Source organism: Homo sapiens, chromosome 13, assembly GCF_000001405.40.
Source record: "Homo sapiens chromosome 13, GRCh38.p14 Primary Assembly".
NCBI lineage: Eukaryota > Metazoa > Chordata > Mammalia > Primates > Hominidae > Homo > Homo sapiens.
Window position 1 is genome coordinate 67,232,717 of NC_000013.11, and position 122,908 is coordinate 67,355,624.

The 122,908-nt window shown below is 35.5% G+C and overlaps 1 long non-coding RNA gene and 1 pseudogene across 2 annotated transcripts, besides 1 other annotated feature; both read right to left on the reverse strand.

Annotated features, from left to right (window-relative positions):
• On the reverse strand, positions 23,878 to 93,416 carry LOC105370246 (uncharacterized). Of its 2 annotated transcripts, none has more exons than XR_002957498.1 (3): positions 93,368 to 93,416; positions 87,023 to 87,104; positions 23,878 to 24,160 (listed from the first exon to the last, which is right to left on the reverse strand). It is a non-coding gene; the product is annotated as an uncharacterized LOC105370246 (long non-coding RNA). The 2 variants fall into 2 exon arrangements; XR_942037.1 differs by lacking the exon at positions 23,878 to 24,160 and adding an exon at positions 72,695 to 72,819.
• Positions 25,672 to 26,436: an enhancer, noted in NCBI's record as "OCT4-NANOG-H3K4me1 hESC enhancer chr13:67832520-67833284 (GRCh37/hg19 assembly coordinates)". NCBI's record gives its function as "activates a minimal SCP1, AML or CMV promoter by ChIP-STARR-seq in primed H9 embryonic stem cells {active_cell/tissue: H9 hESC(primed)}" and the evidence as "EXISTENCE:reporter gene assay evidence [ECO:0000049][PMID:30033119]".
• Positions 34,039 to 35,064, reverse strand: RPSAP53 (ribosomal protein SA pseudogene 53; annotated as a pseudogene).
• Positions 93,417 to 122,908: the final 29,492 nt, after the last annotated feature.

Here is a 122,908-nt window from a genome sequence, read left to right on the forward strand (position 1 = left end):
CTCCTGCTCATAAATGAAATCTTAGTTTGAACACAAGATGAAGGTTAGAGAAGAGAAAAAAAAAATCATCACATGATTCAATTAATGACTATGAGACTTCAATTAAAGAAAACCACAGGTCAAAGCCCCAGAATGAAATATGTCTAGATTCTTTTCAAAGGAGATGGAGTTTCAGAGACAAATAGAGCTATGGACTCAGGGCATTATATCCTTTAGGTGTTTATTTGGCATTATCTGAACGACTGAGATTCCTTAATGTTCTCAGTTTTACCTCTTAAATCTAGAATAGTTGAGGCTGGTTTGCCCTATAATAATCCGACTTCTAAACTCTAAAATGAGAACTATTATTAGAGATCTTATTAATATTCCTAGAGGAAAATTAAATATAAAGGGTCATATTCCTAACCCTGTGTTATCACAACTTAAGGTTTCTTCCCAAAACACTATATAAATCATTTTCATAATGAGAGCTGTTCATAATCTACCTCTCCAATATTAATTTTTTAAGTTAGGTCTGTGTAATTATGAATCAGGAAAATATTCTTAATTTCAGTTTTTGTAAGGGAACACCTATTTGTTTTTATGCTGTGTTTTATCATTGTTTTTCCTTAGTGAATTTAATAAAATGTTAGATTTCTAATATCGATCTTCCAGTATATATATTAGACTTTTAATTAGATCTCTTTAGTTAACCCTTATTCATCTTTGTCAAAGCGTATTTTCTACTGCAAGGAATTATGATGTTTTCACCTGTGTTGTACCTGATTAGTAGCATCAGGATACTAATGGGAATTACGCCATTTGAGCTATAGTAAAATTGCTTTAGTGTTTTCTGCTGGTTATATAGGTCATGGGATACTTGTGAAGCTAAGTCACCTTCAGCCAGCTAACTGAAGACTAAAATGCTTTTGCAGATTTAAACACAAACAGATGTGGAGTTAATAAAATTATTTTGTGTTCCACAAGTTTAATATTGTTCTATTTATATATTTAAACAATGATTTCCATGTAATGGCATTTAATAACCTAAATTATTAAGCAGTTCAGTTTGTTAATTGGATTTTCATCTAGGATTTTCTAGTTACCATTCAGCATTTTAAAACTACATTTCACACGGAGATTGTAAAGGCTGTTTCTGTAAGTTACATTTAGAGAAAAGACAGACTGTAATATTCAGAATGATGAAATGACCTCCACAAGGACTTCAAGACTAATATTTTTAACTCTAATATACTAGTTCTATATTCCAATCATAGTTAAAAATAATATAAAAAATACTTTTGTGGCCTGTACTTCTAAGGCTCCTTTAATCCAGGTGTCTTATTATGTCTAACGGACATTAATCAATCAATCACAGGGGCTCTCATGTCACAGCAGGCATTATTGTCCCCATTTCACAAAAAAGACTAGACTATTCTACAGTACTTCTGGGGAAAATTGTGCTAAAAATGCTCAGGGTTATTTATATTATCACTGTTTAGAAAATGACAATGCAGAATTTTAACACCACAAAAAGAAAATTAACACCTTTTAAGGCTATGCAAACTGGCAAAGTATAGTAAGCTCCTTGAATAATTCTGTTGCTTCACTATTTATTATTAGCTCTTTCATTTTGAACCCCTTTTTAAAAATCTTTTTACCTTTTCTTTTCTAGAAAAACCTAGACCATGATAATCAAATCACAAAGGAAAGCAGGTGACAACCTTCATTCTTTTTGAATGACTGAACTAAATTTATCCCAATTTGCTATATTTTTATGACTGACAAGGATTATAAATGTCAGGTTTGTAGCTCTAACAGTTATCACAATATAAACTGACATTTTCCAGTGCCACTATTTTATCATGATTACTATTTAAATAAAGAAAATATTGAATTCTTAAGTTTTATTATTCTTTAAAATTTCAGATTATTTATAGGCATAGCTTTCATAACAGATTTTTTCTGCATCACATGTAGGGCTTAAGCAATCATGTAGGAAAACATAGAAAAAAGTTTTAAGATAGTAAACAATAAACGTACATCATGTTTAATCTTAAATAAGTTGATTACTTTAAAGTCATGTAATTTCCAGTGAAATATAATGTGAAAATCTTTTTATTTCTTGGGTCTTTATGACATTTATTTCTGTAATCTGTAAGGTAAGAACTGTTAGATTGAAATATGGACTATTAGCTATTCAGATTACATTTATAAAATGATAAATGCCTGAAGACGTAAGAAAACCTTGCATATTTTTTGGAAGCACCTCTGTTTAAACTTAAAAATAGAGACAAGAAAATGTTGAGGCAAGAACGCATTTCAAGCACAATAGCATTTGCCCAAAAATAATTCAGGAAACAGTTTTTTAAAAAGGTATGAGAAGTTTTAAGAATTAATAAACATATTACAGTGTTTTAAAAATTCTCTTTCATTACTTTCTTATTCAAAATAGTATGTTCCCTAAAACAGAACTTTGTGTTACCTGAAATAACATTATTTTGGGAACTTTCATTCCCTATTTCTTCAGTCCTCCCTTCTTCATTCTTATAATGTTTTTTGTCTTTTTTTTTTTAATAAACTCACATGATATTCTTCTAGAAGTCCAATTTGTTACATAATGTGCACATAAATAGACTTACTAATATAGGGCAGGATGGATAAGCCTCATTTTTCTCTTATAGTCTCCTCTTAGGAACCAAATTCCCCCCACAGTCCCCCTCTAATTGAATTAGGATGAGTCAGGGAGACAATGTACATTGTTGACTTCTGCAGCCCTGGCTTAACTCCGTATCACTGATAACACCAAAGTAATGGAAATGGGGATTGCTAAGCCTTTAAAAGATACTGTTATGCTTTTTATGAGAATTAAGTTAATATTACTCTGCTTACAAAAATTACATATCTTTGTGTGTTTATACACGTGTTCTTTAGAATAATTTTTTTCTTAAATGAAAATCCTATTCTGTAGTGCCCTGTAATACAAGCCTTTAAATAGTCCTACAATGTACCATGTCTTTTCATTCCCATGCTTATGAATTTACTGTTCTCCAGCCACAGATTGGTAAAACATTCAGAAAGAATTAAGAGAACGTCAAAGAAACTTCTTGGCTGCAGGGAATGGGGTTGGTAAGTAAGCCAGAATGTATCATAAAAAAGATTCATTTTTTTAAAAACAGTATGTCATAAGAAACATTATATGTGGAGCTTATTCGAAACTCTAATTTAAAATATTATCCTTGCAAAAATATCACCTGTAAAATATAAGACAAACAATAAGTACCTGTAATAATAACATTGAAAAGATTATAAATGTTTCCTGATGTCACAAAAAAATTCACATAATGTTTTGATTTTAAAGAACAAATGAGTACCATGTTTTACATCTATGGACTAGTTGCAGATTACTTGTGTAATTTCTATACGTTACAACTATACCAATATAGGTGTCCTTAATGGCTATGCTAACAGAGAGTAATTACATTATTTTTGAATAATATTTGTCCCTCACCAGGGGATGAGGCCAACTTTTCAGTATAACAGATAAGTAGATTCTAAAGACCAGGTGAAACTTCAGGTAAATACCACAATTCGTTGAAAAAGGTAGAAGTGAGAATTACATAAAATAATTGCAAAGCATGTAAGGGAGAAATTCATTGTTAAAAAATATATTAATCAGCTCATTCAAACCTATTTTAAACAACCTACTATATTAAAAAAATAAAAATTAAAGATATGTGCTATATTAAAAAAAATCTTACTACCTTGGAAATATTTTCTACTTTGTGAATACCCATCACAATATCTCTTTTATGTTTTAGATTTTAAATATTTTGCTTGTTACATTAATCTTAATAGTTTGAATGCTCACTAGCAAGTAAGTTCTTGATTACATAAATGTACTACCAATCTAGTTATTTTTAATCTTTATATTGGTTCAGATTGTTTATTGGGTTTATTATTATAAGAATGACATTATGCTAAAGTTGACTTCTTGATTTAAATAACATTCTAGGGTATTTACTGAACCTGATTCCATGTTTCTCAAACTTTAATGTGAGTAAAATAGCCCAGAGATCTTGTTAAATTAAAATGTAAGTTCTGTTATATTAGCTCTTCAATGGGAGCTAAGGTCCTATATTTCTAAAAAGTTCCCAGGGGATACTAATGGTATTGATCTGTGGACCACAGATAAAGTAGCAAGGACCTAAAAGGCATGTTAAATACAAAGTATCATGGCTAAAGGGTGAGAGTGGGAAGCAAAAGCAGAAGGTTAGAGAAAGAATCACCCCTACCATTTTATCATACAAAGGTTAGTTTTGTTACCAAGCATTCTTTTGATGCTAGTACTGCTCAGAGGGTCAAGGAATGTATTTATCATCCGCATATTAATTTAATTTAGGTTGTCTCTTTCTCTCAGAGATTAGACATCTAGAGCTAAATTTTAGTTTTACTTTGAACTAGGAATGACGAAGAGGTCTCTTTGGAGCCTGGTACTCTTCAGAGGAAGGCAAATTACATAGAACAGACCAATAAGCCTTAGGGCACTTGCTGAGCAATGTGGGGTACCAGGTCAGACGGGGTTGGAAAGTGTCAACAGGAGGTAATAGAATACATGGTGGACACATTTGGGTCATCTCCAAAGCTCATGAGAGTTTTTCCTTCTTTGGAATCTATATATATCTATATATATATACACACACACACACACACACACACACACACACCCTATATATATATACACACACCATATATATGTACACTATATATAGATATGCCATATATATATACTACATATATACCATATATAGATATACCATATATATACACAAATATATATATTACTTATTTAAGCAAATTTATATCAAGTCCCTAAATTGCCAAATCAAAAATTAAAATATCCCTGGAGTTTATTTCTACAGACCTAGAGCAATATGTCTGTACAAAATATGTTACAATTTATTTTTCCAATGTCCAACTTAAAAATTGAAGAAATAAATCTCTTTTCCAGCCCTTAGTGACAAATGTTTTATCTTTATGGAAGGCACAGGGAAACTGCAAATCAACAATTTGTCCTGAACTTGATCATTTCTGTCCAGTCTTATTTTCAGAAAAGATAAGATTCATCAATGTGTATATTAGCACTTTTATGTTTTATGATAACATGCAGTATATTCAGTATAAAACTCAAATGTATATTATACCTTTATCATTTCTACAATTTAGTAGTTAAAAATAACTTCACCCACCCACAAATTTTCTGACAAAATATGATTGCTCTATATTCTGTTATACACCTGTGGCTCATTTGGAATATTCATCAGCTGAGAAGATTAAAACTACGATTACTTCAAATAGAAGGTGAAAATCTCGCTTGGTTCTAATAAAGCACCTATAATGTCCTTCAAATCTGTAGTTATAAACAAGCTTGAAAAAAATGTAATTTATGTGGTTAGTTGCTAAGATGTCTTTTATTCTGGTTACCACAGTCTCAGTAACTTACTTTAATTCCTCCAAAGAATACAGAGCACATGTATATTATATTTTAAAGATTTTGGGTAAACTTAATTGCTCCTGAAAACTAGCAAATTAAATTGCAATAACAACCTAAAAATGAGCAAAAACTTGTTGAATTAGGTTAAATATGCATTCAGAGAAAAACAAGAATCCTAAAGAAATATTGAATACAAGAAAAATTAGTTTTTAACTATATAGTATTTAGCTCTATTGAGTGTCATTTTAAGAGTTAGTGCCAAAATAATTCTAAGTATGGTAAACACTGCCATCTAGAGGACTTTTATTGTAATGCAGAGCAAAACAAAAATACCTAAAAGTGGGAAATGTACAGGCCTGTACTGTAGTTTTGTTTTTTTAATAGATTTCTCAAATCTGACAAAATTATATATTTCAAGAAATTAGCTTAACTGCAACAGTAATTCATTAAGGAATTATTTACTATGATTTAGAGTATCAATACTAATACATTGTCAAAAAATTATTTGAAATTTTTTTATTAATCATGATGTTGTTATACTTGTCAGTAATCTAATTTTGATATTATAAACAAACTATCAAATAAGATATATAGTCATATTCTTGTGAGATATAAATAAGAGTCAATAGCTAGAAAAACCAGAAATACAATCATGTTTATATATATATAATAATAAATATTTCTTTCATGAAAGCAACTAAATTACCTGTACTATTCTTATTATTTCTTCCTATCTTTCCTCTTTCAATGTGAATATTTTTCAGTCCTGTTACATTAACTTACATAATGTGCTGATTTCCAAGGTGGTGGCTGGGCCTCTGTGGGGTTACTCAGGACCTACAAAGGTGTTAAAAGAGAGGTACCTTGCTGTGTTTGTTTCCTGTTTAAATAGAAATACTAGCACATATACAGTTTCCATTGTCAAAAATCAGTGAACAGGAAAAAACATATTTTTTTCTATGACAAATTTTCCAGGGACCAGTAGTATCTATTTTTAAGTGAATATTAGACACATTTATAGTAAAAAATTATAAAATGTTGCCTAATCAAATTTATTTTTACATGCTCCCTAAATTTCAGATAACTAGTGGAATTTGTGAAACAGTCTACTTCTTATGAATTGTAACAAATGTTATGTGTATTTGAGTTTTTTTAGATGACTAGGATTTTATTTTAGTTTTAGTATCTTTTTATGGTAGCCCTGCACTTAAAGAGCTAGAGATTACAAATTTAATTCTGTGCTTAGAAAGAAAAAGTATAGTGTAAATTTCAAATCAATTCAAATAAGACGGATATGTAGCATTAAAATGTAATTCTGTCAATTTCCTATAAAGCTGTGGAGATGCCTATTTAAGGGTGAAATCTCTGACAAGTTAAAGTAATTTTTCTTCTCATAATTTGATGTTTTAATTACAATGAATATCCATAAGAATCTGACACAATTTTATTTGATTATAATTTCACATTTATGTAAGAATTACAGAGTTGATGATAGTGATGGAATTTTGACTAGTATAGTCATCATCGTATTGAATCTGGTGTTTCAATTGTACATGATTACTGAGGAGAAAGGAATGAATTAAATCATTATCAATGAACATGCCTATAATAACTTCTGCTTTATTAGAGACATAGTTTTGTATTATTTTTATCATACATATATATAATATACATGTATGATCACTGTGGAAAATATATATGGAAGAAAATAGGATATAAGAGGAGTAGAAAATGTAAAATTTTTAAACATCTCTGAAAACTTCTTAAATTTGATCCTTGCTTGCTTTTTTACTAAGAAAACTTTCATGTGTAGAGAAATAGTAAAATCTTCTCTATAGATTCAACAATTTTAAATATTTTGTCCAATTTCTTTGGTTCCTCTTTCACATATTTGCTCCAACATTTGAAAGTAAAGTATAGGCCAGGCGCCGTGGTTCAGGCCTATAATCCCAGCACTTTGGGAGGCCGAGGCAGGCGGATCACGAGGTCAGGAGATCGAGAGTATCCTGGCTAACACGGTGAAACCCCGTCTCTACTAAAAATACAAAAAAATTGGCGGGCGCGCCTGTAGTCCCAGCTACTCGAGAGGCTGAGGCAGGAGAATGGCATGAACCCGGGAGGCGGAGCTTGCAGTGAGCCGAGATGGCGCCACTGCACTCCACCCTGGGCGACAGAGCGAGACTCCGTCTCAAAAAAAAAAAAAGTAGAGTATGGATCACATTACCACAAAATCATTCAAAATAAATCTCCGAAGAGTAAGGATCATTGCCTACATAACCATGATATTATTAGCACATTTAAGGAAGTAATAATAATTCCATAAACATAATTTTATATCTACAGTATTTTAAATGTTTAGAAATTTATTTCCAAGAAGTTGAGGGATATTTGTGGGTTTTTTTTTCTTCTAAATCCAATCTAGTCTGATCACATTGCCTTTGTTTTTCTCCTTAGTTTCTTAGTTTAAAACAGTTCCCTCCATTTTTCCCCCATGACTTTGAATTTCTGATGAGTTTAGAAAAGTTGTAGGGTAGACTCTTTCACAATCTGGATTTGCTTAATTGCTTCTTCTTAGGATATTAACTTGATTCTCTGTGACCTGTATTTTTGTCAACTAGAAATTAGATCTTAAGCGGTGCTAGCCCATAAAAATATCATTTGTGACTGAGTGCCGTGGCTCACGCCTGTAATCCCAGCCCTTTGGGAGGATGAGGCAGGAGGATCACCTGAGGTCAGGAGTTTGAGCCTGGCCAACGTGGTAAAACCCTGTCTCTACTAAAAATACAAAAATTAGCCGGGCGTGGTGGCTGGGGCCCGTAATCCCAGCTACTCGGGAGACTGAGGCAGGAGAATCGCTGGGAGGCAGGGGTTGCAGTGAGCCGAGATCATCCCATTGCACTCCAGCCTGGGTGACAAGAGCGAAAATGAGTCTCAAAAAAGAAAAAAAACTTATTTGCATCACTTACATAATTTTAAATATTTTAATAGCCACTTTAAAAAAACAAGGTGAAAAACTATTTTAATAATGTATTTAATTCAATCCAATGTATCCAAAATACATCATTTAATATTATGTAACTAATATAAAATACCTTCTTTTCTAAACGTCATATCATGAACAGTGAAACAATCTGGCATTATGAGTCCCCTAGTGTAATTGAATATGAAGAATACAACCTCACCTATGAATTATTATCACCCAGAATATTCAGTTGTAATCTAATTAAGACCTAGTCTTGTGATAGGCAACATGGTAGTCATATGATTTGTGACTAGTCCAAATTACAATGTACTATGAGGGTAAAATACTCATCACATTTTGTCTGTATATATGCTTCGTTTTTTGATCCTCTAAATTAATTGAAGCTTCAGATCTACTTATTGACTTTTGTACTCTTCATTCTTGTGACTTTTGCTTTACTGTAATTGTAAGAGGGTTTTTTTTGAAAGAGTTAAAACAAACATGAAATCATTCTTCTACCTGAGAAAATAAGTTTTATATGTGCACAGAAACATGCACATCCACATATATAATCTGAATAAATATATCCCAGAAATGGGCCAGGTGTGGTGGCTCACAACTGTAATCCCAGTACTTTGCGGGGCTGAGGCGGGTAGATCACCTGCAGTCAGGAGTTCGAGACCAGCCTGGCCAACATGGTGAAACTCTGTCTCAACTAAAAATACAAAAAAATTAGCCAGGCGTGGTGGTGTGTGCCTGTAATCTCAGCTACTTGGGAGGCTGAGGCAGGAGAATAGCTTGAACCTGGGAGTTGGAGGTTGCAGTGAGCCAAGACTGCCCCATTGCACTCCAGCCTGGGCAACAAGACTGAAACTCAGTTTCAAAAAAAAAAATAAATAAAATAAATAAAATAAATAAATTCCAGAAATGAGTTCCTTCAATTACATTAAAATGAATACAGTATCACCTGTGCTGGTTGCCCTTGGAACAGCCTCCAGTCATCTGATTATTTCTCCCTTAAGATGATAAATTCAGCATACAATTTTCTTTGTTGTTTTTGCATGTAGAATGCATGGACCAGAGAAAACACTTTAAAATCTCACTTCTCATTGCTCTGTCATAGCTCCTTGTTCTCTCCCCGGAGCTGTTGTGCATCCCATTTCCCTTGGATGAAAAGTAATATTCAGCCTGTTGTTTGGCAGGAAAAGTACTCCTCAGTCATAGTATAGGAGATTAGAGACTTTTTTCCTTGCTTTGCTGTTCTGCAGAAATTAATTCTTAAAAGAAAGACCACCACCTTGTAATTGAGCTAGTGAATTCACTTCAAGGTAAGTTTCTATGTTTGCAAAGCCATTTAAGGAAGAGCCTCAAGAAAAGGAATCTCTGTGGCTCCATTTCAGTTGCTAGGGCTTTTACTTTGTGCTGAAAAGCCTATAATCATTGCTCATATACGCAAAGACAAACTTGAAGAAAAGAGAGCAACGGAAACAAATTAAACAAACAGATGCTCCCCACCCCAGGGTCAGAAGTGTCAGGGAGGGTGTTAGGTTTCCCCTGAAGGGATGGTGTTCCTTCTAAGTTCAGCCCTGCCATGTTAGAGGCAGCTCACCCAGTCCTAAATCAATATTTCCTTTAGTAAATTGGGAGTACAGCCCACTGGGAGATGAGCCTGTAACCAATCTGAGAGTCATCTTCAATGACAGGGTGAGGTCTCAGCATGAACTCTCATGGAGCCCCAGCCTCCTTTGATGTTTCTGCCTCTGCTTACCTAGTCCAATGTGTGTGCTGGTTTTTCTTTCAGTCCCCTACTTGTTCTGAAGCCTGTGAGGAATTCCAGCCAGCTTGGCAGACACCCTGAACCACCTTCTCCTGATGTTAGGGTCTCTTCTTGTTCCTACCCCACCATTTTGGAGTCAGTCTTAATACATACAGAAACAGAGAAGTCAAATACTGTCACTGGCCTGATTTTGAGAAACATTGCCATCCAGGAAATAAACAGTTATTTTACTTGACTGATCACGTTTCCTGTATATTTTGATTTGGACTTGAATTCATCAATTTGCCTTGGATATTAACATGTGTACTGCTTACCCTCTTCATACCCATTTATACTTCTGTACTTCCTGGGAAATTATTTCTCCTTTTTTTTTTTTTTGAGATAGTGTCTCACTCTGTGACCCACGCTGGAGTGCGGTGGCACTATCTCGGCTCACCACAACCTCTGCCTCCTGGGTTCAAGCGATTCTTCTGCCTCAACTTCCCCAGTAGCTGGGACTACAGGCACGCGCCACCTCACCTGGCTACTTTTTGTATTTTCAGTAGAGACAGAGTTTTGCCATGTTGGCCAGGCTGGTCTCGAACTCCTGACCTCAGGTGATCCACCCACCTTGGCCTCCCAAGGTGCTGGGATTACAGGCATGAGCTACCATGCCCGGCCAGAATCATTACTACAACCAGACTGAACTTCAGATATGTGTGCTGTCTGCTGTCCGAGATGCCTGCCAGACATACCTTCAACTTCCTTCCATCTTTTTCCTTCTTTTCTCTTTCCTCTCTTCTTCATGAATATTAAAAAAAAAAAATTGATTGGGGTTTCCAATGCACTGTATGTCTATGCACCCCACTGCTCCAAATTCATATAATAAAATCCTAACCGCAAGATGGTGGTGTTAGGAGGTAGGGCTTTGGAGAGGTGATTGGATCATGAGGGCAGTGCCTTCGTGAATGGAATTACTTATTATAAAAGAGACACCAGAGAGCTCCCTTGTCTTTTCTGCCATGTGATGTTACAGCAAAAAGACTGCCACCCATGGAGAAACAGGCCCCCCGATCCATCAGATCTGCCAGTGCCTTGATTTTGGACTTCTCAGCCCGCAAAACTGTGAGAAGTAAGTGGCCGTTGTTGATTAGCCACTCAACCTGTGGGAGTTTGTTATAGCAGCCCAAACGAACTAAGACAGAGTTGTCGTGGTTTTCCAGTTCATTTAAGGGCATTATCATTTTTATCAAATTTACTGCACAGATATTTCTCAGATTCCTTGCCTTTTAGTTCAAGGGGTTCTTTCCCTTTAATTTTATCACTTAAGAAAGATAAATTTTTGTACTTTAAACAAACAAGCAAAGCTAAAAGTCCATAGTGCATTGTAGACAAGCTTACTTGCAATTTGAAGAGTTGTCACCAGCCTGCTCTGATGCCTAGTGCTGATGTTTTTCTTAGGTTTCAGGATTGGGTCCCAATTCAGGACACATGTGACATCATTGCCATACAGTAGCCAGCAGGTGTATAAGCCACACTCTTGCAACACAAAATTAGAAACTTAATACAACTCTGTTGGGTAAAATAGTAAAATAAATGCATACATTGATCAGGTTTCTAGCATTCTATTAACCTTTTATGAGATCTAAATCACCCAGCATAAACATGGTTTATTTTTCTCTAAAAGTCCTTTTAAAGTTATGGAAAAAGAACCCAGGAAATCACGTATACTTGAAAAAAAAAGTAATTTAAAATATGCTTATTACTAAGACTTTGTAGTTTAAGACATGTACAGAGGAATTGCCAAGTATCAATTCATCCTTAAAAATATTCACATTCGATAATTACATTGATTTTTCTGTTTTCCAGTTTTCACCGATTTTGTTTTTAAGGTATGTTTATTTTTTGTATTGTAAAATGTCAGTATGAGTTATATTTGCTGTTTGCAACTCTAATAATTTGTATGACTCCAACAAATTCATTTGCCACTTTGTTTTTAATTTATATTATATGCCTGTTTAAATTCAAACCCCTAATAACTTGCTTTCAATGGCTGAAAATTAGTGAATATTTTCTCCAAATAAGCAAGTGTGTTGTGAACATTTTAATAAATCCAGGTTACTAACATGATTACTCAATTTAGCATGATATGAAAAGAATTGTTGCCTTTTCACGTTAGTGATTAAATCTCACTTTTAATTTAATCTTGTTTTTAATATTCTTTTTCTCCTCCAAAATGAGGTATTCATATATGAAAATGGTTTTCACAGTTGAAATATCTTCTTAAATTATAAAAGCTATATGAACTCCTTAGGGAAAAAGAAAATCTTAACAGTATAATGCAGAGAGTGGAGTGACTCCTCTCACGCTCTCTTTTCTATATAATCCACCTCACCTGCCAGCATATTGGTGTATAATAACGCTGGACTCTCCTAGGCTCTCCCCTTCTCCACCCCACACTTGAACACACATAAATGTGCATATAGATATTCATAGGTATTTTAAATGGACAACTTTGTATGGAAATGCTTAGAATCCAACTTTACAAATATTGGTGGGGGCATTGTATAAAATTTTATTTGTAAATTGTATCTCAGTAATGTTGGAAAAATTTTTTAGAAGAAATTCATTCTCATGTACTTTAATTTTTTCTAAAAATCCATGTTGTGTTGACCATCATCATGCATACATCTTTGTTCACTTTGTCTCTTAGGGGATAAACATCTAGCACAGAAATTGTTAGGCCAAAGGGAATGCATATGATATATTGATAAACTTCCAAATTGCCTTCCAGATAGATACCAATTTAGAGATGTACTAATAGTGTACACTCAAATCTTTTCTAACATTGAGTATGATCAACCTTTCTTAATTTTTATGTCTGATGGGCAAATTTTTTTTAACTTTTTGTTTATTTGATCGTTAGAGATTTATAAATGATGCATATTATTATTTGTATTTCTTTTGATAGTTGCCATTTTTCTATATGTTTATATATGTTTAACTGAAATGTAGAAAATAACTCATTTTAAATAGTAATACTGTCTGATAATGCAACTATTTTTGTCTCTTATTTCCTTTTCATCTTTGATATATCTTTGTAATAGCTTAAATTGATATGACCAAATCAAAATTGTGTTTTCTTCTAATCCTGAGTTTCAGCTCATAGCTACAAGAGCCTTATGCATCCCAAGATCATTTTTGTTTTAATTTACTAGTTAAACAGGTTACAGGCTTTTAAACATATTTGTATTCATTTTCTTTCATCTTTATTGAACACGGCAATAATAAAATCCAAATTTTAAACTTGTATGTCCTAGTAAGGAATGTTCTTCATACATTTTTACCAGAAATAGACTTTCCAAATTATCAGAGATTTTGAAAAAAGCTGATATTGCATCCAAGTCAAATTTATATAACATGCCAGATATTGAGAATCCAGAACAAATAACGTAATGTTTCCATCCTCTGAAGGATAAAGGTAGATAATGGGAGAGAGAAGAAAAGCCTTCTGTAAAATGGTAATTTCTATGTCTTCTAGTAGTATTTTCCATAAAGTATTCTTCAGCACTCATCAGAGGATAAACATCAAGAGAAATGGGTTCTATTGTCAAATACATTTGGAATTTTATATATATATATATATGAGTTTTATAATTGAGTTTTATATAATATATGAGCTTTATGTAATATTTCATATGGTAATATGTTTTATTAAGTACCAAAACCACAAAAAACAAAGTATGTTTCCCAAATTTATTTATTGATGGAGCATTTTTACAAAGAGGTGGCTATAAAAATAGTGTTTCAAAAAATAATACCTATATTATATTTATAATATATAATTAACATATTCCATGTATGTGTATATATGCATGCATATGTGTACATTATATATGTGTGTTTGTATGTTCATGTATGTCTTTATATTAAACTGATTATCCTGTAATCTGGGAAATCATTACTTTCTACACTACTAGGCTCCAGTAATGGAAAAGTTCAACACATGCTTTAATATTCATCTCAAAGGCATTAATTTGAGAGAAACAAAAAATGAGTTCCAAAAGCTTGGATTTCAGAGCTAAGCTATAGAAGTCTGCAGGGTCTTCTGTGTGAGAACAAGCGGAATCATCACTCAAAAGTCTATGCCAAGCCAGGCACAGTGGCTCACACCTGTAATCTAGACACTTTGGAGGCTGAGTGGGGTGGATCACTTGAGTCCAGGAGTTTGAGGCCAGCCGGAACAACGTAGTGAGACCTCACCTCTACAAAAAATGAAAAATTAATTAGCTGAGCATGGTGGTGTGGACCTGTAGTTCCAGCTACTCAGGAAGCTGAGGCAGGAAGATCATTTGAACCCAGGAGGTTGAGGTTGCTGTAAGCTATGATTGCACCAAACTCTATGTTAAAAAAAAAAAAAAAGTCTACACCAGCTTCAAGTGATTAATCACCCCTTCTCCCCAGCACCAGGCAACTGGGTGGAAGCTGAGCAGGTAATCAGTCTTTCACTATGTGAGTGAATACCACGTGTGATCCCACAGCCAAGGAACTACTTTATCTGCTCCTTTGTCAAGAAATATAACTTGTCTTTTATAGTAGCCTATCTTCCCCTAAAAGTTCAGTGGGTTTGATGACCTTTGAGTCTGAATCTTTGCTCAGCCTATCTGAACTACCCCACCTGACCAGCCTTCTCTATTCAACTATGCAGAGCACTCATAAACCGCTCTGTGGACCTAGAGGGACAGAAGTGCTGGGAAAGGCACAGGAGCCCAGCACTTGCACTGTATATGCGTATTTCTGTGCCCATGAAATGGCGGTCCAGATTACTCAGTACTTTCAGTTGAGCAAGAATTATGGATTCTTCCTTTCCATGTCTGATCCAAAGTTAGTCTTCTAATCCCCACTGTATTGTATCACATTGTGATATATGGTGATAAGATTAGAAGGCAGATAGGGATAAAATTTGTCAATTAAAAGTACCTCAGTCTTTTACTATTTAAGAATGGACATTTTACCATTTACTTAATCACTTCAAACTTCAACTCTGTAGTAGCTGTTTCTCTCCCACCCTAAGCTTGCATTTTTTTCCTGCAATGCTAGTTTCCCTTTCCTCATTTCTTTAACTTTTCCATGGCAAGGAACCCTCAACTAAGGCATCCCTTCATCCAGAAAGCCTTCAATCTTCCCCAAGAACCATTCTCTTTTTCCCCACCAGTTTCTTTGGTCACACATATCCTCTCATCATTCTGTCTTCTTCTATCTCACTGAATGGCCTCTATACATATTTATCAATATGTACTCTCTCTATGCATTTTCTTTGACCCAGTAAAAGAAGTTCTCAATGATATGGAGAGGGTCCTGTGTTTTCTTCTTTTCTTTTTGGATTCTCTGTGGTTCCCATCATAGTCCTGGTTACCTAACAAGCACTAAGTAATTATGTGGTGGACAAATGATTTTGTGAATAATGTAAACACTCCGAAATATTCGCACAGCAAACTTGAAGACTTACATAGAAAATGGAACCAATGATTAGGACCTGCTCAGTCATTCATATTACTTTTCTGATTTCAGACTTTCTTAACAGTTTCACCTACTTCTAGCCGCAACTCAAAAACCACAATGATAACCACTGTCCTTATTCCGATTGTTTCTTCCCATGCCTGTGAAGAAAAGGGTAAAGTAACGAGGTCTCAGAATGACATGAAAGCTTGAAGGTCTGTAATTCTTCAAAGTGGCAGGGCCACCATCACTTAGTTTCCCTATTTTTAACCTAGAAATTGGCTTCATTTTCCTATTTTCACCCTGAGTAACTCTTTCTCACTGGAAATATTAAGGGACACTTTCAGGAAAGCTGTTAAGCCATAGGTGAAATTGTCCTGATTCCTAGCAAAATTTATCAAGTCAGTAATTGTTAATTTAATGTAATGTGTGATGCAAAGGTGCTAGGACTTAGATATGTTGAATGTAGTTAATACAATGTCATACTTTGTATTTTGAAAAAGCTGCTCTTGGTCATCGTATTTCAATCTCCAATTAGGTTTTAAAATAAACCTAATTGTAGGTTTTTATTTTCTTTTTGCTGTACCCTTTTTAAAAATATAAAGGCTCATAAGGTCAGGGACTCACACAAGTTAAGAACAAATTGTTGGGCACATATAAAAGTGATTCTTAGCCAGCCTCAGTGGCTCATACCTGCTATTTGGGAGGCTGGTACAGGAAGATCACTTGAGGCTAGGTGTTCAGGTTCAGCCTGGGAATCATTACAAGATCCTGTCTCTAAAACAAAAACAAAACCATACACACATACAAACAAAAATAAGACAAGCCTGCGGTCAAGTTCCAACAGTATCTTCTCAAAGAAACCTTTCTTTACATGCCTTCTCACTCTCTCCACCCTTGGGAAAAACAATTCACCATTGAACACAATAGGGACCACTTAACTGAATGCCTGGTACATGCTAGGCACTCTACTAAATACTTTACAAATGTCATCTCTCAGGTAATCCTCTTCCCAGCTCTAGGAACTTACATCTTCATTTTGCAGATGAGCAATCATATTTAGAGAGGTTAAATGATATGACAGATTCATACAGCTTGTTTGTGACAGAGCAAGAATTTAAAATAATGTTCTCTTCAAAGCTCAGTCTATTTCTCTAAAACAGACTGCCTTGCCAATCTGTAGCAATCAACTCAATATATTATACTTAGTTTACTTGTTAAATGCTAAGTTTTTAGTTTTAATTTTTTAGTGTAATTATTCCATTTAGAAAATGTTTAAAACTATGTGGACTGTGCTTAAGATATATATATTTATTACTTTATAAGACTTGTCAACAGCTGTATAAACCAAAATACTACGTAAAAAGAACTTCACAGTTCTGAATACTTATAGCTAAATAGTTTTTTGTTTCCTAGTTTTAATTTTTACATGTACTTTAATGACTTCTTTGTTCTTTCTCTCTATATATTCATTGTCTCTTATTCAAACATGGTATCCTGTGATGATATAGCATTAGTAGATTAAAAATGTGTTGAAGTCTTTACTATAGTTTGTTTAATGAAATAATTCATCAAATATTTAATCTTTGGATAGTGATATTCTTGCCTCACTTCTGTGGCTCTCATTCCTATAAATTATTTTAATTTCATGGGTATTATCTTTTGTGCTGGTCAACTTAATTTTATGAGTCCTTTTTTAACTTTAAATGTAAATGTAATATTCCTAGAAGTTGAGAAAAAACCTCTGTGTAAGAATCTTTTACAAACATTTACATTCTTAACTAAACATATATATCAGTTGATAATATAAGTTAGGATATTTAACTTGGCAATTTCAAATATCTAAGCTTTCTTGCCTTTAGGCTTACTTCAGGTGTAAGACATTGCAACTCAAAAGTATGTATTTTTGGAAACGACTCATCATCATCCCAGAAAAAACTGCGGAGACTTTGTATATTTAAAGGAGAAAATTCTAAACTATTTTTGCCTTGAATATTCTTTGTAGAAAAATGATTTTTAGTGCCTTTGGCAAATTGTCACAGGCAAACAACCCTACTTCTCAACTTAAAAAAAAAATTTGAAATTTACCAAACTTAAAAGCCTTTTTCTAGGACTGCGTCCATCACTGTAATGGGGCAACACATCAACACATGTACCTGTTCTAGAAGACTACAAAAGCACAAATCACATCCACTTTCCATTATAGAGCTTTATCTCTAATTTCTAGAAAGGATGGTGAATTTCAGGATCATTATGAAACGACAATATTAGAAGAAGGCGAAGAACCACTACAAATTACATTTGCAATAGGTATTAACTGCTCCTGGACACTACTTCCTTTTTACAAAGCAAATCAAATCTAGTTCTGGAACCTCAAGTTCTAACTCAATGAGAAGCTCAAAGACATACATGCATGGATGCACATTGGATTAACCCCAACTGGGACTACTGTGTTCTATGAAAAGTGGAGAAAAGTGTGCAGGTTGGAAAAATGCCTCTGGGTCATCATCCATTGTGGTGGATATTTTTTCAGTCAATGTAAAATATATATCTCTTTGATAACTGTGATATAAAAAAATCTGAAAAGACAGTATTTTAAGGTAACATTAGAGATTACTAAATAGGCAGTTACCAAGAATTTGGAGAAAACATGCAAGGATAAAATTATTAAAATATAATACCATACAATTAACAAATAATTCCTTGAAGAATACTAATTAAACTTATCCTGAGAGGAGCAAATGAGTTAAATCTCATTTGCATACAGATTTCTGTTTGTTAGGATGCAATAAAAGGTAGGATTAGGGGACATTTATCGAACTGTATATATTATGGAAAAGAAAGCAAAACTTTTGTAAGTGGAAATCACTTTGGTTAATTATTAGAATTTTGGTTTGGTTGTTGTTCATTTACTCTTTTTTTGGAACAGGGATACAGTTAGACTTACAGCATTGCAATATCTTTGAAAAAAACAGTGTTGAAAAACCAAAGGATTATGGGAAATAAGGAAACAATTGGTTATGAATACAAAATTAAACTAAAGTCAATGAACACAGATGAGAATTAAATAGATGGATTGAAAGCTGTGAACAAAAGAGTTTCTAAAAATTGCTTATGAGACCATTATCATTTACTTAATAATAAGATTATTATTTCTTATCTTATTATTAGAAATAATAAGATTTCTAAAGTGATTAGTAAGCCTGCTCAATTTTTAGGTGTCATTAAATCTTCAGAAGAATGAAATGACAGAATGAGTAGCAAAATCTAAAGATTATCATGAGAGATTATATGGAGGGAAGAGACGTGTATGAACTTCACAGTAGATAACATAAATACCTGTACTAGATATAAGAAAATGACTTCAGTTTTAATTTGATTCTTTATAAGTCACTATTATTCCAGGATAAAAGTGTCATTATGTGCTTTGTTTTAAATATATCACAATAAAATAACACAATATGCTGGCATATTTGAGAATCCTAGATGGAGAGACTTGAACGCAAAACTACAATATTATTCTACACTTGTATAAAATACCCTCAGACTTGAGATATGCATTTCTGGAAACTGCACTTCAGGCAAAAAATTACTACATTGAGAAAATCCATAACAATGCAATAAAATTATTAAAGCAGCAGCCCCCAACTGGTCAATAGATGATGCTCTAAGCATCTCTAAATCACTCCCCACAAGGCCATAACTTCTGGACTTTGATTATGGAGCAAACTTCCCTGTGGCCCTTTTTGAAAATTCAGATAGTATCCCCCACTAGAAACCTAATGTATTAGAGTATCCTGCAGTGTGGACTTAGCTTAGATGTCTGTATTTTATAAAGTCCCCCACAGAAGATAATCACAGGATATAAATGACTAATCTATTGCTTACTAGTAGTTCTTGTTAAAGTTTGAACAAATGGAGTGATAACATCATAATCAGCACCTTAGTCCTGCTCTCCCTTCTCTTCATAAGCGTATGAAAATTACTAGAGCAGTGAGGACCAGGGCCCTGCCTAGCATGTGTGTGTGTGTGTGTGTGTGTGTGTGTGCATGAGCGTTTGTGCGTGTGTTTTCAACTCCTAAATAGTTAGCATTACCACAAACCAGCTTTCAAAATGTATTTCTTAAATGAATAAATAGATTACTAAATACTTCTATGAGCTAAACACTATATTAGGCCCTTGTGCATTATACTTTGCACTTTTTAAAGCAATTCTAAAAAGCATGTGATGTAATTCCTAGGTTAGGGTAAAGATGATCAGAATCCACCTTTCAGTTGTGTGAAGTCACACAGCTCGTCAGTGTGTGCCCCGCCAGCATCAGATCACTGATTGTCCCTCCACACAAGGGATCCCAAGGCTTCAAAAAAGCAAAGAGTCCTCTCATCGCAAAAGCTTGAAGTCTCATGAATTATGGAGGTGAAAGCATTTCTATATAAGTAATGATTTTAAAAAATAAATTAGGATTCTTCAACCTGGAGAAATAAAAATGAAGAAGAAATGTTATAAAATCCATAAACTCAAAAATATTATGAGAGGACGGACATGAAAATTTTCAGTAATCCAAGAATGTTTGAAGAGGCTGTCCCCAGAAACTCACAAAAGATACTTTTTAGAACTAATAAAAGATACTTCTACTTTATAGAGTTAGTTGTAAAACTTTGGGACTTAAAACCCTGAAAATGCTTCGTTTTGAAGATCTAAATGAATCTGAAGAGGATAGAGAAAATTCCATAGGTGGAAAACCCCTAACAAATTGAAGGGAAGCTAGGACTTGAAGGCAGGTGTGGGTCTAAAATATAATTTGTATTAATGAAGTATCTCAATATTTTAAGTAGAGTCCAATTTCTTTGAAGTTCCAGAACTCCCAATTCTCTGCCTCCTATCCACTTAAAAAAAAACAAAACTGAAGTTTATCACAGTTGCTCTTCAAGTAGAAAAGCTAAACCAATGCTGTAGTTCCATGTGAGTAAAAATGTATATTATACTAATGTTGGAATGAATGCTTAATGATCAGCTCAAGTTATTAATACAATTATATTAATAAATTAATGCAGTCTACATCTTACTGAACTTTTTAAAAGACAAGGTTATGAATATATATATTTTTGTAATGAGTTTTATGATAATAGGATAGGATTTTAACCAAATAATTACCCTTAACCTGGAGAAATTTTTGCCTCAAGGGACATTTGATGCGTTCCAAAGACATTTTTGATTGTGACAACTTATCTAGTGGGTAGAGGGCAAGAGACGCTGCTAAATATCCTACAATGCATGAAATGGCACCTATGGCGAAGAATTATCTGGTTCCATAGTAGGCAGGATTCTAAGGTGCCTCTGAAGATTTACATCCCCCTCCCAGAGTTCATAGGCTGCATAATCCCTGAACTGTGAATATAATGAGATTTCATGCCTATGATTGTTGTGGCACAGTTGAGTTTAAGGTAGGGAGATAAACAGGTATGAGCCCTTTAAAAGAGGATAGTTTTCTCCTGATTGTCACCAAAGTGGAAATGAGAGAGAATCAGAGCATGGGAGGGATTCAACACAAGGAAGGTTGTTGTAGAGATTTAAGGAGCCATTGATCAGGGATCTGAGAGGAGCCTCTAGGAGCCAAGAGAAGTCATTGGCTGACATCCAGCAAGGAAACAGAGACTTCAATTTCACAACAACAAAAAACTGAATTCTGCCCATAACAGGAATAGGCTCAGAGAGCACCTTGAACCACTAGAGGAGAATGCAGTCCAAGCCAGAGCAAAGATCCTGGCCACACCATCTTGAGCTATGAGCTAAGAAACAGGTGTTGTTTAAAGTCACAAAATTTGATTCGTTATGCTGCAGTATAAAACACACACAGGCCCAATGTGTCCATAGTGCCAAGTCTGAGAAACACTAGCTAAAGCATTCTGGTCTAGCACTTCTCAAATTACTATTAAAGGGATGTTACTAGGTAGTTTTCAAAGAAACAATGAAGAAAATCTTCCCCTGAGGATAAACATTTATTTAACTCAGATCAAGTTAAAGATGTTTTGTTACTGTGGGACATTTTAGAAACTTTAATATCCTGGTTATGTTATGAAGCTACAGGAGAGGAGTTGATTATAAAGCAATTCCAAAGCGCATTTGAATAAAGATCTGCTATTCTGGGAAAATGGATTAATGTATTTTGATTCCAAAATCAATTAATATCTTTTGATTTGATTAGGATCAAATTTAGTCAAATGTACAAATGAAACAAACAAACAAAAAAAGAAATCAATTTCATGGCTCATCTTCCTAATTTCAAACTAAATCAGATGTACCAAAAAAATATGGATACCCTTTGTAATTTAGACTATTACAACAATAACAACAATGTTTTTGTTTGTTTGTTCGTTTGTTTGTTGAGACAGGGTCTCTCTCTGTCACCCAGGCTGGAGTAAAATGGTGCAATCATAGCTTACTGTGACCTTGAACTCCTGAGCTCAAGTGATCCTCCTGCCTTAGCTTCCCAAGTAGCTGAGATGACAGGTGTGCACCACAAAGCCCATCTAATATATTATATATATTTTGTAGAGATGAGGTCTCGCTGTGTTGCCCAGGCTGGTCTTGAACTTCTGGACTCAAGTGATCCACCTTAGCCTCCCAAACTATCAGGATTATAGTTGTGAATCACCACGCCTGGCAACAATAATGCTTCTTGATCATGTATTATTACAGAGGTCTTCAAATAGTGTACAGCATATCGGGAAGTTCAAATCTGCAAAGATACAGTATGTATATTTCAATTATTTGTGCAGGAGAGATGCTAGGGCTGAGGGAAATGCATGTTAGACATTACATCGCATTCTACTTTCACTAGCTCTGCTACTGTCTTCTTTCCACGGTCGTCTTCTGGTCACTTTTAAAGCATCTCCATAGACCTGGAAGAAACTTTATTTTCTCTTTTTCTTGCAACACCCACAGATTATCATTCTGTTAATAATGCTAGCACATGGAGACGGGGAGGGGAGGTGTGGTAAAGGGATCTTCTACCTTTCTTCAGACTTCCTGAGTGCGCACTATCATTCTGTGAGTTTCAAAATGCCCTCATCCATATTTTCTACTGTGGTTTGGACACTCGCTTTGGCTGCACTGATATTTGTGATTGCTACAAACTACTGGACACCATTTCTGTCTGTTTTTACTTCCAGGCTCCACATTGCTTGCAGTAGTATCAGTTTCTCCCAGCCCAGTATCCACCCCTATATGTGGCTCTACGTTCAGCGATAGCCAACCTTTAATATATATTACACTACAGATAGTAACCAGTCACTGCTGATGAGATTCAAACTATGAGAAGGCATTTTTTGAACAATGACAATAACCCTAGCGATACTTTAAGGGAAAACAATTAAATCTCCACCAAAAAAAGGTTTCAAGTATCTGTTAGTTAAATAGCTGCTATGTCTGACTTAGTAGAAAAATTATATTAACAATGTCAATGCCCTCTATTGGTTTTCCACTAAATATAGCTAACATATTTAACTGTTATTATTCCAAAATGCTTGTTTTTAGCTTATCTCAAAACCATTTTAGAGAAGGATTGTTTATATCTATTTTATACAGAGAACAACTTTAACATGTAGTATAATCGATTCTTTAGATTAGAAATCATTTTTATTCTATGCTTTACTCGCTGGGGATTAATCTTCATGTGATCAGAATGAGCCTGCTATTTAAATACTGAATTACACCTACTAAATTGAGAATAATTGCTTTCTACCTGGCATTAAAGGACTTCCGTAACAGTCCCAACCAGCCCTTTACAATCTAATCTCCCATTACCACCCTACACAGGTGGTATACTCTAGCGAAAATAAATTTGTCACCATTTTACATTCTTGTTATACTCACTAAAACATTTACGTTTATTGCTCTTTTACTCAGAAAGACTTTGATTGAGGATATCCTAGCTTGTGTTACAGCAACAGATAGCTCCAAAATTGAAGTGACGTAACCCACCAAGTGTCTATTTCTTGCAAATACTTTACGATTAATGCAGGTCATGGAGGGGTAGAGGGGTTGTGGGATTACTGTGATTCACAAGATCTCTGAGACAGGCTGACAGAGACTGCAAATTTAATTTCTTCACATTTATTTAGCAATAAAATGGAAAAAAGAATGTCTACTTTTGCAAGTCTGTCATGAAGATTAAATATGGAAAACACTGTTTGGATATCCCAAAGATAACATTCCTTCTCTCTTTTCCACTGAGCACCTGTAAGAAACAAATTTCACCTCCCATTTGGACTATAGTTATGTTTTTGCCTGCTAAATGTTAAGTGCTTGAGGACAAAGCATATGTCTTTTTTATTCTTGTATCTGCTTAATTGTCCAGATGTTGCCAGTAGACTTTTGGTAATACTTGTCGAATGTAGAGAACTCATAATTCTCCAATACTGGAATGGCTTTCTAAGTGTTCTCTGCAATCCTTGCTCTGTATTTAATCTGAATAGAAATAGAAATAAAAATAAAATATTGAGTGTTTTAGTTTTAAAGAGTCATATAAGATAAATGCATAACTAATTTTAGCTTTAAGTTTTTCCTCCTACAAACCTTTATGAAAGTTTATAAACTGAGAAACTTTTTTCCAAGAAGTATGGATCCCAGCATATAGTAGTTGCTTAATGCATATTTATGAATGAAGTCTGATGCACTTGCAGAGAAACTATACAAGTCTAGAGATATTAATTATACATCTATAAAATATAAATTAATACAGGCTTTTGTCAAGAGATTTTTCTCTGAGTATCCTAAAAGAAATATTTCATAATCTTGAAGTCAACATTCTTAAGCCACATATGTTTTGAAGTAATTTAGTAATGTTAGGATTTTTATTCTTTTTCTTGATATTTAATAGGCACTTTTATAAGGGGGAGAAGAATTGTTAGAAAGTCATACTTCTACAAACGTTATTTTCAGTCTTTGCATGACTTATTGAGGTGTCTGGCTTATGGAATGCATTTGGGCTCCATTCCTTACTCCATCAATGACTGCATAATTGAAAAATAAAAATATGAAAATGCTCACTTGTTCTGATACAGGGTCTCTTTTGTAACATGTAAGAAAAAATTTGTATAAAATATGTAAGTTCTCTGAAATGCAAAGTACAAGCTGTTATTGCTATGCTATTATTTTTACAAATTAGTTTCCTTCATCAATAGTCATGTATAGAACTGGATTAATACTAGTAGACACACTCTTAAATAGAAGGAATATATTATCAATAAGGTTATTTCATCTAAAAACACAATGAAAGATTCTCAACTATGTGGGAATTTACACACATACTATTATTCAAGTGTGTTGGGAGAAAAATCTTACTCTACTAAATACATTCAGGAACATTTTAGGATGAGATACATGTTTTGAGAATACATTCATATCTGAAATATGCATTTTTCTTATAAATTCCTTTCTTCTTGATATTCTAGGTGTCAACCAATTTTTCACTGGATTTTCAACCCATAAAAAGAAGCTGTAAATTTCAGAAAAACGAGAGTGTAATTTCAAGACAAATACATCACAAAAGTATGAATAAGAAAGAAATGTGTTGTTTCAGCTAGGCAGGTATTCCTGTTAATTTATGGAGCCGTTTGTCCTGCTTGTAAAATTCCATTTTTTATGGAATAGAGAATTATTGCTGCTGTAAGATGTAACAAAATGGCTAAATGCCTGAGGGAAATACAATAAGGACATTTGGGTTAGGAATATAATAATATTCAAAATATTTCACTGGGAAGTTAGAAAAAGTTATCCCAGTTTTCTTTTAATAAATTGAAGCAGAATGCTAATTTAAAGCTAAATAAATATAACAATCTGAATGCTGCCATGCACACCAATATAATTTATTTAAAAGATTTGCCAAATGTATATAACAATGATTAAAACCATTAATGTATGTATGTATGTATGTAACAATAATTAAAACCATTAATGAAATTCCATGATTTTTTTTTGTCTTGAATATTATATCCATTTGTCTAATTTGGACTAAATATTAAATATTCCAGTCATTTTAGCTTGCTACATAAAATTAAACAAATAGAGATGGGAATGTCGAGGAAAGAAGATATATACTGTACAGTGCTGGCTGTCCCTAACTACTCATTCTGCCTTTCATTTTTACTAACTGAAACCCAGTTCTGTGTGGTTTAGTGTTGTTCCCAGCTAACCACTTGATTTCCCCAGCTGCTGCCCATCTAGGTGTGGCCTAATGACACATTTCTGGCCAATAAGATGTAAGTAGAACAATGTTGGGCAAGGCACCCAGGAGAGCTGTGTATTCTTGGATTAAAAGAGACAGATTTAGCTGCCATTCCCTTTACTTCCCCTTTCCACTTTTATCTTGTGGAATGTCTTTGTGATGCATAGGAGTGCAGATGCCATGTTGCAATTGAGGATAAAAGTCACATTTCAAAGATTGCAGGCCCCATAGGTAGATGGTGCCTGAAGCATCAAAGACATCTTAAGGCCACTGCCATAGTACTGGGTTTCTTATTATATGGCGAAAATAAATCACTTTTGCAATCTTGTTGTATTTTTTCCCCTTCTACAAGTGTTGAACACAAGAAAAAAAGAAAGGGAAGAGGAAGAGGAGAGATGACAGTAAATCTATGTTGTTTAGAAAGATGAAATGGGAGATTTTAAAGTAGGCAAATAATTATAAATCCTATCTTCAGTCTCCAAAAATGACTTCAAGAGTTCTAGTTATAACATAATCACTTTCTGGAGTCTAGGTGTTACCAGGAAGGGGTCTCGATCCAGGCCACAAGAGAGCGTTCTTGGATCTCGTGCAAGAAAGGATTCAGGGTGAGTCCACAGAGGAAAGGGAAAGCAAGTTTATTAGGAAAGTAAAGGAATAGAAGAATGGCTACTCCATAGACAGAGCAGCCCCAAGGGCCGCTGGTTGCCCATTACTATGTTGTTGTTGTTGTTTTCTTAATATGCTAAACAGGGGGTGGATTATTCATGCCCTCCCCCCCACCTTTTTAGGGCATACAGGGTAACTTCCTGACATTGCCATGACATTAGTAACCTGTCATGGTGCTGGTGGGAGTGTAGCAGTGAGGACGACCAGAGGTCACTCTCGTTGCCCTCTTGGTTTTGGTGGGATTTGTCTGGCTTCTTTACTGCAAACTGTTTTATCAACAAGCTCTTTATGAACTGTATTTTGTGCTGACCTCCTATCTCATCCTTTGACTTAGAATACCTTAACCATGTAGGAATCCAACCCAGTAGGTTTCAGGCTCATTTTACCCAGCTCCTATTCGAGATGCAGTTGCTCTGCCGTAACTGCCTCTGACATAGGCAGGAAGTAAAACAAGAGAAAAAGTGAAAAGGGCATGTGAAATTGAGTCAGCCCTCTGTTAAGAAGTCCTCTCAGAATCCTAAACCACCAATGTGGATTTGGACAAAACAGTCCCATGTCTACCACTGTCTGTAGGGAGATTGAAGAATATGTTTCCTTACCTAGGTACATTGCTTTTGCTTTATCATTGTAATATTAATCTTATAAAATGAGATGGGTATCTTTTTTTTCTTACTAGTATTCTCTGGAAAATTTGGGGGCCACTTCTTACTTTCATTCATGTAGCTGTTTTTCAGTATGTATTTCACAGTTTCAGACTATGATGTAAGGTTTACTAGCGTCAAACTGCAAACTCAAGTTAGGGCTGGATCAGCGATCCTGAATTCTTGAACAGAAAGTTGGCCTGTTTTTGTCGAAGAGTCCTGGCCAAGACAGATTCATGTATGTTCTCTCCCTCTCTCAGTTGAGCTTTCTTAGTTTACGCTTTCACTGAGCGTGAAGCTCTTTCAGTTTCCCAGTCATTTTAGGTAATTCTTTTTGGGGTAGTCTTAATTATAAGTCTCCATCTTAACTTCTCTCCATTCATGTCTTTTAGAAACACCAGACTTTGGCTACTCTGATGTCTTTAAAACATGTCTATAAATTCTCTGATGTTCCTCCTCGGTAGCAGATTCATGAGCAAAACAAATGTTGTGTTAAGTCCCTGAGTTGTAGTATAGTTTGTTTTGCAGCTATGGTAACAGGAATACTTAGGGAGATTGCCACTACCTTGTCTCTATGATTCCTCATCCTAACTTTCTGTTTCTTCATTTGTGAAGAAGGAAGACTTTTGTTTTCACAGGAGCATTTTTTTTTTTTTCTTGAGACAGAGTCTCGCTCTGTCACCCAGGCTAGAGTGCAATAGTGCGATCTTGGCTCACTGCAACCTCCGCCTCTCTGGTTCAAGCAATTCTCCTGCCTCAGCTTCCTGAGTAGCTGGGATTACAGGCACCCACCACCATGCCCGGCTAATTTTTGTATTTTTAGTAGAGACAGGGTTTTGCCATGTTGGCCAGGCTGGTCTCAAACTCCTGACCTCAGGTGATCTGCCAGCCTTGGTCTCCCAAAATGCAGGGATTACAGGGGTGAGCTACCATGCCTGGCCCACAGGAGCATTTTTGTTGAAAAATAAAAACAATTTAAGGAATAATATGTAATCTTAAAATTTTATTTCAAAAAATATCTTATTTAAAAGCTTGAAAATCGACAGCATGATAAGGAGCAATGCAAGCTATCGGGGTCTAGTGTGTGTGTTTTGTGTTCAGGATATAAATTTTCAGCTACTGATAGTATTTCAATAATGATTATAGTCATTTCAGTTTCTCTTTAACTTTCTCAGTTTTGTTAAGCAGTATTCAAGAAATTGCTCACTTGTCTAAGATTTTGATTTATTGATATGTTTTATGACCTTCATATATTTCATACATTTAATTTTTATGTATAATCACATCTCCCTTTAATTATGTCTTTTGTGTTTTTCTTGATTAATACTCAGTGATATTTCTGTTTTATTCTACTTTATAAATAGACTTTTGGAATTTTGTTCTTCTCTATTAAAACTTTCAAAAAATTATCTTTCTTACATCTTCTCTCTACAACTTCAAAAACTTTACTCTGACATTTATATTCCTTTCAAAGTTCTAGAAGATTTTCATCTTTTTATCCCCATTGAAAAAAATCAAATATTTTAAACTGTTCTCTCTATAACAGGCATTGTATTTAATAAATGATGTTATAGAAGAATAGACAGTTGTGATAAATTAGGAAAATGAATTCTTTTTTTTTCTTTTAGAAGTTTAAGATGTACTCTTAAGAGTGAGATGCTGAAATAGAGTGGCAGTAGAGGTCATTCAATGGAGAAAAATTTTAAAAATGGGAGATTGATGGATATCTAAATAGACATGCATATTTTCAGTCTAATGGCAGGAGTTGGGATAACAATGAAGGAGACTTTAGTTCAATTGAACTCCTGAATGAATAGGAGCAAATGACCCATCAAGATATATTAATGATAAAGAAGAGGAAGAGAGTATACATTTAAGAAAAGGAGAGTGTTTTATATGAGGGAGAAAAAAATGATCAAGCTTTGAAAAACATGGTTAGAAGAATGGGTCATGGCTCTGCCTCCAGACTTCATGGACAATAATGTGAGGTGAGAGAAGGACCAGTGTCCAATCATGGAGAGAAATACAAGTTTCAGTCTGTGGAAACAAATAGAAGTTTCTACAAATAGACTATAAATACAGTGAACTTTTTTGGAAATGCAACGAAGTTGGATTGTACAATATGGTAGAAGGAATAGAAAGCTATGTATTAATAAAGTCATGAAAGCAATGGGTAAGTAGAATATGCTATCTTCAGGAACTGTGGCTATGAGAGATATAGATGGAATCAGCCTATGGATATTAAATGCCACACCAGAAGGCTGAATGAAATCAGTGGAATGTCTGTGGCTGTGACTGAGGGGGTAGCTTGAATTGGCATGTGGCATTACCTCAGTAGAAGCTGTATAGTCTAAGTGGAAGAATGACGAGTGGCTTATTCTTCTTCTTGTATTCAGGGCTCACCAGAGTGTTGTTGCTTCTACTGCTGCTTAAGCCTAGCCTTGCTGAGTCCTATCTACTGTTGAGACAAAGTCTCAGTGGTGCTACAAAGGTACAGTGCTCCTGAGTGTTCTGTTTCCACTGAAGAGTATAAAGGTAGTATCTGCCAAGTGGGACTTTACGTTCATGAATGTTTCCTCAAGACAGAGTAAAAGTTATATTAAATTGTCAGATTAAAATAGAGAGGTCCAGAATGAATTAGTAGCAAGTAATTTAATCTGATAATCTCAGAATGAGAGTATTTTAAGTCATCAGGAAGTAAGATCGCATTAGTCTTACGTTGTGTTGGTTGACATTCTTTCTCTTTGCTTTGGAAGGCAGGGATGAGGCCTTTTTAACCTCCTTCTTTTTCTCTCCCCATTTCTTTGCTCCCTCCCCACTCTGGCTAGGGCAGTGGAATAGTAGCAGTCTAATGTGATGTATCAGACAAGAACACCTTCTTGCCTGGTGATACTTATAGCTTGGTATTCTCTTCAGCAGGCTTCGTGGCTATTACACTGTACTTTTTCAACATTAATATTCCCATTCTATTGCTTAAATTACCCACTAAGAATGATATCAAAGTTATTTCCAGTACATTTTCATTTAAGGATAATGATCATTAATGACTACAAAGCTGAGATTTCCTCAGCTCAGAAAGCCTGAATATAGCTAAAGAAGATGAGCAGGGCTGGATATTAGTGATAAATATAGAAGATTAACTTCTTATTGGGGTAGAAAAAGATATTTAGATTGCTAAGTTGTAATGAAAATTAAAACCTATAGTTCCTAAATAGTTCTAAGCCAGCCGTTACTTATAAACAGACTATTCCTATATCACTTATACAAAATCTTTATTAGTCTTGCCTCTAATTGCAATTTACATGTTGGAAACAGCCCTAAATTTCCTGACATATTCATATCAGTGTCTTCTTTTACATCTCACATACAGTGGTCCCTACATGATGATTAGCATATCCTCTCTAATTCTGTAAGAATTACAAAGTATATCATAATTTCATTTTGGTCACTCCACTTTAAATTGTTTATTCTTGGTCTAAAAAAATCCTATGTTTAGTATAATTGTTCTGCATATTTCCCTATACCATTTCTGTTAAATTAGAAAACTTCCTTCATTTCTCATTTCAACTTTTATTATGTTGGTCATCCTTAGTTTAAGCAAAAGAAAACGACAAGAATTGATCATCTTCTCCCACCCTTTAGCTTTTCAACTTATTTTCTCTGGACATGCTTCCCTCAGCCTCCCCCCCCCTAGAACTATTGATGCTCTAGGACTGATTCCTTGACTGACAGTGTTACTGATGAACACTTTAGCCTTCTTGGCTCACACCTGCTCCTACATTAAAACCTCATGAATGAACATGTAGGAATCCGTTTGCTCCCAGGTCAGTTTTCTACTTCTCTCACAGTGGTAACTTTGTAATCAGAACTCGTGGTGTCTTAGAATTCTAGTTTCACTCCAATATCAGTCTTGAGTCTGTTCTCTGGCTGAAGCTTTGTTCTACCCCACAATGCTATAATGTTGAGCTCTGCCTTCCATGGCTACGTGAACTCTGGATACTGAGCTTGCTCATAGAAAACATGTTGTTAACATTGTCTAATATTAGATGAACCTTAAAGTATGTGGCCTCCATTTCTACTGTACCTTAATATACTTCTGCAACTAGTCTTTACAAATATGTTTTTTCATGTTTTCCATGATCTAGATAACAAGTTTTATACAGCCTTCAGTCCAAGAGAACAATTATGCCACCAATCTGAGCTTCCAGTAAGACACCGATGGCTGTACCATGTATCTTCCATCAGCCTCACAATCGCTCTGCTTGCATCCTATCTAGCACTGCATAATTCTCAAAAAGCTAACCTAATTCTAGGTTCAAAGCAATTCTATCATGCCTAAATAGAATTAAAAGTGTGTCCAGATACTCTATCTTATTTCATTGACTCTGAAAACTATTGTAGGTATGGTACTGGGTATAGAAAAACAAAATGCATGTATAACACTATGTAGCATGTATATATGTGTGTGTGTGTGCATGTGTATATATAATATATATGATAAATATATATGATATATAATATACTATATATTATGATACATAATATATATACACACACATATATATAGCTTTTAAATATACAAACACAAAAACTAGGTATAGTTTAATTAATAGTGTCAGTCTTATCTATTATGCCTTCATGGACTATGTTATTTCTATTTAGTAGCAAAGACTCAGGACACTAAGGATGGCATCTAGGCTACCCTGTGTCAAGTAGCACTCAAATGTGATATGATGGTAATAATTGATAACATAGGTATCCAATACATACAATGGGCAATTACGTTTACATGAAGAAAAACTGATAATTTATTAGTTTAGAATAAAAAGGTGGATATGATTGTTTGAGCAAAACTCATTTGCCTGATATCACTTCCCAAAGAAATTATTAACTTTCTCTATGCTATTTCTCAGAGTTATCCTTAACTATGTTGAAAAATTCAGCTAAGTACAGAGCGCAAATCTCTTATCTTTTTAAAGCCTTTTCATGCTCATACACCACAAAAAGCAGAGGTCTTTTTATTACATAGTATCCTCAGTTTCATGGAGAAAAACAAATACTAAAGAGTCATGACAGCATTAATAAAATATTTGTTTTGAGATATCAATATTTTGATTATAAGTATTCTTAGTTTGCTAAGAACAACCACATGCAATGTCAGTCATGAGCCTTAGAGTTCATTAAACCACGAATGTCCTAAATAATGTGTATCTGCTAGTAGTGTTGTCCAGGTTTGTCATTTATTATTAAGATACAAGATATTATTTTCAGTAGCATTTGGTTTGTTCTTTTCATGAAAGCATGAGAGTTGTTTTACTTACATTTAAAAAAAAAAAGCATACAAGGGCAATATTCAATTATTTTATGTATCAACTAATGTATGGCAGCTATGAAATCCAGTTAATAAAAATGTTTTCTTTTTGTTTTTCTGCCCACTTTATGTGTTTAGTAATGTTTTCAATTATATGTATTGAATAATGATGAATTGATGTGTAATATACTCTAAAATTAACACAGCATAATTTTTTTAATTGATTCCCAAGTATTCGAATCTGCTCTTACCTATGTTCCATGTATTTCTAATTTTATGAAATTGAGCATAAATAATTCACCCATGTCACCATTGTCTTCTCTGTCTACCTTTTTACCTGAACCTTCTTTTCCATCTTTTTGCTTATTCTTTTTAAAAAATTTTCACAAACCTTTGTTTATGTCATATATTTATGTAATCATGACCATTTTAAGAAAAATATGTAAATCAATATAGAAAATAATTTGCATTTCTATAAACTAACAACAGATTGTCCAAAGAGGAAATTAAGAAAGCAATCTTATTTACAATAGCATCAAAAAAGAATAAAATACTTAGGAATAAACTTAAGAAGGTGAAAGACTTGTACACCAAGAACTATATAACACTGAAACAAATTAAAGGAGACATAAATAAATGGAGAGATATCCTGTGTTCATGGATTGGAAAAATGATTATTGTTAAACTATAATACTCAAAGCAATCTGCAGACTCAATGTGATCTTTATTAAAATTCCAGTGGCTTTTTTTTAACAGAAAATAATCTTAACATTCATATGGATAGATAAAAGACCCCAAATAGCCAAAGCAATTTTAAGCAAGAAGGACAAAACTAGAGGCATCATGCTTACTCCTTTCCAAACATATTACAAAGCTCCAGTAATCAAAACATTATGATATGAGCATAAAAACAGACATATAGGCAAATGGAACAGAAAAGAGAGCCCAGAAAAACTCATGCATAAATAGTTAACTGATCTTCAACAAGGTAGCCAAAAATATAAACTGGGAAAAGGATAGCTTTTTCAACAAGTGGCATTGGAAAAACTGGATATCCACATGCAAAAATAAAATGAAATTGGACCCTTATGCCACACACAAAGAATAACTCAACATGGATTAAAGATTTATGCATAAGACTTGAAACTGTAAAACTCCTAGAATTAAAAGTTAGAAAAAAAGCTTCTTGACCCTGGCCTTGGCAATGATTTTTCAGATTCAACACCAAAAGCAAAGTCAACAAAAGTGGGATTTCAAACAAATATCTTCTGTACAGCAAAGAAAGCATTCAACACAATAAAAACACAACCTATGAAATGGCAGAAAATATTTGCAAACCGTGTCTGATAAGAGGTTAATATTTGCGTGTATAAGGAATCCCTATGACTCAATAACAAATAACCCAATTAAAAAATGGGTGAAGGAACTAAACAAATATTTCTCCAAGGAAGACACGCAAATGACCAATAGGTATTTGTAAAGGTGCTCAACATTTCTTTTTTTTTTGAAACTGTTGTTTATTTTCCATCAACCTTATTTATTTCCATGTTGCTTAAGAGCCTGTGCAAGAACAACAGCTTAAGACCTTTCAGTGGTTGCTCCTACCCATTCAGTGGCCTGAGCAGTGGGAGCTGCAGAGCGGTCTTCCGTGGCAGGCTGAGCACTCCAATCTTCAGTAGGCACAGAGGTCACCTGCACGCTTTCAGACCAGTCTGCAATCTCAGGCTAAGTAGCAGTGAACTCAGGAGCTGGAGCAGTACATTCACCCTGAAATTCCTCCTCAGTCACAGCCTTTTCAGCAACAGCCTGCTCTTCTTTTTCAATCTCTTCAGGATCTCTGTAGAAGTAGAGATCAGGCATGACCTCCATGGGTGTTCATGGGAAATGGTGCCACACATGTGCAGAATTTCCCGAGCCAGCATCCACCACATTAAACCCACTGAGTGAGCTCCCTTGTTGTTGCATGGGATGTCAATGTCCACATAGCGCAGGGGAGAATCTGTGTTACACAGAGCAATGGTAGGTAGGTTAACATAAGATGCCTCTGTGAGAGGCTGGCGGTCAGCCCTGGGGTCAGTAACCACAAGAAGCCATGGCTCCTGGAAGGCTGCCTGGATCTGGTTAGTGAAGCTTCCAGGAATGAAGTGGCCAGCAATTGGAGTTTGCTCCAGTGGCAGCAGCAAACTTCAGCATGGCCCTCTGGCCAGTATTCCTGGAGGATATGACACTGACATCTACAGGGTTTTCAATGGCAACAATGGCATGAGCTGCCAGCGGAAGCTTCTCCCAGGTCCTCTTCAGATTTATGATGTAGATGCCATCACTTTTCCTTTTATAGATGTACTGTTCCATCTGGAAGTCAAGATTGGTGCCACCTAAGTGGGTTCCTGCTGCAAGGAACGTAAGGACATCATCCTCCTTCATTTGCAGGACATCAAGGGCTCCAGACATTGTGATAGTTTCCCTTTAAGTTACGATAGGAATCCAGAACAACACTGTATGGACCCTTCTGTAGGTAGCGCGGAAAGGCAGTACTCGACACTTCTAATCATCAGGGAAATGCAAATTAAAAGTATAGAGCTATATCACATTATACTTGTTAGGATGGCTATTATCAAAACAAAATAAAGCTACAAAAGAAAACAAGCATTTGTGAAAATATGAGAAAAGGGGAACTCTTGTATATTGTTGGTGGGAACATATGTTGATGCAGCCACTAGGGAAAGCAGTAGGAGAATCTTAAAAAAAATAAAAACAGAACTACTACATGATTCAGCAATCCCACTCTTTGGTATATATCCAGAGGATTTAAAATCAGAATTTTGAAGAGATATCTGCACTCCCATACTCACTGCAGCATTATTCACAATAGTGAGGACACAGAAGCAAGCTTAATGTCCATCTGTAGATGAACAGACAAAGAAAATGTGGCATATACATACGATGGAATATGATTCAACCTTAAGAAAAGAGAAAATCATGTCATTTGTGATGACATCAGTGATCCTGAAGTATTTTATGCTAAGTGAAATTAGCCAGCACAGAAGGAAAGATACTATATGATACTACTTATGATCCTGAAATGGTGAGACTCATGGAAGTAGAGAGTATAATGTTAGGGACGTGGAGAAGGGAGAAAGAGGAAGGTATTAGGCAAAGGACATATAGTGTTACACAAGATGAATAATTCCTAGAGATCCACTGTACAGCATAGCGACTATAGTTAACAATACTGTATTGTGTACTTAAAAATTTGCTAAGGAGGTAGACTTAGATTGAATGTTCTTATTGCATACACAATGGTAATAAGTAAGAGGGCAGAAGGAAGCTTTTAGAGGTGATGGAGAGGTATATGGCATAGATTGTGTTGACAGTTTCATGGGTATGTACTTATCTCAAAACTCACCAAATTACACGTATTAAATATGTGCAGCATTTTGTATATGAATTATACTTCAATAAAGTGGTCAAAAAAAGAAAGAAAAATACACAAATGAGTCACACAGAGCTTTTAATTCAGTAAGAGTAAAAAAACACATATATTTTTATTTTATTTTATTTTTTGAGACAGAGTCTTCTTGCTCTGTCACCCAGGCTGGAGTGCAATGGAGCGACCTCGGCTCACTGCAACCTCCACCTCCCGGGTTCAAGTGATTCTCCTGCCTCAGCCTCCCAAGTGGCTGGGATTACAGGCACTTGCCACCAAGCCTGGCTAATGTTTGTATTTTTAGTAGAGATGGGATTTCACTGTGTTGGCCAGGCTAGTCTGGAACTCCTGACCTCAGGTGATCCGCCCACCTCGGCCTCCCAAAGTGCTGGGATTACAGACATGAGCCATTGTGCCTGGTCAAAAAGACACTTACATTTTAAAGTTCAATTACAAATCAATTGACAAATATAAAAATATTATGTTCTTTTTCTATAACTGACAACACAGCTGAAATGATAATATAAGAGAGTAGGTATGAGTCTATTTATTATATATGTACATCTTTTCTTAAAAATATAGGCTGACAGAAGATTTCACATAGTCGAAAAACTAGAAAGTACCCTGAGGGTACACAGTAATCTAAATCAAAGAAAGCTGACAAAGACAAGATAAACAAGATAATAACAGGGTCAAAACATTCCTGTTGCCACATCTAATGAAACAAACAAGCAAAGAAATAAAAAGAAAAGCAGCAGAAACAAACAAACAAGCAAATAAAAAATGCTAACTTTAATCAAACTAGGAAAGGGTAAAAACTTATATCAGGTAGTTGGAAAATCATTGACCACAGCAAGAAAACCATTGATTAAATATGTGAATGTTACTCTACTCCTCCAAAAGCACATCGGTGTGTAAGAAATTGGTGAGTGGAGTAGAAATTACTGGCCGTATGGCTGGGCATGGTGGCTCACGCCTGTAATCCCAGCACTTTGGGAGGCCCAGGTGGGCGGATCACCTGAGGTCAGGAGTTCAAGACCAGCCAGGCCAACATAGTGAAAGCTTGTCTCTACTAAAAATACAAAAATCAGCTGGTCATGGTGGCAGGCACCTGTAATACCAGCTACTCGGGAGGCTGAGACAGGAGAATCGCTTGAACCTGGGAGGCAGAGGTTACAGTGAGCTGAGATTGCACCACTGTCCTCCAGCCTGGACAACAAAGGGCGAAACTTTGTCTCAAAAAAAAAAAAAAAAAAAAAAAAAAATACTGCCTGTCCCCATTATACATTCTTTCTTTCTTTTTCTTAGTATTAGAGATTCCAATTTTGGCTTGGAACACAAACACATAGGATAAAAGATTACATTTTCAAGTCTTTTTGCAAGTAGGTATTGGAAATGATTTAGTTTTGACCAATGTGCTGTGGAATGAATTGTTGAGTGTGATTGTAGGTAGGTGTCCTTGAAGGAAGGGTGCATAATCTTCCTTCCCCTGTCCTCATTTCTGCTGGCTGGTGGATGCAGTGGCTGAAGCTGGAGTGCTCTTGAATCACAACGTGGAATGTGGATACCAAAAGGAGGATTCAAGTTTAAAAAAGATTGGATCCCTCATGATCCTTGAGCTGCCATATAATCCCATACTACACAAAGGATATAGCAAAAATTTAAGCTTCTGTCATGTTTTAGCTTCCATTATTTGGATTCTTTCACAGCTGAAAATAATCCCATTCTTGATGTAAAAGGATATCAATCAGTGAAACATTCCTATCTTCCTATTTTAATCCTTTCATTCAATTGGGTGTACCAATTTAGTAAAGCTCCTAAGTGGAAGGTTGTTCTTTCCTTTCCTCCCTATCCAGGGCCAGAGAGAGACAATGGGTTATGTAAATGCTTCAGCTCTACAGACTCACATTTATCCTCCAGTGGGTTTTGCCAAAACTGTGGACTAGGTGGATTCAGGGTCACCTTGAACTGCTTTCTCCAACATGTCTGCTGGTGACAACATATTCATCTTGAACACCACAATTTCACATCTCTCAATTAGCTTAGAAATAAGCGGGAGAGAATAATTTATTGGTGGTCTCAGTCCCCCAATAAAAGTTAAGTGAAAACAACAACAACCACAACAAAACTCTTCCAGCTCAAAATTTAGAAGAAAGGGAATGTGATGTGCAGAGAGAAAGCAGCTCAGAGACAACAAGGCATGTAACTGTTGTCTAGGAACCTTCTGCACCCCCATGTGTCAGTAGAAAACTTAGGACCTGCTACTGGAAGGAAAGCATAGGAGATCTCAGGGAATATATCATCATCATATCATTATGATACTTACTGTCAGAGGAAAGTAATAAGACAAGAGATGCTGGCAGTTATGAGTGTAGCAGAGAAAAACAGACAGTCTGAAAAATGGTAGCCTCTTTGAGCCTAAGCCTTCTCGTGGATAATGAAGATTATATTATCCTCACTTCTCTTATTTGGTGGATGTCGGGTCAGATGAAAAAGGTTGAAAAATGTACAGCTCTCTAAAGCGCTAAACCTATTACAGTATTTTCATTTTGCTCTTTCATCCTCTTTTCTCTTGGTTTGGGATATTTCTATTTTTGGAAAAGTTCTCACCCATTTGGGTATCCAAATTTTTTGCATTCTTTACATTAACTCTTTCTGTAATTCCTTTCTCATTTTAATCCTAGGTTCTGGGAAATAGGGTGGTTATTTAGAATATTGTATAATCAAGAAAGTGACATTTTAGGGTCCACATAGCTCTCAAGCTGCCATCATTTCCTTGTTTATATCTGATGGCTTTTTTTCAGTATCAGAATTTCTAATTACCAGAATCAACTTGTCATTAAAATAGCTTTCTCTCTGGATGGTCTGTTTCCCATTGTCTCTCCTAAATCTTCCTTGGACTTATTTATTTTCCCATTAACAGATTACTATCAATATACATCTGTTTTATTTCCTTTTATCAGCTTGATTTCTTGCACCTCACTGTTTTCAGACAGTCATTGTCATCTTTTCAGGTCATTTCAACATTTCCTTTCTGTTTTTTTTTTTTCTTGGATGATATAGTTCTTGTAACATTGATATCCTTGGGAAAAAAATGTCAAGTTGGATTTACACAAAAAAGTGGGGGGAGAGGTAAGAAGTAGTCTTGACACATAAGGTGGGTTACAGAACCATAAATGGTATCTTAAGTCAAAATGATATAAATCAAATCTGATTTTCCTACAGAAATAATGGTAAAATATTTCTGACAGAGAGGCACAGCACTGAATTTTTAAAAGAAATGCCCATATATTTTATATTTAAACTAGTATGAATAATGTTTTGAAATCTGAATGCTAAATTCTTTCAAATGTATTAGCAGAACAAGCTTACCAATCATATAATTTTACTAAATATATTACGTGGTATTGACTTAGTAAGTATCACATTCTGCCATAGTTAAATCTTAATTCCAGACATAGTTTAAAAAAATAAAGAGGAAAGAAATACTTTTACTAGGTGAAAGGCTTCCGTAATGTTATTTTTCTTTTGGTATGTAATTATAATGGACATGTTTGAGGAGACTTTATTTTTCCTGGAGCCTGCTATAAGATACCTGTGAAGAACTAAAGGAACACTGAGGCTTTAAAACAGCGTGAATCTTTTGATAAGCAAATCTAAATATAGATTTGTATGAGGTCATTTGTGTGGCTCTATGTGCTGATGAATTGATGATCTGTGTGTAATTGACTGAGGTTCATCAATGAAAAACCCAAGAACCAGCCTACTCACTTTTCCCTGGGGACAAATGTGCAGAGAAAATTTGAAATAGGTTTCAAATGAAAATAGTTCTACTGAGTTTTACCTTCACAAAACAATGTTATTCTCTTAGATTATGAAAAAATTGAACTTCAAGTTTTCGATAAAAGCCTTTGTGAAAGAAAGAATAAAATAGACCATCCTCTTACACATGCATGTTCCTTGACACATGGTAGGTGCTCAGTAGTTATTTATTGAATAAGCAAAAATTAACTAATGACATTTGGATAACAAAACAACCAACTGGAATTTAAAATAAATGATTGCTTTTATAGATCCCTAAACAAGAATGTGAAATGGCAGCTGACTACATTCAACCCCTTATTCCATCTCAATTTATTCAAGCCCGTCTTTGTGTATTGAGCCATCGCACCAGAGAACTAGCACTAATCAAATACCCCAACTGCAGATTTACTCACAGTTTACACCTGTGAGATTGGATGCAACATAAATATTCTGCTAAGCTTTCTCTTAAATCTGCCGGCAAATACCTTACCGGAGTTATGGTAATATAAAATTTTCTACCTTCATCATATTTATAGTAATGAGTGGTTTAATTGACTTCCCTACAGCAGAACTCTCTTCCTTCTGAATTAAAGTAAGAGTAAAGATGGGGATATTACACTCTATTAATAGTTTAAGATGTAATAAATGGCTCAACCCAAAATAGCTGACTCAGAGACAGACAAAGATATTTTAATTTCTCAACAATTCATATGCAAGGAATGATTGCCCAAGTACAGAATTAGGGAACTGTAGGTTCTGCATGAATCACTTGAAGGCCCAATTCAGAAACTCTGAGAGAGGAATCTGCATTCTTTAACAAAATTTTCTGGTGCTTTTTGTACAATCCAAATGTTGTCAACCATTGTCTTACAATTTCTCTTACTGATTTAAAAAAAATTTCTTAGTTAGGATGGCGTGTTAAGTGTTTTGTCCTAGAAATTTTTTCCACATCAATAACTGACTAGAGACCTACGTGTAATATTAATAAAAACAGTACCTGTAGCATTTGTACTGATTATAGTATCTTTAAATATTTTTAGGAAAGAGGTAATGTGATTAATATTTGTAGAGGAAAATACAAATGGCTATAATATGTGTCAGTAGGAGCTAAAAATTCACCAGCATTAATAACTCCTCTAGTGAGCTCTCAGTATGCACTAAAGCAGTATGCATGCATTCTTCCTATTGCCATGTTAGTAAATATTTACAATAGCACCACATGATAGCTATTAGTATCTCCGTGTTAACAGAGAGACTGAGGGTCAGAGAAGCAAGGTGAGTGATCTGAAATTACATCAATCAGGTCCTTCTTTTGTAGAGTTTGCATTTCAAATTTTGAGAAACTAATACTCTAAGAGAGAACGGAAGAGGTAGGGGAGAGACAGAAGAGCCTACCCACAACACAGAGAGCGTCCAAGTCTGAGGCTCCCCGGAGGTCCAGAAAACTCACTTTCCAGGAGCTGAATTTCCTCTTACTCCTCCAGGTGTACATTTTGAGTGCTTGTGCGTCTGCCCACCCACCCACTCTCTCTTCCTTTCCTCAGCTCCTGATTGGAGCCGAGTTTTTTGCTAGGGCCTTATCCCTAAAGGGAAGGTTCTGTTTCAGCACACCTGGGACAGAGGCTGGGGTGACATAGTTAGCAGACCCTCCCCAGGTGTGGTGAAACAGGCTTGCTGACACCTCAAACTAATCCCTCGCAGCCAGCTCACAAGCTACTTGGCCTACGTAAGTTTCTTTAGTATCCAGTATCCTTCTTTATTTTATTTCTACCATTTTGCCTCAAGATTGTGCCCTGTCTACACCCTCTAGTGCTCAGCTTCTCTCAGGTAAAATTTTGATTTTTATCTTTCGTACATTATTGAGTATTTTGGATTTTTTTTCATCTCTTCGTGATAGTAGCATTTCAAGCCTTAAATTTTGGAATGGTCTTTTGCTAACAACTTTCAAAATGTAGGACAGCATGAGGAGAAAATGCCTGACTCACTGGCCCATAGCAGACATTTCATACATCATTGTTGAATGAATGAAATAACAAATATATAATGTTTTACATACAAAGCCCATATTTTCATATGGTTGGTTGGTTTGTTCTCTGATCTTTCCCCTTTCTCCCTCTTGGTGTCTTATTTTTGTGTTAAAGATGCAGCTTTCTGTCCATCAACAGATGAATGTATAAAGAAAATCTGGTATACATACACAATGGAATACTATTCAGCCATAAAAAAGAATGAAATCCTTTCATTCATGGCCACATGGATGATCCCAGAGGACATTATGTTAAGTGAAATAAGTAAGTCACAGAAAGATAAAAGCTACATATTTTCACTCATATGTGTGAGCTAAAAAAGTTGAGCTCATAGAAGTAGAGAGTAGAATAGTGATTTCCAGAGGCTGGGAAGGGTAGGGGAGAGGAGGAATAGGAAGAGGTTAGTTACACAACACAAAATCACAGCTTAATAGGAGAAATAAGTTCTAGAGTTCTGTAGTACTATAGTGTGACTATAGTTCACAGTAATTTATTGTATATTTTCAAGTAGCTGGAAGAGAAGATTTTGAATGTTCCTAACACAAATGATAAAAGTTTGAAGGGATGGATGTCCCAATTACCTTGATTTGATAATTATACATCGTAACATGTATTGAAACATTACACTATACCCCATAAATGTGTACAATTATTACATGTCACTTAAAAATAAAAGTTTTAAGAAAGATGTAACTTTTCCTTAATCTCCTTAGATATACCAATTTTATATTTTTAATACCCTCTTTTAAATTACAGATTTCTCTAGAAATCAGCTTTTGTTTTGATCTTGGTTGTTACCTTTACCACCACTAGTTTTCTAAAAATACCTATCTGGTAATCTCTGATTATCTGTGTGTTTTAATAATTAAGCACTGAGAAGGTAGTATGGGCGGCTTCTTCTTCTGATGTATATATGAATGATTTCTCACCTTCCCTGACTGGGAAGTTTGCAGAGACCTCAGTGTGGAGGGGAACGTTAGAGATCACTGGAGTTCTTCACTTTAGGGTGAACAGATGGGCTATCAGATAAGGATTCTCAAATCCCGAGAACAGAGGGGGTTTTACTCTGAGGCTGCAACACTCTATTAAAAACCTGTGCTTTCATTTTGTTAGTATTTCAGCTTCTTTAGAGAAGAACTCCTTATCTTTTGGCCAGAAATTGAGCTCTGTGTGCAGGTGCATGCGTGTGTGTATAGAGTGGTGTGATGGTGGCATACATTGTGCACAGCTGTTTCTTTTAGAAACCTTCAGTTAATCCTCTGGTGTTTCAGCTCTGCTTCTTACTTGGGCCCTCCATACTAGGTGCTGACTTACAGCTCAGTGCCTCCCTGGAGATTTGAAGGATGTATTAGCTCCCATTGCTGCTGTAGATCCCTCGTAGAGTACTTCTGCAGTTCGATTTTTGAATTAGTTTTTAATTCCAGATTTATTAAGCAGTGCTGTTAACTTTTTAAGTGGTTAGTTGTTTTATTTTGTTTGGCTGTTTGTTGTTAATTTCTAGTTTTATTGCAATGGGTTCAGAGAATGTGACATTTATGACTTTGGACGATGGATTTTGAGGTTTATTTTGTTTTGATTTGATTTTTGGTACCAAGGATGCTAGTAACATAGTGAATTTTTTGGCTACTCATCACTGAACTCTTCTATGCTTGAAGAATTCTCCCAATGACTCCTAGGGTGGGGCAGAAACCTCTGATAATAGAAGCTGGTGGATAAAGCTCACTCCAGCACATTCCCTGAGGAAGAATGCAGTATCCGACTGGGCTCAGTGAAGGTTACTAATAGGTTCCTCAAGGCTTTGATCTAATTTCTGTGCCTCACTCAACAATCTCTACACTCTTTCATCTTCTGCCTATGGAGTAGTGAGAATGTCTTTCGGTCTAAATACAGTTATTAATGAGCAGGACATAGGAAAGGAGTTAACATAGAGACTATTCTGATCTGGAGATTTCACTGCTTACCAAAGGTTTTTCTTCTTCTTTAATTATTGGGGTAGCCACACTCCAGGATTTAATTGGGGAACTGCTTCCCTGACATTTTGTAGTATAGTCTCCATCTTGGACTGTCCATTGGAGTCACCAAGTGTAATAATGTAAGTCACAACCAATTTTGGTCCTGGTGAAGTTTCCAGACTTCTTTAATACCTACCACCTACAAAATTCACAAACAGGTATGTATGCACACACACACATAGACACACACGCACACACAGAGACACACACACACACACACAAAGATACACGCACAGGCATATGCTTACATGTTATATTGACTCCTCTCAAATTCAAACTAGTGATGTTTTTGGAAAAGAGGAAAAGTCCACTTGCTTCTGTTTGTTCTCTTTTGATACGTGCAGTCAAGTGATGTGTAAATCTAATTGGCTTTTTCCTTAATCCAATTATATTTGGTTCCTCTACTACAAAAATTAATTCAAATTTTGTTCTATTGATGGCACTGATTCTTTTTTTTCTAACTCTGCTGTAAAATTTGTTACATTGACTTGATAATTTCTATTATACCTAAAGGGAGCAAATGTAAATACTTGGGCTCAATTAAGTATCTTGAAATCAATAGTTTATTGTCTTTGTTTCCTTTTCAAAAAGTAAAGCATCCATAATGCTTCCACTAACATGAAGTTTTTGACTTAGTATCTATATTAGTTCATTCTCACACTGCTATGAAGATACCCAAGATGGTAATTTAAAAGTAAAGAGATTTAATTGACTCACAGTTCAGCATGGCTGGGGAGGCCTCAGGAAGCTTACAATCATAGCAGAAGGCAAAGGGGAAGCAAGTAACTTCTTCACAAGGCAGGAGGAAGGAGAGGTGTGAGCAAAGGGGGAAGAACCCTTATAAAACCATCAGATCTTGTGAGAACTCACTCACTATCACCGGAACAGCATGGGGGAAACAGCCCCCATGATTCAATTACCTCCACCTGTCTCCCCCTTGACATGTAGGGATTATGGGGTTAATGGGGATTACGATTTAAGATGAGATTTGGTTGGGGACACAAAGCCTAGCCATATCAGGCTTTGGTCATATGGTCTCTTTTTCAATGTAGTGCACTTACAGTAAGTCACCTCATTGGACTAGGCAGTGCATGCAATTTCTTACAAGCACTCTGACACAAAGTAATAATAGGAAAGCCAATTAAGCAACAGTATAATAAATATAACAAACATCTGGCATTGAGGGATAAGTTTCTTGAGCACACTTAGAATCCCTTAGTAAACTCACCTATTGAATAGCCATTTACCTAATGACTAACCACTGACATATGTGTTTCTCCATTAGCCTCACAAGGAAAACTTTTGGTGATGTGCTGTGTTTCCATTCTTACCTCTTAGCTTTCTAGTTTTACTGAGCTGAGTTTGTCCCCAAACATAACTTTCTGTGTAAATATTTTTACTTCCACGTGGCCAAACATTATACACAAATTTTATTCTGCCTATTTGGTCATGAAATCAAATAAGAAGCCATTTAAACTCCAAGTCAATCAAGTTATTATTCTCCATTTCTAGAGATATGAATCTTATTCCTTCGCTTGTTGTTCAGGAGACATGCATTAAACAACAAAAATCTTCCAAGCTCCTGGAATGTTGGTGAAAACTTCAAACTCATGAACCTAAATGTCTAACTAGCATTTACAGCAAAACCAATTTTTTTTCTATCTACATTTTCCTCTTTATAATGCGTTATAAAAGATAAGATGTACGTCTCATTTTTGTATGGCCAAAAAAGTAGAAAAACTGAGCATCTAACAGGCCTTAAGGCAGGGAGCAGGACTTATATCCCTGTCTGAATAGAATAGTTAGCCAGGAGACAGAAGCTTTCTCAAGTTACATCACGGATATCAGCCAAGTTTGCAAGGAGGTAGACAGTGTGTCAGCATAATTTTGACCAGAAGCCAAAGGGATGAACTTGGGGCCAAACAGGAAAGAATTCTTCACTACCCTAGAGACTGAAAGAAAGACCCAAGACAATAACTTGAGCCAGACATTAGACATGGGAATGAATAACTAGACCAGCTACAACCTTCGAGGTTGAGAGGTCTACAGACTAAAGGAGAGTAATGATGAGTGTGTTGTGAAAGTCTGCATTTTTAAAATTCCACTGCTTATTATTTTGAGGAGAAATGCACCAAACATAACTCTACTTGTAGTAAAGGAAGGGTTCAATAACGATGCTTTTTTATTTCATTGAGAAATTTAAAGCAATTCGGCATGAGAGTTCTGCTTTCACAACTACAAATAGAAGGCAGGGAAATTCTGGGCCAAAGACAGCAGGTTCCACTGAGGCCCTTAACCTCAAGCCAAAAAGCCTGGACCCATGGCCCAAAGTAAAAACTTACATTCCTATTTTCCCACTCAAATGTTGCCTTTTCTGAAACCACCCATGGCCCACTCGCTTCCCATCCTGTGCCTACAAAAAGCCCAGAATGCAGCTGGCAGAGAGGAGAAGCGGCTGGATGTTGGAAACTATGGCTGACATCAAAGAGAAGAGGCTTGACTTCAGAGGGACAGCTTGACAGCGTAGTTTCAGAGAAGAGTCCATCCCTGCCCGGACCCCAGGGGAAGATTACCTTCCTGCTCTGACCCCTTTTCAGCTCCCCTTCCTGATGAGAGCCACTTTCAATGACAATAAAATCCAACACATTTACCATGTTCAACTCATTAGTGCAACCTCATTCCTCCTGAATGCCAGACAAGAACTCAGGTGCCAAGAGTGCAGGTGAAAAAGACTGTCACACTGACCCTTCACTGAGCTGCTAACACTTAAGCCATCCACGATAGCAGAGATAAAAGAGCACTCTAATACTCCTTCTGGGGCTTCAGGGGTTGCATGCACCCCTGTAGACACTGCCACGGGGCCCACATGGAATTTTGCTCCTGACAGTGCCCAAAAGCACTTGCCGCAACTCCTGCACCTGCTCACCTGTGCTCCCCCTCCAATGAGGGATGGAGCACAGGGGGAACGAGTCAGTGGAGTCTGCCCCCCTGCTGGCACAGAAGTGGCCAACTGGTTCTAGTGCCCATGCACTTCCAATTCCTGCCCATGAAGGGGTCAGGGAAATATCCTGCTTCACAATCACCTCACCTGTTTTCTTTCAGTTTCAGAGACAAGTGCTTATAGGGTTGAAGGCCGGTGTCTCCATTTGTGCTGAGTCTCCTCTTCTCCTGCTTCAGGGGTCTTATTTCACCATTTCTTACTCCTTTCCTGTGAATCTTAAACCACTCTCTTTTATCTATTCCTTTAACATCTAATCATATTAAGTAAACATACTCTGTCTTTAAAATAGTGTTTAATTCTATATTCTCTCTCTAGCTAGTACCCTGTCTCTCCTTTCCTTTATAGCCAAGCCTCGTGAAAATTAATCATTTCTGTTTTAATTTCTTTGTGATTTAATCCAGTTAACATTTCAGCCCATTGCAATATGATATAGCTCCTAATACTCTGAGAATATTGCCCTTTTTGAGGTCATTATAAAGTTTTTTTGTGATTAAATTCAAAAAAGTACTTCTAGTCCTCATTTTAATCAAATCCACTAAGCATTTGACTGCTTTACTTCTGTATACATTCATACATGTCACTCTCTGAAGAGAACTTCACTAGGCATTTTATCTTCTCCAAAGGACTCTACTTAGTTTGTACAATTGGGCAACAGAAGAGTGATGGGGAAGAAGTCGAAGAGAGTGGTAAAAAACTGGAATTTCAGAAATACAGCTTTCATCGGGATAATTTCCTCTTCTTATTGGTAGGTTCAGATTATTGCAGAGAGCAAAAATCACATAATGAATAAGATACTGCTGTATCTCATTTCAACCTCGGAAGCAGTTTAAACACTTCCAAAGGGGAGCAGCATATCAACACAGAAACGGCTTATTCATTAAATTTATAGAAGTATAACATCACACTTGTAGAGCGAACCTTCCATTACCTGTTTTGTGAGAACACTGCAGTTTCTATTTGTTCTCCCAGCATTTAACTTTGGCTAGAACTCTATCAAATTAAGAATGCATACTGACACTGTCAAATGTACAATCACTAAAGATGTAAAAATGATGAAGGATTAAGAATATATGTTTTAAAATTTACAAGTAAATTTTAAAAAGAGAAAAAATTCAGATAATATTAGGACAATTGGAAGTATCCATTATTTACGGAATAGCTTATGAGAGGGTGAAAGAAAATTTGAGGCTGGAGAATGAGGACTCACAGAAAGTGTTAAACTTTTGAATACCACATTCTGGATGTTTTATTTTCTCATATTAGACATGTTTTTGAAAATCAAGATTATGTATATTTTCAAAATAGTAGCTTCAAAAGATCTTCCAAAAAGGTATTCATATTCATCTCTACCTTTTATTGCTTCTCTTTCCTTGTGAATATATATAAATATCCACAAGCAAAAAAACTCTTTGAAATGGGCATAGATCATTACACTGGTTTGGCATATTTGGTGGAAAAGAGAGAATAGGAAACTTCTCTAACATGAGATGCAAATCAGAAAATATATGTGATTTAGTGACAGATTAGCATCATTTATTTTTATATTTGCTGCATTTTGTTATTTTTAATAGAATTTCATTTGCCTGGATTTGACTCCAAAATGTTAAGTTATTTAACAGATATCATTAGGTTGCTAAGCATTAACACTTAATTATCATATTAATAAACAGTTATTACTTTCTTCTACACTGTGCCTTGCCTCTGCCACATTAGTATGCATGCACTGCTCTTAGGCAACTTAATTGTCCTTAAAGGAAATCATTACAATTTAAATGAAATTGGGAGCTACTGGTTAGGGAAGGCTGTAGGGCATGCACAATACATACTAAACAAGGAACTGTAATTTCCCCAAATCACATTTTTTTTTTCAGTAATTTCACATCACAGCACTATATCTATTTGGTTAAGGGGAAAACAGTTTATTTTTTGCCTTGCAATTTTATAAGGGCACCATTTAACCAAGGACATGCAAGACTTTGAAATGGTAGCAAAGGAACTTGAGTAAATCAAATAATTTCTTTGCAGCTGGTAAACTGTTGTCAGCATTTGCAGCAGTCAATGAAGCAATAAAGTATAGCATGGTGGGCAGCCATCAACCACCACGTCTGCCTCTAGGACTGAGGGCAGCAGGAGGCCAGAGACTTTATGGAGACAGCTGTTGCCTCTCCCCATATGTGATTTTGTTCATTCACTTCACAGCAATGCACTTCACACGCTGCTGCAAAAATGGGGACTAGGGCCATTCTCCTGTGTCCTGTTACCCCTTTCTCACAGTCAAGAACTCATCTTTTTTTCATCCTCAATCATAAAATGACTTAGTTTAGTGATTTGAGTTAAATACTCTGCTATTGAGATGCAAAGAGTTTAAATATCCCTGGACTCTTATTTGTGATAGATAATTAATCAATGTCTTACACAACCTTAAACAGCTCTTCATTTTTCGTGAGTGACTCATGATAAAAACAAGGATTTAATTCACGTGGGTATTTAGCATTTTCAGATTAATTAGTTAGCAACTGAGAGTTAACCTTATTAATGCCCAGCTTTGTGGGAATATATGAGGACTAACAGTAAAATAAAGGAAAATTCTGCTTTTAAAAATATATAAAGAATAAAATAGGAATTCAAAATATTGAAACTAAACCACAGGGCTGATAGGTATTGAGAAGCCTATAGTAGGCACCTATCAAGCCCATGGCAAAGGTTACCTCTCATTGACACAAGTTGAATATTTCTATTTTACACGCAAGTTAAATGTCTCTATTTCACACATTAGAAAATCGAGAGCAGACAGTCTCATTAACTTCCTCCTTTGTCTTGTAGTTATTAAATGGCTGTATAAGGTCTGTCTGCCTCTGGTGTACATATTCATACTTGAATGCTTCACTGCAAACCCCAAAAGAACCTTTATTATTACTATGGACCGCCCTGTTACATCTAGAACTTTCTACTAATATAGGAAGAGAAAACTGATTTATTAATCATTGCAAAATAATTTACAGAGACTCCCTTCTCTTTGATATTATGAGTTACTGTATTTTTGTTTTTTTCATCAGTAAGAATGCTTTCTGAATAAAGTCTATATTATAACAACCCTTCATAGAGTTTTGTCTTCCTTTTTAATATGAAAAAATAACCAAATTAGTAGGCAGAAGTGAGGAATGATTACTGGTGAAATATGATGCATGACATAAAGCCCTAGAGTCCTTATGGTGGCCTACTGAATTTCCAGATTGGTGATAAGAGATATTCCCTTAATTTTCTGCTTTCCAGGAATGTGAACTTGGGTATGATGTTTAGAATCTCAGAGCTTCAGGTTTCTTACTTGTCAAGTAAGAGGAATAACTTATGCCATATTATTCTACAAATATTAAAGGAACAAAATACACATTCACTTTTTTTTTTTATTTAACTACAAAGCAATGTGTTTTTTTTTTTTTTTTTTTTTTTGAAAACAGTGTCTCCCTCTGTCACCAAGCTGTAGTGCAGTGGTGTGATCATGGCTCACTGCAGCCTAGACCTCCTGGGCTCCAACCATCTTCCCACCTTAGCCTCCCAAGAAGTTGAGACTACAGGTGCAAGCCACTGTGCCCAGCTAATTTTTTTTTTTATTATTTTTGGTAGAGATGAGGTCTTGCTATGTTGCCCAGGCTGGTCTTAAACTCCTGAGCTCAAGTGATCCTCCCACCTGAGCTTCCCAAAGTGCTAGTATTATAGGCGTGAGCCACAGTGCCCAGCAGCAATTTCTTTTTATATTAATGGATTTGTCATTCTGTAGTAGGAAAAGAAGGGGCTTTGGACTCAGACAGACCTAGTTTGGACTAAAAAGACTAATTGTCTGATAATGAATGTTATTTCATCTTAGTTTCAGTTACTGTCTCTCTAAACTGGAGAAAATATGTATTACAGTTGTAGTAAAAAATGAAATCAAATGTATGTTAACTGCTAGTGTGCAAATTATCTAAAGAAAATGATATGAATTGCTACTGTTAATCCAGGTATGATTGGAGTAATCTAAGAATAAAACCCAAAATATACTATGAAAGTAAAATTTGTCCACTGTTCAAAATTTATATTTACATTGTGTAATTCATGTTATCAGACCCAATTTAAGTGCCCACCTAGATTCACTTATTCTCATTTTCCTTCTCTGTTGTCTGATCAATAGAAGACTATGACCACAGCAACTTCCTCTGACTCATCACTAAACACCTAAACAATGCTGGCTGTTTCATCTCTCCTGGGCTAAGGACTAGGCAGTTTCCGTCATTTCCAATGTAGTGGGAGTTGCAGTAGCTCCAAAGTCCAAGCTTAGATATGATGCTGAATAAAGCTGAGCCTGTTTAGTAACAAGCCTTATATTGACTTTCTCTTCATCCTTGCAGCAAGTTCATTTTTCCCTCTCTCTTATCACCTGGAATTTCATTCACCAACTAAGAATTGGCATGCAAGCTTTATCTAAAGCCACATTTTCAAGGCGACTTGAGTTGAAACAACAGACCAGGACAGACCCTGAAAAGTCAACCTGAAGGATGGGGTTTTACAGGAGGGTTCATGCTGAATGAAATAGGGCCATGTTTCTTATGCTAAGTGGGGTGCTGATAGTTCCTTGTATTCAATGACATCATAGTCCTTTTTTCATTTGAAGTGTAACTCTAAGGCAAGTACAGTTGATCAGTATAAGGCCAATTAGAGTTAAACACTTAATAATGTAGTATAACTTTTCTATGACTTTGAAGACTTTCTATAAAGCTAATTACCAATTTAAGATAGGCTGTGAAAGCCAAGGAGTCTCTACTGTAGAATTTAAGGAGACTTTTATCTTCTGTAGTTATAAGATAGATTCTGTTGGAAATCAGACCAAAGATCTGATTATAGAATTGAATCACAAAATAGACTAATGTGTTGCCTTAACAGGTGTCTTATATCCAACTGAGGGTTAGGACAGAGAAATATTGACAGAAGACGGTAAAAAATCCAGGTACCTGACAGATTAGTGAAGGTTTGGGGAGTTCAGAGATCTGAGGAATTCCAGAATATGCTGCATTAAATTAAAGTTGTCGCTCATAGCATTATGTACCACAAGGAGCCATTGTGCTTGATATGGTTTTTTGCATTATGGATGCACCATGCACATCACTTGAAAATAAAACCCCAAACCACTGATCAGGAGATTCTCAATGCTACCTGTTTTGAATGAGGTTCAAAGATCCAGTATTCAGTGCAGGCTGCCCTGCTTTTATAACCATTTCATTCATAGACCCATTTATTCTAGAGGAATCTGTAGCAGATAATGATGCTGAGTTAACTCTCTGGTTATGAGATAGTCATATGAGGTCCTGTGGCCACACACACCAAGGCAGATAATTACCCTACATTTGTAAAATATAGTTTGTTTATGTATGTCAGTAAGTGCTTTTATCTGAGCAACTAAGGAGCACCAAGAGCTTGTATAACCAAAACTTTCCACCATAAACTAAATTATTTTGAATTCAGCTACTCATAAGGTTAGGCAGGTGGTATAGCAATTGAATATTCGATAGAAGTGACACATTTAGAAGTAGGCTGAAGCAGATCCAGAAAGCACAAGTAAATTAAATGAACAGATGGCCCAGACTCCCTTGTCACTTACTTCTGTTTATTCGATGCTTATCCTCAAACTCACAACTATGTCCTTACGGAGGGTAACTTTTGACCAATCAACAAAGGGAGAAAAGACAGAGACCTGGCTCCCAGATAAAACACCACAATATGTTGGCATTATCAGCAAAAGAACTGCTGCCACATTGCATCCCCATTCATAGCTTGCTCTGAAAGACAATAATGAAATCAAGTCATATCAGAGGGTGAATCTGTAAGCGAACTACTCATTCATCTACTTTGCACAGAAGGATATGTCATCTAATATATGGATAAACATGAAGTTCTGTGTACTGGATAATGGCTGAGAAGAAATAAGAAGGGAGGACTGGGGATAAGGAGGTCTAAAGAAGAGTTATATGGATAAACTTATGGGGGAGGGTACCAAGCATGCAGATTTCTTTGTCTCATATTAATGCCAACCAGTGACCTTCTATCACATAGCAGGCTCTCAAAAACTAGGTGGACAAGATGACCTGTACAATGCAAATCAGCAAGCCTCTTTCCTCAGCTATTCCATTACCTGTCAAATGGGCCTATGAACAGAATCACTATGGTGTCATAGCTGGAAGCTCTGTACTTGTCAAAAATTATCGGTTGCCTATTGTGAAGGCTGAAATAGCTACTGCAGAATGTCCAACCACTGAAGTAAAGATAAGTGCTGGCTCTTGAACATGTCACTGTTTCCCAGTGGAAACATACAGTTACAAGTAGATTATATTACACACCTTCAGCTTTGGAAGGAACAAAGCTGCCTTTCACTGAAATTGATACACACTCAGTTTGCCTCCATACTTCTGCCAGCCTCATCTTTTGATGACTGTTAGAATGCCTGATCCAATAACATATCCTACACAGTACTACCTCTAATTAAAGGAGCCATATAATGGGAATAATTTTTGTTAATGGGTGTATGACCATGAGATTTTCTGATCTTACCATGCTCTCCATTTATCCAAAATGACTGCTTCCACAGAATTATGCAACGGCCTATTGAAGTCTGCTAAGGTATCAACTTGGAATCAACATCTCGAGGTGCTTGGACTACTCTTTTGGTCATCTATTGCTACACAATGAATCATCCTTAAACTAAGTAGCTTAAATGAATTACTATTATCTCTCACCCTTCTGTTGATTGATTCAGTTTCAGCTGGAATGTCCTTGTTGGAAGTTTTTAGTTGACTGTGGCCAGAAGAATGGGGCTGAGACTGAGGCTGAATAGGGAGGACAACTCACCCACATGACTGAGAGTTAATGCTAGAAACTCAGCTGGGGCTAACTGAGGTATCCGAACATGACCTCTCCATGTAGCTTGGGCTTGACGGCCAGATTCTTAACAGGAACATTCTAAAAACAGGGATTCTAAGAGACAAGTTGGAGCTGTAAAACTTCTTAGGATCTGATCCATAATATCATTATTGACATTATTTTTGGTCAAGGTACTCACTGAGGTCAGCTCAGATTAAGGAGGTAGAGTCTAATGACATATAAGACTGGAAAAGTTACATTGCACAAGAGCATATGAGATGAAAGATTTTACGTCCATTTTGGAAAACACAATTAATTCAAATGCATCATCCTCCTGGAGGTAGTATATGAGCTGATCCAATGGCTGATATATGGGTTCAAGAAACAAATGGGAGAATTAGGACAGACTCTCTCATCATCAATTATCTCATTTTTAATGGAGATCACTTCCACCAGAGGAAAGTGTAAGATTCACGGAAATGGAAGTTGCTAATATCACTAGGCCATATTGGGATCCTCATTCTGGAGAGTTTGCAGGCAAAGAAAGAATTACTGGACTGCCTGGTATTGATAACTTTGATGACCATGAGAAAATGGGAGTGCTTCTGCACAATGGTTGCAGGAAGGAATATGTATTAAATGAAAGAATTTTAATGTGACATTTCTTGGTGTTTCTATGCAACAAATTGAGCCTGACATGAGAAGGGAAACTACACTGAGAACCTTTGCATATATAGATCTTGGTCACTTCCTTACTCCATCAAGCAAGGTGAAATAATTAGTCAAAGAGGGTAGGGGTGGTGAATCTAAATTGGTTGGCAGAGGAATATCAATCATATATATCTCAGTAGCATCTGTGGTAACAGGAACTGTAATATGGTTTGCTAACCCTCAGCAATACTTTTTTAGAAGTCTTCAACTGGCTTAGACTTTAAATGGTTAAATTTGTGCCTCCATTCTTGGTAAATAAGTGGTGCAATCTTATTTTCTTATTAGAGTACATTAGATATTATTGGAGAATGTGAGCAGATCTGACTGACATATGGAATGGACTATATGATATATAATTGTTGTGTTCCTCCAACAGATTTGCTGAGTCCTACCTGTCTCCTGAGCTGGGATGCTTCCTAAATGGAGATCCATGGCTGCCACAATTGTCAAACCCCTAGCACCTCTAGCTACATCAGACAGACTTCCTTGAAGTGATAACCTGGCCACTACTGCATCTCCTATGGAGAGAGCAGAGCGTCTATCCTAGCCAAGCCCCATGTTAGTGAAACCATAGACATTCTCAGTTCTCACCACTTTCAAGCTCATATAATGCACCTCTTTGCTGAATGATGGTGGTGGGGCATTTGACTTCCCTAAGTAACTGTCCATCGGAATTAATACAACTTAGCACTGCAGGATAGTTAATACTTCATGTGATGAACTTCAAGCACTGAAAGATAGGAGATAGAGAGGAGTTAGCAGATAAATAATTGCTCTTCCTTCACTCAGTGTTCCATATCAGAGTGTGGTCGTTTCATATGCCTCTTCAAAGTGTCACGTATAAATAAGCAACTGACTATTACTTATTGCAAATCTTGCGAGCTTGGAAATGAACCTTTTGCTCCCCAAATTCTATTGATCAAAGTAAGTCCCAGAGCCAGGTCAGATTCAAAATCAGTAGAAATAGACTTCATCATGCGATAGAACAAGTTGCATGTGTATACGAAGGAAAGAAGTTCTTGGCATCCAACTCTAGATAATTTATCACAACACTCCTTTTTTTTTTTTTTTTCAAATTTGCCAATTCTTTGTCTTTCAGATCTAATGTCTAGAAATTTTTAACATTTTAATTTCTGGGGTTTATTTTTTAAATTTTACTGAATTTTTAATACTTGATATGAAATTTAAATGTTTAATAATGGGTTTGTATTTTTAGAAAGTTCCTGTTTTGGAATATGGCATTATTGTTTCTCCAACTTAATATTTGATTTTTTCTTTTACAGATGATGCAGTAGACATTCTTCAAAATGAACCATGATGGTCCTCATCTCCTAGTATCCTCACCCTTGTGGCCCCTCCCACAATGAATAAGGTTTGGCCATGGTGGCCAATAGTGACAGTAAGACTTCTGAGGCTAGATCAGAAAAGACATTGTCGTTTCTTTGTTGGGTTTTCTTGAATCACGTGCTCTGGGGACACCAGTTATTGAGGTGTCCCCAGAAAAGAGGACACTCAAGTAGCCCTGGAAAAGGTCCTACATGGGGAAGAACTGAGGCCTCTGGTTAAAAATCAGTACCAGCCCATCAAGTATGTAAAAGAGTTGCCTTGGAAGCTGGTCCTCCGCCCCAGTCAATCTTTCATATGGCTGAAGTTTCAGACATCTTGACTGTTACACCGTGAGAAATTCTAAGCCTGAACCACATTACTAAATTGCTCCCAAATTCCTGACCCATAAAAAACCATGGGAGTAATAGAGGTTCATTGTTATTATTATTATTTTGAGACACAGTCTTCCCCTGTTGCCCAGGCTGGAGTGCATTGGCACAATCTCAGCTCACTGCAACCTCTACCTCCTGAGTTCAAGTGATGCTCCTGCCTCACCCTCCCAAGTAGCTGGGATTACAGGCTCCTGCCACCACACCCGGCTAATTTTTTGTATCTTTAGTAGAGACGGCATTTCACCATGTTAGCCAGGCTGGTCTCGAACTCCTGACCTCGTGATCCACCTGCCTCAGCCTCCCAAAGTACTGGGATTACAGGCTTGAGCCACTGTGTCCGGCTGGTTCATTGTTATTTTAAACCACTGTTTGGGATAGTCTGTTAATCAGCACTAGATAACTAATATAGATACTATTAATTTCAGATTAGGAATAATAGTTTGCTTTCTGAATGTTTTTCTGATATTTTATGAGTTCTGTTTTTGTATTTTTGCTTGTTTTATTATCCCCTGTTTATGGTATTCTTTCCCTTGATGGCCAGTTTATATTTAGGATTGAGACACTAAAAAGTTAACTAAAAGCTTAGTACTGTTCCTATGTTTCCCTACATTGTTTTAAAACTTTTCCCTTTTTCTGAGAGAAACTTACCTATCAATATTTATAGATTTACTCTTTGATTTACTATTTTCCTCAGAGAGGAGTCAAATCTTCAAATTTTCTGTATGGGAAGACTGCTGTAAAGCTGGGGAAAGAGGCTTGGGTTCTACAGTTTTAAGTTGGAAAATGTTAGTTAATATGTGTTGTTTTTTTGGTGGTGCTTCACAACCTTGCCTTCAGCTAAGCCATGGTTTCTCTTATGCAGAGTATCTCTGATGCAGTCTCTTAAGAGAATAAACCTCCTGTCTTCTGCTGGCATGGAGAAAGTGATCTAGAGATCCTATTAACTTCAGTTTTATCCCTCACCTGCCTTTCATAGATGGCTAGTAACGACAAAACTCTAAAACGAGTAGCAACTCTTCCTAGGGATTTTCCAGAGACCCAGGCTCCTTGTATTTTATTGTTCTCTCCTCATCTATAGTATTGCATTCATCTACCTGTGAAGGCTGGAATGCCAGCGCTGGTCCAAGTTGTAGCCAGAAGGATGTGGAGAAAAAACATGAGTGGAGAGCAAATAGCTTTGTTCTTAAAGGACATGTTTTTTTGTTGTTGTTGTTTTGTTTTTGTTTGTTTGTTTGTTTGTTTTGAGATGGAGTCTCGCTCTGTCACCCAGGCTGGCTCTGTCACCAAGGCTGGAGTGCAATGGCATGATCTCGGTTCACTGCAATCCCCACCTCCTGGATTCAAGCTATTCTCCTGCCTCGACCTCTTAAGTACCTGGGATTACAGGCACTCACCACCACACCCAGCTAATTTGTGTATTTTTTTTAGTAGAGACAGGTTTTCACCCTGTTGGCCAGTTGGTCTCGAACTCCTGACCTCAGGTGATCCACCTGCCTTGACCTCAAAAAGTCAAGGGATTACAGGTGTGAGCCACCATCCCCAGCCAAAGGACATGTTCTAAGAGTCACACAAGCTACTTTAATTCACATTCCATTCCCTGTATCTTAGTAAACATATAATATAGCTGCGAGAGATGCTTAGAAATAGAGTCAGATCTGAGCAGTCATGTGTCCAGGTAAGAGAGGGGATATATTATTGAAAGGAGGAATGTGAATACAGTTTGTATTTACTACTTCTGATAATTGTGGCTTTCTCTTCTTTAAAACTTTACCATTCATCACATACATTCAATCTCCCAATATTTTGTTCACAAATCTTGTCTTCTCTTTTATTCTCTTTCTCTTTCAGTGTATCTTTCTTAACTATTATTTTAGTGAATTTGAGAAGCAAGTAAAAACTCATGTACTCCACCTTCCATATTAAATTGGAAGATACTTTCACAAAATAACCACATCTGTACAGCTAAAATATCTGCTAAAATACCTGCTATCGTATATATTTCAATTGATAAAGGAATTTTGCTAAGACCCTATTCTGTGTTCTCTCCAATATAATACTTATACTTAATTATCTGAAATAATGTGCCTTAAATTTTATTATTCATGATTTCCTATAGGAATAAATCTTTGATATTTTCATAGTTTTGGTAATTTAGTAACAAAATGTGTAAAATTTATTTTGAAATTAATACTGAGACATTGTTCTAGAGAAATGTGATTGGTTTAGAAATAGAACATTGCTTTGGAAAAATACATTTTTATAAATAGTAACATACTGAATACTTGAGGTAATGAATTTCTAGTTCACTACAACCCATTTTCCAATCCTATGATTTTAAGTCATTTTTATCTATTTATATAAAATCATCACACTTGCAGTTTTATTTACTCTGTCTCATACTGATTCATAATCTACATTAGCACTGGTATGCATCTCACTACTTATTTATCACAAGTACAGATTGTAATATTTGTATGACTATTTTCATCATAACTTTTATCCTTTCAATAATTGATTTTGAGCTCTCACTCTCTATATATGCTTTTTTATGATTCAATAAAAATGTGAATTTAAAAAATATAATTTCAACATGTACAGAGACTTAACCCCCTCTGTCTCAGGTGAAACTATTTAGTAACATGATAATGAATGTTCAGTAAGACAAAGGAAAATTAAAGCCCAGGAAGCATAGTAAAAGCCATTAAGAATACAAGACCATTATGATAGTAATAATAATTTTGAGAAAATATTAACAAAGTTTGAAATTCAAATTTGTGAAATGCATGTGACCAAAATTATTTTATAGCTTCTTGAAATAATTAAACTAATTGTGGATCTTTTGACAGACTGTCAGAGACTTTGATATTTTATATATATACATATATATACACAAACACACACACATATATATACACATATATACGTATTTTTATTTGAATATGCAAGCTTTAGAATTTTTGTTAAAATTCTAACTTACAAAATGTGTATACAAACTACTTTCCAGAAGGGAAGATAGCTTTTCTTCTTAAAGGATAACAAAGAACTTAACCAGTTATACTCTCAGGAGTGCTCCAAATTTGAAAGCAATAATTTCATTTTACAGATGTAAAATTTTTATTAGATCAACAATGAAACTGTTGTCACTTAAATAAGTAGCTCTTTCTATTAGTTTGTTCTCACATTACTATAAGGAACACCCTAAGACTGGGTAATTTATGAAGAACAGAGGTTTAATTGGCTCAGTTCTACAGGCTGTACAGGAAGCATGGCTGAGGAGGCCACAGAAAACTTACAATCATGGCGGAAGGGGAAGGGGAAGCAGGCATGTCTTACCGTGGCAGAGCAAGAGAGAGAGAAGGAATGGGGATGTGCTACATACTTTTAAACAACTAGATCTCGTGGTAACTCAGTATCATGAGAAGAGCAAGGGGGAAGTCCGCCCCATGATCCGATCACCTCTCATCAGGCCCTTCCTCCAACATAGGTGACTACAATTCAACACAAGATTTGGATGGGCACACAAATAAAAACCATATAACTCTCCAAAATAGATCTATATAGGATGATAGTTGGCTGTCAGTATAAAATGATCACCTGAAGAAACAACTTAAAATATAGATTCATAAAAACCACTCCTACAAATTTTAGCTCATAAAGTTGGGTGCAACTAAAGAATCTACATTTCATAAAACTTCCCTTACAGTTCAAGTTTGGGCACCAGTGATATACATGATAAGGCATAAAATTATTGAATGCCTAACATGGTGAGAGAATGTGTGAGATATTTTTCTGTGTGCTCTTATTTTACTCACAGAATAAACCTGTAAGGCAGACTTCATTATCCAAAATTCACATCAGAGGAAACTAAAGCTCATACAGGTTAAGTACTGTGGTCATACAAAATAGAAATTCTGGAACTTGTATAAAAATGTTATCCTATATGAATTAATTTCCTAGAGATCTCATAACAAAGTAACATAAACCAGGTGGCTTAAAACAAGAGAAATTTCTTTTATCACAGTTCTGGTGACTACAATTCCCAAATCAATGTATCTGTAGGGCCATGATCCTTCTGACATCTGTAGTGGAATCCTTTCTTGCCTTTTGCTAGCTTTTTGTTGCATACTACTGTCTTCTTATAAAGTCACAAGTCATATTAAATTAGGGGCTCACCCTATTCCAGTATTATCTCATCTTTATTATTGGTGGTTAAGTACTGTTGGTTAGGACTTCATCATATCTTCTATGGAGGAAACAGTTCAAACCACAAACCTTTCACTAAAACGTATGTTTCCAGTATGCCACACCACCTCCATAGATCAAACATATACATAATTTCCCTGGATTTCTAAATGGCAATAACCACTTTTTGAGCAGTGAAATTTTTGAATAATCTTTGAAAATAGAATACCTTTAGAAATGAGAAGGACTTGGGTAATATTTACCTTATCCTTTTTATTTCAAAGATGAAGAAAACTGAAGTTAAGAGACAAGAGACCTTATATAACTTGCTCAACGTCATGTAGCTAGTGAAACAGCATACGCCAGAACATTGATCTTCTGATCATTAAATAGGCCAGTTCCTTATTATAATATAATTTCGGCTGTGCTATAAATTTTATGAATATTTGTTTTCAAAAAGCAACATTCTCCTGGAATTGTTTGTCCTGAACTATCAACAGCATTATTTGTAATAAAGTAGGTTTTTCTCTGAATTTGTTCACACTAATACATCATCATGAAGGGTAAATTAATAGGATAATCCTTTAAAAATATTTCTACAGCAAATTCCCAACTCAATAACTATTAGATATTTGTTTTTAAATAGTTTTGTTCTTGAGTTGATACTGCTATTATTTTGATGATTGACTAAGGTAAAATAGTGTGATAAATCTTAAAATATTTAGAAAATAATTTAACAAGAAATGTGCCAGACTTCTAATTTTGACCAAATCAACCAAACAAAACATGTTGAGACAAATTAAGGAGATCTAAGTAAGTGAAAAAATATACAATATTAATTGCTTGGAAGATTCAGTATTGTTAAAATGTGGATTCAATACAAAATAATTCTGAAATGAATACAGCCTCAATCAAAATCTTGACACCTCTGTTTGGAGACATTGACAAGTGGGTTTTAAAATTTATATGAAATTCAAAGTTTCTAGAAAGCAAAGAATGTTCACTAAAGCAACAAAGCTGAAAGACTCACACTACCTTATTTCAATATTTACTGTAAAAGTTCAGTATTCTAAACAATTTGGTATTGTTTTAGGATTGAAAAATAGAACGGAAAGGAAAGTTGATTAGATTAAATTCATTTTCAACATCAGTGCCAAAGCAATTTAATGGAGAAAATGATATATTTTAAACAAATGTTTCCGGAACAATTTGATGAATGTAGTAAAATGAATCTTGATCTCCACATATCATACATAATAATTCAGGTCTGAATTAATTGGCATACACATAAAAGCTAAAAACTACAAAGCTTGTAGAAGAAAACACAGGAGACTATCTTTGTAACCTTAGAGTAGGCAATGATTTCTTAAATAAGACCCCAAAACCAAAAAAGAATAAAAAGTTATAACAATAAACTGGAATAAAACTATCCCTGCTCATGAAAACATGCAATAAAGAAAATGAAAGGCAAGATATAGACTTATGTAATTAGTTATTAGCCAATTAAAACTAAAACCACAATGAGAACAATTTCGCACCCACTACAGTGGCTAAAATTAAAGGGCAACACAAACTAGTAGCTCCACAAATATGGAGCAACTAGAACTCTCATATATTGGTGATAGATTGTCTTGTGTTTTGTATATACTCTTTGGTATTGCATGAAATATACACAATATTGTAATTATTTTGCCCTTATACATAAACAGAGGTGTTGTTTCACTCTCTGTTTTCAAGATCTTTTTCTTTTAGTTTTCAAAGTTTTCTCATACTGTATCTTGGTGTGGATTTCTTTAGGTTTACTTATTTATTTTTGTGTGGTTCACTCAGCTTCTTGTGTCAGTAAGTTTACGTTTTTTTGGTCAAATTTGAGTTTCGAGCCATTATTTCTTCAAGTTCTTTTTTAGTCTTACCTTCTTTCTCCTTGCCTTCTGGGAGTTGATGACATACATATTAGATTATTAGATAAAAATATATTGTCTGTTATAGTAGCACAGGTCTATGAGGGCTTTTTCATTTTCCTTTCAGTTTATGTTTTGTTTTGTAGATTGGATAATTTTCATTGTTCTATTTTCAAATTCACTGATTTTTCTTTATGTTCACTGATTTTTCTCTATGTTCTATTTTCAGATTCACTGATTTTTCTCTGTTTTCGCTATTGAGTCTATCCATTCAGGTTTTGGCTCCCATATTGTGTTTCAGTTCTGAAGTTCCCATTTAATTTTTCCTAGCAGGGAGAAGGAGTGGGACCTTGATAATGACAGGAAAGAGTGGATGTTAGGCACTGTAAGGAAGAATAGTTTTGGCTCCGTAGTTGGCTTTGTCTGACATCACCCTAGCAAAGAGGGTAGGGTGCTTTGTTAATCTTGCCAAGGGTGAAAGTCTAGATTGTCTATTAAACCTTGTTCTTAGGGGTGGAGGCAACAGGTTTTGTGTGTGTGTCTGGTGTTAGGGTGAAATAAAGCAGTTAATGTCTAAAAGTGTATGTCTTGCTATGCTGCACTTTTCTTGCTCTCCTAGCTAGAGAAAATAGACATCTTTTTTTTATTATTATTTGTTGTTATTTGTTTGTTTATCCGCCCCCATTGGATTCAGAGTTGCTGGCTACTTCATCTCCAAGTCTTGAATATCTGAAGCAAAAAAACAAAACGAAAACCTAGGGAACTCATCAACTTGCTTCTTAGGTCTCCAGTTTCCTGGACAGTCTGCCATTTTCTCTCTACTTTTTTCCAAGTCTCCTTATGTTTGTTTTACTACAATGACCAGGGTTTTTCACTGTACTGAGGAAGGAAAAATTGGTAAATGTATGTCTACCCCATCTTCCTAGAAGTGAAGTCTCAATTCCCCGTTTTTGAAATAAGGATTCACAGAGATTTCTCACACTTCTCGAGAACCTACAAGCACATTAAATTTTAAATTTTTATCAGCTGTTTTCTGTTTGTTTGTTTGTTTTTTAAAGTCCTTTCAGGGTACATTTACTACCATCACGATAAAATGCCAAAATATATTTTGGCATATTTTCAGAGGTGCGGAAAATTGAACTTTTCCAGGACTTAAATCTAGAGAGTGACTTATCTTCATGTCTTATTTTGATATTTGTTTTTTATAAATGTGTCCTATATTACTTTTTGAGAATTATAAATCAGTGATCCAGAAATATCATCAACCAAAGAAATTCAAAACCATTCAACCATCACCACTGTGAAACTAGACTCAAGGCTACTTTAAAAAGTAATACTAAGTGAAATGTATGGACACTGGTACATGGATGGTAATTAGTTTCATAATTATATTTATACTATTAGGATTATCATGTCACAACAGTAGGGATTACACATCCAATGGACCATAACAAATTCAAAATATGTTTTATCTAATTAGTTAATAACATATGACTAAGACTTTTGGATAGATTAAAGGTGGTTTTTAAAAATTAGTTTGTGTTTTAAATTATTCTTCAAAAATCGAGATTCACATACAGTAATTGAGATTTGGCTGTGTGAGGTTTCAGTTATCTGAGGTTAATTGTGGCTCAATAATATTAAATAAAAATTTTCAGAAATAAACAATTCATAAGTTTTTAATCGTATACTCTTCTGAGTAGTGTGACAAAATCTCATGCCCTCTCACTTTATCCCACTTGGGATGTGAATCATCCCATGGTCCAGCATATTTACACTGTATACGCCACATGCACCCCACCACACACACACCCAATTAGTCATTTAGTAGTCTTTTTGGTTGTCAGATTGACTGTTGTGGTATTGCAGGGCTTGTGTTCAAGTTAATCCTTATTTCACTTAATAATGGTCCCAAAGACCAAAAGTAGTGATGCTGGTCTTTCAGATATGCCAAAGAGGAGCCATAACTGGCTTCCTTTAAATGAAAAGGTAAAATGTATTATCTTAATAAAGAGGAAATCATGTGCCGAGGTTGATATCTATAATAAGAATGAATATTCTTTCCATGAAAGTGTGAAGAAGAAAAAATATTCATGCATAGTACATTTAGGGTTTGATGGTATCTGCAGTTTCAGACATCCACTGGGGGTCTTGGAATGTATCCCCAGTGAATAAAAGGGGACTACTGTACTCTGTTGTATTTACCCTTTTCATATGTCTCTTTCTTTTACTAACAAAGCTAAAATCAGCTATTTATACCATGGCTCAAGTCCCTGCCTTTCTTGTTCAATGCCAGAAATGTAGGTGCTAGTTTCATGTCATTTTTATTACACTCATCCCTAATTTGTTTCATCCTTTCCAAAGCTGTACATTCACTTTACTATTCACTGTGTCTTTCTTCCCCTTCATCACATAGTCTATTCCATTCATCACGCTCTTAGAACTCACTAAAAACACAATCTTACAAACAACCACAACTTCATTGTCCCTTAATCTTTCTGCTACATGATCTGGCAAAGTTAAAAACCCTCAATCAATCAGCTGTCCATTGCGTGTACTTCTTCACTCAGGTTGCTGAATGCTCTTGGGAAAAATCCCTCAATTGTATGGATTTGTGTCAGCACACAGTCATTGTCTGCAACCTCAACTGGAGGTTGTAAGCTGTTTGAAACAGGTATTATATTTATTTGTACTCAGTTTCTAACCCAATAAGTTGTAAATTCTAGGCACTCAAGAAATGCCACCTGATGGATTTGTTTTGCCAAATCCTATTTATCCAAACAATACTATTATTGTACGTTTGACACATTTCACATTTCTTGATTGTGAATTTATTTTGAAAAGATTTTAATTATTTCGTCTAATATGCTAGAGGAAATTTTCATGTAAATGACCTTTAAATACTACCAAAAATTGGTTTTAATTGTCCTCACTTTACTTATCACTTTCACTTCTCTTGCTGCTTCTGTCACTCAAGGAATTCACAAAGCGGTTCCAGACTTACTGGCATTTTGGTCCCCTGACTTGCAGCACATTATACCTCTAATTAAGTCTCTGTGTTATTTTAGTATTTTGCTTGTTTGGCTCAATATCTCTCTTCCTTTCAGGTTAAATGTTGTAAACAGAAAGCGAGTATAATGGCTGCCCAATCAAATTATAGAAGGAATGCTGAAAAGGTCAAAACAGCAAAACACACTATGGTAATTTATGTAATGTAGAATGTATTAAAATTTTGGCCTCATTTGACTCAAGAAAAAAGCACAATGGCACAATAGAAATGGCACAGTCTATTCAGAGTGAAATCTTACCTTCTAACTGGCAGAAAATTTTCACCTTTGTTTATTTCTCTCCTTTGGGAACGTCTCTCCCCTGGTTCAAAGGAAAAGTCATTCCTGTGCCCACTGGCAACCTCCTTTTCATTCTCCCTTTTTCATTTGTCATTAAGATGGGGAAGAAGCACATTAAATCTTTCTGCTCTTGTGAAACCCTCATAGACTTCATGTTCCTTCTTTTATATGCATTTCTCCCTTTTACAAGCATTGCTTATTAGGCTGACCAATGACACCCTTATTTAGTTTCTAGGGGTGTATGATGTACTGGCTTTGGCATGAGCCATTTAAACAAAAGCTAGTTGTTATAAATAAAAGCAGAGAGGGAAGGAGTATCACCACTGACTACTAAATTAACATGAATTTGGAATGAAGTGAGGAGGAACATCTTGGTTATTTCTATCAGGTAGTAGCTTTTGGATACAGATATTGTAAGTGTGTTGTTAAGGAGGTATGGGAACATACACTGAAATTATTAAAGCAACATATTTTTTTTCATTCTCATTATGCATTTGATACTGTGGTCACACGGAAGAGAGTAGAGGATGGCTTCCTTATTTAGAAATATTGTTTATATTGATGTGAGTTTAAATCATGTGAAAAGTATCCATAGAGACATTGATTATCTTAATATTTGTCTTACTGTGGCTAGCTAAATTATAAAAAGATACATTTATATATGTGTTAACTAGATGAAATAACTTATTGTTGATTACTGGGTTCCTTAAGAAGCTGACTCTGAGATGAAGTTTGGTGTGCAAGATGTTTTAGTGAGGACTCTTGGGATCAATAACTGTGGAAGCAAGGAAGAAAACACTGGACAGAGAGAGAAGTCACACTCCAGCCCAGCCATGGATGAGCCAATTAATGACAAATGACAAGGGGATGACAAAAAGTGGGTTGCCAATGGACACAGGAATGACTTTTCCTTTGAACCAGGGAGACATGTTCCCAAAGTAGGGTGGCTCTAGAACTTGAATGGGATTTCAGAGTTGTCCTTGATTTTGCTGAGCAAAGCAAACCTCTGTATCCCCACTGAGATTTGTCATTGTGATTAGGCTGCTCTGGGATGGGGCTTGTCCTTAGGCCAGGAGACTCTATGAAATTGAAACCATACTTAAAAGGACTGACAGCTGAAATATGTCTACTCACAATGCACCAAGAAGCTGACTCAATGAGTTATTCATTAAAGAGGAGTCTGTCTGGAATGTTCTCCAGCTAAGTGTTGCCAAGTGACTAAGTTCTCTGTAATACAATTGAAGTTGAAGTAATCTGTGCAGTGTTTGAGCCTCTTTCTCAAAAGGAAGTAGCCTGTCCTCACTGTGATTGTTTCTGTTTCCGTAGGCTGAACAATGCATTGAAAATGACCCATTTAGGGACATATAGATGAAATCAATACCTAGGGAAGGAAAGAGCAACAAAATAGAAGGAACTTGAGTTCCTTCATGGACAGGGCTTCACAGAGGCATGATGTCTTCAAGTCTGGACCACACCCAAACTGCATATGTGAGAGAAATAACTCATATTTAAACTACTGTATTTTGTGGTCTATTTGTAACCAACTTAGTCTTTAATTAACACAGAAAAGAGTACCTGGATGTGAGCTGCTATAAACAAAACCCCAATTTATGTGGCACTGGTATTGCTATAAGATGATAAGATGAAAAAAGATGGCATGAGAGTTCTAGCTGGAAACATGATGACTCATGTTGGACCTGGCAAAACAGTTGTAAAGCTATCACCCGTGAAAACTTCAATGGCAGACCATATGCTTACCAAGTCTGTAGTTTTACTAGAATGTTAGAGAAATTCAGACTAACGATGTGTTTTGGCGGCTCTTTGCTGTTTTAGCAAAATTACTAGAAAAGAGAGCTGAGATTAGGCAAGAACTGATAATTTTTGCAGCCCTATATGGAAGAAAATATAGCATTGCTAAGAGAGGCACTCTCTGCCTCCAATATGCAATTATATTGATGGAGCAACCAATAATCTAGGCTCAAAAAGCATTAAAATACCAACAGCTTTTTTATCCTAAATAGCAGAAGATGAGATTGTCACTTGCAGCCTATCTTTAGGGCCTCCAAATTAAACCTTTTAGACAGAACAGGGAGCCAGTCTCTGGTAAAATTGTGATGGAGGACGTTACTTTCCAACTTAACTGTATTGTTTCAGGGTATTTTCAATTTAGCTGCCTGTCATTGGAGAGTGGATGTGTCTTCTCAGAATAAGTAAATAAAAGAGAAGAATTGGGAGGCTCAAGGTGTATGTCTAGAAGAAATCTTTGAGTCTTGTGATTTTAACAGAGGACTGACTGGAAGAAAATAAGGTGAAAACCTCTTGTTTTGTTGAGATAATTTTATTTCCAAGGACACCAAACCAAATGCCTAGTCTACCAATGCCAGTTATTTGCCTAGATAGAATGATATAGTTTTTGGTTACATATTGAGTGAGGAGTAGTGATATAAAATGTGTATTAGTTTATAGGGTACCAAATTTCAAAGGTTATATTTAGGCTTGGATGGAGAGGACGATGCTTGACTAAGAGATTCCAAACTTTGAGTAAAGCATGATAACTGGTGGAAGGAGTCTACAATGTGAGAATGAAGAAGGACACATGTGTTTGGTTTCATTTGTTCCAAGTTGCTCCAAATCCATTCTTGTATTACAGTAGATTTTTTTTGGGCATATGACTACTGAGACATCTTCCAACCTCCCTTGCATTAAGTTATGACTGATTTTTTTTCAATGGAATGTTAAAATGAATGACCATCCAACTCATTCATTAAATGAATTTTTTAGACTGCCTTTTCTCTCTTCACAGGATACAATATGGAAAAGTGTTGACTTATTTTCAGTAATGCAGATGAGAATAATGTTTTGGTAATGGCAAAGCAAAAAATGTAAAATGAACTTCGAACCCTACTTATTTCCTGGAGTAGGGTCATCTGACCTGCCACTCATTTCTAGACTGTCATGAGAAAGAAAAAATACATTCAGTTTATTTAATCCACTATATTTTGGGTTTTACAGTTTATTTATTTTTAAAATCAAAGCCTTTACTGCAGCTCATATATACCAGCAGTTTAACTTTTGTACAAGTTCTATTGTTTTTTTTCTATAATAAGGAGCTATAAACAGGCAAAGTTTGTTATGATTAACTACATAAATAGCTACAGATTATTGCTCCATAAAGTATTAATTTTGCCAAAAATTGTTTTATCTCATTGTGGCAAAAGTATTTTGACATAATATGACATAATTTTCAATAAAGTACAGTAGACAGTTGGTGTATACAAATATTATCACAAGAAAAAATAATATCGGTTGCATAGATGTCTTGAAATTCAAAAAGACTTTTCTTCAATTGCTAAATTCTGTTCTTCAGAATTTTAGAATTCTTTCAGAATTCTGTTCTTCCAATTTTAGATTTTCCAAACGTACAAACTGATAATCAGTTCCTCGATCTTGACCTCACATATTGGATACATCTGCAAGTCCTTAAGCATTAACACTAAAACTATGATCATATGACTATTCTACTCTTTTTTTTTAAGTGAACAACAAAAACTCCTAAATGAGACAATAAACAGAAATTCAAATATGCTTATTGAAATTTAAGAATTCAACTCCATTAAAGCAGTTGGTTAGATCTGTCCTTTGTTCTGGTTTAAGTTCATAGGTTCACCAACAGTTTGTCTGTTGTCTGGGGCACAATGGCAGATGACATTGACAAACTGACATTTTTTTTTTTTTTTGCACCAAAGCATACTTTAAACATTTTTTGAAAAGCAACTAATGAGTGAGTAAATATATTACTCATTAGCATCCAGTGATTAAACTTCCATTTTTCCATCTATTTCTCTACACTCTATAATTTACTGAGAGCCCAGAGATACCATTCATGTTATTCAGGTAGTCTCCCATTCTCCATTTCAGGGCCACTTTTCCCCTAGGGCTGCCTGTACCTATACGTTATACTAATCAAAATTTAGAAAGTAGTTTGTAATCATTCAGAAGGTTGATGAATTACAGTGTCAGACTGGGGCAACTATTAATATAATTCAAATGATGTTCAATTTTATAAACTGGTAGGCATGGTGGCACTTTAAAGATTTTCCTTATTCAAGCTATGTATTAAACATTAAAAAATGATTAACAACAGGGATTTTCATTGTTGCTTACATTGCACTAAACTCTTAAGGTACTGAGGAGCATTGAATTTAGTTTATTTGTGGGGAGAAAGTTTTATTTATTTACAGAATTTTGAAATTTAGTTAAAAAAATAAGCTAATTACTTTTGGAAAAATTTAAATCTTTAACTCTGTCAAATGTGTATTGATTTGATCCAAACCAATTCAGGATGATATCCATCAGTATTATCTTTTTATAGTTGCTTTATTAAAAGTGATTATTATTAATAATATGAATAGAAGTCAATTATCATAGAAGAAATGGAAATATGTAGACTGCAGTTGTGTGCATATGACTATCTGTTGACCTTCTTTTTCCTATCATAAGCAAGAAAAAATAAATCATAAATCATAAGTGAGAAAAAGAATTAGAATTTATTATTCTTCATATGAAAAACATCCACAATCATTAATAAAGTATTCATACATAGCTTATCCTACCCCTTTAGTTATTTCAACTTGCTTTATTTATTTATTAATAAAAATATTAGAATCATTTTCCATAATTATGCCAAATTGTCAGTTCAAATAGTGTCACAAAATCAAGTTTCATTACCAAACGGCTTTTTAGCAATTCCAATGTACTATAGTTCATACTGAAAATGTTTATTTTTTTCAAAACCTACAGGCACACACCCGATTTTCTCACCCTCCCAGAATTATGGAATGATACAGAGATGGCTAATTTACCAAGATGTCCACCTAAGCAATTTGGAAATAATAAAATTTCTACATTTTTTTTCATTTTTATTTTATTGGCATTTGAGTCATGCAGATACACAGGTTATATTATACTGACACGTATTTGCGTATCTTTACATATTTCATTATTATTTGACTTTTCATCTCTTGCTCTTCTTCATTTACTGGTTCAATCTCCTATGTTCTTTTTATACATTGTTGGAATAACTTTTCAATTAACTACATGTAATCTGCCATTAAATCTAACCCCTTGTACAGTAAGGACATATTTATTATTTCCCTATGGATCTATGCTCAAGCAAGTAGCCCAAAGATTTTTTTTTTCTGAGAGGCAGATTTCTGTTTCATACAGGGCTTGATGTGAAGGAAGCAAGGTTGTATTATAACGTCTTTATTTGTCACTTACTTCCCTCACTGCATGCCAAACAGATAGAGCTTTAGGAATTTTTGAATTGTGGCATCGTTTGGCACATCAAAGTAATGAGCCTGGGTTTCTAATAGCATACATCCTGTGATGTACTTCTGCTATGTAAGTCCCTCTACGCAGAGTTACCTTAAAGTGGCTCATTATTTAGAGTCTGTGTAAGAAAAGTATTTCCAGTGGACAAGGAAAAAAGTCCTCTTTAGAGCAAAAGTTGTCTAATGCCTCCCAGGTGTGTAAGAAAGGTGAAAAACTACAGCTCATCTGATGCGCTGCTCATGACTAAGTGGGCTTGTTAGTTCCCTGAACGAAGACTCATCTGCCCTGTATTTCCGTGGTTTAATTTAATGGACAGATTCTCCAATAAAGGTAGATGGAAATAAATGCATTAGACAGCTCAGGCAAGGAGCAAAAGGAAAAGGATTTAACCGTCAGGGTTTTTATACTTTGAAATGATATGTTGTTTCAAACAATCTCAATTTCTCTAGCTGAAGTTTATTATTCTTTTATCTGATTCTTACTGCCATCTGGCTCCTGCACAAGTGCAAATCATAAGCAAGAAAAAGCAGAGCTAATTTTCTGTGTCAGCTTAATAAATAAAAGCTGTGAGATATGGCTAGCTATCATTAAAGCTATCTATCATGAAATATTGATCAAAATAGGCTACTTTTTTAATGCCTAGATATGGGATGGCAATTAGGATTATTTGAAAAAAGGGTGAGCATTAATCTGTAGTGTGCGAGGCTATATTGATTTTGGAGAATGACTTGGTAAAGCAACAGATATTTTCTACACATTTCTAATGAATCAATCTGTTGAATGCTTTCATAGTATAGATTTTATTAACTGAAAACATAATAATTAATTGATTAACTGAACTTTCACTTGCATATAAATAACTTTATATTAAGGTCCTTAAATGGTATAAAATATAAGTTGCAATTTGGGTAGAAATTATAAACCTAATAGAGAAAATATTATCTAAAGGAGAGGAAGGCAGGCATCCTTCTCATTCTCAGTTCATTGTTGGCTTTTTTTTTTTTCATCAACTTTTACTTTAGTTCCAGGATACATGTGCAGGATGTACAAGTTTGTTACATAGGTAAATGTCTTCCATAGTGGTTCGCTACACAGATCAACCCAGCACCTAGGTATTAAGCCCAGCATCCATTAGCTATTCTTCCTGATGCTCTCCCTCCTGCCAGCTTTCTGAGAGGCCTCAGTGTATGTTGTTCCCCTGCCAATATGTCTATGGCTTTTTATATATCAGAGGTAGGTTTAAATTGCCCATTTTTCATTGTTCCTTGTTCAGAGGAACAGAAATATTTTCTTCTACAGTAAATACAATGATTTACTGATATGAAACTTAAAATTGTTAAGAACTATTAAAATTATAAAAATATTTTTAAATGCCTGTTCAAAAGACGTTAACCTCTTATAGTGTTATAATAATTTTGTTTTGCTTCATGGCATTAAAATTAGTAGTTACTTTTAGAAAGTACACAAGATTATTTTATCAAATAGAGTTACTGTAACTTGTCATAGGATATATGTCCACATATATGGTCCATATGCATAAATATTTCCCATAGGAGTCAGTCACATCTTCTTTCAGATGGAGCAATTTACCCTTTCTAGTGTAGAATTCTGTGAAGCCAGTTATCAACTAACATTATAGCCAGATGTATTTATATAAGAAATGGAAAATTGCCTCAATGAGACTTCTGTTTTTTTAATAATTTCTTGGGTATTAATTCCATATTTGTAAGAGCTGAATAACTTTATTCTGTCTTGATAATTTTCTGTTTTAAAAACACAAGAGTCAACATTGTACTTACTTTAATCACTTAAGAAATGAAAATACTGTGGTAGTCGTTTTCTAAGGTAGTCCCCAGTGACCATTCCTTCTGGCATTTGTGCTCTTCTGTAATCCCCTCTGGAGTGTTGGTGGGACTTCTTAAACTTTCTTCTGAGGAATAGAGTATGTCAAATGCGATGGGATGTCACTTTCAAGTTTAGGTTATAAAAAGACTATGGCTTTTCTCGTGGGTACTCCATCTTGCTCTCTGTTAGATCATTAACCCTGGGGGAAGCCAGCTGCCATGTCATGAGGAAGCTCTATGGTGAGGATCCAAGACCTGCCAACAACCACATGAGCCTTCACATGAGGCTGCAGCTCTGCCAACAGTTTGATTTCATCCCGTTGGGACTGTAAGCCAGAAGACCACGTTAGACTATAATTAGAATCCTGACCCACAGGAACTGTAGAATAAAATGGTTTTTTAAGCTGTTAAATTTAGAGTAATTTGTTATGTGATAATAGATAACTAACACAGATGTTTTAGTAAGTTTTGGATTTTTTTTTAGTTTTCCATAGAGATAGAGCTCATGTTTTTCATAGTTAGTTGTCTGAAAACAGGATGCTTTGCATGTAGATGACACTATGTGCCTGAATCATGATATTTACAAAGCTAAATTCTCAAGTTAAATTCTCAGATAAAATTAATTACATTGATATGAATCCTGCTGGATCTATGAAACTAAAATAATATAATTGGTGAAAGCATAGGCATATGCTAACATAAATAATTTAGAGAAGTGATTGCTGTGAGACAACTGAGAATACTATTTTTGTGAAGCAAATAGGGAGAAAGTGGAAAACTATGTTAATGCTATGGTATTTATTTCAGAATAACACACATAAATTCTAAAATAAGTTCTTTATGTGCTTTTATATAACATGTAGTAATTTCACTTATTCGATGTTTTCTCCAGTTTAGGAGTATTTATACTTCTTGTTCTCTATTTTTCTAGATCTAGATATTAATACCAACACTTACTTGAATAAATTAATAGCACTTGATCCCTAATTCTTAAAATAATGTCTTAAAAATCATTTGAGAAAACAGTTAATGAATAATTAATTTTATCTGAAAATATAAAACAATAAAAATGAGAAATAAAAATATAGCTTACTTTGCTAGATTTTAGAGCATATAAATACTGCATGTATTTACGCTTGAAAAGGATGTCGTATATCTATCAATGCACTAGATATGATAATTTTTTATTTGTAAGACAGAACTGGAAACTCTTTACAAAATGGTTACTGATATAACACTCTAACAGAGTAAAAGCATAGAGTTTAATAATAAAGTATGACCTTTGTGACCTTAATGGACAAGGTTGAACATTAGCATTAAGTTCCAAGCCATTTGAATGCATAAAGCACAGTGTTAATATCTAATTTTGAATGAATTTTGGACTGCCCACAAATGCCTTACACCACTTCCTGAGCCATTTCATCAACAGCTTGCTAGACTGCATCCAGTTCACCATCTGGAAGTGTCACTTGCTACAAAATAAACCTGCTCCCTGGATGACAGCAGGATACCTAAGCATCTGCTGTTTAATAAGCTGCAGCAGAACATCCACCAGCAGCACAGAAAGGGGCAATATTTCAAGGAAATGATGGAATCATTTAATATTAGCCCTTGAATGCACCTTAGGGATTCATCTAATTCATCATTTTCAAGGTGTATTCCATGGGATACTAGTAACTGCCGTATGACAATAGGGACTCCATGTTTAAAAAATAAAAAGCTCCTCCAACCCTCAATTAAGTTTAGATAATGCTATGTTAACAAAGACAAGTCAGAATTGATATCAAATGATAATGCTGTAAACTGTATGGTCTTAATTAGGATATAAGACATTTAAAAAGTATATACACATATATATATACACACACATATATATATATACACACACATATATATATATATCCAGAAATAAGGCATAACATAAAAACTAACCAAAAAAATGAGGCACAATTAGCGGGTGGGGGAAAGGCAACAGAGGTTTGGAATCTGCCTTCACAGAGGAGTAATTGTACAATGGAAAGAACATTTCATTTTGCGGGGTCGGTCCTGTATTTCATCTTTGATAATTCTGCTTTTTCTTTTCATTGTGAAAGATAATTGCTACTTCTTTTTACTTTCCTAATCCCTTTCTCTTCTTAATTTACCTCTCAGATAAAAGATCAAATTTGGACAAATTTTGAAGAAATCCTAGACCTAAGTCCCATAGACTGGGGAAAATGCTAATCTGCGTGATATTTATAAACTTCCAACCATAGATTTTGTTCTCTAAGTCACAGTCATGTCTCTAATATCACAATCACAGGTATGATTTTCAAATTTATACTAGTTCATATTCCTTTGTTATTGCCTTTTCTTAAATTATGAAGTATTTTAAGCATATATAAACATATAGAAAGAAATATTACAAATGTTTATATGCCTACCACATAGTGTAATATATCCTAACATTTTCCCATATTTCATTCAGATTTGTTTTTGAGAGATAAAACATTAAAAATATAATTAAAGCTCTTTGTATCTTTCTTTTATGCCATTTTTCTCTTCTTTTCCAAGAATTCAGAGTCAAGAGTATGTGAACTTTTTTATGTTGAAATTAATACAAAATAATCACTACTTTCCTGGCCTTTTTTCCAAAGTATCCTGATCTTCTGTGACTTCAGGTAAAACAAGTTTCTCTCTTTGACTCATGCAGAGTATTTAGATTACATCATCTTTTTTCATAAAATCCTGAGCCTAAAGTTTCTTTTTTCCCCTCTTTGGTGGTGTAATTTGCAGAACAACAATCATGAGTTATCAAGGAGGAATTTCGATGCCATGTTTCAGGTTAAAGGTGTGTGCCTCATTACAGTACTGTGAGTATCTTATTTCTAAAGAGCAGCAGCACTAAGCTTCTCAGAGAGAAAAAAAAAAGCATCAAATTTGTACAAATTGGAAAAATAAAGTGCCAACAGAGAGACAACAGAACATGTTTTAGGGAAGCAGAAGTTCCATAGAAAAATAGCCTGTGGAGTCTGTGTATTTAAAGAATCAACTTTCAGCCATTACAGACTGAGAGAAAAAAATTGTTTCCAGTTAGTGAACATGTGAGGATGGTTTCGGTATTACTTAGAGTTCTCGTTTGATGGCTGCAGGTAGAAACACTGCTAACTCCAGTTTGCTTTACAGTCAGCTACGTAATTGGTGCTGAAGATAGTGAAACTTGCACAGAGATATTGTCCATCTCCTAGGAGATGAAACCTCCATGACTTTATAATAAGGGAGAAATGAAAAACATTGCAGTCTAATGAGGACAACAGTTAGGTGAAATTTTCACTAATGAGAAATTGATTGAAAAAGAAGCAGAGATCCAGTTAAACATGGTGGGTTGAACACATGCTTCTATCTACACATTCTCTGGAAACTCTGTCAATGTAACAATGAAGAATTTTAAAAAGTTATAAACATATAAGCATCAAGAAAGGAGAGTCAAGAAGATAGTATATATGTCAACAAGTTTGAAATGTGGGTGAAACTCAGCAGGGTTGAGAAAGTTGATAGTTAAGCTTTCAGGGAGATGGTTAAGAAATACTTTAGATATTATGAAAAGTCTCAGGAATGGGAGTGTGTTATAAAAAGGTGTGCTGCTTTGGTTAGAAGCCAGAAGATTGTTTGAAAATTTGTTATAAAACGTTATCAAAGGTTCTCTTGTCCCTCATGCACAGCCAGGCAATGCTGGTGAGTATTCTATAGATTCCTCTCTGAAGTTGAATTAGAGGACTGCAGAAATACACGTGAAGATGGTACTGATGGAATAAAAACAGGAGTAAGTGAGATTTTTACATGCTTAACAGGTGATTCCTCACCTCCTTCTTGAACTTGCTTGTAGATTGGGGCAGACATTTTCAGATTGGAACTATTCTTTCTGAGGAAGAAAAACCTGGAAACTTAAGAGAAAAGAGCTACATATTCTCAACTAGGCTGATGGATCTCAATAATAATCAATGGCTAATCAACTCAGAGCAGGGGATTACTTGTGCCTCTTTCCTCAATAGGAGTTGAGAGGCAAGGAATGTGAGACATCTGTGGAGAATGGTTAATACGAGAAAAAGAGACCAGCACAAGAGAAACACCCAGAATGACAGTCACACAGCTGACATATAGAGGAGACTATTTATATTGGAGCAGGAGAACTGAGAATTCCAGTAACACTTTCTCCAAAAAAAAGAAGGAAAAAAAGAAACTAATAGAAATACTGATGTGTTTGTTTTAAAGGAGATATTCACTTCTATGGGCAAGTTTGAGGATAAATTAAAGTACACAAAAACACCTCTCATTAGTTATAAATATGCTGTACTATAACTATGAGGGGGAAAGAAATTGTACAAGAAAGGAAATAGTATACCAATATATCACATAACTCAGCTACAGATCATAGTCAAAAATTAAAGGAAAATGTTAATAGAAATAATAAAGAGCATATTACCCAATATTTTCTTCTAGCTACACTGAAAGGATAGCATCATTTGGGGAATGTCTGTTTTGGATTAATGTAGATAGGAGGGTTATGGTGGTTGTTTGAAGGTAAGGAAGATAAGCCCCAAACATCCAAAGATATAATTTCATAGGTAATAGTTAAAAATAAATAAGTTAGATATATAATATCTATGACTAAAAAAATCAAGAAGAAATGTGTATAAAGTTACAATAAAAGATGACACGAAAATTGCTGCCTCTGGGAATGGCATATAAAGAAAGACGAGGCACACCTAATTTTTCATAACAAGTTTCCTACATCTCTGATTGCAAATCCATGGACATGTACTATTTTGCTAAAAATAAAACAATTTTCAGAGAAAAGGGAACAGAGGAAGAAAAGACAAAAATGTGCAGGATGATCTTTGGCAGGGGGTTCATATACCAACAAAAGGAAAAGACTCCCATAGCTTCAAGGAGTGTGAAAACAAGGTGGTAAGGATTGGTAAATATTGTAGATATTCTTTGAGCTATTTAGAAAAAATATAGATTTTTTATATTATGGAAAGGATGGAGAGAGAAGGATCTAGAGGAGGTGACAAGGTTCTTGTGGGCAAGAAATATCAACCTGGACTATTATACTGGACATTTAACATTCTTGCTGCATAGTAGAGAACTGCTGGAGTAACTATGCATATACATTGCTTCAGTTGACATGGAGGTATAGGATTGGAATATAGTGAGTGTGGATGCTTATGTCAGTTACACTATGTCTGGGGTACTCATTTTTGGTTGACAATGGGAAATTGGGGAAGCAGTAAGTAATAAGTATCCAGCTTCAAAGAAATAATCTTGCCAAGATAAAACAGCATGGGCATGCAATAACCAAATAAAGGACAATGCATCTCTTCAGTGATGAATAGAGGCCAGCCAAGATATTTGTTCTTAGTCATACTTGCCTAAATGTTCTAATAAATATTTATTTAAGAGTTCATGATAATTAATATAGAATCTATATAGAATTAATATAGAATATGTAGATAATACGATATAGAATTTTATATATAGAATATTTATAGTTAATATAGTAACCTAATATAGGTTACTGAAAGCAGTCTTGTTGTGTGGGCCTATGTATCTCCTCTCATTCCACAGTGTGGACTCTTTCTTTCACAACTAATTATCTGATGTCTTTGTAAAGTCCATACTTTAAAAAGTGTTCCTTTCCAGACACATAGACAACTGGATAGAGTGAATGCACTTGAAGAACAACATTTAGTTTCCTGATGACTTGAGTGGAAAAACCACTTTAGTATCTTTCTCAGAGCCATCCAGAATAGACACATTTCGGTCCATGTTTCATAATTTCTAACATAATGTCTTTAACTATGAAATTGAAATAATTAAATTAGAAACTTAAAAATTCAGTATCCTGCGGGACCTGAGCGTAAGATTTGGAATCATATGACCATTTATTAATTGAATAACTCAAGGGAAATTTTTAAAATAAAACTAAAACAATCCTTGAAGATTGATGATAGGAGGAGTGATGGTCAAAACTCATAGTCTTGACTCTTTTTTTATGAGACCATCTTTCTCTTGACACGCTCTCACTAATTTTCTTTATTATTATTATTATTATTATTATTATTATTATTATTATTATTTTCTTTTTGAGACAGAGTCTCGCCAGGCTGGAGTGCAATGAGGTGATCTCGGTTCACTGCAACCTCTACCTTCCAGGTTCAAGACATTCTCCTGTCTCAGCTTCCCAAATAGCTGGGGTTACAGGCAAGGGCCACCACACCTGGCTAATTTTTTTTTGTATCTTTAGTGGAGACAGGTTTTCGCCATGTTAGCCAGGCTAATCTCAAACTTCTGACCTCAGGCGGTCCACCCGCCTCGGCCTCCCAAATGCTGGGATTACAGCCACCGCACCCAACCTCACTAATTTTCATAGCAGCTCCAGAATGAACCCAGTGAATTGGGGCCCCCTAATTCCTTGGAACACAACTGAAATATAGCTAGGGCATTTAATCATGACTTCACTGTCATATTTTCTGGAAGCTAACACCTAATCTAGTTAGAAAACTTACAATCAACTTTTTGATAATTTTCCCTATTAAAAACATATATTTTTTGGCTGGGCGTGGTGGCTCATTCCTGTAATCCCAGCACTTTGGGAGGCCAAGGCAGGCAGATCACTTGAAGTCAGGAGTTTGAGACCAGCCTGGCCAACATGACAAAACCCCGTCTCTACTAAAAATACAAAAATTAGCTGGGCATGGGGGTGCACACCAGTAATCCCAGCTACTCGGGAGGCTGAGATGGGAGAATCGCTTGAATCCAGGAGGAGGAAGTTGCAGTGAGCTGAGATTGTGTCACTGCACTCCACCTTGGGTGACAGGGCAAGACTACATCTCAAAAAACAAACAAAAAACTTTTTTTTAATGAATCAAAAATTGGTAATGCTATGTTTTCAATTCTTACCCACTTTCTTTCTTAAATGTCACAATGAGAATTCAAGTCTATACCTAATTCAACTTCAGAGTACAAATATTTTTGTGAAATCACCTCAGGAAATTGACAATTATTGCATCATTGTGATACACTTCTAATTTTTAATGATATTTTAAGCTTCAGTATATAAGCATCTTTAAGCCTCAGTATGTAAATTCTAGCTATATGAAAGACTCATAATTCTGTCTGCATTTTCTATTTGTCTAAATTTTTGTTTTGTTTTTATCATAATTAAATTAAATATTGTTGAAAGTTAACTAGTTCTTCCTGAAAATCTGCCAACACATTTTTCTTTTGGAAGCTGTTGGTATCTGTGTCATATTCTTCATCATGTATGAATCCATTCACCATGAACTTCTAGCTTTGAAAAGATTTATTCTACACTGAGAAATTTGGCAATTTCTACCACCTTTGATTACATTTCCTGGTATGTGACAGGCCACTTTCTGTGTTGGAAAATAAAAATCTTTTTGTGCTGGATCACAGTGCTATTATTTTGAGGACTTTTTTTTTTGAGACGGAGTCTTGCTATGTTGCCCAGGCTGGAGTGCAGTGGCGCAATCTCGGCTCACTGCAAGCTCCGCCTCCCGGGTTCACGCCATTCTCCTTCCTCAGCCTCCCAAGTAGCTGGGACTACAGGCGCCCGCCACCACGCCCGGCTAATTTTTTGTATTTTTAGCAGAGACGGGGTTTCATCGTGTTAGCCAGGATGGTCTCGATCTCCTGACCTCGTGATCCGCCCACCTCGGCCTCCCAAAGTGCTGGGATTACAGGCGTGAGCCACTGAGCCCGGCCGAGGACATTTTAAAAAATGTTCAGGGATCTCAATTTAAGTTAAAATTTAAATCTCTGCTGTGTTGTACTGGCAAATAAGTTGACAAAAAGATAAACAAGTAAGGCCTATGACTAGGTTTGCCCCTGGGTAGATAGTAAAATTGATGGTGAACCTCAAACTTTGAATCTGATTGTCATCTGGCACATTTCTCTTGGCATTGATTATAAGACATATACAAAGGCCAGAAATTATAATTTAGGATGTAAAAAATAATAATAATAACTTGAGTACCAGTGTGTGAAGGTAAGAAACGAATATGAACATAAGCAGTCTTATGCAACTGGATAATACAACTTCATTGTAATAAAAGAAACCTATACAGGAGTTGTTTAAAGTGCTATGTTTTGAAGAACATGCTGATTTTGAAGTTGCATGTGCACATTGAGCTACATTTGTATAGCAAACGAAATAAACTCTTTGTGTTACAGGTTTTGAGGAATGTTATAGACATTAGTGTTGAGCAGCAGGGAGAGCTATAAAAGTCCAGGCTACTCCTTGGAACCACCATTGAATCGACTTCAAATTTAAGTTTACTTATCTTTGAGATCCACTATTTCTCTTCATTCCTTCAGGTTTATCTTTATAAGACAGAGGCTTTCTTTATCTTCCCACCTGAAAGTATACCCAAACCTGTCTAGAAACTTTAAAACTCAGATCTTATGACTCAAACATGAGCATATCATAATATAATAATGAAAATCTGATATTCACGAATGAAATAACACAATTCATACCTGTATTTCATGTGTAAAATGGCCATGTCATCTCTACCCTTTCTGATTTTTTCTGTTAATCATCTACAATTTGTTTCAAGAATAAAATAAAAAAATTTTTGCAAAGAGTTTAATGTTTAAAATGGCTGCCATTATTATTTAAAATATCTAGCAATCAACATATTTTAGATTTTAATAGTATAAATAATACATGTGGGTAGTAGATTGGTGTGGTGGCAGAATAATAGCTCCCAGAGATGTCCAAGCATAATTACGAGAACTTGTGACAATGTTGCCTTACAGGAAAAAGTGTCTTTGCCAATATGGTTAAGGGTGGCACAGACTTTGAGATGAGAGATTATCCTGGAATATCCAGATGCACCCAATCAAATAATGTAAACGTAATAGGTTCATTGCCTGATGTACTCCTCTGTGGGAGTCTTCAAATTGGTTGCTGGAATTCAGGGTCTGAACAACATCTTAAGTGATCCTTAAACAAAAGCTTTGTGACTCTAATGTCAGAGATCGTGCCTGTAGGATAAATGGGGATGCAAATCTTCAGTATCTAGTGCTATGCGATTTTTAGCAACAAGGAAGTGGGCCAAAGTTCAGCCTGATTAATGCCTAATTATAGCTATGTTTCTGTCCAGAACCCAGAGTGGATTTCTTGTCAACTCTGTGAGGACATTTTCAATCACATGAGATTTTAAAAGCAGAGAACCTTTCCCAGTTGAGGGCAGAGAATTTAAAGACAGTGGCATGAGAAGAACTGGAACCACCATTGCTGGCTTTGAAGGTGGAGATAGCGGCCCCAGCCAAGGAATGTGGAAGGTCTCTAGAATCTGGAAAAGTGAAACAGAATTTTTCCTAGAACCTTCAGAAAGGAACATAGGTCCACTGACACTTCAATTTTATTCCAGTGAGACCCAGGTCTAACTTGTGAACTACAAGTTGAAAGGTGATAAATGTGTATTGTTTAAGCCACCAAGTTTGTGAAAGCCACCAAGTTTGTTCCATCGGCAATAGAATATCATATTAATACAGTAGGATTTTAAATTCTGGTAGCACAACATTAAAATTAAACTATCTATAATTTATATTATGAGACAACGTAGGAAAAAGCAGAGAAATGTTGAACAATCAAATGAATTGTCAAGATGTGTCAAATGTGTATGTCACATGTGATACAATTTGGATATTTGTCTCCTTTGAATCTCATGTTGAAATGTGACCCCCAATATTGGAAGTGAGGCCTGGTGGGAGATGTTTAGGTGTTGGGGTGTGGATCCCTTATGACTAGCTAGGTGCTCTCCCATGTTAATAAGTGAGTTCTCCCCTTAGCGGTTCATGGAGGACTGGTTGTTTAAAAGAGCATGGCACCCTTCTCCTTACTCTCTTGCTCCTTCTCTCAGCATGTGATACACTAGGTCCCCTTGCTTTCCATGAGCAAAAGCTTCCTGAGGGCCTCACCAGAAGCAGATGCTGGTGCTATGCTTCCTGACTAGCTCACACAACTGTGAGCCCAATAAACCTCCTTTCTTCTTAAATTACCCAGCCGCAGGAATTCCTTTATGGCAATGTAAAACATATTGATACATCATGGTACTAGAATTTAAGTGTAAGCCTAGAGTTAAAGGAATACCCAATAAATAGAAACAAAGTAGAGCAAATGAACAGAAAAATATAGTTAAATATTATTTGATTAATTTGCTAAACCTTCATAAAGCTGTTTGTGTTTGAAATTATTCCATTATTTTAAAGAAAAGAGAAAGGCATATCATCAGGAGAGTGTTAAAAGACTCTAGTTCTATATTTCAAAGTAGGTATATTAGTTTCCCGTGGCTGATGTAACAAATTACCACAAACTTAGTGACCTAAAACAACACACATTTATTCACCTACAGTTCTGGGGGTCAGAAGTCTAAAAGTGTATTTCACTGGGCAGAAACCTAGGTTTTGGTGGGGTGGGTATATTTTCAGAGACTGTAGGAAAGAAAATGTTTCCTTGCCTTTTCCAGACTCTAAGGTTGCATTCCTTCACTCATGCTCTCTCCTTCATTGTTCAGATCTGCAGCTCAGCATCTTCAAATCTCTGTTTTGTTCTTACATCTTTTTCTCATTTATCTCCTTTCTCTCTTGCTGTATTCCTCTTAAAGAGATGCATGTGATCGCATTTAGGGACCATCCTAATAATCTAGGACAATCTCTCCATCTTAACATCCTCAATTTAATCATATCTGCAAAGATGCTTTTTCAAATATGGTAACATTCACAGATTCTGTGGATTATGACCTGATGCAGGAACCATTAGCTTACTACAGTAAGTTTGAAATGAAATGTTTATTTCCTTTACACATTGATTGTTTTCCTCTCTTTCTCTAAAGTATCACTCTCTCTTTTTCTCTCTGTCTGTCTTTCTATGTTTAATACACTTTGAAAATGATGACACAAGATATGAATTTAAGGTAACCTGATTATACAAAAATCTCTCTTACATGTTTTGTAAGAATTATTTCCTTATGTGTCTTAATAGCAAAAGATCTGACCTCAGTATATACACTCTGTCATTCTCATTTCCCCAGAAAACTCTTTCAAGGCAGAAACTGCTTAGAATATTTTTCTGGTTAGAATATTTGATAAGCTTGTATCAAAGCACACATCTGATTACAGATGATCAATATTTAAAAATTGACTTGAACAATTAAATTTAATTTGATGAGTTCTGGCCTCAAAACTTTATCAAATAAAGCTATTTCATGACTTGACAAAAGTAATTCATTTTTCCTAGAACAGATTTATGAGAATGCTGTAGGTTTTTAGGATTTTAATGCTGTAGGTTCTTCTGTTAATCTATTTCTTCTCCACTAGAAGAAAAAAAAAGCTTATATTTTGGGAAAACACTTTTATAGCGGAAGAGAGGCCAAGTGTTCTTTTTTTTTTTCTCTTTTCTTCAACTTTTATTTTAAGTTCTGGGGTATATATGCAGGATGTGCACGTTTGTTACATAGGTAAATGTGCGCCATGGTGGTTTGCTGCACAGATCAGCCCATCACCTAGGTATTCAGCCCAGCATCTATTAGCTATTATTCCTGATGCTCTCTCTCTCCCCCTGCTTTATTACCCCCAATAGCCCCAGTGTGTGATGTTCCCCACCATATGTCCTCATTGTTCAGCTCCTACTTGTGAGAATATGCAGTGTTTGGTTTTCTGTTCCTGCATTAGTTTGGTGAGAACAATAGCTTCCAGCTCCATCCATGTCCCTGCAAAGGACATGATCTCATTTATTTTTATGGCTGTATGGTATTCCATTGTGTATATGTACCACATTTTCTTTATCCAGTCCATCATTGATGGGCATTTGGCTTGATTCCATGTCTTTGCTATTGTTAATAGTGCTGCAATTAACATATACGTGCATATATATACATATATTATATATATAAAATATAATAATTTATATTCCTTTGGGTATATACCCGGTAAAGGGATTGCTGGGTCAAATGGTATTTCTGCCTCTAGATGTTTGAAAAATTGCCACACTGTCTTCCACAATGGTTGAACTAATTTACACTCCCAACAACAGTGGAAAAGTGTTCCTTTTTCTCCACGGCCTCACCAGCATGTAACCTCACCAGCATTTGTTTTCTTTTTACTTTTTAATAATTGTCATTGTGACTGGTGTGAGGTGGTATCTCATCGTGGTTTTGATCTGCATTTTCCTAATGATCAGAGATGTTGAGCTTTTTTTCATATGTTTGTTGGCTGCCTGTATGTCTTCTTTTAAGACGTGTCAGTTCATGTCCTTTGCCCACTTTTTAATGGGGTTGTTTGTTTTTTCTTGTAAGTTTGTTTAAGTTCCTTGTAGACTCTGGATATTAGACCTTGGGCAGATGGATATATTGCAAAATTTTTCTCTCATGCTGTAGGTTGTCTGTTCACTCTGATGATAGTTTCTTTGGCTGTGCGGAACCTCCTTAGTTTAATTAGATTCCATTTGTTAATTTTTGCTTTTGTTGCAATTTCTTTTGGAGTTTTTCTTCTGAAATCTTTGCTTGTGCCTATGTCCTGAATGGTATCGGAGAGGCTGAGTTTTCTAGTAAAAAAATTGCTTTAATGGGTAGTGTCTGCACACATCAGTTTGTGTGAAGGATCATAGTCTATATCGAGAATCATCTATGCCACTTTAACTCACTCAGGGCTACCACAATGCACAACTCCTGGGGTATCATTCTCAATTACATTTATGTATCTATGTAAATGGTGCACCTGGAGTCATGTGGCATATCCAGAGCTGCCGTATCTAATGGGCTTGCAAAATGGACTCAACTGCTTTAAACTGGAAATTCTTTTTTTTTTTTTTTTGTAATTGAATTTGATAGTGGAGATTACAAAGCAAACAGGGAAATCTCCATTAAGGGGACGTGTTACAGAAAAACCTGAGGTGATCTAATATCTCCATGTTACTGAAAGGAATGAATACATTCATAATCCTATCAGTCCTAGTAAGAAGACATAGGCAGGAACTTCACTACTTGTAGAAAACCTGTTCCAATATTGTTTTATGTTTTTCATTATTAGTCACCCTAAACATTTCAGTAAAGTCTGTACTTTTGCCAGACACTGTGGTGAAACTGATACACAAATAGTAGTATCTCTTGGTTCTCACTTTCAAATAGGTCACAATCTCATGGAATTTGCAGAAAAGCACATATGAACATAATTCTCAGTTAAATAAACTATCTACAAGTCCACTTCTTATGGAGTGTGCCCTATCTACTCTAATCAAGAAACCAAATTTTACATTTTAATTTTTCTCTCTTTAAATTCTAAATGTGATTGTTGCGTGCATTATTTAATTCAACAACTGTTTATTGAATATTCAGCAAGTTCTCATGTCATTTTTTTTCCAAAATAAAATACTAGTTCATCTTGTGATTCAAATAACATTATGGAGTGGGTTCTTTTGTTTTTTAATAATGTTAGTAGCTTGTGTTTGTCATTAGTACAGTTGTCTGACTGTCTTTGAATGTTGCAATGGCACTGGCTTTAGACAGTTCCTCAGGGCAGGGACTGAGTCTGCTTAAATTGCTTTGTGCAGAGCACAGGTGGCTGAGTAATAAACACTTTTTGCTGATGCAATGTCTTGTATTGAAGACAAAGCCTCTGATTACTTAGTGTTTTGAAATTAGTTTTTAAAGATGCATCAGGAATCCAATTAGTGTACAATGTGTGCATGACACCAAAATGGCTTTGGAGCAGATTAACAAGACCACAACACCCTTATCTCAAAAAAATTATATTCTAAAACCAATAGTACAGGATGAAAACAAATGTGAGCATTGAATAATAGATTTTCTTTCCATAACCTTAATAAAATACCTAATCTTGTACAAAACAAGTATGCAAATGTGTATGTGTCTATACATTTTTCTTCATCTCTCCATTATGCAGGTTAGAAATAGATCAATGGCATTGTTATAGGCATAATCAGAAGCAAACTGGCATTAGCTGAGCTATGAATATTAGTTTGAAATGTTCAATGTAATTTTTTATTTTTGTTTTTTTCTCATATTAAATATTATCTAGGGAGAAAGTATCATTCTTTCTGGAATACCTGCCACTCCAGGTCTTGCTCTCCAGAGCAAATCCCCTGGTCATCTTTTGAGAGGCCTTTGGATTTCAGAAGAGATATGAGAGGCACAGTTCATTCATTTGACCTGTAACCCATCTAGCTGCTCTGACTTAATCTCTTTTCTCATCTTGGCTTACCTGTGACTTGCACATGGAACATAGGCTTCTGCTTTTCTTGTCTTTTTAATCCAACTCCCATCAACGATGCCAGAGTAATCATCTACAAAGCAAGCAATCATACCACACATCTATCTAAATTTACTCATTGGCTTATTTGTCTTCCCTGATTGCAAATTCTGAAAAAACACAGTTCATTTCTCATTACACTTCCATCCTAAGGCTTGTACATAATACACACTCAATACCTGTTTGTTAATCACATGGCTGGATTGATCTGACAACATCTTGATCCTTCACTTTTGACTCAGTGTTATCCCAGGTTTTCATTTAAATTTTCTGTTTGTGTTTTAAATTTTAGCCCTTACCATATCATGGTAATTCTCATTCCATTTTCCCTCTTGATTTGCAGTGCTAGGCTTACTCAATCTCATCAAGCTATAGATTGTCTTCCACGTAGGGTACCTGGTTACTATAATGCATATTGGAGTAGTCTCATACAATTTTTCTACCTACATCTTTTTTTTATTGTTGCTGTAACACATAATCACATACTTACTAGCTTAAAATAAAATGAATTTATCCTCTTAGAGTTCTGGAAGACAGAAGTTTCAAAACACTATTACAGGACTAAAATCAAGATGTTGGCAGAACCATCTCCTTCGGGAGGCTCCAGGAGAGAATCTGCTTCTTTTTTCAACTTTTAGAGGGCACTGGCATGCTTTGACTCGTGGCCATATCACAATGTCTGCTTCTGTCTTCACCTCCCCTTCCCCTCTCTGTAGTCAAATCTTCTTCGTCTCCTTGTAAGTACCCTTCTGATTATATTGGGCCCACCATGTAATCAAGGATAACATTCCCATCTCAAAATCTTTAAATTAATCACATTTGTAATGTTCCCTTTACCATGAAAGGTAACGCATTTACAGGTTTCGGGGATTCTTACATTGACATCTTTGGGACCATTATTCATCATATCTTATTACCCTTGTTTTTATTTAAATTGGCAAGTAAAAACTATACATATTTATGGTGAATAATATGATATTTTCATCTATGTATAGATGTGAAATGTATGTATAGATTGTGAAATGGCTAAGTTAAGCTATTTAACATACGCATTACCTCACATACTTTTTTGGTGAGAACACTTAAAATCTACCTTCTTAGCTATTTTCAAGTATACATTTATTGTTATTAACTATAGTCACCATGATATACAATAGAGCCCTTGAACGTTTATTTATCATGTGCAACTAAAATTTTGTGTCCTTTGACCAACATCTTCCCAATCCCCCCTCCTCCTCCAGCACCTGGTAATCATCATTTTTCTCTGTGTTTCTATAAGTTCCAATTTTTAGATTCCACATGTAAGTGAGCATCCTTCTTGAAACAATTTCATAAGGCAACTATGGTTGTCCAAAAAGGATTCCTTTATGTCCCCCATATGGCATATCTTCATTTTGTTTCTTTATTGATTTATTCTTTTTTCTTTTTCAACATCAATATATGGCCATAATAAAAATTTCAAGCAACACAGAAATATATAATATATACAGCTGCCTTTGTCACCTGCTTCCCAGCAATGACCAATCTTAAAAATTCAATGTGAATTATTCATTTTTTCATAACGAGAAAGGAAGAAAAACATATGCACATTCTATGTACTCTACGCATTTACAAATATAGATGATTAATAAAGAAGCAGATATTATTCTAGATTTTGATGTTTTCCAACTAATAATATAGGTTGAGCATATTTCCATGTCAGCACATGTATATTTTCTCCATATTACAAGGTAGAAGAATACTACATTGAAATTGCATGTTAATTATAGGATGATTGGCATATTTGTATTATTGATTCTTTCTACTCAGGAATATAGTATCTTTTTAAATCTTTACTGTTTTGTTAATTTTTTTCAATCATATCTTTCTCAAATTTGTGAAGTTTACTCCTAAATATTTAGTTGGTTTTTTTTTTTTCCTATTTTAAATTGTGTGTGTGTTCCTGGATTATTATTGCTGGTATTTGAAAAAGCTATTATTTTGGTATGTTTCCTTGTATCTGGCTATTTGACTGAATACTCATTACTGTTATTGGTTCTTAAGTGGTCCATCTGCATTTACTAGGAGTAGAAATATATTCTGTGCAACTAATGACAATTTAGTTTTTTCCTTCTTGGTTCACCATTTTAAAAATTTGCCAGCTCTAGATACATAATTACTCTCTGGATCTTGCTTCAGACACTTGTGCGTGCCAAGTAGCCATGGATCAGCTTCTTATAATAATAAACCATCTTGGCACCTATTGTAGGAGAAGATAAGAAATAATACTTGAGACCAATATCAGAATAAATTTTTATATCTTAGTAGGAAACCACAAGTCTCTGTTTTTATTTAATGTATATTGTAAAAACAGCGAAAGATTCAAAGAGAACAGAGTGGAAAGCATGTGAGATTGTTTCAAACTCTGTTCCTTCCAGTCTTCATTGTGTGTCCTCACAGTATGGCATTTAATTTTTCTCCTTGTTTGTTTTCTTATCTGATGGCGAATAAACACAAAAATGATATACATAGCAAAGAAGTTCAGTGAACACTATTTTTATTAACAAGGCATGTTTCTATCTAGGAGTATTATATGCCAAAAATTAGCATCTTACAGTGTAAAACAGTGTGTGGTTTCTAGTATTAGTGTTAAGCATTAAAAACACAGAAAAAGTTGTATATTAAAAATAAAGCAAACATTATGACAAGAACTAGAATGCAAATTTTCCAAACAGATAGAATGTTTTGAAAGGAACAAACATATAATAAACATCACTGATAAAGTCAAAGCAAGTGGTTGAGAGGTAGACAACAAGTACTTGGGAGAATGTCATATAGTTTCCAAGGGTGTTCATCTTGCTTTCAAAAACAGGCATAATTTTCAAGTTCAAGGCATTTTTTTTTTCATTTATCTTTAGCAGTTTTGAAGCATGCTTGCTATAAATATGGGTGCATGTATTTAGATATATTCTTCAGTTTCCTAACTGTTATTACCAGGAGAGAGCTTCAAATTCATTGAAATATCCTGTACTCAGTATCATAAAAACCAGTTACAAATGTTACTCTAATGCCAACTTACTTAATCTTCATAAATAATGTATTCATTTTACCAGCTATTGCTAGATCATTTAAAAACAAATTGCCAGTGTGAAAAGAGTTACACCATTACTATCCTTTCAAAAAATTAGTTGTATTCATTTCATCTTTAAAAATATTTTATGAAATATCTTAAACATATAAAATGTTTAGAGCATGATTTTGAAGATACCAAAGTAAATACATATGCATGCATCTTAACATTTTACCATATTTACTTCAGATTTTTAAGAAGTAAAATATAACAGATACAGTTGAAAGCACTTTGTCCCTTTTTCAATCATATTTTCTTCCCTCTCTACCCCAAGTTAACCAGTATGAGGTCAGTGATTATTCTCCATCCATGCATTTTTAAATATTTTAAGAAGTATATATATATCCTTATGAATATTGTTTTGCACACTTAACCATGCATTTTTAAATATTTTAAGAAGTATATATATATCCTTATGAATATTGTTTTGCACACTTAACCATGCATTTTTAAATATTTTAAGAAGTATATATATATCCTTATGAATATTGTTTTGTACACTTAAAAATATACACAAACTACCTTGTACTATTGACTTAATTTTTCATTTTCTTTTAAAATCAATGTTATATTTTTGGCATTTGTCCAGATTAACATCAGTCAATCTATTTATTTTAAGTGCCCTGTAAACTATTTTTAAGTGCCCTGTAAACTATTCTATTGAATAAATATATATTCCTGTGTTCTGTTATTAATGGGCATTTGTTTAGATTATTTCCTTTTGAGATATACACTGTTACATGTGCAGGCTTTCTCTAGAGTGGTGCTTCATAAACTTTAATTTGCATGTAGAACCACCCAAGACACCAGTTAAACTGCAGATCTTGATTCAGTAGATCTTGAGTGGATCCTGAGATTACGCATTTTTTAAAAGTTTCTTAGTCATGCCTCTGCTGCTTGTCCCCTGAACACAAAACATACTAGCAGGCAGCAAGTCACTATCATATACATGTGAAGTATACCCCTTCATAGGTATACTTAAGTACCATGTGAATGTGTATATACACGTTCATAGGTATACTTCACATGTGAATGTGTGTGTACATTCACCTGGTGCTGAAGTGGGTATACTTTATACACATACACATTCACATGTGAAGTATACCTATGAAGTGGGTATGGTAGGCTGGTTCTTTCAACACTTCTCAAAGCCCATTACATTTGGCTATCTTAAGGTTGAAAAGCAAACTACTCTGAACCCCAATCCCTTTTTCAGCTATCTATGAGATAGTTCTGGCCAATGCAGTACAAGCATAAACTGCTGATGCCAGTTCAATTGTCCCAACTTTTTTCTTGTCCAGAATTGTGATGATCCTGGAGGTGCAGCAGCCGCACATTAAGGAAGGCAGAGTGACAGAGTGGTTCTGATCCCTTGAGGCCATTGTTAGCCTCTGCTCCAGTCCTGGGATGCCTGCCCAGATAATTTTTATTTTCATGTCTGAGATAAACCTCTTTCTTGATTAAGCCATTGTAATCTGGTTTACAGTTACTTATACCACTGTTTCATTTTAATGTAGTGAGATGGTGAGGGCGCAGGTGGAAGATGGGGTGGCGGCCGGATTCATTTTAATGATACAGTGCCTCTTCAGTTTTTTTAGATATTGCAAATTGCTCACAAAATGCTATTTTACTCTTTCATCAGGAACATGAGATAATTTCAAGTTTTATTTTTCTACGTCTTTGCTGGTTCTTGTCACTTTCAAACATTTTAAAGTTCTTGCCCGTTCAATAGTGAGAATGGCATCTAATTGTGTTTTAATTTTCATTTCTGTGATTACTAGCTACGTTAAACAGATTTTCTGTGCTCACTGCTCATTCAGATATCCTCTGTGTTAATCGTTTTTATTGTTGTAAATTTTCTCATTGGGTTGTCATTTTATTATGGGTTTATTTTTATTGGAGATGTTCTTATCAAATAATTTATTGCTGGGTTTTATGTATACCCAGTAGAAAATATCTTCTTTTAGATCATGATTGGTCTTTTCACTTTGTTTATCATGTCTCTAGTTAGACAAAGTTTAAATTAATTATGATCAAATTTATAAATATTTTTCTGTACATTTTGTGCTCTTTGTATCTTTAAGATGTCATTGCTTATTCTGAGATCATATCTTCTTTTTTTTTTACAGTTTTAGCATTTTGCTTTTTACATTTAAATTACATTCTATCTGGAATGAAGTTTTGTGGTTTAATGTGTGGAAAGAATCCAATTTCATATTTTTCATACAAACAACCAGTCATCTTCCACTATATCATAAGTATAAATGAAATAACACTCAAAAATTTATTTCTGCAAAAAAATGTACAGAAATGAGGTAATATCAGATGGTTATTAAAAATCTATTAGAAATATTTGAAAAATATTAATATTGAGAACAAAACCCAGGATAAACTCTAGAGTATTTAGCACTATGGTCCGTCATGTTAATTAGACCTAATGGCAGAGACAAATACAATATTTGCTTTGGAAAGATGCACATGTGCCAGAAAATAAGAGTTAAAGTCCTCAAAAACAGAAGCTCCAGTGAGATGTTTAGTATTTAAATAGGCTTTGGCATGCCAGGATATCATTTTAAGCCAGTGGTTCTCAAGCTTATATGTTCATTAGAATCATCCTCAGATAAACAGATCTAAGTTGAAGTTCAAGAATTTGTAGTTCTAAAAAATTTCCAAGTAATGTAAAGCCACACCACCTGCATCAGAAATCAAGTCAAAAAGCAGCTCCTTGTAATATATTAAGCACTAGCTGAGGCTGAATGCCTGACTATGTGACATCAATGAGAGGATATTATTACAAAGAAACTTAATGTCAGACGGATACAACAATAAAGAAGAGTTCATTCTTTACTGCTTTATAAGCCAAATTTGTCATTTAATATATATATTATATATATTTTATATATATATATATAATATATATATGTATGCTATCTTCTCAGTCCTTTAAGGGTAGTATACCACCTTAATATCAGGTAGAGTGAGTCTTCTCACATTTATTCTTAAAGATCTACTTCACAATTTATGCCTTTTTGTTTTCCAAGTAGGTCTCTGGGATGAATGGTTAGAGAGACCAACCTTGTTTCCAAAACATGGTTCGCAGACCTGAGCATTCTAGCTGCTGAGAATCTATCACTGTATATGAACTATTGGTTCAATGTGTACGCTGGAAAATAGAACTTCAAACTTACCATATATATTAATCTCTGCTGTTTCTTAGTGGTGACTGTCGTATCCATTCCATCATTCTATGAGGAAAGTCAGTGTTTGTGATGCAATATATTGTAAAAGATGTGAGTTCTATGATTAGGAGCTCATTGTCACACCTCTTTTGCCACAAAATTGATCCTCTGTTATGACGTAATGAAGTATAGAACCCTATGCCATTAAATCAGGGATTCTCTTTGTCCTAAGATAGTAATGCTTGCAGAGGCACTGCAGCAGGCAAAGAAGATAAACCCCTATCTGAGGTATGTGCCATTTCCAGCAAGAATAAATTGCTGTACCTTCCAGGATGGAAAGGGTCCAATATATTCAACTTGACACCAAGAGGTCTTTTTGAGGAATAGTGCCAAGATAAAGGATTCAGAGTCGTTCTCTTCTGTTGGCAGGTTTATAGGTGGTGAAGGGAAACAATTTCTTAAGCCCATACATAGTTTACAGCTGTGCTACCATGTACACTCTCTTCTTGGACCCATGGTGGAAACACTGGAGTTGACGAGAAGAGAGGCTGGTGGACGTCTGCTAGGAAGATAACCCTGTCCGCCTTGTTGTTAAGAGTCTCTAACATTGCTCTCTAGTGAGTATTAATGTGAGACACAAAGATGTGTGTATTTTGCAACCAATGTCAGTACTATTCACTTGACTCTTTGCTAAACTGTTTGACTCTAATTTTCCTATGTTTGTCTTTATATATCTGGAGCAAATAGGCCATTCATGCCTGCCTAGGAGTTGGTGTAAATCTATACTTGCACTCATCCCCATCTTTCCAAAGTAAATAACCAAGTGCATGGCATTGAGCTCTTCCCATTAGGAGAGTATTTCCTTCTGCTGCTTTATACGGGGCCAGCCCTGAAAAAGATTGTAGTTTGGAAGCAGTCCATTTTCCTCTAATAACAACTTATTTGCCCATAAATCAGAGCTGAATTTGTATCCACCTTTGTCAGTGGGTCTTAGGGAACCCTCCAGAAGATCAGTTGTAAAATTGAGGACAAGGCAGAAATGAAACAAAGTAGATGAAAATTAAGCCTTGGCCTCTTGTTCATGTACCTTGTTACGTTCTCTGAATCTTCTAGGGCTATTTGTAAGTGTATCATTTCCATGGCATCATGAATTATTGTTGTATCCGTCTGACCTTAAGTTTCTTTGTAATAATATCCTCTCATTGATGTCACATAGTCAGGCATTCAGCCTCAGCTAGTGCTTAATATATTACAAGGAGCTGCTTTTTGACTTGATTTCTGATGCAGGTGGTGTGGCTTTACATTACTTGGAAATTTTTTAGAACTACAAATTCTTGAACTTCAACTTAGATCTGTTTATCTGAGGATGATTCTAATGAACATATAAGCTTGAGAACCACTGGCTTAAAATGATATCCTGGCATGCCAAAGCCTATTTAAATACTAAACATCTCACTGGAGCTTCTGTTTTTGAGGACTTTAACTCTTATTTTCTGGCACATGTGCATCTTTCCAAAGCAAATATTGTATTTGTCTCTGCCATTAGGTCTAATTAACATGACGGACCATAGTGCTAAATACTCTAGAGTTTATCCTGGGTTTTGTTCTCAATATTAATATTTTTCAAATATTTCTAATAGATTTTTAATAACCATCTGATATTACCTCATTTCTGCACATTTTTTTGCAGAAATAAATTTTTGAGTGTTATTTCATTTATACTTATGATATTAAAAGTAATTTTTATTTTTTTGCATATTATCACATTATTCTTATTTCATCTGAAGAAATTCATTTCAAATACTGTTTTATTCTCTAATCTTTGTGCTAATTGAAATTTCAACTTTTTAGGTCATCTTGAGTGGTATATGGCAGGGACAAGAGCAGTGATTCATTCTCTTTCTGTCTCTTTCTCATAACCCATCTTGCATATTTTTGAATGCCTTCACTTAACTCATGAAACCCCCAATCCAGAGTCAATTCTCACAATATCAGCTTGGAGCTCCTTTCTACAATGATAGATGGTAGTGTGGTCTGAATGTTTATGTCCTCCACAAAATCCATAAGTTAAAATCCTGACCCTCAAGGTGATGGTATTAGGAGGTGGGCCCTTGGGAAGTAATTAGGTCATAAGGATGGATTCCTTATGAATGGAATTAGTACCTGATAAAAGAGATCCTAGAGAGCTCTGGCACCTATCTTACCATGTAAGGTTAGAGTGAGAAAAAGACTGTCTATAATTCAAATGCAGGCCCTCATCAGACACTGAATTTGCCTTGAACTTCCCAACCTCCAAAACTCAGAAATAAGTTTGTTGTTTATAAGCTACCAAAACTCTGAGAAATAAGTTTATGCTATTTATAAGCTACCTATTTTATTTATGGCAGCCTGTATGGACTAAGGCACACTAGGGATATTGCAAATCCAGATCTCAAATCAGAGGTGGACTGTTTTAGACCCTGGTCTTAAATTGAGCCTTTACCTATATACTCCCCAGAACCTTAATTTCAAATAAGCCATAACTTTGGGCCTTATTTTATGTTAACTTATATGCATTTTATATCTATCATCTATCTGTCTATCCATCTATCTATCTATCATCTATCTGTCTATCTGTCTATCTATCTGTCTATCTGTCACACATTTTTTTAAGGTGGCAAGGTGTAAGAGAAATAAAAATTTCAAAGTGTCAATTTATAAATCATTGTAAATAGAAACTCCATATTTTATTTTTCTCTTTTTTTAATGTCTAAAATTAAACTTTTAAGCAAAGCAGAAAGCATTTCACAATGAAGAAATAACAAATTGATACCAGCTGATACACCTAGAATATTTTACCAAAGTATAACATTAATAATATGTAGGTAATCCTAGATAATATAACTCCAGGAGACTTCCTCTTCCTTCAGAACTATAAAGCAGGGGAAATTATTTTAGCGAGATAACATCCTGCACAATGGCCAGGCAGTAGCTGGGAATTACATTAATATGTATTAGCTCTGCATGAAATTGTATTTTCTTCAGTATTTCCTTATTATCTAACAGATCAAGTCCAAACATCTGCACTTTTTCAATATTTTCCATGAGCCATCTACTCCTTCTTAGCCAAACATTTATCAAATTATTCCATGACATTTCATCAGGCCGTATTCCTCCTTTCTTCTAAAGACAAGGCATACTCATTGCTAACGTAACAGCTTTGCTTATTCTGGCCTGTTTTTCCATGGTATTCTCTAACACCTTTTCTTTATCTATCTGTATTCTTAACATCCTTTATGAACCAGATCAACTTCAATCTTCTGCAGAAAGCCCTCAAACATTTCAGGAGTTTTACAGTAAGTTGGTCCATTCCATTTGAATTACATCCTATTTTTCTCTTAAGTTATTATTGTTCATACTTTAATGCTGTGTATGTTGGCATGTGACTTGAACTTTAAGCTCTTTGAGCAGAAAGCCTGTGTCCTATATTTATTTGGATATTCCACAGTACATGGCCAAATGCAGAACATGTCACTGACTGGCTGATTTGACGAGAGGTCTAGGGATACAATCATCACTTGCGTATCACTTTTTTCACTCCAGGCGACCTCACTTTGACCTGCCTCACCTTAACCTGCCCATTTTTCTTTTCAGACATGTCTGTGGAGTTTTTGCTGGGAATAATTGAAAAGAAAGACTAAATGTGCAGCCCTTTCATTGGAGACGATTATTCATTCTCTACCCCCATCCTCATACCTACATTTTTTAAAAATCATATCTAAAGATATGTGGTTCTGCAGACTTTTCTTTCTAAGCATTCTATATATCAATTGTCAATCAATTGTCAAGCATTCACTGGTCCCTTGGCTCAAACTCTAAATTTTGCCAAGTATTTTACATATCTATTATACAGGGAACAGAGTAAAAATAGTTAACACAGAAGTCAATGTTATACAATTAAAACATATTTATAAGAATAATCCATCCAATAAAAATAAGCTTATCAGTATCATACCTGCATATTTTCTATGAATTATTCTATTTTAATGAAAAAGATTAATAGATTATATAGCACTCAATGGCAAAAGTACGGCATATTAAGCTTAGAAGAATCAAGAGAATGTGGAGAAAATAATATTTAGTTCAAAATTTAATTTACCTTATACTCTTTAACAAACAAATCCACTGGAATATTTTCTATATGACTTGTGTCCTTGTAAATTTTTAAGATTTGCAAAAACAAAGAAATTCAATGAATTACAGGCAATTTATATAATGGTGTTACAGTTTTTGCAACGTAAGCAAGCAGTGATAAAAATGCATTATCTTCCTCATTATGTCGATTTAATGTATTAGTTTGTAGCATATGGCATGTAAGCCTCATGATAGGAGAACGAGCTTAGGTTTTTTATTCCATCTACCAATAGGTGCCAGCATTCATTCAGTTCCCTCCAGGCATGGTAATTGTTCACATAACAGCAGGATGTGCATCTAGACTCATGGCAATGGCTGAGAAATTGAGTTCATCTTACATTTTTTCCTCACCAGCTTTTTTTTTTTTTTTAGATTTCTTTTACTTGGAAGTTTTTTTTTTTTATTATACTTTAAGTTTTAGGGTACATGTGCACCAGCTTTTATTGCACTGTGTATTTCAGAGTAGTGACTTGATTTTTATGCAATTTAATTCTCTTCCTGTGAGCATCATCTTTGAGAAATTATGATCTTTCAGTTCATTCTTCATTCAATAATGTGTTTATGTGTTCTCTATACAGCATTATTTTGATACCAACTATTCTGTCAAATATTCCAGAATGAATCAATTTATATAAACTAAGCCAAATAAATCAGTCTTGAGAAATACACCATCAATTCCATTACACAAAATGAAGCATATGAAACACTGTATTTTTAGTGAAAAGTAGATCAACTGTAGACACTAAAGTATACATTACTAGTATATCAGTCCCCTTATTTTGGTACATATCCCTTCTAACTGGCTCTTTTTAGGGCAGTGATTGCCATAATATAATTTAGTTTCTGATAGAGATCTGAGCTATAAAAGGAATGATGGAGTGCCTAATGACTAAGGTTGTTTCAGGTAAGGCATCCCAGAAGACATCTCATACCACCAGAAGATAGCGTTAACATATCTAAAAGATCAGAGTGATAGAAGGAAAGGAGGATTTTCTAGGAATAAAAAAGAGGTCATCAAATCAGCAGCTGTATGGTTAATCCTAAAAAGACAGTATCAATTATATTACTGTCGCCATGTTGCATATCAAAACAAACTCCTGGTGAATTCATTTATATCATACAATCATTTTTTTTGTTTGTTTGTTTTTAGAGCCAACAGCAAAAATCCACCCTGACTGTCTTAGGCAGAAAATAAATACATTTTGGAAGGATGTTAGATGGTTCTCAGAAACCACAGAAGGATGGAGAACCTGACTCAGATGATAGGCAGAAACCGGGAGACACAGGGCTGTAGGAATCAGAGCCAGGGTCACACCCCAGGGATGGCATCTTTTGCCAGCATCATTGGTGTGCCTCCCGCCCCATCCTCTGCTCTAGCACCAGAGTCCCCACCACAACCTCCAGACACTGAGGCTAGGAAAACAAACTGAGATCTCCCCCTTCCCTTTGGAGCCACTTTTTCTAGATTTAAAGCCTTGGGCAAGAGATTAAGTGTCTCTAATTTTAGATCATTTGCTCACAACTAACCACTGTGGGCTGCTGAGAGTGCCAGATACCAGTTTGTTATAGGTATAAACATACAGTTAGGTAGAAGAAATAGGTTCTAATATTTAACAGCAGACTAAGGTGACTATACTGACAATAATGTGTATATTTCAAAGTAACTAGAATAGAGGCCTTGAAATAATTCCAACTAATACAAATGATAAGCACTCAAGATACCCCAAACACCCTGACTTGATCATTACACATTCTATGTGTGCAACAAATACATGTGCTTCATAAATGTGTAAATTGTTATATATTAATACAAGAGAAAAAAAGAAATCTGCCTCCTTTAAGATGTACCTACCATTCAAATAGTATTAAGATACCCATAAAGCCGCAGCTTTCAAGCAAACTAACCTTTTTAATCTCTCTTAATTTACTTATTACTTAATTATATGCCTTCTTATAGTTTTTAACAATTTTATTTTACAATCACCTTTAAACATCCCATAGCACCGTGAGTTATGTATGGTAGATATTATGTTCTATATTTTACAGATGAAGATTCTAACATAAAAATTTAACTTATTTGCCTGATTGAAACTCAGATCTTTAACAGAGGTCTGAAGTGCTTTCTACTACATTTAAATCATGAACATACTTCTATATTTTCTTTTCAATCTTGTTTCACTTAAGTAAGTTTTGGCAAATGATGTAATTGTCTTAACTAGGAAAGCTTGTGTATTTCAATGTTTATTTGTGTACTAATAAATCATGCTCACACAAACAATGGAGAATATACAATATGACTTGGGGACATAAGTTTACTGGTTGTAAATTATTTCCCAAAATATATGTTGCATTTAGAATGTAAAAATGGCTAATGAAAACTATATCTTCTCTGCAGCCAAATTTGGCTGATTCCTAACAGTTTATATTTTTTCTCATGTTTTTTACCCATTTTAGAATAAATGGTTTCTAGGATAAAATAAATTAATCAATTTTAGCTTCATTTTCTAAAATACTTTTTGACAATGATTTTAAATATGAAATATACAAAAACTTGAACTGACTACAGATTGATCATTTTTATTTTTTTAAACTTGAAATTCTATAGTTGTCCATTTTACAGCCAATTACGCAAAAAACCATGACTTGTGTGCAGTTATTTATGAATAAAAAAAGATCTACTTTAGAAGTTCTCTCTCAGGTAAACAATGTGCCACTTGAAAAATATCATTTCTGTTTGCAAAAACAAATTAGACACTAAGTGTTACCTAGTGGGTAGAGATACAGGCTTCCAGACTGTCTGTCTGCCTAAGCATTTCTTCTATATTTGGTTACTGATGTCCTCAGGTTTGAACTGCTTGGAATTCTTTCCCAGCCATATTATATACATGTGTGTACATATGTTTCAATTTATAAAGAAAAGAGGTTTAATTGGCTCATGGTTCTGCAGGCTGTATAAGCATGCGGTGGGCATCTACTTGGCTTCAGGGGAGGCCTCACAGAGCTTTTATTCATGCTTCCCATATAATTTGACATCAGCCTACTGTAAACAAAATAGTTACTAGTGCTAGCTGGGACATCTTTCTTGGTCAAAGACATTATAGGTTGCCCAAACTGTCATATAAAACATAGGCTTAAGCAGAGAAAACTGGTGTAAAAAGAATATGCATTGTTCAAGTACAGTTGAAATGTTTCACATTCAAAAGTATTTTGATTATCCAGATTTTTCTTAAAACCTGTCTTTTGCAATTACATGAAGGTTGGTGAAAAGCGCCTTTTCCTTGGTCACTTTCAAGGATACCTTAAGGTGAATATGGTTTTGTGGATATAGCCTCCATCTCTTGGGAAGATGTTAAGCTACTTGCGTCAAGAACCATCTTAAATTTATTATGAAGTGCTATATTACCTTGCACCTACCTGGGGTTATGAACAATGATTAATTAACTTGGTATGTTCACTAGTTGAAAATGGAGTTTTTTCTCAATATTGATCAAAGTACTCTTATATTGTGCAGTTGAAACCTACTAAAATGAGAAAAACTAGAATCTTATCTAGGACACATTAAACCCTCACATTATTAAAAAAACAAACAAGTGTATTATACTCAGATCATGGTTCATATATTGCATTGTTGTCAAGCTGAATAAGAAGAAAACAGGTTATATTTTATTACATTATCAACCCAAATTATCCTTTCAAAACAGAAGAGATTTAAAAAGTAATTTTTGTATTACAGTATAAATTTAAAAAGAAAATAGAGTTATAATACAGTTATTATGTCCAAGGACACCAGAAATCACATAACCATGAATTGTTTTTAAATAGTAAATAGATGTTTCATTTTTCAAAGTTAGGTTTTATATAATAACCCCCTCTTCTAATTCCTCATGATCCTTCATACAAGGAATATAATTTTCTATCTTTCTGGAAAAGAAAAATATTGTGTTGACATTCCGCAAAACACAGTGCACGTCATTGGAGCAACATCTCACAGCCCATTCTTTTCTGATATAAAGTGGCTATAATGCATTATCTACTGCTGAAGGAAGTGAAGCAGACTAGTTAATATCACCCAGAAGTATATTGGGAAGAAAAAAAGACAGGATCCTTAGATTTTATTTCTGCATATTCAGCTGGGAAGAAACACAATTTTGAATTGCAAGGTTTTCACAAAATATAAGCTGGAACTCCACCTTTTATTCAGGGTGCCAAAACATGACACCAATCTTCTGCTTGAGCATGTACATTAATAGGAAAATTGTTGCCTCCCAAAATAGTCCATTTAGTTTACTTTCTATGTTGTTGTTATTAATGGTTGTCATTTCCTGGGCACTCACTCTTTTATACATCCAAAAAGGATGCAATGTAAATTATTCCTTCCAACTTCATTACATCTAAAAATTTTCCCTTTTTCAGGCAAGTGCTATATCACTCCTACAAATAATATTTTCTGTAACATGATTTCTAAGCCCTCTCTTATACCTAGCAAACTGATTGACAAATAATCAGCATGGTAATAGGTGTTAAACTGAATAGTACTGGTTGCTCTCTTTAATCTAAAATTGTTTGCCAATGATCTTTGTAAAACAGATGTTCAGAATTTAACAAAAGATATGTAGAACATGGTGGGATATTACTCCACTTAAAAACCATAAATCTTTTAATAGACATTTTAATGTTGTTAGATTTTGAGGCATCAAATGAATACCAATTCATATTGAGATAACATTATTTCAATTGATATTTTTTTGAGGTTGTGTTTTCCTCATTCTGTAGTTACCTCTCTGAATTTATTCTAATCATCATTGAAGTCTTCATTATTAATTATTCATTTTATCTTTATTATTTCTGACCAACATTTCAGTATGTTAGAATATGGAAATTAAAGTAATTGAATTACATTTTTATATGTACTCCCTACTTTGGCTTTGTGCAAAGGGCCATTATTGAATGAAGAATAAATATAAAATTATCTAATAGCTTTCATCTGGATCTCCCAGTATAGAACCATGAATTCAGAAGTTCTTGCTAGCATTCATATTGAGAATTTCAGTTTTTAATTCAGGTGAGTTGCAAAAAAAAATTCTGTGCCTCAGCTTGGTTTTCCATAATACAAGGATGCACTGAATATCCTTCTACCACATTCAGATACTAAAGCATATGTGATGGTTAATATTGAGGGTCAACTTGATTGGATTGAAGGATACAATATTGATACTGGGTGTGTCTGTGAGGGTGTTGCCAAAGGAGATTAACATTTGAGTCAGTGGACTGGGAAAGGCAGACCCACCCTCAATCTGGGTGGCATAATCTTATCAGCTGCCAGCACAGATAGAATAAAAGTAGGCAGAAGAATATGAAAACACTAGACTGGCTTACTCTCCTGCCTATATCTTTCTCCTGTGCTGGATGCTTCCTGCCCTTGAACATCAGACTCCAGTTTCTTCAGCTTTGGCCCTCTTGGGCCTTCGAACACAGACTGAAGACTGCGCTGTTGGCTTCACGACTTTGGAGGTTTTGGAACTCCAACTGGCTTCCTTGTTCTTCAGCTTGCAGACGGCCTACTGTGGGACGTCACCTTGAGATCGTGTGAGTCAATACTCCTTAATAAACTCCCCTTTATATAAATATCTATCCTATTAGTTCTGTCCCTTTAGAGAGCTCTAATACAGCATCTCACTGTGACTCACCCAGAAACATATATCATGCCACACTGATCAGTGTCCCAACATATTGTCTGATATCAACCACCCCTGAAATGGCACTATCTGTCATCCACCTTTCTCCTAATACCTGCAATCTGGACCTTCCTGTACATTCTGCTTCTATGTGGCTGTCTAACCTGGTCATGGTCATCTGGCTTGAACTGTACCACAGTTCATCAAACCCCAGTTCTGATGTTTTAAAAAAATCAAAATAAAGAAAATATTTTAAGGTTCCCTTTTAAGGAATTTTGAAAGTAAAATTTCTTTACTCAGGAGAAGCTTCAAATGGGAAATATATTTCATGCTATTCAGGATTCCAATTTATTTAAGGCTGGCTTAGGGCTGTTTAGGTTTTGGTGTTTTTATAAGTTGTATTTGAATAGTTACAGAACAAAATGCCCAATATTTGGGAAATAATATGCAGAAAGGGAGACAATTCTGCCTTTATCCATTCGTTAGTGATTTTCATGGCCCTTGAAATGCTGTGTTGACTTTTATATGATTATTATAGCAAACATCTGGGATACCAGATGTGAGCAGACACATTAAGGGACATTTAATCTATACATTTAAGAATGAGTCAAGTTAATCAGAAATCTCATTTCACTTCTGAAAATGAGTTAGATAAGCCAAATCAATAGTAAAAGTCTATACAATCTGGAAGACAAAAGATTTAAAAAGAGAACATATGGCACTTAAGAAATTTGTGTGTATGTGTGTTTATACACAAATACAAACCCATTTGCAAATTATATATGTTCCTGAGAGGGGAAGGCTAAATAAGTGAAGAAAACAATGCATATCTATATTATCTCCTTACATCAATTATACAATAATTATATTTAAAAATATTGATCAGATGTAAACATTATAGTAAGTATGGCTGAAGTATACTATATATTTCATATGCTATGTTGCAAGTTTCAGAGATATTTTAGCTTCATCACTTATCTTCTGATTATTGTAACTTATGATAAATTAAGTGTGTTTGTGTGTGTATACATATATAGATTTATATATCCATTATATGTATGATATTGAGAAAAATGAATATATCATGTGAACCTTTGTCCTCCAGTAAATTCTGCTAACAGGGATGTAATGGGCATCTCACTTGAACATTTTGAATGTTGAAACAACTAAGCAATTCCGGCTGCTGAAAAATATAATTGAACTCTGATCACCATGAAACAAAAATGTGTCTTTGCCTCACGTCAGTATATAATCTAAACCAACATTTTCTAAAATCAACAGAAAACAAAAATATCCCCTTTTTCTTATAATATTTCATAAGAATTTACCCTCATACTTTAATATGTATAGAAATCAAGTTGTGAGTTAGCAAAAATTGTAGACCTCAGAGGCCCAAGGGTCAGAAATTTTGATTTCTTAAATCTGTGGTGCCTAGGAATCTGCACTTTGACACACACATAGAAAAACTCGGTGCTTTTTAACCATCTCTGGTTTTTATGTAAATGTATGAATACATGTATAAATTTACATAAATATGTAAAATTAAAATTTTTTAAATTTTTAAAAAATTATACTTTAAGTTCTGGGATACATGTGCAGAATGTGCAGGTTTGTTACATAGGTATACACGTGCCATGGTGGTTTGCTGCACCCATCAATCCATCATCTACATTAGGTATTTCTCCTATTGCTATCCTTCCCTTAGCCCCATATCCCCCGACAGGCCCTGGTGTGTGATGTTCCCCTCCCTTTGTCTATGTGTTCTCATTGTTCAACTCCCACATATGAGTGAGACCACGTGGTGTTTGGTTTTCTGTTCTTGTGTTAGTTTGCTGAGAATGATGGTTTCCAGTTTCATCCATGTCCCTGCAAAGGACATGAACTCATCTTTTTTATGGCTGCATAGTATTCCATAAAATTAAATTTTATTTGCAGAATCCATGATTTTAATTTACCTCCTGTGATGGTTAATATTGAGTGTCAACTCGATTGGATTGAAGGATGCAAAGTGTTGATTCTGGGTGTGTCTGTGAGAGTGTTGCCAAAAGAGATTAGCATTTGAGTCAGTGGGCAGGAAAGGCAGACCCACCCTTAATCTGGGTGGACACCACTTAATCAGCTGCCAGTGTGGGTAGAATATAAAGCAGGCAGAAAAATTTGAAAAGACGAGACTGGCCTAACCTCCCAGCCTACACCTTTCTCCCATGCTGGATGCTTCCTGCCCTTGAACATCAGACTCCAAGTTCTTCAGTTTTGGAACTTGGACTGGCTTTCCTTGCTCCTCAGCTTGCAGATGGCCTATTGTGGGACCTTGTGATCCTGTGAGTTAATACTTAATACTTAATAAACTCCCCTTGATAGAGATAGATAAATAGATAGATAGATAGATAATCTAGGATATATATATGATATATAGATATCTAGGATATCTATATATCCTATTTATGATATCCTATATCATAGATATCTATATATCATATAGATATATTCTAGATATCTCTCTCTATATATACATATCTATCTATCTATCTATCTATCTATCTATCTATCTATCTATCTAGGGGAGTTTGACATATATATCAAGCTGATATCTATATATCCTATTAGTTCTATCTCTCTAGACAACCCTGACTCATACACCTTCTATTTTTAATATTTTGGTGTGAGTGTTTCACTTTATTCTCTTTTTAAATAGCTGTTAGTTGAGAGCCTACTATGTTTCAGTCATGTACTGTTTGATAATACAAAGATGAATAGAACCTTTCACTAAAGAGACTTTGAATCTAATAAAAGAAGTTTGTTAAAAATAACAAATAATGATATTAAAGTTTGACAAATAAAAATATGAACACAGCATAGTGGTAGCTATGTGAATGTTATAAATTTGAGGTTTTAGAAAAAAAGAAAAGCAGACTATCTCTTTCTTAGGAGGATCACAGAAATATTTTGTAGATGTAATGCTTGAGCGAAAGCTTGAAAGAGAAATAAGAGGAACAAAATGGGCATTCTGCTCAGAGGGAAGAACAAACGTAGAGAGTGTAGTCAGGAAATAATTGGAAAGAAATGTGCAGGAAGATTTGTACTTGATCATGAACTGCCTTTAAATCATACTGAAATATGTGGGTATTAGCTTTTCAGCAATGGAACCATTGCAGGATTTTAAGAAGAGTAATATGATTAGGCTTGTGTTAAAAAAAAAATCAATTAAGTGACAGTATGATGAAATTAGGGGCAGAGGCCATTTAATACTTCAAGAGACAAAAAAATGGGGCTTGAACAATTGCAGTAATTATAGGGCAGAAAAATAAGTATTTTATTCCCAATTTTATAATTCTGTAATAAAATAAACTTGGGTGATACATAAAAAAGCCTAAATTCAATTTGGAAAAGCACTTAGGTCTTCAAGAAGACATATATAAGAACAAGAAAATATTTGAAAGGAACTTGATAGACACCACAATAAGTACATTGACTATACCAGATACACATAGAAAGTCAAAGCTACAGTACAGCTTAGAAGTGTCTTGTCCAAATCAGAGGAGAATGTGTTGTGCTTCTGGAGAGTAGGGTGTGTGACTAGAGAGCTTAGTGTGTCCATTGAAAAACTTTGAGCATGATACTGAAGGACTTAGTCTCATAGCAGGGATACTAGGGGCCATTTTTGTAATTTAGAAAGGATTTTCTACAGTTCAAAGAGAGTGAAAAGTTTGAGTTGGTAACAGTGTTTGACATGAATGAGAATATCATAGTAAAGCCTATATTTTCACGTTTTATTTCCTGTATTTGCCTCATCTTGGATTATGGGAAAACATAATGTAGTGATCTAGGCAGAACTCTTGAAATTATTAAAACATATGTGGTTAAACGTTAATGATAGGATTTTTCATGATTTCGTGCCACAGTAATTCATCTCAGGAATCCCTGGTTTAGATCATGTTAATCATAAGTAAATCTTTACTGCATATATTTGTATATATCTATCTCTTTGCCTTTCTATCATCTATGTATCTATTTATGTATTTATGATTCTCTGTATTCATCCACATACATATGGATAAACATACATACATATGTGTCATATACATGCCTACATACATATATACCCACTGTGAAAACACATTCACCCATCCAAACCCAAAGAATGAACTCAGAGACACAAAGAACAGCAGAAGGAAGACTTATTTTATTTTATTTTTATTTTTATTTGTGTTTTTCTTTTCCAAGATGGAGTCTTGCTCTGTCACCCAGGCTGGGGTGCTGCGGCACGATCTCAGTTCAGGAACAAGAGTTTTAATGGCAGTCTTGCAAGATCAGGTGTCTGGTAGGTAGACAAACCCAGGGCAGTTACAGCAGACAATTTATTTCCTAGCACGCAAGTCCCTCCCCCAGTTTCTCATTGGTCAAGTACTATGGGTATACAATCTTCCTGGACTTTGGCTAAGTTTCATTATACTCTTATAAGGTCATATCCTGTTCCCTTTCCCCATTTAAGTTTCGATTTCCCAGTAATGACACTTTATTCCCTTTTATGGGCTGACCCCTCCTCTAAACCCTGTTGCTTATCGTGACTTTGTAGGTGCATGAGCCCTGTAGTTTGTCACGTTTGCAGGCTGGTTGCCAGTACTTAGATTTACCATGCCCTGAAAATGGAGCATTAAATGGTTTCTTATGAATTCCTCCTCTCCTTTTTTTTTAATCTTTTGGTCTCATTCTCATTTTAATCTTTGTGTCTTTTGGTCCTCAAGTCATTTTAGGACTATTTTCTTCTTCATAGTCTGATTTGGTGTCTAACAGCAGTAAGTTACTTCGCTGGTAGGTCACGGGCATTTGTTTGTTAATAGCTGTTTCAATTAACCTTTGTGCTAGTCCCCTTATACAAGGGATAATACAACATCCCCCTGCTGTTAAGACCCCTACTACAATTATGAGAGATGTAAGGATTGAAGCGACCGTGCCTTTCCATTTCCCAAACCAACTTTCTAGCCAATTAGTAAATGGGTCATCAATTCCAGCATTTTCTGCCAGTTCATTGGCTAAAGTTGTTAATCCTTGTAACACTTTTGTGATGCTTCTATCTAGGGCAGTATTGTTGGGAATGAAAGTACGACATATCTCACCCAGCATAACACATATGCCCCCTTTTTCTGCTAATATCTTGTCTAGTGCAAGCCTGTTTTCCCAGACTATTCGGCTGGTGGCCTCTAACTGGCTAGCTGCCCCTTTGAAGGTGTCCTGAGTGTAATTGATGAATCTCTGTTGATTATAGTAGATGTAATTAATCCACTCCACATTTTTATTAATAATTAACCACCAGAAGAGTGCTGACTCAAACCCAGCAGCTATTTGGCTTCCGGCCTTAAATTCATTAGGCACCCCCTAGCGACTCCTTTTGAGTCAACACATATATTGGGATCAAAAGAATTTGTCGAATCTCTACAGTTTCAATGGCCATGTGTATTTTTGGGTATCTTATGGAATGCCAGGGTGAAGGGGATGGCCAGTTGAACTAAAGCACAAGTCCTGGTCCAATTGGATGGTAACAGGTTGCAGAGGTTCCTCTTCCCACAGTACCATCGGATATCAGCCTGGGGTATATGGAGAGCTGAGTAATTGCCATTGCCTGACTCACCAGTGATGTTTATGATGTGGATACAAGTTGAGAGTTCTCCCATGGGTTTATTGAACTCTTCCTCCTGCCTAGAGAGGCAAGAAGAGTGATTCATGTTCCCTATAGAGAACGAGGGTATTGCTCTGGGATTTGACTTCCGCAATGCGGGAAAGAGCAATGACAGACTCTTACGAGTCTCATTTCCCCATGCATCCTTGTCCAGGTATACAGCCAACATGCAACACATTCCTTCAGGATATGTATCCCATGCTAGGCGTCCCAAAGTGGCTCCCAAAGAATGAATCAGTATTTTCTGCCTGAGGTTGTTCTGCAGCACAAGCGTAGCAGTTACTCTTGTTAATGGCTTCTACCAAAAATTTGACCCATTCGACCCAGGCATTCACATCTCTGTACGCTGTCTCAATTTCTAAGGTTTGCCTTAAATCTTTTACTTCAATTATTTCTACTCTTTTAGGGTCATTATTTAGTGCACTAAAGTGTTTATTAGGGTCTTGGGTTGGAGTAATCTCAGGCAAATGGGAGGTTGAGTTCTTGATCAATTTGAGAATAAATCGCCTTAGGAGGTCTTTCTCTGTGCTATCTGCTCCTAACACATATACTTGAGATGCTACTTTTGCTCCTTGGTCTAGAATGGCTGGATTATCAATGGTTATGAGTATAGGATTGCATTCTAAATTCTGGCAGTTATTTGGCAGGGAGCCCTTGGACAGACGTATTATTCTTCAAGGGTCTCGAGCTCGGAGTTACCCACCCTGTGTTTACTGTCTAACCCTGGAATTGGGTAGTTCACCATACGTTATCCCAGCTGGGGCAGGGTGACGTCCTACTGTAACCTGTATCTTGTTCAGGGAAAAGATATTTATCTGCCTGCAGGAGCTGTCTCTCTCCTAAATTTCCACAAGGTAAAATCTGGCAGGCATCAAATCTTATAGTCTGGGGTGCTACCATCTTAGTTACATTAATCACTAACCTGATTGGTAGGGAGGATTCCCCTGCCAATTTCCATTCTGACCTTTTGCTCTTTGTATAGTAACCCATACCAACCATATTAACTTCCAGAGATGAGGCCAGCCCAAGTTTTCCTTTTAGGTTTTTCTCAAAGTTAACTTTAAGGATTCCTCAGGTGACCCATGCACTTTCCACTGGTCTTTTTCTCTCCCTTCCGGGGTCTTTTTTACAAGTCCCTTGACTTAAGTATAGTGAGTCCACCCCTATTCAGCTGTTTGCACGGCCGTCTTGGTGGTCAGGAGCATTTGATAGAGACCTTCCCAGCTTGGGTGGAGCTTGTCTTCTTTCCAAGCCTTAATCAGTACCAAGTCACCAGGATGGAAGTGATGAACTGCAAACCCAAGAGGCAGAGTTTGAGTCAGAAGTCCTTTTAACCTAAGGGGTGACAGGGTGAAGAATATGGCCAGTACATAATTTCTTAACAATTGGTCCCTGGTTTCCATAGTAGGAAGATCTGTAGCTCTGCCCAAATATGAGAGTCCATATAATAACTGTTAGGGGGACAGTCCCAAGTCTTTCCTTGGGGCTGTCCTAATCCTAAGGAGTACTATTGGGAGACATTTGCTCCAAGGCTTTTTAGTTTTTAAGACGAGTTTAGTAATATGCTTTTTGAGAGTTTCATTCATTCTTTATACCTTTCCAGAGGAAAGGGGATGCCAAAGGTGTGATAATCCCATTTAATGTGTAAATCTTCCATAATTCCCTTTAGCACCCTTGAGGTAAAGTGGCTCCTATTGTCTGAACCAATATTTTCTACCAGGCCAAATCTGGGGATAATCTGCTCTAAGATTATTTTGCCCACATTCCTGGTGGAAGGAGTCAGGAAGGGGAAGGCCTCCACCCAGCTGGAGAAGTGAGTGGTCTACCATTACCAGTAAATATTTTAGTCTCCCTATTCTGGGCATTTCTGTAAAATATACTTGAATGCTCTGACACAGTCTTAGCCCAGGAGGTCTTCCTCCTATAGGCTGTTTTCTAATCACCTTTTTGTTTATTCTTTGACAGGTCATACAACCCCCACACACGTGTTTAGCAAGGTATAAATTCCTATACACCCATAATTTTTGAGTATTGCATCACACATAGCCTGGGGACCCAGTGACTTCCCTGGTGCAGTATGGACATCGGTTCTCTCATCATGGGCTTACTTATTATTTCTCTCCCATCAGGAAGTACACACATTCCCATCTTCAGTTTGAGGGGCCCCTATCTTGTCTAATTCTTCTTTCTCCTCTCGAGTAAATTTACCCCTTAATACTATCTTGGGGATGTATGGGATCTGGCTAAATAGTGTAATTTCTTCCTTCAGGGAGGCTTGCTTAGCAGCTTCATCTGTAAGCCTGTTTCCTACAGCTTCTATAGTGTTCCCTTTCTCATAGCCATTTACATGAACTATGGCTACCTCTGCTGGAAGCAGACAGCTTTCTAAAACCTGTTTGACCAGTTCTCTGTGTACCAATGCATTTCCCCTGCTATTTATCAGGCCCTGCTCTGTCCAGATTTTTCAAAAGTTGTGTACCACCCTATAGGCATATTTGGAATCAGTATATATAGTGCCTTCCTGGCCTTCAAGGAGCATTAGGGCCTGGTTAAGCACATATAATTCACAGATTTCAGCCGACCAGCCATTAGGTAACCTACCTCCTTCACAATAAGATTGTTTGTCTCCATCAAAGATTGTATAACCATTATGTCTTTTGCCTTCTATCACCTGGGACGATCCATCCAGGAACAGCCTTATTCCATTATGTAGTGGGACCTCTCTTAGGTCTGGTCTGACTTTGGTTTGGTATTCTATAACGTCTAGGCAGTTATGATCTGATGCCTCTTGACTCTCCTCTCCTTTCTACAGAAAACTGGCTGGATTTAGGCAAGTATCTGTTGTCAAAACCAAATAGTCTCTTTCTAATAATATGGCTTCATATTTTAGAATTTGGAAGTCTGTTCATCATCTACTGGCCCTTTGATTTTGTATACTGATGACCTGATGCAGAGTGTTCACTATCAGGACCCTGCCAAAAGTCAGCTTCCTGCTCTCTTCTACCAGTAGGGCAGTAGCAGCCACAGCCTGTACCCACTCAAGCTGTCCTCAAGAGACAGGATCAAGGAGTTTGGAAACAAAAGCAACAGTTGTCTTTTTCCTCCTAGAGTCTGGGTGAGCACCCAAGGGCCACACCCTGGCCTACTGTCACAACAGGTGGAATGGCTTCTCCAAAGAAGGGAGGGCTAAGACTGGGACTGTAATGAGGGCCTGCTTTAGCTCTTCCATTGACTGAATTTCATCTGGGGACCATTGCAAGGGATTGGGTTCCTCTTCTAGTAACTTGAGATATAGAATTCTTGCCTTTTGAGCATATGAGTCAATCCATAACCTAAAGTAGCCAGTTAAACCTAAAAAATTTCAGAGTTCTCTCTTTGTCTCAGGCAAAGGCAGACCCACTATTCCCAATATTCTTTCTGGGTTTATTCTCCACATGCCTTCACTAATCAGGTGTCTTAAATATTTAACTTCTTTTTCCACAAATTACAATTTGTTCTTGCAGACTTGCAATCCCCTCTCCCCTAGGAAATTAAGCAAGCCTACGGTGGTTTCTAATACCTTGGCCCTCCTCTCCCCAGAAATTAAAAGATCATCTACATATTGTAATAACTGGGTTCACCTGGAGGGTTGGAATTCTCCTAGGACTTCTTCTAAGACTTAACCAAATAAGCTTGAGGCCTCCGTGAAATCTTGTGGGAGCACAGTCCAGCAGTGCTGTTGTTTTCACCTAATTATGTGATTTTCTCTTTCAAAGGCAAAGAGGTCCCTACTTCTAAAGTCAAGGAGACACACCCAGAATGCATCTTTCAGATCCACCACACTGAACCACTTATGTTCATAGGGTACCTTACCAAGGAGGGTGTAGGGGTTAGGCACCACACGATGGTGGGTTTGGACAATTTGATTTATAGCCTTTAGGTCTTGCACCAATCTATATGAACCATCAGGCTTCTTGACTGGGAGGATTGGAGTATTGTATGGTGACATGCAAGGTTCTAAGGGTCCATCTTTAATCAATCCCTCTATTACCGATTGGAGACTTCTCCTTTCTTCAATGGGAATGAGATATTGCTTTCTGCAAACTACTTCTCCTGGTTGTTTTAGTTCAATCCGTAAGGGTGTGATATTTAACCCTCCCTGTTGCCTTCCCTAACCCATACAAGGAAATCAATTTTTCTTTCTTCCTCCTCTGTTAGACAGCTCATCATTACTTTTATTTGTCCCTCTTCTATTCCTAATCCTAAACCCAATCTCTCAATCAGGTCCCAACCAAGGAGGTTAGTTCCTGCTTCAGGAACATGTAAGAGTGACCCCTCAATTTGTTCTGGTCTCAGTCTAATTAACATTTTCTTGAATATTGGAACCTGAAATCCCTCCCTCTTTACCCCTGATACTATTAACTTTTCCTTAGTGTTCTGTGCACCTTGCTTGGCATATTAGGGAGGAGCAAGCCACTCCAGGGTCAACCAAAAATGTCATATCTTCCCCTTCCCCAACCTTCAAATTTATCCAGGGTTCCTGGTGGGACCTACTCAGAAGGAAGCCCTGACCCCCATAATCTTCATCAAAAGTCATAAAGGGGATTAAATTCTCCTCTTTTCTACTCTGGGCATTCTCTTTTTAATATGTCCTGATTTTCCACATTTGTAACATCCACTTACAGTCTTAGTTTTTCCCTGTATCTCCCTCTTATCTTTTTGTTGAAATAAGTTAGTATTCTCTCATCTCCTCCAGGAGGGGTCTTGATCTAATCTTTTCCTGACTACCTCTTCTACAGTGGAAACCATGATTTTCACTTTTTGTTTCTGCTTCTCTTCCTCTCTCCTTACAAAAGCCTTTTGACTTTCCCTCAGTAACTCTTCAATCAGTTTCTCATTCCACTCATCAATCTTCTGTAGTTTCTTAGTAATGTCAGGCCAGCTTTCAGTTACAAAGTTAACCTTCAAAAGGCCTTGCCTTACTGGGTCTTCTGGATCTAATCCGAGTATTTCCTCATTTGATCTCTGAGAGTCTCTGCAAGAATGCAGAGGGAATTTCTTCATTTTCCTGTTGAATCTCGTATGCCTTCAAGACATTTTGTGTCCTAGGAGTGGACTCTTTGATCCCTTTAATTATTAATTCCCTGAAGTCCTGCATTTGGGCCAGATCTCTGGGATCATTATTTTCCCATTCAGGGTCGACGTTCAGAAATTTTTGTTTGGCTGGTGAGACTCCTTGCCCAGGAGGGTGTTGCCTCTCCCAGATGGTCATGGCTGCTCTCCTAATCATTCCCCTTTCTTCTCCTGTGAACAGGATATTCATAATAGACATCATTTTAGCTCAGGTGTAAAAGCTGCGTCCTAGGAATTGGTCCAGCTGGTCTGCTAAACCGAGGGGATCTTCTAGGAGTGTTTTCATTTCCAGTTGTAAGAGGAACATTTACAAAGCCAAGCTCTCCCTGTCCCATGGAAACTTCCCTAAGAGAGAATATGCTAGATGTCTGCTGTTTGGAGGGGATAGGAAAGTTCTCAATATCCTTCTTACACTGTTCTAATTCCTCTCTTAAATTTGGATAAGGATCTAAAGGAGCAGTTGGTTTGGCTTTCCCACGGTCTCCAGGTCTTTCTTCCTCTAACCCTCCTGCTGCCCCTTGATCTTCCTGTTCTCTATTTTGGTGGCTGTATGGAGGGGGCAAGCATGATAGGGAGTCCCTGGGCTTTTTACTGGGCAAGGCCTTTTTACTAGGCTCCTTAGACCTAGACGTGGGGTTTAATTATTTGATCCAGCAGACGGTGTAACCTATCTCTTCTTGTGAGGATGGGGTTTTATCATTTACATACAGAATTAAAGCTTGGCATACCCAATCCTCATCTGAGCCAAACTTAGGCCAAAAGACCAAAGGCTTACGAATGGGGTCTTTGGGACAGATAAAACAGCAATGTCTTACTATCTTTTGCTTTCCCTTGTTCCTTGTTTACAGGTTCAAGCATTGTCCCTCCAAACCTGTAGCATTCTCCCCAAAGGACTATCTGGGGGAATGTCAGAGAGAGTCTCCTTGGCTCCCTCTTTCCTTTGCCCCCTAGGCCTAGAATTTCTGTTTCCCATTTCTGGCTAGTCTCTGTATCTGAGTTTTTCCCTATGTACTCGACCCCCCACACTGGAGGTTTCTTGCACACCCAGAGAATCACTTCGTCTGTCTCCAGTCATTTCCCTTGTGGGAGAATGGAACCGTGGATTGGGACTCCGTACTCGCTTTGTATCTAGGATGTGTCTCAGTCACACACACTTGACCTCCGAAAATGCCCAACCACCAAGGCAGTACCTATAAACCAATTTTCCTACCTTGGCTCATGCATGAGGTTGCTTGGTTGCCACGGTGCCTGCTTTTTCTCTCTGTGTTGCCTCCGCCACCTCCTGAATAACAGTCTCGGGTATGTTTGTGTCCTCTGCGAGTAGCCAGGATGCTGGGACAGAGCAGGCCACCTAAAATTGGGTGGGACATGTCTCCTCTCTCAGCTGGAGAACCATTCCATTGCAGGCACAGAGATCCCAGACAAGACGCCAAGTTTGTGAGAAACACATTCACCCATCCAAATCCAAAGAATGGACTCAGAGATGCAAAGAACAGCGGAAGTGAGACTTTTAATAACAATCTTGCAAGATCGGGTGTCTGGTAGGCAGACACACATGGGGCAGTTGCAGCAGGCAATTTATTTCCTAGCATGCAAGTCCCTCCCCTAGTTCCTCATTGGTCGAGTACTACGGGGTTATAATCATCCCGGATGTTGGCTAAGTTTCATTATTTTCTTCTAAGTTCATACCCTGGTCCCCTTCCCCACTTAAGTTTCGATTTCCCAGTAACGACACTTTATTTTCTTTTATGGACTGCCTACTCCACTACATCCTGGTTGCTTATCATGACTTTCTAGGTGCATGAGCTGTGCGGTTTGTCACACCCACAGGCTGGTTGCCAGTACTTGGATGTACCATGCCTTGAAAATGGACCATTAAATGTTTTCTTACACGCATAAATATAAAATATACAGATATACACATACACATATATTTTTAAGTATGAAAAACATGGCTTATATTTTCATTGCACCGCAAGTACTGCCTAGTGCACTTGGGAAAATAGTAATTAAATAAAAATGGAGAAAAATTTCAGTGATTTTTTTCTACATTCAAACTGAACCCCATGTTTTTATAATTCTGAAAAAAAAGCATAAGAATAAATACAATTTCTTGATTTACCTCATAATTAATAAACAGTACATATATTTTATTTCACAGCTACAAATGTTAAAAATTTTATCATCAGAAAATAATTATATTTTCATTGTGAGGTTTTTTAAATATGCTCTTTGCAAATACATCTGTAGACACCCTCTACAAAGGCACTTAAATTATAATTTTGACTTAAAATCTAAGGCATAACCACAAATTACTAGTATGAAATAGTTTTAAAGATAGAGCCTATTCTCAAAAGTCACATAGTTCTTCACTTTATTTTAAGATCTGGAGATAAATGAGTAAATCAGAATAAAGATACTATGTACTTTGTATTATTTATGACAATGTTGAGAATGTATTTTACAAGATATTAAAATTTATATATTCTCTCTAGTTTTAAGTCTGTAATGACAGTTCATTGAATTCCACAATTTAGAAAATTTCCATTAACGTGGAAAATTGAGCCCCAAATTATCTAATCTTGTGATGTTTTATATTAATGTACACACAAAAATTAAAATAGGGATTTTTTAAAATTATACTTTAAGTTGTGGGATACATGTGCAGAACGTGCAGGTTTGTTACACAGGTATACACATGCCATGGTGGTTTGCTGCACTCATTAACCAATCATCTACATTACGTATTTCTCCTAATGCTATCCCTCCCCTAGCTCCACACCCCATGACAGCCTCCAGTGTGTGATGTTCCCCTCCCTGTGTCCACGTATTCTCATTGATCAACTCCCACTTATGAGTGAGAACATGGAGTGTTTGGTTTTCTGTTCCTGTGTTAGTTTGCTGAGAATGATGGTTTCCAGCTTCATCCATGTCCCTGCAAAGGACATGAACACATCCTTTTTTGTGGCTGCATGGTTTTCCATGATGTATATGTGCCACATTTTCTTTATCCAGTCTGTCATTGATGGGTATTTTGGTTGGTTCCATGTCTTTGCTATTGCAAACAGTGCCACAATAAACATATGTGTGCATGTGTCTTTATAGTAGAATGACTTCTAATCCTTTGGGTATACACCCAGTAATGGGATTGCTGGGTCAAATGGTATTTCTGGTTCCAGATCCTTGAGGAATCACCACACTGTCTTCCACAATGGTTGAACTCATTTACAGTCCCACCGACAGTGTAAAAGTGTTTCTATTTCTCCACATCCTCTCCAGCATCTGTTGTTTCCTGAATTTTTAATTCTAACTGGTGTGAGATGGTATCTCATTGTGGTTTTAATTTGCATTTCTCTAATGACGAGTGATGATGAGCTTTTTTTTCATATGCTTGTTGGCTGCATAAATGTCTTCTTTTGAGAAGTGTCTGTTCATATGATTCACCCACTTTTTGATGGGGTTGTTTGTTTTTTTTCTTGTAAATTTGTTTAAGTTCCTTGTAGATTCTGGATATTAGCCCTTTGTTAGATGGACAGATTGCAAAAATTTTCTCCTATTTTGTAGGTTGCCTGTTCACTCTGATGATAGTTTCTTTTGCTGTGTAGAAGCTCTTTCATTTAATTAGATCCCATTTGTCTATTTTGGCTTTCATTGCCATTGCTTTTTGTGTTTTAGTCATGAAGTCTTTGCCCATGCCTATGTCCTGAATGGTATTGCCTAGCTTTTCTTCTAGGGCTTTTATGGTTTTAGGTCTTAAGTTTAAGTCTTTAATCCACCTTGAGTTAATTTTTGTATAAGGTATAAGGAAGGGGTCCAGTTTCAGTTTTCTGCATATGGCTAGCCAGTTTTCCCAACACCATTTATTAAATAGGGAATCCTTTCCCCATTGCTTGTTTTTGTCAGGTTAGTCAAAGATCAGATGGTTGTAGGTGTGTGGCATTATTTCTGAGGCCTCTGTTCTGTTCCATTGGTCTACATATCTTTTTTGGGACCAGTACCATGCTGTTTTGGTTACTGTACCCTTGTAGTATATTTTGAAGTCAAGAAGCATGATGCCTCTTGTTTTGTTCTTTTTGCTTAGAATTGTCTTAGCTATATGGGCTCTTTTTGGGTTTCATATGAAATTTAATGTAGTTTTTTTCTAATTCTGTTAAGAAAGCCAATGGTAGCTTGATGGGAATAGCATTGAATCTATAAATTACTTTGGGCAATATGGCGATTTTCACAATATTGATTCTTCCTATCCGTAAGCATGGAATGTTTTTCCATTTGTTTGTGTCCTCTCTTATTTCCTTGAGCAGTGGTTTGTAGTTCTCCTAGAAGAGGTCCTTCACATCCCTTGTAAGTTGTATTCCTAGATATTTTACTCTCTTTGCAGCAATTGTGAATGGGAGTTCACTCATGATTTGGCTCTTTGTTTGTCTATTGTTGGTGTAAAATAGGGATTTTTAAAGCAATCACTATTGAAACTCACAGAAATGAACATGTATTTATATACCATGAAATTCAGCAAAGTTTCATGAAATATTAATGAAGTTTTGCAAGTCTCATTTTAAAATTCAGTGATTAATAATTGATTAGTCTATAAAACAGATATATTGCACAATAGTATCAACACTATAACAAATTTACTTGAAAAATTTAATTGATCTAAACTGCTATTTTTTTCTTACAAATTGGAAAAAATAGTTAAAGCACTCTTATTTGTATTGATAGCATTCTGAAAGTTAAGGTCTCTATTCATCCTCATTCCTTTTTAAAAACTAATGTTGCGTGGAGATATCATAGGGAAAATAAATATTACAAAAATGCATTTCAATTTAAAGAAAAGACGTTTTGTACTCAAGATAGTAACTTGTTTCCAGCAAGTAAACATACAATGATGCAAGTAAAACATATGGGAGGATGAGTTGTAGCAATTTTTCCAGCTTGCCAGTTGCTTCAAATGTGGTCATATGGTCACTATAGTCAATTTCAAAGAAATTAGCATTCAAATTCACCAGCTAACCCCAATTTTATGCTTCATTTTTTCCAGAATTCATACAAAAATAAGAGAGTTAACAGTGTAAAATTTTAATATCGTAAAAACGGGAAAGCCTCTTAGGAAAAAAATTACATCTTAAGAAAGTAGAGAGTTTAGGCTCATAGACAAGGACAATTAATATAAGAAACTCCATAGTTTTCTTTCTTTAAATTAGAATAACTATGGAAGATTTGTCAGGCATTCTATGAAATCAGTGGATGGGAATGCACCCACCCCTAAAACCCAAACAAACAAAAATAATGTATCTCTTAATCTGTCTGTCTCTCTTTCTCTTTCTCCTTTATGTGCATATGTGTGATAAGATATCTACCATCCCTTTAGCAGGTTTACATATTCAAGCTGATTCTACTCCATTTTTATTGTGAAATAGTTGGTACATACCAAGTGTTAGATGCATGCCTAAACTATGAAACATAATAGTAAATAATTAAATAAATATCTGTGAACATATTCTCCATTTAAATAAAGGGAACATAACCATTTCTCTTGTAGATTTATCATCCCATATTTTTGCCTTTCTATCAGACACACACACACACGCACACACACAAACACACTGTTTCCAAATTTGTTTTAACATTTATTTTATTTTTGCAACATATTTATTATCTATATGTATACCACAGTTTAACTTGGAGTTTTCTGCTTTGTCTTATTAAAATATTTTCATATGTATGCATTTTCTGCTCGTAAAATTTCAACGCTCATTGCTATAATGCAATCATTTTCATCTCTATACAAGTATTATACAAGTATTAATTCCTTGAAAATTTAGTTATCCATTTTCTTAGTAGTCATTATGTTGTTTCTACATGTACAGCATTAAAAACAATACTGCTATCATGTTCTTTTCCATGTTTCCTGGGAAAAATGCACAAGAATTCACTTGTTTATAAGATGCCACTAAATTACTTTCCAGAGTAATTATACCAACTTACAAACTCATAGTTACTGTATGGAGTTCCTGAGCACCACAAACATCCAACCAACATTTTACAGTCTTATAAATTCAAATTTATGCCAAATTGTGATATGAAATATTATTTTAATGTAGTTTCAACTATAAATTTTCTGATATCTAAGGCTGAGGATATTGTCAAATGTTTTTGACCACTGTGTTATCTTCTGATATGTTTGTTTATAACTTTCTCCCATTTCTCTATTGTGTTTTACTTTTCAATTTTTAGTATCTTTTAACTTTTATGTCAATTATTCCTTTGTTGATTAGATGAAAAACATTTTCCCGACATGTCCATGCTATTTTTTCCTTCTTTATGTTGCCTACACTTACTTCAAAAATAATCCCTCATCAGACAGACTGCAAGCAATTAAATAAAAGTGCTTTTTCCATAAAGACCCTGACACACTTTGACAGTCCAAAGCAGGATAAGTCTGTAGATTACTGAGCAGTTTCACTTGCACAGGTGGAAAAATATTATCCCTACTTTGTGGTTATCAGTTGAGGACACTAGAATCTGGGGAAGGACACAAGGATCTCAAGTTCTGGTTATAGCATCTCCTCCTGTGATGCAGGAGAATGGGAAAAACATTTTGATGGATTTGATGGTGACAGGAGAGTTATTATAGTCAAACGAGTATGAGAAAGAGAAATAGACAGATGACATTTAAAAACTAAAACTATCTACCAATTTCTGAAACTGTTAGGACAAATTTAATTATAACAATGCTGGATTTCATGCAAAACAGATGAATGTTTCAATTAGAAGATTTATCTAACAGTTATGCTAATCCTTTTATTTTCTCACAAGTGTTTGACTGGGAAAAATGATGATAAAAACAAAAATTCAGATAAATTCAATAGAAAGCTTCCACAAGCCTTAGTGACAAATACATGTGAAGTATTTGGCTTTCTTTGGATTATGGTAACATTTTTTGCCAGGCCTGGCTGCTTGTAATAGTTTTGAAGTCCTAAAGTCATAATGCAGTGCAATGTCACATATTAAGGTTAGAAGACAATTCTCCATGACATTTCATTTCTGCATTTTGTATCAGCTTTTTTCCTATACTAAATTCCAAGTACGTTTATATAGCAAGCAGCTTTGGAAGACAGAAAGAGTCTCTCTCCAGAACAGAGGACAAATTTGTTTACTGGCCAGTTTAGAAGAAATAATATCTTCCTCCAAAACAGAAAAAAAAATGTAGACAGGTTTGCTAATAGTCATTTTTAAAAGATTAGGGTTTCTTAAGCTCAGAGTTCTTCAGCTGTGACATAACTCAACTGTGTGCAAATCCCCCTGAGCCCAGCTCAGGTTCAACTCCGTGGAGCTTGGTGGGTAAGAGGAACTGATGCACTGCCTGCTCTGTGATGCATAATAGAGTAATAAACTCCTTTTTCTCTAACCCAGGAGCTTCATGTCTCCTGTCATCATCTAGGAAAGTGGTATCTTGCAATCGGTAAAATCTCAGACCCAGCACAGTTCTTGAAATGTAAAATGACTCTTCTTTTACTTTCATTTCTTGGGAAGCATGTTTTTATTATCTGTCACTACCACACATTCTTACAGAACTTTCTGAGAGTTCCTCCAGTAATAGAAGGGCTTATGAATGCTCATGGAAGTGGATAAAAATGTATCGTAAGTGGAGATGTTTCTTAATCATACTATACTAGTTGTCTTTCAAATTTTCTGTTGTATTAAATCTCTAAAAGCATAAGAGAATTTTCTGAGATGACTAATCTGGTAAAGGAAAGTGCAACATGATAAAACAATTCTGACCTTAAATTAGCTTAAATTTTTAAAAAGTGATTAATTATTATTCACATTTTTGTACATAAGATGCTGAATCCGGTGAAACAGTCTATAATGAACGAAGATCAATACTAAAATATAGTGCATAACTATTGGAAATGTAAGTTTTCTACTTCATATACATTTATGCCCTAGTCAAAAATTAGGGAGATCCTAAGGAAACTTCTATTACTTTTGTTTTAGTAAGAAGCTAAATGTTTTTAACTACTGTAAGTAATCCAAGGTATATAATATGCAATAAAAGGGGTTGGGTTATTGATCTGAGTTACATTTTTATATTTAGTGTCTCAATGGTCCAGTGACTATTTGTGTAGGATGTGGTAAAAGGTTTTTTTTTTTAATTACAGAAATATATCATCAGGTTCCTTCCAACTCTAAGACCTAATATTTTTACAACTGTCAGAAATTTTTAAAAATATATACAAATACTTCTAATTTTGAATTTTTTGTAACAAAATTTTAATTGCATGGTTATATTTTACATGCCCGTAAATTAGTTCTCAATTGGAATCATCTTGCATTCATTGTGACACAATATTCTTCAGTTTCATTGCTTACATATGCTAAAAACTAAAGTAAGAGTTGAGATATACTGGGGCATTTCAGGAATAATATGCATTGGTTTTATATAACTTTCTAAAACCTTATGTGTTCGGAAAGCTTAACTCATCTAAATGTAGTCTATAACTCATAAGATTACATACTAATTATTCATTCTTTTTGTCTTTAAACTGTAAAAAAAAACTGATACAATCTCTTTAAGAAATTAGTTTCTTAGAGCACTATGAATTTATTTATAATGACATTCTTTGAAGAAACATACAATTACTCCAAATAAAATTTTAAAAAATCTAATGTATATTACAATTTGAAAGTTTAAAATGTTAAAGCCAATATATTATATACAAGCAGTTTCAAAGACAGCATGTATTGGTTTGAAAATGTAACTTATTTCTTAGAAAAAAGTAAACTGGACAGTTATTTGTGGAGAACAAAGTAAACAAACACATAATCCAAACTGTGATAAAGTTTTTTTTTTCTCTAAGAGCAATACAACTGAAATATTTGATTTCACTCTAATTCTAGCTCAGTAAATGGTAA